At 40.9% G+C, this 144,179-nt stretch overlaps 4 protein-coding genes and 4 long non-coding RNA genes across 17 annotated transcripts; 4 read left to right on the forward strand and 4 right to left on the reverse strand.

The window, feature by feature from the left end:
- Positions 1-458: 458 nt before the first annotated feature.
- On the reverse strand, positions 459-5,537 carry cdc45 (CDC45 cell division cycle 45 homolog (S. cerevisiae)). Its single transcript, XM_058070821.1, has 18 exons — positions 5,326-5,537; positions 5,129-5,188; positions 4,821-4,913; positions 4,607-4,744; positions 4,366-4,518; positions 4,214-4,272; positions 4,093-4,141; positions 3,958-4,019; positions 3,827-3,877; positions 3,122-3,241; positions 2,894-3,025; positions 2,722-2,820; positions 2,483-2,644; positions 2,278-2,416; positions 2,109-2,192; positions 1,397-1,515; positions 1,144-1,220; positions 459-770 (listed from the first exon to the last, which is right to left on the reverse strand). The coding sequence occupies exons 1-18, from the start codon at positions 5,374-5,376 to the stop codon at positions 706-708; spliced, it is 1,713 nt and encodes a 570-aa protein (XP_057926804.1). The 5' UTR covers positions 5,377-5,537; the 3' UTR covers positions 459-705.
- Positions 5,538-6,132: 595 nt separating this feature from the next.
- Positions 6,133-13,254, reverse strand: plpp5 (phospholipid phosphatase 5). 2 transcript variants are annotated; one of them, XM_058070410.1, is made up of 8 exons: positions 13,132-13,254; positions 12,187-12,308; positions 11,994-12,102; positions 11,803-11,893; positions 11,663-11,726; positions 10,768-10,892; positions 9,475-9,645; positions 6,133-8,951 (listed from the first exon to the last, which is right to left on the reverse strand). In XM_058070410.1, the coding sequence occupies exons 2-8, from the start codon at positions 12,255-12,257 to the stop codon at positions 8,782-8,784; spliced, it is 801 nt and encodes a 266-aa protein (XP_057926393.1). In that variant the 5' UTR covers positions 12,258-12,308; positions 13,132-13,254; the 3' UTR covers positions 6,133-8,781. The 2 variants fall into 2 exon arrangements, with proteins under 2 accessions (XP_057926393.1, XP_057926395.1); XM_058070412.1 differs by having other exon boundaries at positions 12,187-12,305; positions 13,132-13,251.
- A 3,218-nt stretch (positions 13,255-16,472) lies between these two features.
- nsd3 (nuclear receptor binding SET domain protein 3) lies at positions 16,473-33,297 on the reverse strand. 4 transcript variants are annotated; one of them, XM_058071181.1, is made up of 25 exons: positions 32,974-33,297; positions 30,857-31,722; positions 30,203-30,448; positions 29,970-30,132; positions 29,728-29,882; positions 28,765-29,397; positions 28,543-28,705; positions 27,894-27,994; positions 27,196-27,241; positions 26,973-27,103; positions 25,924-26,049; positions 25,716-25,842; positions 25,442-25,642; positions 25,107-25,286; positions 24,177-24,323; positions 22,167-22,323; positions 20,610-20,812; positions 20,408-20,520; positions 20,178-20,324; positions 19,975-20,097; positions 19,173-19,289; positions 18,953-19,094; positions 18,502-18,608; positions 18,215-18,419; positions 16,473-17,845 (listed from the first exon to the last, which is right to left on the reverse strand). In XM_058071181.1, the coding sequence occupies exons 2-25, from the start codon at positions 31,676-31,678 to the stop codon at positions 17,547-17,549; spliced, it is 4,854 nt and encodes a 1,617-aa protein (XP_057927164.1). In that variant the 5' UTR covers positions 31,679-31,722; positions 32,974-33,297; the 3' UTR covers positions 16,473-17,546. The 4 variants fall into 4 exon arrangements, with proteins under 4 accessions (XP_057927164.1, XP_057927166.1, XP_057927165.1 ...); XM_058071183.1 differs by having other exon boundaries at positions 24,177-24,200; positions 32,974-33,296; XM_058071182.1 differs by having other exon boundaries at positions 28,543-28,702; positions 32,974-33,294.
- A 1,555-nt stretch (positions 33,298-34,852) lies between these two features.
- On the forward strand, positions 34,853-46,430 carry letm2 (leucine zipper-EF-hand containing transmembrane protein 2). Its single transcript, XM_058071160.1, has 11 exons — positions 34,853-35,095; positions 35,650-35,711; positions 36,375-36,864; positions 37,482-37,625; positions 38,147-38,281; positions 39,256-39,459; positions 39,811-39,930; positions 40,071-40,190; positions 40,367-40,447; positions 42,317-42,385; positions 44,784-46,430. Exons 2-11 carry the CDS (start codon positions 35,665-35,667, stop codon positions 44,838-44,840), a joined length of 1,467 nt encoding a protein of 488 aa, XP_057927143.1. The 5' UTR covers positions 34,853-35,095; positions 35,650-35,664; the 3' UTR covers positions 44,841-46,430.
- Positions 46,431-46,524: 94 nt separating this feature from the next.
- On the forward strand, positions 46,525-66,309 carry LOC131128371 (uncharacterized). 5 transcript variants are annotated; one of them, XR_009129627.1, is made up of 10 exons: positions 46,525-47,019; positions 49,446-49,505; positions 51,777-51,884; positions 54,855-54,914; positions 58,929-59,036; positions 59,872-59,988; positions 64,560-64,673; positions 65,132-65,213; positions 65,633-65,859; positions 65,961-66,309. It is a non-coding gene; the product is annotated as an uncharacterized LOC131128371 (long non-coding RNA). The 5 variants fall into 5 exon arrangements; XR_009129626.1 differs by having other exon boundaries at positions 65,633-66,309; XR_009129628.1 differs by having other exon boundaries at positions 51,835-51,884; positions 65,633-66,309.
- On the reverse strand, positions 56,871-58,130 carry LOC131128372 (uncharacterized). Its single transcript, XR_009129631.1, has 2 exons — positions 57,937-58,130; positions 56,871-57,153 (listed from the first exon to the last, which is right to left on the reverse strand). It is a non-coding gene; the product is annotated as an uncharacterized LOC131128372 (long non-coding RNA).
- Positions 66,310-119,732: 53,423 nt separating the features above from the next.
- On the forward strand, positions 119,733-122,478 carry LOC131128265 (uncharacterized). The gene is made up of 3 exons (XR_009129612.1): positions 119,733-120,057; positions 121,760-121,841; positions 122,262-122,478. It is a non-coding gene; the product is annotated as an uncharacterized LOC131128265 (long non-coding RNA).
- An 8,753-nt stretch (positions 122,479-131,231) lies between these two features.
- On the forward strand, positions 131,232-135,496 carry LOC131128275 (uncharacterized). Of its 2 annotated transcripts, XR_009129617.1 has the most exons (5): positions 131,232-131,840; positions 132,566-132,618; positions 134,200-134,291; positions 134,969-135,107; positions 135,270-135,496. It is a non-coding gene; the product is annotated as an uncharacterized LOC131128275 (long non-coding RNA). The 2 variants fall into 2 exon arrangements; XR_009129616.1 differs by having other exon boundaries at positions 132,566-134,291.
- Positions 135,497-144,179: the final 8,683 nt, after the last annotated feature.

Below are 144,179 nucleotides of genomic sequence, written 5' to 3' on the forward strand. Positions count from 1 at the left end.
AAATTAATTTACTGCTGTTAAACTATTTTTGACAGCCCTAATAATATGGTCAGTATCGTGTAAATCAGTTTTAGCTTTCTCACCCTTACTCACCCATATGGAAGAGCGATAAGGATCCCAATTATCAGCCTTACAGCTGCACACCCTCCCCCCTCGCCGTTCCCCTCCTCCTGCTTTCAAGTGGTGCTATGGGCCGACATCAAATCAGCACCGGGACGTCTGACCTGCATTCCCGCTCCAGTGTGCAGCAAGGATACATGTGCTCACCCTCAGCTTGCGTGAGCCGAGCTTAGATCAGGTTCATTCAATTTCAGTAACTCTTTCTTTGAGATCAAGGCGTAAAATGAAGTGTATTGAAGCATTGAACCGTTAATGATGACGGGATGGATGGGCCTTGTGCAGGCAACTTAGGGAAAATAAAATAACATTTTGTGTGTTTGTTACGTCAAGGATTTAAGTAAGAGCTTGTGATTTATTAAACATTTAAAACATTACATTTAATGAAAGTCTGAAATGCAGACGAGAACAAAATGGCAAATATTCTGCTTTTAAGAACACAAATAAAAGACACCCACGCGTACAAACCCGCTGTACAATATACACAGATTAAAGACTAAAAACATGGATAAAATATTCAGATGAGTGCTACTCATATCACACCAGACAAACAGCATTCAGACTCAGTCACTCACATAAATGAAAGTCTCAAGACAAGAGGGTGATGAGCGCATCCAGGAACTTGCTGCGGTCTTCTGTCTTCAGTTCAATGACTGCACAGGAACAATCAATGAGTTTGCAAATTTAGTTTGCACATTTCTACAAGCAAGGCATGCATGCCACTCGGGCATCAACACATTTATACAGTGTCTTTAAATGAGGATAAAGGAACTTTGTGCTACCTATTAAATTGGAAGGGCAATCCGGGCTATATAATTATTCACCTGTAAATAGTCATAGTTATAAACTAATTAGGGGGGTTGGGGGGGATATCAGAATTTCACAAAAAATGAGGAACATTTCCCTATTTTATACAGCAAATGTTGACATGTATGCTCATTGCATTGCTTCACTGTGCTAAACAATGCCGCCCCCTAGTGTTCCATAATTTCTCAAATCAGCAAGAAAAATTCGTTTTTTACTTACTGGACGTGTCAAAGTGGTCATGGAGAGTTCTGGAACTGGTGCTCTCTGCAGCTTTCTCAAATGCTCTGCCAAAGAAACTGAGAACAGAATAGAGAGCCGAATTATAGTAATGCACTGACAGAAAAGGTAAAAAGGTATACTTATACAAGATCCAATACAAGAGATTTATCTCAAATTCTGTCGGACAGCTACAACCACAGTTTTTTTGTATATTTTAAAATATTTGCTACTCAATCCTCAGTTGGATACTTACTTTTTCTTGTCAGACGTCTCCGACTCAGGTGGGATGCCCACAATGAGGATGGTCCCTTTCTCCACATCTTTCGGAGCAGCCATGATCAGAGGAAGCAATTTGCATCGCTTATTCCTCGTCTGACAAAAAAAAGTAATGAGGAAAGGAATGAGGAAAACCACTGACTGAAAATGTACAATTCAGAATCAGGCCTTTTTTCCCCCAAACGGTACAAAACTGAACCATCATTATGCATGACGTCATCCAACACGTGAGTGTATCTAAGGCAACTTCAGCACATTCAGCGCATAACCTCATACATTTTTGTGATGCCACCATAAAATAAGAGTGGAATCTCTGTCCTGGCTGATCAGTACAGATGAAAGATGCTATTGATGCTATTCCACCAGTCGGCATCCCAATGAGAGCGGACATTGTAAGTTTTGTGTGTGTGCGGGCGTCTATAGCCCGATCTCCCTAGCACATAGGATCATTATTCTCTGCCTTTGGGGGGGGGTTTGCCTTGTTGACGGAAGTAGCGTTAATAAATCAATCAATGGCGTGAAACCAATGTAATTATTTTTTTTCAGATAACTACTGAATACTAAGGCTTTAACACAATAAAGCCTTAGTATTCAGTGGTTATATTCTTTTTACACTTGCATGAGAGATGATTTTTCCAACCTTAGTGGTTCCAGTGTAGCTTTGGTTTGGGTAAGAGTGAGATACTCACTGAATGGACAAATGCTTTGAGGAGGTACTTAGAAAGCAGAGTCAAAGCCATGGGCTTTGAAAAGAGCTTGACATCAGGGGTGCCCTGCACAACAACAATCAGGATTAATCAGTGAAGGTTGCTGTGCTGCTAGCAAACAATCATATGCACGATGGTGGGGTCAGTGTACCTCCATTAGATAGCAGTAGAGGAAAGGTCCCTGGGACAAAATGAGGTTGGTGCAGATGCAGCTGGCAACAGTCTGCTGTATGGCCATCAGCTTCTTCTTGGCTAGGTCCATGCCAGAGTGTAGACGTTCCAGGTTACTCCTACAAAAACAGACATCAGAGGTGGGTCAATCATCTTAAATGAACTGGAAGTCAAAATATTCCGACCTTGAAAGAGAATCCAGAGCCTTGATGAAGTTGTCTGTGTCACTCTCGTCCTTCTCTGTGCTCTCCAGTAGCGCTGTGGTAGCGTGCACCATGTCGCTGGCCAGGAAACGGTTCTTGAAGCCAAAGTGGACACCAAATGTCTGGATACGGATATCTTTCATGCTGTCAGCGTGATTAAAAAGAGTCAGTAAATTGATCCATGTAGCACCGATATTGCTTGATCTTCACCACAGCCATACCCATATTTATTAGAAGACTCTTCAATGACGTCCCGCAGGTTCTCTTTGATGGACATGTCCATGGAAATGAACTTTTGCCTCACTTGTTTCAGAGGTAACCTGTTACAAAGAAGCACTGTCAAACAATACCGACTTCTCTGGTTGATCAGCATTTTGCCGTAGACAACTTTACCCCATGTCAGCTAAGAACTCCTGCAGCTTCTTCTGGCCGTTTAATGTCCAAAGCTTGAAGTGACAGGAGGTGTAACATGAATTACAGATGCTCTCATACAATGACCAGTGCTGGTAGAGAGTGAGACGCAGGCTGAAAAGGAAGGTTAAGGCCGGAGGTACGACAAAAATCCAAAAGCTGGCAGAGAAAGACTCATGTTGAGATCCCCCTCAAATAAACCAAGGATACTCGTATTCAAAGGAGATCCTCATGCAGTCAATGGAAAGCGAATTCTCCTCATCCTCGTTACGGTGGTTATGCCGGGAAACATGCCGCTGCATTGTGGCAATGTCAGTTACATACTTCATACTAACAAACAGAGAGAATCATGGTATATTATGGTAGAGCATATACCCGAAACACAAATATTAAGTATCTGTATTATAAGACACACAGGTAAAAAATTAAGAGCATACTGTACATTTGTCATTCAGACATAAATATGACCATATTAGAAACGATGCAAAAATGTACATCACTGTTTTCCCAAAGTCAAAGCTAATGTGTGTGAATATTTTGTTTGCTAGGGTGAAGCCTGGAATTGACTACTGCTTGTATCAGGAGTGCCAATAAAAAACAAAACAAAAAAAACTGATTTTAGCTAAAAACAACATGCTGTTGTGTAAGTAAGATGAGGCTATTTAGTTTGTTTCATAAAAGATAAATGTGCAGACCTGCAGTTCCACATGCATGAAAGCCGCTGGCGCCGGGGAAGGAAAAAATATAATAAAACGGTTGTGGAAATGTGAGGTGTGTACAAATTGCCATATCTCTATCCCATGTTGCAAGTTATCCTGCAATTCTGACCCCAAATATAACTACCACGATTTAATAAACTATAATATACGAACACTACAGCATATGTTTAATGTGGGAATGAAGAACATTGCTCACTGTGTGACTTTATCATGAACCCATTGGTCCGTTAGTCCGATAACGGCCCACCTGCAAAACAACAAATAACGGTGTCTACATTGTGTGTGCAGTTCATCTCACTGTAATTTATAATTGAAAAAGTGACTTACCAGAGCATGTCTTTAGTGTCTTTAGTCAACATCCAGGCCAGCTCAAAAAACATAATTGCTGCCTGACAAAGGCAAGATGATTCAAAAGTCATAAGTCTGTTCTGAGGAATATGTTTTTAAAAAATGTTCACTCACAGAGGTCCCATGATATTCATATTGCTCGTAGTCAAATAAGATTTCCCTCCTACGATTAAAATAAACATTACAGCAAATATCATGTGGTTGACAGTACACCGTGCAAATAAAAATAATTTGCCTTCGCGCTTCCCATTCCCGCTTCTCCCGTTGCCTCTCTATTCTTCTTTCAACTGCACCCTACAAAAAAAAACACACAATGTCAAGCACATCAGCATATTTGTTATGTTTGAGCTTGAATCTTCAATAACTGTTAAAATGCATGTACCGTACCTCATCAAATCTCCTCCGCTTGCCAGAAGGCTCGGAGCCTTGGTCACTTTCGTTTCCAGAGTCATCTCCTTCCTCGTCGTCATCATCGTCGCGGAAGATTTCGTCATAGGAGGGCACACCCAAGTCGTCGTCCTGTTTAATCAGCAGTTTTATCTGCAAAAAAAAAAAAGACATTTACACTAAGGCCGGCCGAAAATGAATTCTAGTCCAACTACAATGCAAATAAATAATTACAAATCACCTGAGTATCATTGTAAACATTAACAACATCCACAGGCCGGTGAGTGTCACAAATGAAGAAGATGGAGTCGTCATCTGGCTGCAGCATCTCCAGAAGGTCAACATTGGCACCGCAGTTGATGAGAACAAAGTATTTGAACTATAGTAATATAAAAACAGGTATTAATATTTATCATCAAAGAATTATGTCCTTTATCATCAGAAGAGGTTCATACTTGCTCTTTGTGTTCAAGGAAGGCTGTGCCAAGGTTCTGCCATCCTGCCACTGGTACAAGAGTATATGGAACCTGATCGCAGTGGAACAAGGCCTAAAGAAACAAAAATAAAAAACATAAGCTATCTGTATCTGTCACTGAGACCAGAACGTATGTATGAAAAATTGTAAACATTGGAAGATGTCCCGTAATACACCTGTATGAGAGAGCCCTACTTCCCTGACATTAGCTAATACTGTTTTCATTAACAATCGGCCAAAACAAAGTAGCTTGTGACAGGAGCTGACGTTTGCTAGCCACTAACTTACCTGAAGTATTTTACAGGCGCACAGAGCATCGATATCTGATGCCACCAGGAGTGCCACTCTCTGAGGAAGAATTCCACAAAGTTAGGAAAACACTTTGCCTCCAAAATTTTATGTAAATGGAATATATCGTGAATTATAAAACGATGGCTGCATTAGCTATCCAGCAAGCTAACGTTACAATACGTTCACCAACATACCTGGTTCGCAACAACTTCATAAAATTCTTTCCGTATGTCCGTGACAAACATCGTGGTGGGCCACAATCAGGAGTAGAATACACAACCGAACGACGTGGAAAACCTGATGATATACCCCGAAAATCGCATTGAAGAGCGACTTTTCTGGGTTTTGTGCCAAGAGTCCGCTACTTCACTCTTGGAACTATGGCGCCAAATGTGTGCGTCACAAAGCTAACCAATCAGTGAATGGAAGCACCCTACGTCACATAAGTTAAGCCGCGCCTATAGAACAGGGATACGTTCGATCCAAAACAAGGAACTCGTACTCCTCAGTTTATGTTTTATTTTATATAATTTATTGTAATTGTTTGTTATTATGTTGGTTTTTGTTTGTTTATTTAATTTAATTAAAATATCTTTCATTTTCTTTGTTATATCATTTTAAATATATATTTATATACACACACAATGCAATATTGGAATAATAATAGTTCATAGCTCATAATAGTAGCTCATAATAGTTTACATAAGGAGTCAGGCGACTATTGCGAGAGTTAATTTTTTCATTTTTGGCATGTTATAAAAACACATATTTTTGTGCTTAAATTAAGAAAAAGTAGTTTAAGAGTTTTCAAATGTTGGCACAATAAGCCATGCCCTCAAAGAAAATACTACACTCTCGATTGGTCGCCTACTACTACAATAATATATATTTTTTCTGGAGTATATTTTGAAGAGTTTTCTCCTCACCTCAGACATTGTTTATGAATGCAAAATCAGTTAAGCTTATGACGTAGCTGAAGTTAGCTTAGCAGGTAACCATGTTGTTCATCTTTATTTTTCTCAAGCTGCTGAACCTTCCCACAAGTCTCCTGACTCACAGGCACACCCCTGGTCTAATACACTGGGACATAATATACACTGTACAGCTGTAATCACACCATTAGGTACACCTATACAGTCTAATGGTAATCAAAACTCTGCATTAGTATCTGTTTTTATAAAGTATAGAATCCCATTAGAGATGTAGGTTTACCTAAATAGGTGTCCAGTGAGCAAAGTTCAAATCCGAACCTTTTTGGCTTTAAAAATGACAACAAACATAAGTTACTACCTTTTGCTAGTATTATTACTAAAACAACAGGGATCACACAAACGATGGAACATGTATGTAGAAACAGAATTTAGTTAGACCTCACAGCATAATTCAATCAGGTGAGTGTATCTCCCTTAAATGGTTGCTACTTGCTCTTACAAGGCAAAAAAAATACATGCCTGACCAAAAAAGCAAAATTGTACATGACTTAAAGGGGATCTATTATGCTAATTTTTGCCCTTTGTATTGAGTTGTGGACTCCTATAGAGCACAAAGCTTTTGAGATCTTCCAGAATCTGCACCTATTTAAGCTTTATTTTCTTGGATTTCCAAAATGGTCTGTTTAAATTTATTCCACTCACAGCCTGCCTCCGGTTACACCCACTCACTATCATTGGTTCCACTCAGCTTGTAGAGTGAACACATTCATTCGTTTAACATTTATACGTCAGAAGCGTGGAAAAAGCATAATAGGTCCCCTTTAACAGTCAGGACAAACATAATTAACACCCCACATAAAAACTTGCTGAAAAATAACAGTAATGTCTACATTTTTACATCCTCATTGATGAGTAAACAAATGTTTGTACTGTTAATTGAGGAACATTTCAGATTTTAGAGCAGTGCAGAATAAAAATCTAGCCAAAACACCAGTGTGCCTAACATGATCACATTTCGAGCAAACACTGAAAATTCAAGTAAAACTCCTGCATGCCCTAAATGACATACAACACTGATCACATCAGCTCATTAAAAAAATGGAATGCTAGAGCTCATCTGAAAATCATCTATAGGGTCAAAATAAGGTTAACCACTTTTCAACCCACCAAAAATTAAATTTCTGCATTAGTCCCATCAACATTAAAACATACGCATGCCACATGATTCCTCTTCACATCTGATTCAGTAACATTGTAAATACATACAAAGTGAAGTTGCAGCACAGACTAACGTTAACTAATGTCGTAAAATAAAAAAAGGCACTAAATCCCGGCCAAGTTTGGTCATAAAAGTCGCTGCGAATCAGCCAATTTCAGCTTGCTTCGCAGAAACCAGCAAAGTGCTTTTACCCTGCAAAACCTTGGCGGGTTTCACACAAAAACCTTTTCTTTCCACTTCTAATGTAATTATGCAGAGAAATAATAACATGTATCTACAACATATGGTATGCTGCTGCTGTTAAATTATACTACTCACAAAAGCTTAGGGATATGCACCATTGAAGCTGAAATTAAGTTTATACAGTTGTATATTTTAGATTCAAATGTAACTGAGATATTCCTAACTTCTTGTGAGTAGCATAAATTGGTGAACAATTATATGAAACACAATATAAACACAATGATCAAATACAAAAAAAACAACAAACAAAGAAATCTGATATAAAATATGAACAGGATATGAACCCTGACCAGCAGGAGCACTGGGATGCTAGCACCATCACAGGGAAAAGCAGTAACTCAACACAAACTCTCTATATGTCACAATGAGCTTCCTTCTTTCTGTTACCATTGTGACAACAGCCCCAGTTGGACCGTCATGAGTTATACTACCAACTGACTCTGGCAAAAACATACAGTTGAGGTTATTACAGCCGGTTCTGTACAGGACAAGTGTCCATGAGTGACCCTGCATTGTCAGGACAGCGCATGTAAGGACCATATTGAAGTAACAGTCCATTTAAATGAGGGTTCTATTGGAAATAAGCAACAGGAAGACCATGATATTGAGGCAGAAATAAACAATAACACTAAGAGTGCGATTTCACTATTTTACAAGAGCTGTAAGCTGTCATGTATCAGAGATGCATTAGTGGAAAAGCTCATTATGCCTGCTTTTATCTGCAGTTTGGCAAATATTTCCCAAGACAACAAAATATACCAAAAGTAACATATGTGAAAGCACCCCGCCCCACACACACACCATACCTATCTTCCACTATTAAAGTTTTTTACCAGTTTCTGTGGATGCTGACATATACTTAATTAGCTCAAGTCCTAAGCAAAACACTTAAGTGCTTGCTGCAAACATTCATGTTACTCATCCACAAAACATTTCATAATTACACAAATGCACTGATATCATGATTTAAGATTAAACACTGTGATAAAAAAAAGTGTTATACCCCAACGTACTGATATGGTCCAATCTTATAATCATACATTTACTGATTAAAAGTAACATATAGGATCACAAAGAAAGAGATAGTCGGCTAGTGAAGTTGGTCCTGCTCTCGATGAGGTGGTTGTTTCAGTCTCCTACTTCAAGTGTCCACTTAGTGAAGAAAATAACCCATGTATCACTCTGACATTTTACATATCCATGACAGAATTGTACCAAGCCCCCATTAAAAAGGAGGCCGTTTGGGCGGTCGTGTTTTACAGGGGCAGGATGTAGTTGGAGTTGGCCAGTTTGCGCTCCTGTGCGGCTGGGACACTCTCTCTGTGACTCAGGGGTCGGTGGCAATCGGGGTCGTGAAGCGCGGGGTAGTGCTGCCTGTAGCAGAGCCAGGCGAACAACAGGCCCAGCAGAGAGCCCACCAACACGTCTACAAGCAAGAGAGGCATTCAGTATGTTCAGTATTAATCCATCAGTGTATAGGAATCCTGTAGTTCATCATTTGATAAATAATAATGCCTATGTATAAAATACAGATCAGACAGTAACAATTGCTTCCAACAAAACTGGGAGGTTTTGGTTGTGAACAAGTGTGTTACTGGTGTGAAAATTCACAACCCGGACTTAACATGGCAGAATACCCTTTCACACAGGTGGTCTGATGCTACCTCAGAAGCAAAACAATCTTTGTAAAAGAACATTTACAAAGATTATGACGAAAGTTGGTATACAGTATTTGGAAAAAAAAACAGAAAATCGTAATAGCTTTTTCACCTATATCACAACGGTGAAACACAGCTTTTTCTTGAAATGTATATAGCTTCTCAGCATATCTACATGTGTTGCTTTGCAAAATATCAAACTGGCCCTTGCATCCTTTCATTCCTCGCATTGTGGTGCTCGCTGAAATAAGTTTGCAATTATTCATGCTTAAAAAGACAAATATAGGTGACCTTGCCAGTGGTGTTTGTAGTCGCAGGTTCTGGAGAGAGCGATCGTCAGTGCTACAATTAAAGGGGTGAGAAAGGCGCATAGTCGCCACGCTCTGCCTTGACCTGCTGCATTGAAGCATCGCAGCTTTCCGGCAATGTAGAAGGCGGTGAAGCCCAGCCCGGCAAAAGCAACTACAGGAGAACAACAGAGAAAACACTGAAGATTACTGCAGGAAAAAAAAACTATTACATACTTGTACTGTATATTAAGAAAGGAGGATATTTTTGCCCCTGACCTGCTTTATAACTTACAACTGAATTAGTGATGGCTGTGATATGCAAAGGAGGTGAGATTTCAGCTGTGCTTCTTTCTACTGGTTTTTGCACATTCTTAACATACAATTCATCATGAAAAAAAATGAAAAAACTATCAGCAATAAATATGTTTCAATAAAGCTGAAATATTAAGAGAATAAAGTCATAAAATTATGAGAAAAAAGTCGTAATTTTATGAGAATAAAGTTGTAATATGAGGGAGAACCAATTATTGAAATATAAATTAAATAATAAATACATGACATTAAAAACTAAATTCATTAAAACTAATGTTCATTCATTCATTCATTCATTTTCTACCGCTTATCCTCACAAGGGTTGCGGGCGTGCTGGAGCCTATCCCAGCTGTCTTCGGGCGAGGGGTGTGGTACACCCTGGCCAGCCAATCACAGGGCACATATAGACAAACAACCATTCACACTCACATTCATACCTATGGACAATTTGGAGTCGCCAATTAACCTAGCATGTTTTTGGAATGTGGGAGGAAACCAGAGTACCCGGAGAAAACCCACGCATGCACAGGGAGAACATGCAAACTCCACACAGAGATGGCCGAGGGTGGATGTTAAAATATTAAAAGAAAAATATGTTATTTTTTATATGTTCAAATATGTGTAGCAAGCACATACAACAATAATGTTGCAATTCAGGAAATATCACATTGGGAAAGACTTAGAATATTACGAAAATAAAGTCAAAATAATATGGAAATAAATCAAAATAATACAAGAAAATGCAAATATTGAAATATTTGGAAAAACAATTGAAATGGAAAAACAAAACAAAAAGAAAAAAGTTTAATTCATACCAATAATATGCTTTTTCACCTCACAAAGCTTTTTTTCTTGAACTATATGTATAGATACATAACTTCTTCGTCCTCCTTAGACAATCAAAAAATGTGACGTATGCACTAAACCAGAATTTGACACCTGCAGTGTAAATCAAGTCTAAGTGTCCATGAGAGGGTCTTACATGAAGAGTGGCCACTGGGAAAGCTCTTTCTACCCTCCATGATCACATCTGGGTCACCACTGCAGCGTAGCTCCAGGTTCATCTGCCCATCTGGGAAACAGCGGTAGAAGAAGTCTGGCCTAGGCCTGACGAACAGGGTTACAATTAATTACATTAATTTTGGATCAATTAATTAATTTGATTTTTTTTGTGCATTAAAACAAGAGAAAACAAGCTAATATGAGCTAGCTAACAAAGCACGTCATTGGGACTTACCTATTTAAACTACAAAGCCCTCTAAAAAAACCTCTAACAACGTTGTATCGTTTGATATACACGCTGTGATAATGCATTGTATTACATTGCATAAGTACATTGATGATAACATGTAATACTTACATTATCTTGCTGTATTTTGATGATTTAAAACATTCCTGAAACTTCTTTCCTAGCTTACACTACTTCCTTCAACAACAACAGCATATATACAGTTACAACACTTACAATGTCTGCTGTCATTGGGATGGCTATGTCTTCCAGCACAAGACTTGTGCTCCAGTCGTCAGGTAAAAACTGACAGCAAACAAGCATCTTGTTGAGTCTTTGTAGCGAAATTGTGAGATAGTAATCCACTCTTCCATCTGTGAGTGACGCTGAGACAAGCGGCTAGCAAGGCGTCATGGCACTCCGCCAGACAAACACAGTTTTTCAGTTTAGCTGCTACAATAACATTTTTTTTGTTAGGGCTACAGCACCAAAATAGGTACCTCTCATGACATGCATTGTTAGCTAGCTCATATTAACTTGTTTTCTCTCAATAGAACACACAGAAAAGGGAAAGAAATATTTGTTCACATTTCACATAAGGATTGTGAATGATGGGCAGTTTTCCTTTAACCTATAACTGCACATGTACCTGCCGACAGCCAGTTTGATGACATTGGTGAAAACGCCGTTCAGCACCAGAGTCAAGGTCACGCCTGGACGACAGAAGAAAGGAATGAGGGGGAAAGACCAGCTAAACAAGTATTCTAACTAGAGAGATGTGTGTCTCACCTAGTGATGCTTCCTTTGCGTCTCCTCGCTCTGACTTTGTCATGACGGTAAAAACCAGAATGACAATCAGGGGTGTGAAGAGAGCGATGCTCTGACACAGCAAGAAAGAGGCAGATTAATTCATTAAGAGTTCAATATACAATACTTATGATGTTATAGAGTAACAAACAGCTGGCAAATGCCTGACTTACAAACATGAGCGACGTGGGTACATGATCCTGATCCACGCGGTGAAATTTATACAACCACATCTCCTCTGCCTGGATCTCACGGTAGAAGGGTGGAAGCTGCTCTGTCACGCTGAATGAGTGAAACGCAACAGTTTGGCCTTAATCCTAATCTTAAATAATAAATAAAAAAGATGCATATGAGGGACGCACTTACAGGAAAACCACAAAGAGCGCCAAGCGGATGGTGATCTCCGACATCAAACCACGAATGAGCCGCCTCTTCATCTTGACTGTCAATCATGGACTTCAAGCAATACAACGCATCACCTCTCCCTGCTTTGTTTGGAGAAGATACAGCTCTAAATGTTCCATATGATAGCTATTTTCAAGAATTTTTAACAAGTCTCAGAACTCTAACAGTAGTAAGCGCTACCGGGAACACACTATTTTGTGTGTCTGTAGCTTTAAGAGAGAGACTACTCAGGGTTGACCTCTGCATGGGCCTGTATGAGATTCTGACGGTATAGGCAGAAATATCACGGTTTCACTGTATTATAATTACAGCTCTAAAGGTGATATTTTGAAATATCTTTATTGAAAAGAACAAAAAACGGTATTCTGTTGAACACAAAAAAACAAGTGTATCGCTGAAAGGACCTTTTTAATGTATAGTATAATGTGTCTTCTTGGCAGCTGGTACTACAATTTCAATTCTGTTCAAAAAGGTGGTCATAAAGTAGTGAATTTAAAAATACAAGTGTTCTGTTTATTTATTTATTTTTATTGTGGTATGAAATAAGAAATCAAGATTCGTGGAAATTCACAGGTATTGACGACCTAATCCTCAATCATTGGGAAAAACTGAAGCATTATACAGTATTGTTTATTTAGGTGGCTGTTAAAACTAATGTGGATATTTAAAATTGCATCTCCCTATGCTCTGCCCCGCTGTTCACTCCGATGCTGATAAATCTTAAATCAGTAAGTTCGACTTAAAGATATAAATGAGAGCCAATGTAACTACAAATGACAATACGTTACCACTGTCTGCCTGTGGACACAAGCTGCTAACAGCCGAAGCTTAGCTAGCTAGCACATCTGTCAAACGAGACACTGACACACTGTCACCAAAAACATAATTTGCAGGATAAAGACTCACCTTAATTATGTCGTTATTTTATCTCTCTAATCTCATGTTAACACGGCTTGTTAACAAGAATTAGTCTACGGGCATCTTCAGTATATCAAGACTAGGTCTAGTAGACTAGACGGCAAGTCGAACAACAAAATAAGAAAAACATTTCCGGTTTTTGTTTTCAAAATAAATGTATTCTGAAGCGTGGCTTACCGCTTCAGACTCTTTTACGGAAAACGTATGGTATCAGTCAATTATTCTCTAATACTGTGTTGAATATTTATGGCAATAAACCAATGCGCCGATCATATAGCAGTACAATTGGCACTACGATACAAAGGTTGTAATATATTTTGAAAAAATGGCAAGTCGGTACTTTGTCTGTCTTGACGCGAGGATGCGAGAAGCCACGTCACACTAATTCCAGAGTTTCTCAAGTAGTGGGGCGGAAACCCCCGGGGTACAAGGTAAACTGTCAGGGGACGCGCGATGGGCAGGGAGTATTTTCTATGTTTTTATTATTATTTTTATTTATATTCAACATGCAATAATAACAATAGATATAATGGTAATCTACAGTATCGTGCAGCAGCGATGTCAACGACTTCTATTTGATTATAATCATACCTATCTACTTAAATATAATTTTTTTGTTTGATGAAAGAATAATCAATCTATGATGAATGTGTACATATAATCACGTCTCCTCTTAATTCCTGTAAAACACAAAAATGTATTAAACACACAACACAATGCTTCACTGAGACAAGAGTACAGCTTTATTAAAGTCAAACTTCAGGCATGTCTGAACTCTTCCAACTCAACCTTTGAATGAAAAAAGGACATAATTCATATATTCAAATAAAAAGACGGCCATGTACAAAAAGAGTGTCTTCCCAACAGTCACGCACATTTAGAAGCGGAATTGTACAAGCAAGAAAATAAAAAATAAAAATAGCACGCCACAGTAACATGATTCTATGCAAATACAATGCAAGACTATTTACAAGTTTGTCAACAATATGCAGTAACAGGTTGAACAGCAATCGACATGGTGGTCGTGTTCATCCACGATTTCATTGAAGCAACACCAAGAGAGATAGATATGACCCCAGTTAGTAACTTAGAGTAATCCTTCTACAAAAAAGAATAGAGTGCTTTGCAAGTGAGTTTTTATTAACGACATTTTTGCTCCTCTGCCAATCAAACAAAATAAGAGTCAGCAAAGTTGCACAAAAAAGATGTTGCAGTGAACTGAAACATAGTCTTTGAAGCACTAGAGGGGTTGTGGATTCTAATTATAAGACACAAAAAAACCCAAACAATTCCTGGATGTTTTTTAAGGGTCACTTACATGGGAACAAACATGCTGTTTTTTTCCACACAAAAAATGGCACTAATAAACAAAACACTTTTGGGTTGTTGTTTTTTTTTTTTTACGCAAATGAAGTGATGCAACACACAAATGAAGCGTTCTAATACAGTACTGCCAACTGCATCAGCAGCGAGGGCAAAAATGGCACTGAGCGACATCGTCATGCAATCGGTGTGTGCAAATAAAATACAGGCTGTTTGGTTCTGCTGCCGTTATTATAAACAAAATTCCAAAAAAGACGTGGCTTGAGTGCTGAAAGTATGAAGTTGAGCTGAAAAGACCAGTTATGCCAGTTATGAGTCACCAGTAAAGCAAGCAACAAAGGCTGTGGTCCACAAACATGAATAAATAACATTCAAGTTTGGATGGCGACATGCATGTAGACCGATTTAAGGATAAAAATAAAAGTGCCTTGACGACAGAAGGGTATTACGGTATGGTAATAACATTTCTGGATGCAGGGTGGCTAATGTCACACAAGGTTGGGACAAAGGCAAGTGTATCGCTGAATGGACCTTAAAGACAACACATGCAAATGATACATTTGTACTGACAAACTTATGCAGTTTAAGTGCAAAAAGAACACCGAAATATGGTCAATCTGTCTGGGTTCTTATTGCCCATATATACATCCATACATTTCTTTTTAACTCTTCTACATAATTGCCATAAATGCTCCAATTAAAGCCTAAATGCCATTAACCGATTCGTTGGCCTGGTGTATGGACTACAAAATCAACTAAGTCCTTAATTTGGAACAGATGCAAAAAATGCCATTAACAGCTGTGGCTGATGGCAAAACCTCTTCATATATTTTGATTGTGAACAAGATGGAAGTACAATAGCATTTCACCAAGAGTGGTCAGCATCCCACAGCTTTTTTTGCCTCTGCATGCGCTTTAAAATGTTGTTTGCGCTACTAAAGTATTTGTGTGAAACTCGTTTATTATACTTGCTGTTCTATTGTTTATAATGAACCCAGCCATATTAATGCTGGCTGAGCAGTTCGCTCTTGGTTCAACATTGGTTCTGTTGGCACTATGTTGTACAATACATTCTTAATACATGATCACATGGTCAAACAGAGCTATCTTTTCATTTCCACTTTCTCAAGCACTTATAAATCATTAAGATATATAATGAGTTTCCAATTTTAAAAATGACAGCCTCACTCCAGTTATCGCCTCCTTCCAATTGAACGTTTTAGGTAAATATACACCATGGCTAAAATTAGAGCATTTATGGTAAACAACTCTCAGATCGGAAGATTCCCAAATAAATTGACCTGCACTGGTAATGATCACCTTGGGTGGTTGAAAAACAAAAAATACCAGTGTGAGAAGGATGATTAACTAAAGGCCAGGAAAATGGAGAGGGGGGTGGAAGGGAGGGGGCCATCCTCTATCAGAACTACAACTTTCCAATAGTGAACTGCTTCACACTGCTTTTAACAACAAAATACAGTGAGTCACCAAATGTGGAATCATGACACCAATGTAGAAAAACAAAGATATAATACATTAACCCCTCCTAATTCCTGTCTTTTTTTCTTTCTTTTTTTTTAAACGAGAGGGAGTCAAGATTACTGCACTGATGTCCGAAAAACAAACTGGTATAAAATGCGGTGCAATAAATAGAAAAAAATTTGACAGATGAGCCATTAAAAACACTGTACAGTTTGTATTTTGTACATTATACTGGACTGTGGTATCCCCACCGTGTGTCACGATATCGATTCAAATAATTCAACATGATGTCTTTACCACACCAGGCCGGCAGTCATTCCTATTTTTACCCCGAAAAGCAGCTATGCTATTTTTTGTTACGTTTTTTTTTAGACTGAGGAAAAATTAAAGGTTACAACACAGTTTAAACTCTTCTGTCACTACCAGAGGAAGAGGTATCCATTTTCAAAAACACTTATGTTCTTTTAATATACATTTCTGTATATGTATGACCTAAACTAAATAGTGTAGTGACAATGTGTGTGAAAGTGCTTTTCAGAGAGTTTTGGCAAAAATAAAAAAAAAAGAATTAAAAAAAAAAAAGGTCACAGTACAACAAACATTACTGAATCTGGGCAGTAGTTCCTCCAGCCACAATGGGACCCTTAAGGCTGATTAACTTCCCTCTACATGACGACGCACAACGGCTCAGAGAAAATGTAGAACAGACCTTTACCCCCCTGTCTGTCATGTTAAAAAAAAAAAAAAACAACTGTAGAGGGCAAAAAAAAAAACAACTGTAGAGGGCAGGTGACATAACTCCCTGCCTGTTGGTAAGTACTTTACAATATGATACCAATTATGTACATGTGAATGAGGGAAAAATGAAACGTCACAAGTACTTGTGTAATGTCATACCAGTACGCTATATACCATTATACAGTATTTCACCTTAATAGGACAATTTTCACAAGGAGGTCTGCGCAACACCTAAACAAAGAAATACACCACTCACCGAGATGACGTGAGGAAGAATCTTGCATGTAAACATTAACAAACATAGATACGTATATAATTATATTCATCTATACTCATAAGTATATCAAAAAACATGATCAAAGGAATGTTGGAATGTAGTGTGGTCCTAAAAATTAAAATTGCACAAAAATGTTGCCCCTCCTTTTCTGCAAAGACCAAGCTAGATGATAGGTCACATGAGGAGTGGCAGTGGAAGTGTGTGTCTGTGTTTGTGTGTGTAAAAGACACTAGCCACACAGTGTACAGCAGGTAAACAAGAGGAGCAGCGATGTGGCGTCCCCTCCCCTCCGGGCATCTCACTTCCTTCAAAGTGCCAGCCACTGACAATACTTATAATCCAAAGACGGAACAAAATGAGGTGTTGATCCAGGATTTTGGAGCGGCTGGATTTGTTTTATGGCGAGGGGGTGCACGTTCTCATCTGGTGGTGCTCTAATCGCACTGCGGTCGCCACAATCAACATCCAGGAGTTTGTCGTCCTGGCTCTGAAGGTCCGACACACAAAAAAAGTGAAAAATTCCCTTTAGTGAGCACAGGTGTACAGCAGCCCAGGTGGCAGGGTGGAGTGCCAGGAGTGCACTTTACAGGGAATGAGGTAACGACGGCGCCACATCGTCTCTCTGTGGTTCCTCTTTGACTGTGACGGGGCTCAGAGAGGAAGGCGGGAGTGGCAGCAGCGGCGGCTGCTTGGTGGAGCCGGGGTTGGAGCTCAGGGGACTGAGAGGGTTGTGGCTGGAACAACAGGGGCGGCCCTCCAATGAGGAGGCGGTGAGTGCCCCTGCCTCATGATCTTGGCAGAAGGAGCGAGGACAGAAGTCACAGAGTGACGAGGCCTGACCACCACAGATACTGCAGTTGTGCCACGGACACTCCCAACGCCCTGTTGACAGGAAGAGGAGCTGCAATTAGCAATTAGCATGAAGGAAAACTGACTTGACGGACAATGTAGAATTCATCAGTGTATTATTGCAGCGGCTCTCTATGTCTCTGTGACAGTGGTGTGTGAGAGTGACGGGAAGAAAATCTCTGACACGCAAGATGTTGCTGCCAGTATAAATCTCTAGACGAACTGTCTTTCTGGAGGAATAAATGTTGTACATTCAGGTCGATACTGTAACTGAAAAATATTACTTCTAACGTGATAGGAATGGGAATGTTCTGAATTCCTGTTTGCATGCCAGCTTTGACTTGATCAGATATAAGGTTGAGAGGTGTTTAAGAGCTGTTTAAAGAGGCTTTTTATGATCACCGTATGGCGGCTTGGTGAGGTTGAGACACAGCAGGTGGTACGCTTTGGGACAGTCCTTCCTGTCGCACATCACCAGCTCTCCACCCTCTCCACAGCAAAAACAGAAGTACTCGTGCATGTGTTTGCCCTCCAGCCGCAGCTTCCGCTTCTTCTGCTTCAGTTTGGCGTTCCTTGCCTTCTCCTCTTTCTCCATCACCACAGCACTCTGGAGGAAGGTGAACAGGACAGTGAAGACATGCTAAGAACAGAGTCCAGACAGGTGATAGGGACTAGACAGATGCGCTTACAGTTGGCTGCACCCCGAGGAAACCTGAGCAGTTATCTGATTTGCAGTGGCAAGATGCTTTTCTGTTGCCCACGCAATGCAGGTTGTAGTTGAACGTGAGCTCTGTGCCTGATGGCCGAGACAAGAAGCATGTCATTTAACTCCTTTGCACTGAAGCATGGACACATTTTATTAGGTAGACCAGAACACATATAATCAGACCCACTACCAGAGCTGTACCAAACATAGCAATAATAATAATTCATACAACACATTATTGAAAAAATTATTTCAGCTCATATATAAATCCTTAGATGCCGAATATACATTGACCCTTCTTTGTCTTAAATATTGACTGTATTGTCTGTATATTGGCGTTAATAAGCAACAATGCTTACTTCTGGAGTATTAATGTAGTTTGTAGTAGTTTGCTGTGGCTGGGAATCGGGGTGCATTTTATTAGAATCACTCACCAGCCTCAATGTCACAGAGAGCAAAGAGTCCGATGTGGACATCTCCGTTAACCGTCCACTTTTGGGTTTCACAGTTTGGGCTGCAGCTGTGGTTCATGAACCGAGCAGAATTCCCTTTGGGACCAGCATCTATCACACGATCCTGGAAGCAAAGATGGACAATAAGAGTGTAAGTTCCTATAGTATATTTAGAGGAGGATCATTTGTTTTTCACCATTACCTTGGTAAGGGTTAGCATGTAGAAGTTTGTTACGTGGTTTTCATGGGCACGTTTGATTCGCTGCTGGCACTCCTCTGAGTCAATAACTTCTCCAACATATTCAGTCACAAAGTCACCCTGCAGAAAACATTAATAATGTAGTATTTAATTTGAATATTTATTGCGGTACATGGCGAACTGCAGAGTAAAAATGAATAATTGGAATTATTTGAAAATAATCTTTTTGTTAATTTCTATGTTATTATTCAGTTTTTTTACAAGACAAAAATTTGTGATATTCCATAAATAATACATTTATAAACAGCTGTAACACAAAGTAAAAAAATTTTTTTTAAATGTTATTCTTATTATAGAAATTCTTACAATACTCTGACTTTACTCTTGTAAAATTTATTTAAAATGCAAAAAAAAAAATGAAAAGAGGAACAAAAAGCCCCTGGGCAAAAATAAACAAATATCTTCACATTAAAATGTATAATACAATTTGCTCTTTTCCTGTTTAATTCTTGTCCCTGCCAATTTCTACAGCCTGTGTAGGTGGCAAACTAATGAATCCTCTTCCGTTGTCTGCCAAGAACCACACAGTGATCTATTGCGACTCCAGTGACTCAAGGCTTGACACTTCCATGACATAATCGCCAACATTAAATCCATCTAATTCTAAATGCTATGAAGTTACTTCTGCTCAAGATCAATAAATTCATTTGTCACGCCAGTCTCTACTTCATAACACAGTTAATCAATTTAAAGCTCATTGAAAAGCTTTGATGGGACAGTTTGACAGGACTCCCACGACACTCACCTTCCTCAAAGCTTGATTGGTCCTGAGGCCCCATCCACGACCATCTGTCTTTATCACTTCTGTCTCAGTGTACAGACGTTTGGAAAAACACTGGTTCTCACAATTGTCTCCCGCAGGACAGACCTGTTTCAGAAGGGTAAAGATGTCAAAAGGTGGCACTTTAACTGGCAATAAAATGCTTTACAGAGCAATGACAAACAAACCTGAGGGTGACATTCATACTGCAGCATGCGGTTGAGACACTGAGAGTCCAAGCTACACGGATGCTCGTCTGTCGGCCGACAGTTGCAGCGTGGGATTTCGGACAAGTCTGCAACATGCATATGCACTTTCCCCACGGGTTTGTTGGACTGACGCAAAAAACGACAACACCGGTATAAGTAGGCTTCATGTGTACGTGGCTCACATGCTGTTGTTTTTTCCCAATGATTACCTTTATACATTTATAGGGTGGCGGTTTGCGAGAGTTTCGCTCCTGCTCAAGAGCTTCCCTGCTCTCCCTCTGAGCCTTGAGTTCCTGAAATCTCCGGGCTGCTTCTTCCAGAGCTGAAACCACAGCAAATCCAACAACATTATAGAAACCTATTCTGTGATCTGCCTTTACGTAAGTGATTCCCTCACTTCAAGTTGATTACCTTTCTTGAAAGTCTTGTTGATGTTAATCTGACCCGTCACAAAGTTTTTGTCGTTCTCGACATAAGGGAAGACACGGCCCTGGTTGATCCAGTAGTAGTCATGCGAGCCGAAGAAAAAGACAGGGAAGTCACCGATGTCGTGGCGAAGACTCTGGATGTTCGAGGGCACCAAACGAGGGTTGCAGATCTCGGCTGGCCACCACCTACGAGAGGAAACCACAAAGAGGAGGGTGACATTTGAAAAATCCTTACATACAGCATATAAATATTTTTCAATAAATATTTGGAGTGCGTGAAAAGCTGAAAGGGAAAACACAGCTCTCTTTGACCGCATGGTCATTCATTACAACTATATAGCACAACACAGCAGCAACAGAAACCCTGTTATAATAGTTGTAATGAGCAAACATGAGCAATGAGCATTAATAGCGCTTATGAGTTCATTGTAGGGCTGCAATAATAAACTTGCCTAGCCATAACCATCCTTTATTTACACCAAACTTCCCTATCAGCGAGCATCCTCAAACCAGACATCATTTATTCTTCGACTTCCGTGATTCTGATTGCTTAGAGCAAGTCCGACGATACGAGGTACTGTTATTTATCACATACTACAGTATTAATTGGCCCTGTACCCTAGAAACCGCCCATGAATGATACGGGAAAAGGCCGAAATGACACTGTGTCAAAGCCCAGGGCAGTGATACTGATAAAATATAGAGTTTAACCATGTCCAGTATCAGCCCCCGTAGCTGTCCACTCAGAGTGCGCTGCTCTGGTATTGTGCCCATGAAACAACCAATCAGAGAACAGCGCATGAGCGTGAACACTGAGTTTACACTGTTTAGATATAATACATGTAATAAACTGAAAATATTCTGGAAACAAAATGGTCTTTTGATTAAATAGTACGTGATAATAAGCTCATGATTAAATAGTATGTGATAATCATCACATGGTTTGTCTGGTATCAGGCCCAGTATCATGCCCCCGCGTGCCAGTATCAGCCCGAGACCGAAGGTCACTTGGGGGCATGATACCTGGCCTGATACCAGACAAACCATGTGATAACTTATAATTCTACACCATTAATGTGTGAAGACTAAACATGTTGATCTTGCACCTTTCTTTGCATGATATCATTGTTTTGCAAATGTTACACTGAGCCGACTACTCTTCTTTATGAAGTTAAGCCAGACTTTTTATCTGCTTCCTCTTTGTTGGTGTTTGTGGCTATTTCTTCTGGATGGCGAAGTGGCCATTGAAACTAGGAATACAAATACAAACTTGTTAACAATCCCGGGAGAATTGGAATGTTTGTTTCGGTTCCTATCGATGCCCATCTCTACTGAGGATGTACTCACACTCGGCCGATTCTCAGCTAGACTTGGACCCTCCCGTGACCCTTGTGACGATAAGCGGTAGAAAATGAATGAATGAATGAACCCCCACTCCCAAGAAAAATCAACGAAACGAACTTCAAAAGTGCTTCTGCTATTTTGTGGATTTACATCACATTAGAAAGTCAAAGCACGTGCTTCTCTAATTTGTGCATACCTGTAGTTGCCTAGTTTGACCCAGACTATTTGTTTGTAGTGAGGCTTCTTTCCGTCCCTACAGTCACTGCAGGACCATGGCCCCTCCGGCATCTCCATCTCCAGACACTCCGGGTGGAAGGAAGCAGGGCATGAGTCGCAGCACAGCAACTTGCCTCCTATATTTGTATGTATGTATGTATGTATGGATGGACACACGCATGAGTGTGTGTGTGTGTGGTGAAAAATGAGTATGCAAAGAGAGGAGGAGGGTATCATTAGGCAAAGGGAATTCATAACCCGGACAAACTCTGAATCTCATTTGCAGACAAGCCTAAGAACATAAGTGAATCAAAAGAAACACACAGCGTCAAGTTACAAGTAAACTATTCAAAGAGAAGCTACATTGCAACATCTGATCCTTGTTATGAACTCTTAAATGGCTCCTGTGCGGGATTATAACAACTACGCTGCAGAGGAGAAGGCTGTAAATGGTTGCTTCATGTTACCACATTAAATGCATCAGTTACAGCATGTCTGGCAATCAGATTCAGAGCACTGTACCAAGGGCCAGTCAATGGGATACACATGCAGGAGCAGCACGGGGCTCCATTCAGCCAGTGAGTAAACAACAAATCAAGGATTTATTATTTGAAAAAAAACTGAAAAAAAAGCAGGCATGCAGTCCTGCCAGTAAAGCAAACTGTCCCCATCACACCCACTGCACCCTGCATAGACCATCTTGTATGGAATCTTTAGCGCCAATTTTGTGCCAATCTCAGAACCACACTAGTGTCACTATTTTTGTTCTTGACAGCTCAGCGTGTTATGTACAATGCAATTTAATTCCATCCAAGGCAGGTCGTAAGGTGTAGAAAAGGGAAGATGCGCCCCAAATGTCAATTTATCTGACAAATTCAGTCCAAAATAAAACTTCATATAAATTGGGGTCAGGGTAAAGAGCATGGGAAAGCTGGACATGGCCTTTTCGCGTAAATCAAATAAGCCCACAGTGCTCAAGCAGAGAAGCAGTGCACCTTCACAAACCACAGACAAGAGCATGAACCAACGCAGAACATCCAGCATCAGGGAGCTTGTGTACTGACCATTTCAGAGTCAGCAGAGACACATTCTTTCTGTGTTTGATCGCTAATCTTACAATGGGCCTCATGCAAAAACCGCACTGAGTGGCGTAAGAGGACAACTAGTTGCATTTACCAGAAGCAGCTCATAATATTTTTTTCCCCACTCATGTCAGCATGTCATGGCTGACTCCATGCAGTGTTAAGGTAATGCAGTCTAAGGCAATGTCTCATTAATATAACATTACCAACGTCCAGTGACCAGAATACTACATATGACAGTATGTAATGATATTTCAATATTTTTGGACTAATAATGGGCCACAGTCAACCATGAAACAGCAATCATTTATGAATGAAGTTTGGAAAAATTGCTATAGAACGACGGATAAATTTTCTCCTCATTTTCCTGAGGAGAAAGTTGTGATCTAAAAATTTTATTTGTAGCAAGACATTTATTTCTTCCAGTGGATAATTTAATTGAGACATGGCATCTAGTCCTACCATTTTGGGTGTGGTGGATCCAGGTCATAACACACTCCAAACAAAGAAAGTCTGGACAGGTGATTATTAGGGCATTGGTCACTATTTGAGGAAATACACTAACTGTCTAGTATTATAAATAATGGTCGTGATGGAAGAAGAAAGGGGAAAATGCTTTTGGTGAATCTAGGGCTGATTTAACTCTTAAAAAAAGAGAACGCCATTTTTTTGCATGCGGCCCAGTGTTATCTGTTAATTAAAGGGATTTGGACTTGGTTTTTTTTCAATGCACAACTCTGCATGGCAATTAACTGCAGCTTGAACCAGTAAATTAAAATAGCACCTGAAGACTTTTAAATTAAAAAGTAGCATTCAAAAAAGGGAGAAACTGATCAGGATGGGAGCAGGCACAATACAAAACATAGACCAGTGGGGACAAAGGAGAAAGAGAAAAACTGTTCAGTTACCTTTCCCAACATTCTTTTTGGTAGCTGACGAAGGAGAGGGAATCATAGGTAATTTCAACTCAGCACGATTTGACTCAGTCAGAAGGTAGTGGGACTTATAGGCATATGAACTTAATATGGTGTCAGTAAGGTCTTGCACTAACAGCCCTACACAAGACACACAGGAAGAGACGGGGGTGAGCCGCAGGCAAACTCAAAAAAAAAAAAAAAAACTAACTAAAACAAAAAATAAGAGAAAGAACGCACATTGTCTCACACATACATACATACACACACACACACACACACACAACACAAGTAAGAAACAAGTCAAACAGTTTGCCCGAAACACAAAGTGGACAATAGACTCAACTTATCGTTTAAAAAGGCAACATTAGATGAGAATTGGACACATGAGTTTTAAGGAGAAAACTCTATTCTTTCCTTTATCAATTTGGATTATTCACCCCGGCTGTAATTGTGTTGGTAAAAAAATATATATAAAAAAAAAACTCCCAAATATTACATTTAGCAGCCCTGACAGTCATGTAAAACAGTACCAAACAGGAAGCACATAATGCAAAATGCCAAACATCTTGTTTCAATCATGCAGTTGTTTCAATTAAATTCAAAGCGCAAGAATATTTATCTGTGTTACCGTACTTCTGACACCTTTGTGTGACATATACATGGTAGTAATAGGCATGTTAATTTACTGTAGGTCTACATACCTACTGTAGTGCATGGTGAAAACATCTCAAATGTATGGCAGGTTTAAAAAAGCCAAAATAAGTCCAGAACCAAAAAAAAACAAAACTCTACAATCATGGAGGGCCACATGGTATTGTTTTACATGTTGAGATGAACAGACACTGCTGATTGTTTTTAAAATCAGCCAAACAATAACCGGGCGACTGCAGGTGCGTTTGTGTGAGCAGGGAAGGGACTTACCTCGGGCACACAGGAAGCACCAGCCCACATTGATGGGGGAGGTGAGGAGGCCGTTCTTCCTGGTGCTGCCGTGGCTGCTGCAGATCATGATGTGATGTGTGAGAATGACACTGCCCGCCGCCACGCAGCTGTCGCCCGTGTGGTACGCCAGCGGACAGCGGATGCAACGCATCAGGCGACCTGGACAGGAAACAATTAAGAACCATAATAAAGATTCTTTTTATTACGTTTTTTTTATTAAGGTGCTCATCTAAGAACAGACAAGAGGGTTCTTAAGAAAAACAGCTATTATTTCTCCACTAATAAACTATAAGAGAAAATGCGATAGTATTCACCTTTGCTGGCTCGCTGCAGGTCTCGCTCCAGACAGCAGGTGGCACAGCTGTGCTGGGGGCAACTGAAGCCACCCCCTGAGCTGCTGGTGGTGCCTGGCAGTTTACGGACACAATCCTCATGGTAATGACAGCCACATCCGCTCACGGAGCAGCGAGTCACCTCCTGGCCTGCTTTCTTACAGCTGAAACACTGGTGATTGCCTAGAACAGAGAGTTACGGAGAGACCAATAGTAATGACCAGAACACAAAAAGCAAGATAATGATCTTGCTCACCGTTTCTACATTCCAGGCAGGTGAACCGTCCTTCAGGTATGGATGTTAGGCCGAGACACTCCAAATGGAACTGCCTGTTACAGTCACCTTCACACAGCACCAAATTCTCACCGTACACCTCGCAAATCTACATGCACACACAGATCCCTCAAGTAAATACACACATTTGGCAAGAGATTAAAACTGGGACACGTGGATCAGTGCAGACCTGGCAGACGGTGTCCCTCTTGCTGGTGCTGCTGTCTTGACGAGACAAGCCAGAGTCCACAGACTGAGTGTCTGAGGCATCTGCGTCTGCAGCTGCTGGACTATCAAGACTTTTCCCGAATAAACCCTGCGGCACAGATAAAGATTGAGTGCCATGATGTATGTGCAAAAACAGCCAAAACTCACATATATTAATAGTCACAGGCCATCTGTGACATCACAGAATCCTTAGTTCCACCTGAAATAATTAACCTGCCAAAAAACGTCTTCCAGAGGAATAACGTCACTCTTTTGGACCATCCTGTATGTTCCTGTAGGAGTACATTTGGGGATGAATGGCAAGGGAAGTTTACAAGAAACAGGCAGTGGATACCCTCCATGATGTCATTGTTAGCCCCTGGAGCAACATTAGCACACTAGCCTCCTGGAAACAGTGGCCAGCTTTGGAGGTGATGAACAAGAACGGTGGAGTTACTCAATACGGAGTCCATCCATTCCATTTTCTACCGCTTATCCTCACAAGGGTTGCGGGCGTGCTGGAGCCTATCCCAGCTGTCTTTGGTGAGAGGCGGGGTACACCCTGGACTGGTCGCCAGCCAATCACAGGACACATATAGACAAACAACCATTCACACTCACATTCATACCTATGGACAATTTGGAGTCGCCAATTAACTAATTAATTAGCATGTTTTTGGAATGTGGGAGGAAACCGGAGTACCCAGAGAAAACCCACACATGCACGGGGAGAACATGCAAACTCCACACAGAGATGGCAGAGTGTGGAATCGAACTAGGGTCTCCTAGCTGTGTCCATTTTTAAAAATGTTATTTGTATTTTGAGGGGATTTTGTTATGTTTGTTTTTTAACTGTGATCTTAAACTTTTGATGTCTTTATTCTGTTTGCATGTAGAAGTTCCATTTAGAAGCGCCTTCAGGACCAAAAGTCCAAAATGTAAATTGTTGCAATTATTAAACTGGTCTTGTAATTTTGATCAGGACTGTTGTCTGACAGAATATATTTGTCTTATGTGTTCATCTTAACCTACCTGTGGATCGTTGAGGCCTCTCGAGTCTGAATCCGATGTGTCTCGATACTGGGATGATGCCATCTCTACATCTGTGGAAGCTCTGCTTCGCTTCTTCAGAGGTTTACATGCATCAGATATCTCACTGGCTCCTGAACCACGTCAAGAAGGAAATTTAATAATGGAAGGATTTGAAATTGAGAGAAAGACAACTGTGATGGGGTAGAATGATCTTATCACCAACCTTTCTGGGAACCTGCCCTCGGTGTGGCCTCTGGAGCCATCTCCGCCTGGGATAAAAAGAGGTTAAATATCAAAGTTGTAGAGTTACACAGGACAGTGTTGCAAAGAACACACACAGTCAGTTAATTTTAATAGATGGGCAAAACTAACTGATATTTGCATAACAGCAGTGAATGGAGCATACATCTGTTACTGAAAATGATCTTCAAATTTGCATTTAAGGTGAACCGTTGCACTACTTTTGACACTGAAACACTGAACAGAGCTGACAGAGAAAATTAAGAGAAAATCGCACAGGAAATATGTGGTCTTGTTCCAACAAAAAAAAAAATTAAAAATAAAATAAAACTTAGGGTATGTTTACATGACAAATAAAAAAAAACACACATTAGGTTCCATGTACAACCCAGGTTCACAGACTTGTAAAAACTGGTCAGAAACAGGATGCAGATGTGCTTTTGTGCCTTTTGAATTCAAACTTTCCTTTGTAATGTGCCTCCAATGGACACACTGAACTTAATTTTTTTGAATAAGCACTATAAGGACAAACACTACAACCATGCTTTGTTCCGTCATTGTTGTTTTGACTGTATCACCCTCATGCATCTTCTTCAATGTCAGGCAACTAAACTGCCAAATCCACACCATGTTTATCCATTATTAAAAAAAGGTGTTGAAAGACTGAAGATGTCTGGATACCTGTTCCTTCTTGGTTTTCTTCTTAGGTACGGGGTCATTCCCTCTCTCAGACTCTGACCTGCTCCTGATTGACCGTCGCTGCAGCTTCCTCTCCTGAGAACCTGAAATATAGCAATATAGCAAATATTGGGCTATATCTCTTAATAGTTCAATTAAGGCCACTGTTTCTCCAAAACATTTAGTCTTGCACCCAGATCCTTTTTGTGCCCCTCACTCAATATAATACAAATTGTTGTGATTTTGGCGCAGCTGTGCCACAGGTTATTGTCTCCCTGGGGAAACGAGTTGTACCGTACACGTTCTATTTTATTGTCTGACTTAATATGAAATACTAGAAATACACATAGCATCCCTGATTGGGAATCACTGCACACCTTCTCACCTGCATATATAGTATTTATATACGTTACTTGTTACTTATAAAGTACGTTGGTAAACCTCACTCCCAGACGCCTTAAAGAACAACAAAATGTAATCTTATCCTACCTTACATAGAGTACTATATACATGGTTTACCTGGATTTTCATACTGATACATATTCTTGTGTGCTCCGACTGTTTACTTTACTGCAAAAACTTAAATTTCCCCATTGTGAGATTAATAAAGGATTCCTTTATGCACTCTACGTCTTGCTAATGTTCTACAAACCATGTGGACTGCTGTGATGAGAGCCAGGAGAAGATGTTGGCTGCGTCCCTCCCTCCTCGCTCCTCCGACTTGCGGGGGATTCTCTCCTCTCCTCCCCCTCTTCTTCCATGTCATCTACGTCTTCCTCCTCCTCTGGGCTGGGTTCGGGTTTAGCTCTGTCCTGCTGGCAACAAATCATGTATAAAAACTCAGAGGAAAAGAATTATAAGTTGCTTCACTGACCTCTGGTGAGCAGTAGCCCAAATCCGGCTGCCTGCCTTCTCCCTCCACTCGCTCCTCATCGTCGTCATCGTCATCATCCTCCTTTTCCACTTCTTTCTTCGGTGAAGGAGCGATTTTCTTCTGCAGGAGAGGCCAGTCGCACTTTGTGATCTCCACATTTAGTCTCTTCATGGTGATGGAGAGAGGCAGCAGCTTCCTTGCTGCTGCAGTTTTCCACGCCCTGACCGGCGGTGGAGAATCTTGCTGCGCTCCTGCATCCGAATCCTGTTTAGGAGAGTCTGCCTTGTTCTGGTCCCCCCTCAGGTTCATCTTCTCATTTGAGGCCTGGGAGTCGTCCGTGTTGGAAATACTACACTGCCGACGTGGCAGCTGTCTTCTCGGTGGCTGCTCTCTGTCTGGCGACTTCACTCCGCCATCGTCCTTCTTGTTGGTTGAGCCGCTGGAGCGCCGGCTCCGCTTCTCAGCCCGCCCGTTGGCTTTCTTCGCAGACTGTGCCTCGTTGGGGGTCGGGTCGACATAAATGAAAGTGTAGTTGTCGATACGCTCCTGGCGCGTCATTAGGAAAGCGTCCTCTGCGTGGCCCACACCTACTTCCCACTGAGCACGCTCCCTCTGAGGGATTGGCTTCAGGAGCTGTAAACAAACAAAAAACAGTTAAATGTGCTGTTTCTCTTCAGCTCCAAAATAAACTTTTTTCAAACAAACAATATAAGATCACCACCACCACCTAGCATATGTTATGTTATGTGTTACCAACAATGGTTTAAAAGAACAGATTGAAAAGTATTTCCGAAGTATTTGGAACACCTCCTTGTATGACGGCACCATAGTGTGATACTGCATGACATTCGATTGCGTGGTTGTATGTATTTGTGGTGGTCAGCATGTATGTATTTGTTTCATTGACACAGTCAAAAGCATGGATCCAGTTTGAGGTGATACTGAAGTACAAATGCAACATACTTTGTGTTTTTCCACAGGATTTGTGGTCTTTCGTAGCGTTTCCGTTTGGAGTTCATCAAACTGGTCCTTGCCCTGGTACATGACGATCCTCTTCTCGTGGATCCACGCTCGCTCTGCTACGCTTCCAAAAAACTGGACGTGGTATTCCCTGTGACCTGCGTGGCAAATCGGAAATTGAGCATGCTCTTATTCCTGTTCTTCAACCTTGAAAAATGTAAGCTTATTAATATTTATGTGCTTACCTCTGGTGTTGATACGTGTGTGGACCTTCATCTGTGGGTCAGATGACACCATGCAAGGCCACCATGGGTAAGTACCCACCTTGGACCACACTAGATCTCCAATCACAAATTCCTTACAGAATCCAGTCTCTTGGATCACAGAGGGTTGATTGACTTTAGGAACCTATGAAACCAAAATGCCTGCATTAGAAATTTTGCCATTTAATGAATGAAAAGAAGATGAGCACTCGTACCTTTGGTGTCTTTGGCTCAGTTTTGATAACGGTCTTCTGAGGCTTTTCTGTCTGGGTCAGTGGTACTTCTCTTGGCTGCGGCAGGTCGTAGGCGTCTTCTGTCTTGCTTGCGGTAGCTGCAAGGCCTTGGACGTGCTCCAGACTCGCCTCCTGGATGTGTAGCTGGAGCTTGGTCGTCTTTTTCCTCTTCTCTTTCTTCCTCTCATGTCGGCGCTGCACCTGAGCCGCCTCGTTCTTCTGAGATTCCTTCAGAAGATTTATTGAAAAAAAAAAGAAAGAAAGAAAGAAAGTGATGAGCGAGAACGGAAAACAAAAGTGAGACATCAATTAACTTTTGGTTCTTTTGAAGCAAATTTGGCTCTGCCTCTCTACACATATAAAACCTTCCTTTAGAAATGATTAGAAGCTTACAATTCAGGGAGCATTTTAAAGCAGTCTGCCTCAGAAATAGGGATGGGCATTTGATTAAATTTCCTGGACTGACTATAGGTCATATTAACAAACGTTTAATTTATTAATTGTATTTTGGAACTGAATATTTGACTGTTCTGAACCTCTTTCCGTGTCATATTATCATTCTACACAGAATAATGTTGTCAAGAGGATGTCTTAACAGCGCAGTATATTAAATATGTCTGAAATAATAAAGAGTACCTGCAGTTCTTGCAGTAAGTCTCCACACAGTGCAGATTCAAACAGCTCTTTGCCATTCTGATACGTCTTAATGATCTTCAGTTTGATCTCCGGGGAGCTGGTTTTCTTCAGCACCCCTCCCGGGACGCTGGGTGTGGGGGGTTGGACAGGCTGAGAGGAGGGGGTACTGTCCACAAGAGAGGGGGGTGGGCTGGACGAGGGCAGGTGCAAGGGTGGAGGAGGAGGCAGTGTGTGGGTCATGATGTGAGGCGTGTGGGGCAAGTGGTGTTGAGTGGGCAAGGGCAATGGTGGGGGGCTCTGCGGGTGGCTTTGGATGTGGGGCGTGTTCGACAGGAAGTGGTGTGCGTGGTGATGGTGGTGATGATGATGATGATGGGGGAGGTGAGGGTGCAGGTGCGGGTGATGCGTGGGCAGCGGTGGCGAAACAGGAGAGCGTGGTCTTTCCTGGAGGCCGGGGCCCCTTAGAACTGTCCCCTCCCCGGGCATGAGAAGGCCGTGCTCCGCATAGCTGCGTATGGCCCCGTAGCCGTTAGCCGAGCCGTTCGGGAACTGCGAGTACATGGAGAACTTGGACTGTGGCTCGTACATGCCCAGACCAGGAGGGTAGCCGTTGGAGACGTGCGGCAGGTCCTCTGACGCGGAGGACGGATAGGAGAAGTCTGCATCCAGGGCCGCATCATAGGAGGGCCCGCCATCCTCGCCCGGGTCACTGCCGGTGTCACAGGTGCCGTCCTGTCTGATGTTGGCTGAGTCAATAAGCTGAGGGGGTTGCTGAATTGTATTTCCCATGATCCCTTGCATGAAAGAGAAGGAGAAATCCATTGTTGGGCTCCGGCATCCTTAACTGTCTTTTTCTTTGACTGGACCTGTTGACAGAGAAACATGCAATTAATCATTGTGTCATAGTGTCTGAATAAGTGACATATACACAAAACACTAAAATGTAAAATTGTTCATTGAGATCCTCAAAAAAGTGACACCTGTAATTACGAGTTCATCATTGTAACACATTATTCATGCACACATCCTTAGATCACCAAAGGCCAAATCAGCAAACCACTCAAACATTAATCAATTAAAATAATACCCTTTTTCAGATATAGTATTAAAGTTAGGCAAAACATGCACTCTAACAAGTGGCATTTTCCCACATTTGTAACATTTTAAACATTGAATCAATGCAGCCCTGCACGTAAATAGAGAACAGAACCAACAGCCAGCAAGAAAAAACGTTAATTATAATACAATTTGTCATCAAAACAAATCACAATACTTATATTAGTAGTGTGGCGTCAAATTTGCATCTCCAACGTGTTTTAGGTGAGCAACACAAACACATGGCGGTCCGCTCCAGCCAAACAAAACAAAGAGCAGTGGCCGGTAGCTTTTTCACACTACTACTTGACACTTTTATTGTATTGTAAAGAGTGTGAATGTTAAGCAGAAGTGTGGGCGATACACCCTGTTTAACCTGTGAGCCCTAGCAAAGGTACATAATGGTGATGTAAACATCCGTCTAGCGCTCATAGAAACATGAAATGTACCCAACGGGATTGTTTTGGAATGTTGCATAGCGAGTTAAACATGAAGATTTTGCTGCATCTGTGTGATCTGATTGGGAAAAAACATCTGCGCAGACACAATTGTTTCACTCAATGATCTTACAGCCTTGTGGGATGCTAGCTTAAAAGCTACTTAGCTATAAATTGATTGTCCAGTCCCATTTTGGGGTGCTTTACTTCCGCTTAAACACACACAGGGAACAGTTTTAGCACGTTTAATGTAGCCATGGATGCGTTGAATGCGTGTAATTTGTCTGTTTGATCACATACTAAGCGGAATGAGATGAAAAGATGAGAATGCTAACGCTAGCGAGGCTAACGGTACATTGCCAATATGGCTGCCTGTCTGGCGTGATTATTCCTCCATCACTAGCGTTTTTGGAAGAATGTGGCTGAAAAATCAGCAAATAGAGCACAGGCGATGGAAGGACAAGCGCATTCAGTGCATCGGTAAAGGTGCAGAAGCAAAACATGCAACAAAAAGGAAGAGGGCTGATGAGCAGCGTCAATTTTGACGCCGAGTCGCGAAATGCAGGCAAATAAAAATGTCAATACCTTCAGCGTGTCCCATTCTAAACACATACACCGGCCAGCAACGCGTCCTCGTTTAATATAGAAGTAAGAAAAACTAAACAAAAACAAAAAACTACTGTGTTCTGTTATTTTGTTAAAGCGCAGGGCCTTTCCTTTTTCGTTTTAACGCAATTCTCCACAGAGGAGGAGGGGGATGTTACGCTATATCCTCGCTACCCAATCCCAAAGCTGGGCTCTTCTTCAGTCACTGGAGGAACTGGAGATTTGAATGACACCCTGCTAAAAACAAGACGCTTTCAATTCCCGAACCTCTTATGTCTGCAGCTCAACGAAAAAAAGAGCACGTTTAAAGGCAGGGGTTGTATGAACTGTGCAGGGCTAGTACTCCCAGCAGCAGCCGTGTGTACTTGGCTATTTCATTTGATCATTGCAGCTTCCAACACGTCATGACAGGCTACACTGAAGTGAACGAGCAAATGTGTGTTACGTGTTGAAACCATGGAGACATATGCATATTTGCATTAAGATGTCTTACTTGTTGTTAACCTACTCATTAAAATGATATCTTGCTCAGACTCAGCTGTCTGCATGGGCTGTCACTTCTTGTCACAACTGTTTACTATTTTATAACTAAAGTCAGCCAGTGGAGGTATTCTTTTGTTATTTTAATTGATCTGACTCTAAGCCTTATCTCTGCTGATCACTTTACTTAAGGGTGGATGACACTGCAAATTTTTACTTAAATTCTCCTTCTTCAAATTCCAGTGAGGGAAATGCTGCAAAATGAAGGAACAAAATACAAGTTAGGCTACCAGCTGAGCCAGACTTGAAGAATGACCAGAAGAAAGTTGAGTTGAATTTTAAAAAGGCAAAATGAAATAAGTTTTTATTTCTCTGTTAAACACAGGTCTCAATCTGTTAAAGGGGGTATATTATGCTTATTTTTTGACCCTTTGTATTGAATGTTTAATAATTATTTAATAATAATTACTATGTATTGCTGTCTCCTATAGAGCAGCTACAGCTATTATTATTGATGGTCTATTTTCATTTATTCCATACACGGGCCGGCCTCCGGGCACGCGCACTCAACTGTGATTGGTCACACACCTAAAGTGCTTCCTAACTATGACCCATGTAAGGAAGTCCGCCCCTCTGTGATGTCACAAAGGAATGGTTTTGCCATGCCTTTTCAAACCGAGCGTTTTAAGCCATCACAAACTTATTTTAGGGCTCACTTCCAAATGTGCGAACCTCATTATCTGAAACTTTAAACACAAGAAAAGTGGAAAAAGCTCAATAGGTCCCCTTTAATATTAGCTATTACAAGTGTCACGAGACACGAGAAAGAGACGGGCCAAGATTGTAACATTACTTTTAACAAAATTACAATGAAAAAATATATGACAATATATTGCAGTCTACTAATTAATTTCTACTATGTTACATTCTTCTACACTCTGTCTATGCAAGCATCCCTGCCTCCAAACACCGGGACAAGGAGACTGTGTGACTGCCAAAAGGGCTCACTACATTCATGCTGTTGTTCTATGGAACAAACGTGCCAAAGTGCTGAAACCAATGCACATAGTGAACTCTCCTTCTATATAATAATTGTAAGTATATACAATATTGCGCCGAATAAATAAATTTGTTTAAAGTTGTATCATACACAACAGCTATGGTTGTTGGTTTTTGTGCATTTAAATTGCGTGAACTATTGTAATATTTTGTTATTTTTTCACTAATGTCACATTTTTTTTATCTTGAACGTACATTTTTGTAAATTTAACAAATTGTTCCCCTTTTCATTTGCCTGCTTTTTAAACGAGTACCTGAGCATCACACGTAAAATCTACGATCTTTGGTTAGCAAACGCACAACATTGACGCATGTTCAGTATGAGCTCAGCTCCTCAGTGCAGTCGCCTACGTCGGCCACAACGGTCAGAGTCATACGACGACTGTGGAAGTAAATGCAACGACGAGAAAGCGATTAATGGATTTATCACTACTCGGCCTGATGAGTTTGTTGTCCCTGTGTACAGTGGCTGCACGTTGAGAATGGATTATATGTTTCATTCCTCACCGAGAAGCCTTTTAACGCCCAGTCGGCAACCATAGTTCGGTCACTGACGTTGGAGGTTAGTGGGCTCGCCATTTCAGTCGATAGCTTAGCTTAGCTTAGCATAGCTAGCAAGACAAGCTAGCCGGCTAAAGGCTAAACACCAGCACTTGGTAATGTTATCATTGAAAAGAACAAATAATAATAATAATAAATGTTTTCCAGATAACTGTAAACAGTTGTCGCTGCTGTGGACCACTATATTCGATATTGTCCAAATACAGTATATCAGGTGGACGTCGAGTAGAAAATAAACAAAATATTGCTAATTTCTCAGTGACTTGAGTTTAACGTCGCTTGATCAAATACTTACTTTCCAAACAGGTATGTTAAATTGTAAGAAGTTTAACTTGCCTGTACATTTCCTGTAACGGAAAGACAAACTTCTACTGTCAAGTAACATGCTAACCGACAGGCAACGTGACTTTTTAATGTTGTGCCCATCACGCTTATACATAGTCAGTTTGGCATAGCTTTACAATAAATCCACTCGACAGAACAGTGAAAATAAGTGGTTTTTATTTGTATAGCTGTTCAAGTCGTAACAAATACCTCTCATGCTCCTGTCCCCAGTGATCTACCCTTGCAATGGCAGTCTTCAGCCACCAGGTGCTCTTCGCCGTGACAAGATCCAGGTAAGTGTACACTATTTACACCACTAGTCTATGCAATGGAAGCTAGCAGGGAAACTAACTTAGTTTAGCACACTCGAGTGGTTGTATATGCGTGACTCGGGCTCGATGAGTATATTTTCACCACGTGTTTACAGCTTTAATGTAAGAAACGGTTCACAATGCCTGATGACAATGTGCAGGTTCTGAGTGAAATAATGTGCATATTTATTTTTGAGCGCAGCTCGTCTTAGCTGAAAATATGTGTAAAATGGGGAAAAAAGAATTCTACTTGTTATAGGTAATGGCTTCTTGCTGTGTGATGTTGCTTCAAATGCGCGATGAAGTTAGATGCATAAAACTTTTCCGGTTCTGTCACACCACAGGAAACCTGCGCATGACAAGTTTTGCACTCACTTGCAACATTTTTTGACTGCCACACGACATAACATAACTGAACTTGCCAAATTGCCCATTATGTGAAGCCGTACCCTTAAATTGCCCTGACATGACAGCTTTTCAATAAAGTGTGAAAATTATTACATAATGTGAAATATGAGCGGTCGCACCCTTGTACATATGACATTTCTCCCTGAACACAGTAGCAGACACCTAAATCCTAGCTGGAAAATTTACTACCTTATGCTATTACATAATATCTGACCAGTTTTTCCTTGTCCTCTACAGGGGATCATATTTGTTATCCAAGCGGCACAGCTGCGCTGCGCTATCTTCCAGAGCCTACCTCCATATCGAACCTCCACGCAACATCTCCTCTTCAACGAACCCACTTAGGCACTCCCGCTATGGACACTCCCACAGTTACCAAGGCCACAACCTGGGCTCTGTCCCACTAGCCCGCTCTCTGCACAGCTCATGCATTTGGCTCCAAGAAATAAAACATGATGAGAGTAAACTGTCCCCTGGCCAGAATTCAGTATCAGATGAGAAAAAGGACACTGCGTCTGCTGTTGCCCAACCACAAACGGCACCGACATCCACCGCTCCTGCTGCTCCTGCAGCAGTGGTGAAGAAGGCTCTGTATCTCAGGATTGTTGATGAGCTGAAGCATTACTATAATGGCTTCCGGTTGCTTGGCATTGACACCAAGGTTGCAGGCAGGATGGTGTGGCGGTTGCTGCACGGACAGGTCCTCACACGCAGAGAAAGGAGAAGGGTAAGACATCTTGGATATACAAACCTCTGGGGCATTAATCAGCAACATGCAGCAGTAAATTTTATATCAACGTTTATAGCCATCATTTAAAGACCCGTCTGTCCACAGCTGTTAAAGCATTTCAAATGTTTTTTACTGGTTTGTTGTCATGTCATGTCCTCTGGTCTCCCATTTAATGTTTACATGCACTAAAAAAAGCCTTAGAGATTGCGTTTACTGTCTAAAGGCTGCTGCAGGAGTCGTTACCCCCTGTTGTCTTCCTGTCATTCTTCTTTTGGGTGGATTACTGGAAGGCAAGCAGTGTGTGGCTTTAAGCTTTCACTAATTTACATGTCAATAAGAAATGCGCAAGTGCTGTGGTGAAGATTTCCTGTCGGTCTGTCCTCAACCAATATTAGGGGTGTAAGGAATGCATGTATCTGTATTCGGTTTGAATTGATACACATCTGTACCAAGCTGAAAGCGCAGTACAAATTGCTCACTCTGTACACGGGCTGGAACATATGCAGATGTTAAGGCAATACAGTGTGTAGAGAGACATGGAGAAGGAGAAGGTTGCGTGAGTCTGTGCAGCACATGAATGCACACATGAGTTGTGTTTGTTTTTGTGTTCACAGCTGATGAGGACCTGCGCTGACCTCTTCCGTCTGGTGCCCTTCATGGTGTTCATTATTGTGCCCTTCATGGAATTCCTCCTTCCAGTCTTCCTCAAACTCTTCCCAGAAATGCTTCCCTCTACCTTCGAGACAGAGTCCAAAAAGGCACGTGGACACACACACACGCACACACACGCAGACTCGTGCAACGAGACACCGGCATGGCCTCCCAGTCAGGTTCACTCTTGATTATGTAACTTCAGATATAACTGCTGGTGCAACTTCGTCTGGTGTCACAGCCAGCCGACTGATCTTATCAAAGCAGTTTTCTTTGGAAGTTGGAAGATGCCCAGAATTTATTTTTAATCTTTTGGAAGTTCTAAAGCAGCACCGCGATGATTGACACAGCTCACTGGTTTTCAGATATGCACAGCACTCTTCTTGGAGGTGTCTGACCTCTCAGAACACGGACGGTCTGTGATAATATGTGATGGTGGTGGAGTTCCCCAAACATTGCTGCAGTTGCTAATGACAACATATTACAGTATCCTTGACCTTTACGATTATGGTGTAAACATGATGATCTACCAGATTTTATAATCTAGCAGTCCCTGTGGGTATTTACAGGTCTTTCATAATTATTATTACTCATTAGTTCCTCATTAGTTCTGTCCTGTACTCTGCAGGAGGAGAAGCAGAAGAAGGGTTTGGCTGCAAAGCTGGAACTCGCCAAGTTTCTCCAGGAGACCATTGCTGAGATGGCTCGTAGGAACAAGGCCTCGGAGGATGAGACGCAGCGCTTCTCCACATACGTTCAACAGGTACTGTAGATAACAGAATGCTGTTGCCTAAACCTGTGGTCAGCAACGTGTGGCTCCAGAGCTGCATGCGATTCTTCAGCCACCTTGTTGTAGCTCCCTTCGCCATAGCCATATATTTTTTCCAACACCCGTGTGGGGAAAATGCACATTTGAAAAGAGTTGAAGGGGAACTGCACTTTTTTGGAATCACAATCCTTATATGAAACATGAACACATATTTCTACGTATGCCTTTTCTGTGCATTATAACACAAGAAAACAAGTTAATTTGAGCTAGCTTATAATGCTGTCATTGGGGTACACCTATTTTGACTATGAAACCCTCAAAAATAAACTCTTAACAACATTGCATCGTTTGATATACATGCTGTGATCATGCATTAACATGTACAGGAATGATAACGTCATAATTGCAATATCGTGCCGTATTTTGATGATTTAAAACTGTATCGATACTTCTGTTCTTGGTGCATTGATTTCTGACTGGTGATTGGATGAACGGCAACGATATTGGCTTACCTGTATGCTTGATGTGTGGCGAGAAACAAAAACATTGAAAGACATTTTCAAAACATGCATCCATTTTCTGAAAAGTAGTAATTTATTTTAAAAGCAGATCTACATGTGTAACAGTGGTAATCCTGCAGTACAGCCTTGCACACGCTGATCTCGAACCGGTGACCACATAAGTCCACTGTTAAGTAGTGTAGGTTAGCAAGACAGTTTAAAGGAACATGCTATCATTTCACTGTGCTGCACATTTCATAAGGTGTCAGGTTGTGAGGTTTAACCAACGTACTATCAAACTCCATTAGTTGGCAGCCTTTAAAAGTTTGTAAGCTGTTGTATTTAGCGGATCTAGACAAATGGTCTTCAGTGGGTGTGGGGGCAAAATGGCTCTTGTGGTAGTAATGGTTGCCGACTCCTGGCCTATGCTGTTGTCTTTACTATTGACTACATGTGTGTCCTTGTTAGGTTCGGGTCACTGGCGAGCAGCCCACCACAAAGGACATAGTCCGCTTTTCCAAGCTATTTGAGGATGAACTGACGCTAGAGCACCTGGAACGCCCTCAGCTGGTCGCCCTGTGCAAACTACTGGAGCTGCAGCCCATCGGCACAAACAACTTGTTGCGCTTTCAGCTGATGATGCAACTCAGGACCATCAAATCAGACGACGAGGTGAAAGATGAATGACAGGGCTTTACGCAATAGTTATTTGCCAGACATACCACTCTTTGACGGATGTTATGCTTCAGGCATACTCACTAAAGCAGTTTATTCCTGGCATTTGGCTTCAGTGTCAGCTTCTCAGTATTATATATAGTAGTTCACTAGTGGTTCAACATGTTTAATTGGAATACTTCTTATGGCAAGGGAGGCTTAACTGAAGAACTGTATAAATGTAGGTCGAAAGGTAGTAATAGGAATTGTATTGCTGGTGTAGATTGACCAGAGCCTGCAGATGCGTGCACATTCATTCCTTTGCTGTACGTCTGAACGAAATTTTAAATTTTCTCATATTTTGTGAAGATGATTGCAGCAGAGGGTGTGGCAGCTATGAGTGTGTCAGAACTGCAGGCAGCTTGTCGCAGCCGTGGAATGAGATCTCTAGGACTCACCACAGATCAGCTACGACTGCAACTGCAGCAGGTCAGTAAAGCAGTTCCCAGATCACACACGCCTTTTGTAATGTGACTGTGTAGCCATGCACTAGAAATACCCATTACATCATCAAATCAAGCTCAATGCCTCATAATATAGACTCCATATGCTTTCTCTCTTCAATTCAGTGGCTGGACCTGCACTTAAATGAGAATGTTCCACCATCACTGCTGCTGCTCTCCAGAGCCATGTACCTGACTGATCTCAAACCCAAGGCCCCAGTCATTCCGCCTGTACCCAAACTTGAGGTCTGGACTTTTGCAAGCCACTTAGTGTTATTTAATCACTTGAATGCACAGATTGCAGAAAGCAATGTTAAGTAGTTGTTGTTATGTTGGTGGCTCTTTCACTACTTTTTATTTTTCAAGACACAACATACCGGCTAGATGTAAGAGATATTAATTTATGGTCGTGATTTTTACAGAAAGCAACGGTTGCAACAAATGGAAGCTCGGATAATGCAGACATGCTGGCGGACCCTGCACTCATCATCAAAGACACACCGGTCTGTACCATCCTAAAACACAGTCGAGTCAGATGATTGATTAGATATACCTAAGCATTTTTATTACCATTGAATCACTTTTGCAATCAACAGATACAGTGCATCCGGAAAGTATTCACAGCGCTTCACTTTTTCCACATTTTGTCATGTTACAGCCTCATTCCAAATTGTATTAATTTAATCTCTTACCTCAAAATTCTACACAAAATACTCCATTATGACAATGTGAAAAAGTTTTTTTTATTTACTTTTTTTGAATTTATTAAAAATAGAAAACTAAGAAATCACATTTACATAAGTATTCACAGCCTTTGCCATGAAGCTCAAAATTGAGCTCTGGTGCATCTTTTTTCCACTGATCATCCTTGAGATCTTTCTACAGCTTAATTGGAGTTCACCTGCAGTAAATTCAGTTGATTGGACATGATTTGGAAAGGCACACACCTGTCTATATAAGGTCCCACAGTTGACTGTGCATGTCAGAGCACAAACACCAAGCATGAAGTCAAAAGAACTGTCTGTAGACCTGCGAGACAGGATTGTCTTGAGGCACAAATCTGGGGAAGGATACAGAAAAATTTCTGCTGCTTTGAAGGTCCCAATGAGCACAGTGGCCTCCATTATTGGTAAATGGAAGACGTTTGGAACCACCAGGACTCTTCCTAGAGCTGGCCGGCCTTCTAAACTGAGCGATCGGGGAAGAAGGGCCTTAGTCAGGGAGGTGACCAAGGCCCCGACGGTCACTCTGTCAGAGCTCCAGCGTTCCTCTGTGGAGAGAGGAGAGCCTTCCAGAAGGACAACCATCTCTGCAGCAATCCACCAATCAGGCCTGTATGGTAGAGTGGCCAGACGAAAGCCACTCCTTAGTAAAAGGAACATGGCAGCCCGTCTGGAATTTGCCAAAAAGCACCTGAATGACTCTCAGACCATGAGAAACAAAATTCTCTGGTCTGATGAGACAAAGATTGAACTCTTTGGTGTGAATGCCAGGCGCCATGTTTGGAGGAAACCAGGCACTGCTCGTCACCAGGCCAATACCATCCCTACAGTGAAGCATGGTGGTGGCAGCATCATGCTGTGGGGATGTTTTTCAGCAGCAGGAACTGGCAGACTAGTCAGGATAGAAGGAAAAATGAATGCAGCAATATATAGAGATATCCTGGATGAAAACCTGCTCCAGAGCGCTCTTGACCTCAGGCTGGGGCGAAGGTTCATTTTTCAGCAGGACAACGACCTGAAGCACACAGCCAAGATCTCAAAAGATTGGCTTCAGAACCACTCAGTGAATGTCCTGGAGTGGCCCAGCCAGAGTCGAACATTTCTGGAGAGATCTGAAAATGGCTGTGCACAGACGTCTCCCATCCAACCTGATGGAGCTTGAGACTTATTGCAAAGAAGAATGGGCAAAACTGCCTAAAGATAGGTGTGCTAAACTTGTGGGATCATATTCAAAAAGACTTGAGGCTGTAATTGCTGCCAAAGGTGGATCAACAAAGTATTAAGCAAAGGCTGTGAATACTTATGTAAATGTGATTTTTTTGTTTTCTATTTTTAATAAATTCAAAACATGTCAAAAAAAACTTTTTTCACATTGTCATAATGGAGTATTTTGTGTAGAATTTTGAGGTAAGAGATTAATTTAATACAGTTTGGAATGAGGCTGTAACATGACAAAATGTAGAAAAAGTGAAGCGCTGTGAATACTTTCCGGATGCACTGTATAATGTGAGAATTTGCAGTTTGTTAGGTTGTCAGTTTGCAACACTTTAGAACTGATTTTGACTACAAAGGTCGTCCATAGAAGTCAGAATTTATTATATTAATGATTGTTTTTTTTCTTATTTATGTACCATCATCTTTGTCTCGTAGGCAGAAGAGATAAGGAACAAGGCGCCTGTGATGTCGGACAAACCTCTTACTGCTGCTGAAGTCCTCCAGGTAAGCAGAATGCAATACAATTAAACTATTAATTGTAGTTACTGTGAGTCACTATTGTTGCGTAAGAGAAACCAGTAAATGGACTGGGTTTTTCCCAATCCAATTAGTCCTTCCTTGCTTTGGTGTTTCTCACATGACGTTCTAATCTCTCAAATTAGACCACGTTTACTATTTTGAATTTAGCAGCTGCCCCACATAATCAAAATAAAAACAACACTAACACAGTGCAGAATCGTGAGGATGGTGCGCGATTATTTAAACGTCGCTCGTGTAACAATAACAATGTCTACTCGCCCAAGAGAACCTTTTGATCAGCTATTTCAGAAATAGCTGCTATTTATAGAGCTGTCGTTATCACGCACACTCAAGTCTAAAGTGTGTCTTGCATGTTACTTTAACCCCACAAAGTCTTTCGCAATGCTAAATCGCTTATTCCCAAAACACAATTAAAGCTGCTCTGTAGATCCTTTAATGACCAAGGTTGTCAATCTGTTAGCCCAAACACTATATTAGCTCGTCCTTTCTCTTGACTTTTATTTTGGGACTGTGACTCATCAAGTAGCAGACATCGAAAGGTCAATTCCATTAAACAGAATTTCCACACCATGTACAGTACCTGTCAAAACATTTGACACTTGCTCATTTATAGCAAAGTGTCCAGACATTTAAAGATGTTTTAAATATAATCACAGCTCAGGTGTAAATCGTTTGCAATGTCGGTGAAGCTCATGGGCATGGTCCAAATACTGTTGTGCCACTAAAAATGGAGGCCATCTGCATAAAATTATCACGTACTGATTGTTTGATTGCAAATCTTTTGGTGAAGTGAAAATCACAAGATTAAAGTTGTACTGTCCAAATATTTCTTTAATGGATGTTTAAACAAGTAATAAAAATGGTGGTTATACAATGTACAATGCTTTCAGCATTCACACATATGTTGGTGTTATCGCCCATTTTCATCTACCATATTTGCCGGATTATAAGTCACACTTTTTTTCATTTCTCTTACTGCCATGAAGAAACTGTACTGTTTATGTTACATACACACTGGACACCTTTTCTGTTCATTTTTCATGTAGCTGAATAACCATTGTGTTAGCATATCTTACACCTGTTCAGCCTGTTCTCTATTCTTTTATTATTGCCAGAACTTACCTTCCAAGATGACGTTTTGCCTGTTTTGGTCAAGTACTTACGTATACTTATACTGTGACTTATGTATGTTTTTTTTTTCTACCTAATTATGTATTTTTGGCCTTATGCGACTTATACTCTAGAGCAATTTGTAGTCCAGAAAATATGGCATTTACTCACCCCCTCCACCCTTATTCCTACTTCTTATTCCGCTTCTTTTTTTGTCCACTAACTACTCCATTTCTTAACCAATTCTACAAACCAAAATGTTCAGCTCACTTAGCACAGGTTGGCTACCTTTGCAAAATATTCCCACATTTAGTATAATTTAATATTTTCTGTAAATATTTTCCCATTAAAACTGATTGGGCAATTTAAATGGCGCCCTTTGCTGGTGAAAAGTCACTTACAATTTTCCATCACTGAGTCACTTTGTGGATTCCAGCGTAATGGCATGGCTTGGAAATAAAGTACATGCTTCCCAACCCAGTGGTACCTGGTTCTATTCCCGCTCATGCATTCATCATGTTGTATATAGTTAGATTACATCAGACAGAAGTCACTGTCCTCTTATCACCGTCACCTATCAACTAATTGGGGTACTGGCTAAACCAACAAGCAACAAATTCTGATTTCTTGATTACATTACTTCATGATTTTAACCATAGATGTATTATAAATGATCATGATGTATGATATGTGATTAATAGAAGATAACAATTGAGTGAATACACACACTGTATTTATATACACACTGGGTATTATGTACATAGAATGACAAAAAAGTCTTAAAAAGCATTAAACACATAAGTATTTGAAGCTCGGTGCTGCAAAGCATGGTGGGAGCTCGCACTGGACTTATTTGGCGTACCCTACTGCTACTCCAATTGTGGCAAATTAGTAAAAGTTGTATAGCGCAGCTGGTAGAGAGCTAGAGATCCACACCCAGAGAAAGTTGGTTCAATTCCTGATTTGAGCTCAAACTACCAATTTACTCTAACTTTCATTCTACGTTTTGGCATATTTCCACAGCATTTTAGTCCAGCTTCAGCTTCCGAACAGCTCCTGTGTTCAGAGATTTTTGTACCTTTTCAAAGTGTTTCAGTTTTGCTTCAGCTGTTCATAATTCACCTGCAATGCCTGCTGACATTGCACCTTCTAGTTCATTTTTGTGTTCTGTCTATTTGCAGATATCATAACAAGGAGTATCATATCAGCAATATTGTTGCTAAGCTTTTTATTGTTGTTGGTTCTCTGGCAGGCTAAAGCAGCCACTGAGGTGTCCCAGAAGAGCAAGATGAGCGCCAATGGTGTCTGAGGATCGTGAGTGTCTGGACTGAAAAGGAGAGATTAATTTAAGCATCCATGAGTCCACAGTGTGTGGAGATGGCAAGGATTCTGATGTTCGTGGACAAACAATCAATTGTTTACATCTCTCTAGCGCCGATTTGATGTAGAGACTAAGTTGTCAGTGGTTCTTTTCGCCATTGATGTTAATATTATGAGGCGATATAAGATGGAAGTTGCTGCTCAGTCATACCATCAGCTCCACAAATTTCACACCTGGCCACTCCATAACGCTCCGTATTTCTCTTATTTTAAGAAAATCAGTCGCTTTTGTTCCAGACGGCGTTGTCCTCCTGTACATTTGTATATGTTGTGTATATTTTCATTTCTGTCCGACATTATCACAGTTGAAGCTTTGTACAGTTTGCTATGCAAACTCATGATATGATCAAGCTCCCTTTTGTTAGCATTTCTGGTGCACCCAGTAACCGTTCCATTCAATGTGTAACAAAAGCTTGGTCATCCATGTTTCAAAAACACTTGGTTCACCTCCATCCGGTTTCTCTGCAAACTCGGGCCATTTCTAAGTCTGTAGGTTCCATAATTACAGTTAGATAAATAAGATTGGTGTGTTTAAAGAGAGCGCTAACTCCTTTCACACAGACAAGAGGCAAAGTGCAGTTTTCATCCTCTGGTTCAAACGCTGCTTTACACTTACAAACCCCAAATATTATAATACAGCTTACGTGTTGTGTTTTATTGCTGTGATGCTTAGATTTCATTAAGCTGAAGAGAATATACTTGATGTTATCCATGAAGAAATTCTATTTATGAGAGAATCTTAAAAGCTACAAACTAATATTCAAGGCATTATTTTTTATGTGCTTTTACAGAGATATGAAAATGTAGCAATTTGACTGATTCATTCAGCTGCCCTTTGCATTACTATCTTAAATACATTAAGTTTACCACAAAGTATACTGTATTGATAGTTTTTTTTTGCTGATTTGGCAAACCCTACCTGCTTCCATTTTTGAATTGTCACTACTAAGATTAACTATCTCCTGTTATTTATGTATAGCCAACTACCAGCAGTGGACGCCATAGATGAAATATTTTTTTTCAATTGAAGATTGATGTTTTTGGTTTTGCAAATGTGCCTTTTTGGTTTCTTGGTTTTCAATATTGTGTCTGTGACTGTACTCAAAAGCGCCATTTGCACCTTCTTCCCCTTTGGACAAATGTTTCATTTTTCCCTTTGTCTCAAATACATCCTTTTATGAACTGTTGAGTGGGAAGTACAGTGCCTTGCAGATGTGTTGACTCCCTTGGATATTTCATCCTTTTATTTGCATTTATTAATGAAGTGGTCAATGTAATTTGTATTTTTGCTGACAGGAATTTAAAAAAAGGCTAAATGCAAACATATTTTACAAATTGTCATTTAAAAGTACAGTATACAGTAAATGACTGCATAAATATTCACCTCCTTCTAGTTGGTATGCAATCAAGACTAGTTCACCCTCATTTCACACATTGGCTAAGTTACCTAATTAATGCATCACGTTACCATGACAGCTTGATTAAAATCATGATACATTACCCCATTGCACACTTGTGTCCTGTTTTCTGTGTTCTTTTTACCCTCAAATATTTTTGTTACAGTCGGGCCATTGGCTTTTATAACAGTATGTGTACAATTTGATATTCAATTAGACATCTGAATGACTTATTATTTTTCCTTATTTGGGAATATAATTTTCATTTTTTTCCCAATCCTATGTTGTGATTCCCCATTTGAATTCGTTGTAATCGCAGTTACAATATTGTACTGTATACAGAGCTGTATAGAGTACGTACTTTGGCCAGCAGATGGCGCCACATACCTTGACGACGACAGGTCTTGTAAGACAGCCGAAATAGTTAATTTATTAGAGTCGACAAATAATTTTCCATGCCTTTACATAAGATGTTTGAAACTATTTGATGGTTTTATTAAAATAATTTAAAAATCGAACCACGACCCCAATAGGCAATACATCGAAATATAAATACATATTGCGAAATCCATTAAACCACCCCCACACCGTTAGTTTGCGAGACAGCAAAGTCTGTCGTGTCGTGCAACTGACACCTACAAACAATACAGTCGACCCTCCGGTCAAGGAACCTCATTAAAACAGAAAAATTACAAGAAAAAGTCATTTGCGGTAAGGCTAATTATTTACTGTATTTACAAAATTACTATGCACGGTCGTCTAAGGTCGTCTAAGGAGTGAGATTTAATATTTACACATTCTGCGACTGCATTGGCGAGTAACAAACGCCAGGCGCCATCTTTAAAAAAGATGAGACAACAGCCGTTGAATAGGTAACCAGTTATTTTGTCTGTAACAGAGGTGTCTGAGAATATACTGTTAACTGGATGAGTGGTGTGATAGAGCTTACTAGAGCAACGTGTTGTTTATGTATTTATGAATTTAAACCTTGCCAGGTTAGCTGAACTTACAACGTACATCTTACCACACCTGTTTGAAGGGTCTGATTGCAGGGCGATTTCAAGACATTGAGGTGTCAGGGGACCTTTGTTTTAATGTATACTATTTAAGTATTTCATTACTTGCTTCTTTATAGAGGTAGTAAAAATTGTGAACATGATAAATTAAATTATTAGGTATAATAGAGAGGGGAAAAGTATGTAACAAAACCCTAACGTTGTTAGGTGGCTTTACAAATCATGTAATTTACATTGCAGATGATCCATAAGGAAAAAATGAGGTAAAAATACTGTACAATAAAAAGGAAGAGTGGTAAGCACGCAGGCCACACAGCGAGGAGACCTGAGTTCGAGTCCATCCTCGGCCATCTCTGTGTGGAGTTTGCATGTTCTCCCCAGTGCATGCGTGGGTTTTGTCCGGGGAGTCCGCCTTCCTCCCACATTCCAAGAATATGCTAGGTTAATTGGCAACTCCAAATTGTCCATAGGTATGAATGTGAGTGTGAATGGTTGTTTGTCTATATGTGCCCTGTGATTGGCTGCCGACCAGTCCAGTGTGTACCCCGCCTCTCACCCAAAGACAGCTGGGAAAGGCTCCAGCACCCCTGCGACCCTCGTGGGGTTAAGTGGTAGAGAATGAATGAATGAACTGTACAATAAAAATAAATATTAAAGGCACAGCGACAAAACAGTATCCTTTGCAAGTTTACAAAAAATGATAATGACAATTATGTCACTGAAATGACACACACAGGACATGCCTTTCAGTGTTAGTTTTCATATTTTTCATTTTGTGTTTTGGTGTCATGAGCACTTTAAAGTGTAAAAAAAATGCTTCTGTTGGAATTAATTGGTAAATTTTATTTGGAACTTTTTCCACATCCTCGTCATTATTTAAATATGACAAGTATATTAAAAGCTTCTTTTTCGCTGAAGCAGGTCTTCGGTTGTAGTTTTCGAAAAGCCCTTGAAGTTGGCCTGATTAGTGAACCGGTCAGGCCGTACAAGTGAAGGTGGACCCATCGGGAGGGCTTCTGAGGTGGGTGTCATTGCGGCTAAAAGCAGCCCACACAGGACCACTGTCAGCAGTCTGGACATGATTGTTTACCTGGAGCAACACAAGGAAAAACTATATGAAGTCTTAAAAAAATGCTTTTTACTGTAACATATCCACTTGAAAATGTACAATGGAACACACTACCTGCCCTCTTAAGGCACTTGCAAATTTTCAATAAATGTAGTCAACGTAATTTCAACATGAGAGGTGGATTGTGTGTTTTTCAAAAAGATGTCAGCCATCTAAGCTGTAAGTCTGCTTTTCCTTTCATGAATAATAATGGCGGCTGTGCTGAAGAGCCTCACACACTCCTGAGAATTTTGAAAAACCGTACAAGAGTGAGGAAGTATAACTAGAGTTATTATTTCTTTATTTTTTAGCTATGAAGGGCTCTTTGAGAAAGATTTACAAATGGATGTGGTGCAATAATTCTGTTGAACTGGTGAGTAAAATTATACGCTTTTGCTGCTTTTGTAGCATAACATTCTCGGGGCATTCAATCATTCACAACTGGACTGTTCAGTTTGTCTTACAAGACGTTTCACCTAAAAGACTATCGCTGTCCTATCTAGGGCTGCACGATGGTTGAGTGATTAGCACACAGGCCTCACAGCGACGAGACCCGAGTTCAATACCACCTTCGGCCATCTCTGTGTGGAGTTTGCATGTTCTCCCTGTTTTCTCTGGGTACTCCGGTTTCCTCCCACATTCCAAAAACATGCTAGGTTAATTGGCGACTCCAAATTGTCCATAGGTATGAATGTGAGTGTGAATGGTTGTTTGTCTATATGTGCCCTGTGATTGGCTGGCGACCAGTCCAGGGTGTACCATGCCTCTTGCATAGTACATCATAACAAAACAAAACAAATTAGTCTTTGCTGTTAAGATAGGTGATACATTCAAGTCATGTTTATCATTAGCTGACAACTTTTCCATACTTCCTTACCATGTTTGTAAGAGATTAAACTTCAGCATTTTTGTAATGGATCAAATACTTATTTTCCCCATCATGTGTGTGTGAGATCTTACCGGTTTTGGAAGAAAACAAAGTCGTTGAAATGATGCTTGTCTTCCCTCCACAGGCTGATGCTGAAGCAGCACGATGGTGTCAGAGTGAGCCGAAAGATGCTGTGCCCCTGACAGTAAGACTTTAATACCCCCTCTAATGTGGATTTAACACTCAAATTGGCCAAAGATGAACTCTACAAATATTATTTTGTTCTAAGCATGACTCATGAAATATTAATGTGTTTGACTAAGCTGAGATGTCATCTGAATAACTAATTTGACCAGACACCAGGTTTGTTGTTTTAAGTGTTAGATCATCTTTTTCCACCCCATCTTCACATCTTAATGGCTTCCAAGATTACATGGCTGCTGTCCCTCTGTGGAAGCACTAAGGTGGCTTTCATGGGTGGTGCCAACGATAATGGCTTACCTCTATGCTTGATATGTGGCGAGAAACAACACAAAAATATTTTCAAAACAAGCACGCATTTTCTGAACAGTGATCATATATTTAAAAAAAATATTGGTACCTCTGATACCAGATCTTTAGGCTCTAAAATCAATACTCAAACCAAAATATTGATACTTTGATTTCATTTGAGATAATGTATATCATTCATTCATTCATTTTCTACCGCTTTTTCCTCACGAGGGTCGCGGGGGATGCTGGAGCCTATCCCAGCTGTCTTTGGGCGAGAGGCGGGGTACACCCTGGACTGGTCGCCAGCCAATCACAGGGCACATATAGACAAACAACCATTCACACTCACATTCATACCTATGGACAATTTGGAGTCGCCAATTAACCTAGCATGTTTTTGGAATGTGGGAGGAAACCGGAGAACCCGGAGAAAACCCACGCATGCACGGGGAGAACATGCAAACTCCACACAGAGATGGCCGATGGTGGAATTGAGCCCTGGTCTCCTAACTTTGAGGTCTGCGCGCTAACCACTAGACCGCCGTGCCGCCCAATGTATATCATGAAGTTAAGAAATTATTGAGACCTTTTCTAAATGATCTACGGTTGTCTGATGTATTATATTCCTTATTTTATGCGCTATACCATGCTATGATTTGAAATACACTGCAGAGAGGTAGGATTCTCAAAGTAACGCTACAAGCACCTTCTTCTTCGATCTCTGACAGGATTGTTTTTCCATGGCAAAAAATGTATAAAAGGGTAAATATGTCAACATTCGGGGCTGCATGGGGGACCAAGTGGTTAGCGCGCAGGCCTCACAGCTAGGAGACCAGAGTTCGATTCCACCCTTGGCCATCTCTGTGTGGACTTTGCATGTTCTCCCTGTGCATGTGTGGGTTTTCTCCGGGTACTCCGGTTTCCTCCCACATTCCAAAAACATGCTAGGTTAATTGGCCACTCCAAATTGTCCATAGGTATGAATGTGAGTGTGAATGGTTGTTTGTCTATATGTGCCCTGTGATTGGCTGGCGACCAGTCCACAGGGTGCACCCCGCCTCTCGCTCGAAGACAGCTGGGATAGGCTCCAGCACCCCCGCACCCCCCCCCCCCCCCCCCCTTGTGAGGATAGGCGGTAGAAAATGAATGAATGAATGTAAACATTCAAGCTCTCATTTATCACATTTCATTTTTTTGGTGTCATGAGCACTTTAAAGTGTAAAAAAACATCTTCTGTTGGAGTACTCTGCTAGATTTTATTTGGAACTCTGGAATTTTTCCACATCCTCATCATTATATTAATTATGACGAATATATTAAGAGCCTATTAGTCTATTAAACAGGCCATCATCCTCACATTCCAAAAAGCTGCCCTGACGTCTGGCATGATTAGTGAGCTGGGAAGGCTCTCCAAGTGAACCTTTGGCCACAGCTTGGGCTTCAGGGGCGGGTGTCATTGCGGCTAAAAGCAGCACACACAGGACCACTGCCAGCAGTCTGGACATGATTGTTTACCTGGAACAACACAAGGAAAAAGTCTTTGATGTCTTTAACGAATGCTCATAGCTTTTAATAGCATTTACTGCACCATATCCACTTGAAAATGTACAATGGAACACAGTACCCGCCCTCCTAAGGCACTCACGTTTAAATAAATGTAGTCACTGTAATTTCAACATGAGGGGCGGATTGCATTTCAAAAAGATGAACATTTCAGCCTTCTAAGTCAGCGCCTCCTTTAATTAATAATAATGGAGGCTGTGCTGAACACACTTCACAAAAAAATCTTCCAGAACAACACTAGCTTGAATGACCGTGTACGAGTAAACATACAGTGTACACAGTATGTGTGTACAGTATATACTAAACGTTTGGACACTCTCATCCAATAGCATGTGTTGAAACTACTCATATCCTATTTGGCATATTCTATTTTGTAATGGATCAAATACTTATTTCCCCATTGTGTGTGTGTGTGTGTGAGATATCTTACCAGATTTGGAGGACAACAAAGTCGTTGAGATGAATTCTTCCTTCCACAGGCTGATCCTGAAGCTGAGTGAGCAGAAAGATGATATACGTACCACTGACAGTAAGACTTTAATACCTGTTCTAATGTTTACTTAACACTTGAATTGGCCAATGATTGGCCACCTGACGGTACGGTACACCAACGGTAGAATATTACAGAAATATTTATTTGATGTAAGCATGACTCACATATACAATATTAATGAGTTTGACTAAGCTGAGATGCAAAAATGGTATCATTGCACAGATGCATTTTACCGTCCACCAGGTTTTTGTGTATCTTCATGGGTGAAAAAAAGGTTTGGGAAAGCACTCCAATGGATGTGTTTCAAATATTATAGGATATTTTTATATTCATATGGCAAATCTAACCTATTCATACACTACTGGAAGCACAGCAGCCAGGAAAATAAAATGGAGATAATTGACTGTTGAGAATAAATTTGTAGATTTAAATGGAAGATGTGAATGTGAGTGGTTGTTTTTCTATATGTGCCCTGCAAATGGCGACCAGGGTGTACCCCACCTCTCGCTCGAAGTCAGCTGGTATAGGCTCCAGCATACCCCCTTGACACAAATGAGGATAACCGGTATAGAAATGGATGGATGGAATTTAATGGAATAAAAACTACTATGATTTAAGTTGGATTAATACAAATTTCATGGTGACCAAGTGGTTAGCACGCAGGCCTCACAGGTAGGAAACCCGAGTTCAATTCCACTGTTGGCCTTCTCTGTGTGGAGTTTGCATATTCTCCCCGTGCATGCGTGGGTTTTCTCCGGGGACTCCGGTTTTTCCAGGTCATAGTTTGTGTTTGTGTGCAGGAGCAGTTCTCGACAAACTTACCCAGGGGGGCGCATTAAACCATTGCTACAAATGATATTTAAACATTACAAACTTTATTGGTCTTAACATCGTATACAGTAAACATTAAATTAACAAACTCCTCCAGGGTACAGCAAAGTGCATTCGCTATTTACTGATATTTTATTCTTATTATTATTATTCACCTTTGAGTCTTGCAACAAGACAAATGGTAGTTCCTCTCTCCAATGCTACAGTGTTCAGGTGTGCCCCTTTAATATGCCCCTTGTGATGGAAATCTTATATTTTATCATTAGGTCAATTGATTTCTGCAAATGTGACTGATTTCCTAGCAGAACAGTCTATGCAATGTTGTGACTATTTGCTGGTCGCTTGAGCCCCCCTGTCTCCAAAACAAGTTTTTCCAGTGGTGTTTCCATATCAGCAGGTTCTGATTACGTCACTGCTCCTGATAAAGTCCAGATAATGCTTGTATAACTATGCTTCTGTCCTGTCCTTGGGGGAGGGAGGATAACACTTGCCACACTCAACTGTCTGGTTCAACTGTCTTCCCTTCTTCAAACTAAATACCCATAAAAGACAGTTTGTTTCTTCTCTCTATCAGTGCCGGAACTTTTCCACAACACAGTGTAGAAAGTGGTGATTTTTACACGATTTGGACACCCCACCAGCGAGTCTTCTGAACTGATGGCATCTTGGTTGTGAGGTCAGGGCCAGGTGGGCCGTGGGTGGAATAAATTAAAAGAGACCGTTTTGGAAATCCAGTGAAATACAGGTGGAATAGGTGCTGATTCTAGGAGACCACAACTCAATACAAAAGGCCGTAAATGAGTATAATAGGTCCCCTTTAGTCGGTGTTCATGACTCCACCATAAGCAAAATACTGGGCGAAAAACGGCCTCCGGGCCGGGTTTTTGCCTGAAAACAGCTTGATGATCCCCAAGAGCTTTGGAAATATATTCTGTGGTCTGACGAGACAAAAGTATACATTTTTGGAAGGTCTATGTCTGGTGAACACATCATACCAACAGTAAAATATGGTGGTGGTAGTGTGATGGTCTGAGGCTGTTTTGCTGCTTCAGGACCTGGAAGACTTCTCTACTAAATGGCACCATCAATTCTGCTGTTTACCCAAAAATTCCTGAAGCAGAATGTTTGGCCATCTGTTTGAGACCTCATGCTGAAACCAACCTCTTCCTTCCCACCTCTTGAAATCCTAATTTTGCATATTTCCCACTTTGCAATTGCAAAGTTGCACTTTAATATACCTTTAATATACCTCCACACCGCAGACATAGTTGTGCGTCCAGCTTCAAGCTGCTTTCCGTGTTCTGCTTCGTTTGATGGCATTCAACCAATAGTGTCACTGCAGCAAAGCGCATGTCATGCCATACATGTTACTATTTCTGTGCGAGTGAAGAGGTCTCACTCTTTACCACTGCATAACTATGGAGCTGATAAAAAGTAATAAAAATAAATACACACACACACACACACATATATATATATTGGGATATAACGTCCGCTTCTGATCGAGTCTGAAACCACGTGATCGAGACCGATTTCCCATCACATGATCGGATCAGGACATCCCTAATATTTAACTTTTATTGCAAAAAACGAGTAAAACCAAAGTTTTTGATAGTTTTTTGGGAGGAAAAAGATTCTCAACCAGGACAGTAAAATTGCATTTTTAATTTTACTTAGATTAAATTTACTTACATTTTTGGAACCCCCATCCCCCCACCCCCGTCTCCACCCCCTACAACATAACGTCCACTGTACCCAGGGCTCCTGTTAGGAGGCTTCCTTTTTGGAGAACTGTCTTTGCTGGTTCGAGCTGAAGCCACTCTGTAGCTTTCACCACCTTGACCATGTAAGGCCTCTGAGCTGGGTGTCATTGTGGATAAGAGCAGCACACACAGGGCCAATATCAGCAGTCTGGACATGATTGTTTACCTGTAAGGGCAAAATATTAGAAACAGCTCTCAGTGCAGTAGTACATCACTGAAAAACTATTAGCTCATTAATCCCTAAAAACTGAATATTATTATTGTTTCAGTCATACAATAAATTTTGAGCTGCCAACCGATTAATAGCTTAATTTGAATTCCAGAATGTAATCTTTGGTCTATGTGATCGTACCACTTTTGGAAGAAAACAAAGTCGTTGAGATGATGCTCCACTCAGTTTGTCCCTCCACAGGCTGATACTGAAGCAGCACGTTGTCGTTGGAGTGAGTAGAAAGACGCTCTACCACTGACAGTAAGACTTTAATACCTGTTCTAATGTTGACTTAATACTTGAATTGGCCAATGATGGAATATCATATTAATAATATTGATTTGTTCTAAGCATGATTCATGTAATATTAATATTTTTGACTAAGCTGAGATGCTAAAATGTCATCATTACATAACTAATTTTACCAGCCACCAGGCTGATTAATGTTTTCTCAAGTGTTACATAGCAGTATTTTTTTCACCCTACCTTCATGTCTTAAAGGGGAACTGCACTCTTTTCGGAATTTTTTGCCCATCATTCACAATCCTTATATGAAACATGAACACATATTTCTTTCCCTTTTCTGTGCATTATAACACGAGAAAACAAGTTAATATCAGCTAGCTTACCATGCTATCATTGGGATACACCTATTTAGACTCTAAAAAAAATATTTACACAATTTTTTCTGTTTTATTGACCTGTCACAATATTTTAGGAACCTTATACAGTTCATGATTGGAACGGAGGAGCACGTAGTATGTAGTGGCAGGAAAAATGGAGCGGTGGCTTACAGGTCTAAAAAGAAAAACAGAAAAAGCATCAAAAGAAAACACTAATCAAAACAAATCTCTGAAAACAATAAAAGAGGTGTCATCGGAAATATTCCAGTGAGTACGTATTGTTTGGTTTTACAAGTGTTGGGCCAGAGGACAACATGCAACCTGTCTGCTGTTGTGCTCCGAGGTGCTGTCTAAGGAAGCTCTTAAACCTTGTAAGCTGCCCAAGAGAGAATTTATTCTGTCTTAAATCACATTGTGATGAAAACGTTGACATTTTTTCTGTCTTGTGATGACAGGTTTACAAATTAATTCTGTCTTGAATATAGGCGACATTACAGTTGTGAGGAAAAGTTTGTTTGAGAAATAATTCAGTCTTGAATGCAGTTATGAAAAGTATGAGAATTAATTCTGTCTTGTGTGTACAGGCCAGATTAAAAGTTTGGGCTTCCTTTATCCCCGTGCTTTCATTTCAATCCTGAATCTTAATAGTTAAGTGCTCTGAGAACGCAGCATTTCGTCTATGTACTGTTTATAGAACAAGGTGGGCCGCGAACATTTTTTAGATTTTCAAGTGGGCCCTGAGTTGGTAAGTTTGGGAACCCCTGATTTAGACAATTTAGACCCTCTAAAAACACCCTCTAACAATCCCAACACTCATTCCTCTTTTGACTTTAGATTTTAGGACGTCTGGGATCTGTTCTTGGGGGTGGGGGTACTGTCACACTCTGTGTGTTTGCTTGCGTGACAATTTGCTTATTTTATCATTACGTTGGGAAGAATCACTAACTGCACATCATTGCTTGTGTGTTATGTTGCTTTTTGTCATGGTCGCTCTCTCGCAGTAGGGTTTACTTTAAACTGTCTAAATTCCAGCATCAAGGCTAGATTCTGGGTAACACACGTCCAGTACGCTACCATGGGACCTCTGAGACACCAATCTTTAATCACTGCTCCACAAAAGGGGTTCCGCCCACAAAATATAGTCTTGTGCACCCAATGGGAGGTTAATTAGAGGAGACAGACAAGCAAAAACAAAATAAATAAGCCTAAAAAGTTTACAATACAGCACCTGTTTTTTTTGCCAAGTTACATTTTGAAAACATGACATCACTTTATCCTGTGTGTGTGCAAGAACAGTTCCAGGCAAACTTAACCAGAGGTGCACATTAAAACATGGCAAACATGGCAATGTGGATATTGTACTTTACTGCCAAAAACAATTAAAAACCAAAACAAAGAGTTTGTTTTTGATCAGCATTTATAGGTGAGAAACATGGTAACACTTTCAAATAAGATTAAATAACAAAATGACAGTAGTTAATGAGGAACGAACCGACCTAACCCTAACCACTACTCATTAGTTATTAATTAGTTTCTCAGTAACTACTATATTGTTGTGTATTTTATTGTAAAGTGAGACCAAAAACATTCTCAATCAAAATAGTAAAATAATATTTTATTTTTTCTGTCTATCACGGGCCCTTGGAATTCGCCTGTCCGCCACCGTCCCTGTTTCACCCAGCCCACCATATTGGTCACTGTAGCCACCTCTCCTTAAAGTGAGCAGTCTTTTTGCAGAACTGTTTTCGCCTCCTGCACCAGAACTCCTTCCGTAGCTTTCAGCACCTTCACCACGACTCGCCTCTGAGCTGGGTGTCATTGTGGATAAGAGCAGCACACACAGGGCCAATATCAGCAGTCTGGACATGATTGTTTACCTGTAAGGTAAAAATATTAGAAACAGCTCTCAGTCTAGTGCATCACGGCAAACTATTACCCCAATAACAGTAAGATAATGTTACATTAATACCTCAGAACTGAACATTATTGTCGTTTCAACCATCCGATAAATTTTGAGCTGCTAACTGATTGATCATTTTAATTCCGGAATGTGATCTTGGCCTACGTGATCTTACCAGTTTGTGTAGAAAACAAAGTTGCTGAGATGATGCTCCACTCACTTCTTCCCTCCACACGTTGGTGTTTGAGTGAGCAGAAAGATGGTGTACCACTGAAACTACGACTTTATACCAGTTCTAATGTTGACTTTATACTTGAATTGGCCAATGATGAAACACATTCGGTTTTCAGTTTGACTAATGGAATATTAATGTGTTGGACCCAAGCTGAGATGCCAACATCTCATCGTTATCACACAAATATTGTCACCAGTCATGTGGTTGACTCTTTTCTCAGATGTTCCTCCATGCTTTCCCACCCTTGCATGTTTATGGAAGTTCTTTTACAGAGTAATTCATTTGCCTGCAAAAGACTTTGGTATTCTTGTAGTCAGGAAGTCAGTGATCGAAGTGATCGTTCCCTGCATGCATGCAATTGACAAGCTCACCGATGTCCGGAGTTGCTAATAGCCTTTTTCACCGCAAACACTCTGTCTATACGCGTTTTTTAAATACAGGTAGTCCCGCAAAAAACGTTTAATAGCCACATTTCCACTATTGATGTTGTGCCGAAATTGTCTGCACTATAAAGTAAACACTTACGTTACCACTCGTTCATACATGGAAAGTCAGGGGTCTCCAACCAGTAGCTCATGAGCTACCAGTAGCTCCTAACTGTCACGTTCCAGCTTAGGAGCTTTACGGTTAGATGACGAACCATATGCAGGTAAAAAAAAGTATTTATTGGTGCTATGCTGCAGAGCAACGCACTACCATGACCAACTCAAAAATGACAATGACCCAACAAAGAAAGGAGCGCGCACCTGAACTAAATAGGCAACACAAATGGGAAACAGGTGCGGGGGATAATGAAAGCAACAGAAAATGGAACAGGAAGTTAATACAAAATAAGGGCAACTAGGAACTCAGGAAAAAGGGAAAACTAAGAGCTGTCACGAGGGGGTGAAGCCCAATTGTGACACTAACCACTTTTCAAGTAGATCTCCAAAAGGTTGATTTATTTATTATCAATTCCTAAATTGACAAAATTTGAAAGTGGAGTTCGGCAGCTGTCCAGAAGTCCTTGGGAAAGCTTGGGAGTTTGACCTACTACTACTGCGACGGGTCTTTGTTTTTGTATTATATATATATATGTATATAAACAGATTGTTTTGGATCATTTTCTAACTATAAAAAAACATTCTCAACCCTGAGTAAAATCATGTTTTAATGTTTATTTATTTTTTGGAAACCTCATCAGGGAGTCCACCTCTTCTTCCCTTTTCCTCCACCATGGCCACTGTTCCCAATAGGGAGCGGCTTTTTTACAAATCTTCTCTTCTGGAGGCTTCCACCCAAAGCCCTTTCATTGCCTCCACCACCTCCTCCTCCTTGACCATGTCCGGCCTCTGAGCTGGGTGTCATTGTGGATAAGAGCAGCACACACAGGGCCAATGTCAGCAGTCTGGACATGATTGTTTACCTGTAAGGGAAAAATATTAGAAACAGCTCTCAGTGCAGTAGTACATCATAAGAATAACATATTGTTATATTAATACCTCAAAACTGAATTGATAGTTTCATTTTAATTTCAGAATGTGATCCCTGGTCTACGTGATTTTACCAGTTGGAGGAGAACACAAAGCAGTTGAGATGATGCACGTTGGCGTTGGAGTGAGCAGAAAGATGCTCTACCACTGACAGTAAGACTTTAATACCTGCGCTAATGTTGACTTAATACTTAATATTGACTTAATGCTGGCCAATGATGGAATATCATATTAATAATATTCTGTTCTGAGCATTAATATTTTTGACAAAGCTGAGATGCTAAGGTTTAATGTGGTATGGAGTGAAGAGGTCTGAGTAAAAGTAATAAGAATAAATATACATATATGTACATACATATACATTTAGTATATATATATTGGGACATAACGTCCAATTCTGATCGAGTCTGAAACCATGTGATCGAGCCGGATTTCCCACCACATGATTGGATCGGGACATCTGTAATGTTTAACTTTTATTGCCAAAAACAAGTAAAAACAAAGTTTCTTGCTTGAAACTATAATTCGGATTCTCAACCAGAACAGTAAAATTACATTTTAACTTTTACTTTTTTTGGAACACAACGCCACCCACCCTTATTCTTTCCACCCCCTACAGCATAACGTTCACTCTTGTTAGGCAGCTGCCTTTTTGTAGAACTGCCTCCTCTGGTTCTAGCCAAAACCACTCCGGAGATTTCACCACCTTGACCATGGCTGGCCTCTGAGCTGGGTGTCATTGTGGATAAGAGAAGCACACACAGGGCCAATATCAGCAGTCTGGACATAATTGTTTACCTGTAAGGGCAAAATATTAGAAACAGCTCTCAGTGCAGTAGTACATCGCTGAAAAACTATTAGCTCATTAATCCCTAAAAACTGAATATTAGTATTGTTTCAGTCATACAATAAACTTTGAGCTGCCAAACGATTAATAGCTTAATTTGAATTCCAGAATGTAATCTGTAATTCTATGTGATCTTACCAGTTTTGGAAGAAAACAAAGTCGCTGAGATGATGCTCCACTCAGTTCGTCCCTCCACAGGCTGATACTGAAGCAGCACGTTGTCGTTGGAGTGAGTAGAAAGACGCTCTACCACTGACAGTAAGACTTTAATACCTGTTCTAATGTTGACTTAACATTTGAATTGGCCAATAATGGAATATCATATTAATAATATTGTTTTGTTCTAAGCATGATTCATGTAATATTAATATTTTTGACTAAGCTGAGATACTAAAATGTCATCATTACATAACTAATTTTACCAGCCACCAGGCTGATTAATGTTTTCTCAAGTGTTACATAGCAGTATTTTTTTCACCCTACCTTCATGTCTTAAAGGGGAACTGCACTCTTTTTGGAATTTTGCCCATCATTCACAATCCTTATATGAAACATGAACACATATTTCTTTCCCTTTTCATTATTATAACGCATTATAACGCGAGAAAACAAGTTAATATCAGCTAGCTTACCATGCTATCATTGGGATACACCTATTTAGACTCTAAAAAAATTATTTACACAATTTATTCTGTTTTATTGACGTCACAATATTTTAGTAACCTTATACAGTTTATGATTGGAACGGAGGAGCACACAGTATGCAGTGGCGGGAAAAATGGAGCGGTGGCTTACAGGTCTAAAAAGAAAAACAGAAAAAGCATCAAAAGAAAACACTAACGCGAGAAAACAAGTTAATATCAGCTAGCTTACCATGCTATCATTGGGATACACCTATTTAGACTCTTAAAACTGTATTTAGACTATTTTTTCTATTTTATATAGACGTATATGTGTATATATATATATATTTCTTATTATGTATATAATTTTACATTACTTAGACTATTTAGACCCTCTAAAAACACCCTCTAAGAATCACTCCTAAGAATCACTCACTCCTCTTTTGACTTTGGATTTTAGGACGTCTGGGATCCGTTTTTGGGGGTGGGGGTACTGTCACACTCTGTGTGTTTGCTTGCATGACAGTTTGCTTATTTTATCATTGGGTTGCGAAGAATCACTGACTGCACATCATTGCTTGTGTGTTATGTTGCTTTTTCTGGTGGTCGCTCTCTCCCAGTAGGGTTTACTTTAAACTGTCTAAATTCCAGCATCAAGGCTAGATTCTGGCTAACACACGTCCAGTACGCTACCATGGGACCTCTGAGACACCAATCTTTAATCACTGCTCCATCAGAGTGGTTCTGCCCACAAAATATAGTCTTGTGCACCCAATAGGAGCGTTGGACTTAAGAGGCCCAACTCCTCTTTGTACAGTCTCTGAGTTACAGTGTACAGATACATTAGCCTGGCATCCCAAACTGGATATACTGTACTGTTCCACTTGGTTAATTGGAGGAGACAATCACAAGCGAAAACAAAAGAAATAAGGCTAAGAAGCTTACAATGCAGTTTTTTTTTGCCAAGTTACAGTCTGAAAACGGGATTGTCACTTTCTCCTGTGTGTGTGCAAGAGTAGTTCCAGACAAACTTAACCAGACGTGCACATTAAAACATGGCATCAAATGATATTTAAAGGTAAACATTATTTTATTTTACATTAAATGAACAAAACTCCACCGGGGTACAACAAGGTACATTTCCTATTTATACAAGCTCCAATACTGTGGACAGTTGAGACCACAGTCATCCCAGTCACTCGTATAGTTTGATATATAATTTCGTCAAACCTTTTTTTTTTCCCTCACTGAGGCAAACTATCCTCTCCCTTGTTTCGTGTAGGTAATTCGCCTTAGAGTCTTACAACAAGAGAAATGGTATCCTCTCTTGCTGAGCTGTCATTCACTGAGCAGCACCAAGGCAGGCTACAGCCACTCTACGCTCTCTTTTCTCTCCTTTCTGTCTTTCTTTTTTGAAAATCGGATTTCATTTTAGTAATCGGCAGCATTTTAGCACTCTGGCTGCTGTTAAGCGCTGTCAGGATATGTGTGATAAGGCACCAACAAAGTTTTTTATCAGATATGGGGGGTGGCCAGTCAATATCGATAACTACTTTTTTTCCGTCTGTCAGGGGCCCTTGGAATTGGCCTGACTACCCCTGTCCTTGTTCCACTCCCTCCACCATATCCTGCACTGCCGCCACCGCTCCTTAAAATGAGTCTTGTAAATCTGCTTCCGCCTCCTCCAGTCGAATCCCTTCTGTGTATTTCACCACCTTGACCATGACTGGCCTCTGAGCTGGGTGTCATTGTGGATAAGAGCAGCACACACAGGGCCAATGTCAGCAGTCTGGACATGATTGTTTACCTGTAAGGGAAAAATATTAGAAACAGCTCTCGGATCTCGAAACAGCTCTTTGCATCACGGCAAACTATTACCCCAATAACAGTAAGATAATGTTACATTAATACCTCAGAACTGAACATTATTGTTGTTTCAACCATCCACTAAATTTGGAGCTGCTAACTGATTCATCATTGTAAGTCCAGAATGGGATCTTGGTCTACGTGATATTTACCAGTATACTTGTATACTACTCTTGGCCTACTTACCAGTTTGTGTAGAAAACAAAGTTGCTGAGATGATGCTCCACTCACTTCTTCCCTCCACACGTTGGTGTTGAGTGAGCAGAAAGATGGTGTACCACTGACACTACGACTTTATACCAGTTCTAATGTTGACTTCATCCTTGAATTGGCCAATGATGAAACACATTCGGTTTGCAGTTTGACTAATGGAATATTAATGTGTTGGACCTAAGCTGAGATGCCAACATCTCATCGTTATCACACAAATATTGTCACCAGTCATGTGGTTGACTCTTTTCTCAGATGTTCCTCCATGCTTTCCCACCCTTGCATGTTTATGGAAGTTCTTTTACAGAGTAATTCATTTGCCTGCAAAAGACTTTGGTATTCTTGTAGTCAGGAAGTCACTCTCGGCGAAGTGATCGTTCCCGACATGCATGCAAATGACAAGCTCACCGATGTTCGGAGTTGATAATAGCCTTTTTCACGGCAAACAGTGTGTGTACGCATGTTTTTTTTAATGCAGGTAGTCCCACAAAAAACGTGTAATAGCCACATTTCCATTATTGATGTTGTGCTGAATTTGTCTGCACTATGAAGTAAACATTGACTTACGTTACCCCTCGTTCATACATGGTAAGTCAGGGGTCCCTAACCAGTAGCTCATTAGCTACCAGTAACTCCTAACCATTTTTCAAGCTTTTCAAAGGGTTGATTTATTTATTATCAAATCCTAAATCGACAAAATTTGAAAGTGTGGTAAGCAGCACACACGGGCATTAATATTTTTGACTAAGCTGAGATGCTAAGGTTTCATTATTACATAACTCATCTTACCAACCACCGGGATGATTAATGCTTCCACAAATGTTTGCTAACAACATTTTCCCCACCCCACCTTCACATTTTAATGACTTCTAAGCTTGCATGGCTGTGTAAGTGCTAAGGTGGCCTTATAGGTGAAAAAGGTTTCAGCGTACATACAAATACAGTTACCCACCACCTGTCCTCCTGACCACCTGTCCTAAATTCCAGCATCAAGGCTAGATTCTGGCTAACACACTTCCAGTACGCTACCATGGGACCTCTGAGACACCAATCTTTAATCACTGCTCCACAAAATAGGTTCCGCCCACAAAATATAGTCTTGTGCACCCAATTGGAGCGTTTGACTTAAGAGGCCCAACTCCTCTTTGTACAGTCTCTGAGTTACAGTGTACAGTTTCTGTAGTCTGACATCCCAAACTGGATATACTGTACTGTTCCACTTGTTTAATTGGAGGAAACAAACACAAGCAAAAACAAAAGAAATAAGGCTAAGAAGTTTACAATACAGCACCTGTTTTTTTTTGTTTTTTTTTTTGCCAAGTTACATTTTGAAAACATGATTGTCCCTTTCTCCTGTGTTTGTGCAAGAGCAGTTCCAGGCAAACTTAACCAGAGGTGCACATTAAAACATGGCAAACATGGCAATGTGGATATTGTACTTTTACTGCCAAAAACAGTTCAAAACAAAAACAAAGACTTTGCTTTTTGATCAGCATTTTATAAAGATTGTATAGTTGAGAAACATGGTAACACTTTCAAATAAGATACACAAAATGACAGTAGTTAATGAGGAACGAACCAACTTAACTCTAACCACTACTCATTAGTTATTCATTTGTTTTTCAGTAACTACTACATTTTTGTGCCTCTTATTGTAAAGTGAGACAGAAAACATTCTCAACCAAGATAGTAAAATTATATTTTTTTAATTATATATTTTTTTTTCCCGTTTGTCAGGGGAATTGGCCTGACTGCCCCCGTCCCTGCTGCGCCCCCTCCACCACTTCCTGCCCTGCATCCATCGTTCACTGAAATGGGCGGTCGTTTTCCAGAAATACTCCCGCCTCCTCTAACCGAACCCCTTCTGTAGATTTCACCGCCTTGACCATGTCTGGCTTCTAAGTCGGGTGTCATTGTGGATAAGAGCAGCACACACAGGGCCAATGTCATCAGTCTGGACATGATTGTTTACCTGTAAGGGCAAAATATTAGAAACAGCTCTCAGTGCAGTAGTACATCACTGAAAAACTATTACCACATTAATACCTAAAATACCTCAAAAGTTTATCGTTTCAGTCATCTGGTAAATTTTGAGCTGCTAACAGATTAATAGTTTCATTGTAATTCCAGAATGTGATCTTGGCCTACGTGATCTTACCAATTTGTGGATAAAACAAAGTCGCTGAGATGATGCTCCACTCAGTTCATCGTTGGAGTGAGTAGAAAGATGCTCTACCACTGACAGTAAGACTTTAATACCTGTTCCTGTCTTAAGACTTGAATTTGCCAATGATGGAGTATTATATCAATATTTTCTTCTGAGCATGGTTAATGTCATATTAATGAGATGCTAAGGTGTCATCATTACATAACTCATTTTTACCAACCACCAGTTTTTCTTAAATGTTTGACTTTTTTTCCTCCCCACCTTCACATCCTAATGACTGATGATACATTTGGCTGTTTTAAGAGAGCCTAACCATATGAGCCATCTGAAATGTATTACTTAAATTGATGTATTTAAACCTTAATGAACAGCAACAAAAATATATTACAAAGACCCATGCTAATTAACAAATTCGGTCAAAATAGGTCAGATCTCTTCATTCAAATTTCCCACAAACTAATCGGCTCATGGCTCTGGCACGCCTTCACAACTCTTCTGTCAGTGAAGGATTTTTTTGCTTTGCTTCAATCCTCAGTGAACCGACGTGTACATGTTCCTGTGATGCTGAAGTGGCACGTTGGCGGTGGAATGAACAGAAAGATGCTGTACCACTGACAGTAAGACTTTAATACCTGTTCTAATGTGGACTTGTCAAATGATGGAATAATAATAATCCTATACTCTCTGCTTACTTTATAAAGCAAGCAATGAAATCAATACAATGTACAATAAAGGAAATGAGTCTTGAAGGTGGACAGGTCAGTACAGATACGGACAGAGAGGACCACATTAAAACTTGGCAACAAATGATATTTAAATATTAGAAACTTTATTTAAATAACTTTTGGAACCTCTGTCTGTCAAGGGCCCTTCGAATTGTCCAAACTTCCCCCCGCCATATGGCGCCTATATCCTCTACCATAGCCATACCCACGGGCAGACCTCAGAGTGGCTTCTGTGATGGCTCCCTTTGCTGCTGGTCCAACTCCTTCACCCAGATTGGCCAATATTCCAGATATGCGTGTTTTTTTTGCAGAACTGCTTCTGCCACCTCTCCGACTCCAACCACCTCTGTTGCCTCCATCATGATGTTCGTGTTTCAGACCTCGAGGCCTGGGCCCAGAGCTGGGTGTCATTGTGGATAAGAGCAGCACACACAGGGCCAATGTCATCAGTCTGGACATGATTGTTTACCTGTAAGGGCAAAATATTAGAAACATCTCTTCGTGCAGTGCATCACAGCAAACTATTACCCCAATAACAGTAAGATAATGTTGCATTAATACCTCAGAACTGAACATTATTGTGGTTTCAACCATCCGATAAATTTTGAGCTGCTAACTGATTGTTCATTTTAATTCCAGAATGTGATCTTGGCCTACGTGATCTTACCAGTTTGTCTAGAAAACAAAGATGCTGAGATGATGCTCCACTCACTTCTTCCCTCCACACGTTGGTGTTGAGTGAGCAGAAAGATGGTGTACCACTGACACTACGACTTTATACCAGTTCTAATGTTGACTTTATCCTTGAATTGGCCAATGATGAAACACATTCGGTTTGCAGTTTGACTAATGGAATATTAATGTGTTGGACCCAAGCTGAGATGCCAACATCTCATCGTTATTATGGACTGGCTCAGTAGCCAGCCCATAGACTGCTACTTGCAGTAGCAGTCTATGGGCTGGCTACTGAGCCAGCCCATATTGTTATTCCTTGTGGTGTTTACCAATTTTTATTATGGACTGGCTCAGTAGCCAGCCCATAGACTGCTACTTGCAGTAGCAGTCTATGGGCTGGCTACTGAGCCAGCCCATATTGTTATTCCTTGTGGTGTTTACCAATTTTTATTATGGACTGGCTCAGTAGCCAGCCCATAGACTGCTACTTGCAGTAGCAGTCTATGGGCTGGCTACTGAGCCAGCCCATATTGTTATTGCTGTTTAGTTATTATTCCGTATATCTTAATCTTCCACTTTTTGCGCGCGTAATGCGGCCAAAACCGCAAGAAGGACCCCCACACATGTTACACCGCCGGAAACGTGGCGCTCGGGACTACAGCGGTATTTAATTTTTGGAAAGTTTTGTGTAACCATGGCGACGCTATTAACGAAAACGTTAAAAAATGGGCCACTTGATTAGGGAATCGCTGTTCTATTTTTAGAACAGCACATAGAAAACGAGAATTTACAGACTTTTCACAGCCTTTTAGCTCAGCCATACGGCCACGTAGAAACGTGATTGATGGCTCATTTTTGAGATAAACGTCTGAACTCTCTCTGTGGCTAAATGCTAATTGCTAGCATGTTAGCATGTTAGCATTTAAGCTAATTTACTCATGTCTAAAGGCAAATACACACATGGCATGATGTAGGGAGGTCATAGGACAACCTTGGCAGTTTCTAAACTTGAGGCTCTCTTGCTAGGTGCTAGCATGTTAGCCGTTAGCATGTTAGCATTTAAGCTAATTTACTCATGTCTAAAGGCAAATACACACATGGCATGATGTAGGGAGGTTATAGGACAACCTTGGCACTTTCTAAACTTGAGGCTCTCTTGCTAGGTGCTAGCATGATAACTGTTAGCATGTTAGCCTTTAAGCTAATTTACTCACGTTTAAAGGCAAATACACACATGGCATGATATAGGGAGGTTATAGGACAACCTTGGCACTTTCTAAACTTGAAACCCTCTTGCTAGGTGCTAACATGGTAGCCGTTAGCATGTTAGCATTTAAGCTAATTTACTCATGTCTAAAGGCAAATACACACATGGCATGATGTAGGGAGGTTATAGGACAACCTTGGCACTTTCTAAACTTGAGGGTCTCTTGCTAGGTGCTAGCATGATAACTTTTAGCATGTTAGCATTTAAGCTAATTTACTCACGTTTAAAGGCAAATACACACATGGCATGATGTAGGGAGGTTATAGGACAACCTTGGCACTTTCTAAACTTGAAACCCTCTTGCTAGGTGCTAACATGGTAGCCGTTAGCGTGTTAGCATTTAAGCTAATTTACTCATGTCTAAAGGCAAATACACACATGGCATGATGTAGGGAGGTTATAGGACAACCTTGGCACTTTCTCAACTTGATGCTCTCTTGCTAGGTGCTAAAATGTTAGCCGTTAGCATGTTAGCATTTAAGCTAATTTACTCATGTCTTCAGGCAAATACACATATGGCATGGTGTAGGGAGGTTATAGGACAACCTTGGTACTTTCTAAACTTGAGGCTGTCTTGCTAGGTGCTAGCATAATGATTGTGAGCATGTTAGCATTTAAGCTAATTTACTCACGTTTAAAGGCAAATACACACTTGGCATGATGTGGGGACACTATGGGACTGCATCAACCTTTTCCGTACTTGAGGCTTTCTTGCTAGGTGCTACCGCGGTAGCCGTTGGCGCACCGGGCCCGAGGTTCACAGCACAGGTGGCCAGTCCATCAAAATTTCCGCGGGAATTTTCTAGTTATTCTTATATCTTAATCTTCCACTTTTTGTGCGCGTAATGCGGCCAAAACCGCAAGAAGGACCCCCACACATGTTACACCGTCGGAATCGTGACACTCGGGACTACAGCGGTATTTATTTTTTGGAACGTTTCGTGTAACCATGACGACGCTATTTGCGATAGAAAAAAAAATCGGCCACTAGATTAGGTACACCATTCTATTTTTAGAACAGCCGCATTCCAGAGAAAACGAGAATTTACAGACTTTTCACAGCCTTGTAGCTCAGCCATACGGCCACGGAGAAACGTGGTTGATGGCTCATTTTTTAGATAAACTTCTGAACTCTCTCTGTGGCTAAATGCTAATTGCTAGCATGTTAGCATGTTAGCATTTAAGCTAATTTACTCATGTTTAAAGGCAAATACACCCATGGCATGATGCAGGGAGGTTCGAGGACAACCTTGGCAGTTTCTAAACTTGAGGCTCTCTTGCTAGGTGCTAGCATGGACCCGTTAGCATGTTAGCATTTAAGCTAATTTACTCACGTTTAAAGGCAATTGCACACATGACATGATGTAGGGAGGTTATAGGACAACCTTGGCACTTTCTAAACTTGAGGCTCTCTTGCTAGGTGCTAGCATAATGATTGTTAGCATGTTAGCATTTAAGCTAATTTATTCACGTTTAAAGGCAAATACACACATGACATGATGCAGGGACGTTATAGGACATCCTTGGCAGTTTCTAAACTTGAGGCTGTCTTGCTCGGTGCTAGCATGTTAGCCGTTAGCATGTTAGCATTTAAGCTAATTTACTCATGTCTAAAGGCAAATACACACATGGCATGATGTAGGGAGGTTATAGGACAACCTTGGCAGTTTCTAAACTTGAGGCTGTCTTGCTAGGTGCTAGCATGATGACTGTTAGCATGTTAGCATTTAAGCTAATTTGCTCATGTTTAAAGGCAAATACACACATGCAAGATGCAGGGACGTTATAGGACATCCTTGGCACTTTCAAAACTTGAGGCTCTCTTGCTAGGTGCTAGCATAATGACTGTTAGTGTGTTAGCATATAAGCTAATTTACTAACGTTTAAAGGCAAATACACACATGGCATGATGTGGGGAGGTTATAGGACAACCTTGGCACTTTCTAAACTTGAAACGCTCTTGCTAGGTGCTAACATGGTAGCCGTTAGCATGTTAGCATTTAAGCTAATTTACTCATGTCTAAAGGTATATACACACATGGCATGATGTAGGGAGGTTATAGGACAACCTTGGCAGTTTCTAAACTTGAGGCCCTCTTGCTAGGTGCTAACATGGTAGCCGTTAGCATGTTAGCATTTAAGCTAATTTACTTATGTCTACAGGCAAATAGACTCATGGCATGATGTAGGGAGGTTATAGGACAACCTTGGCACTTTCTAAACTTGAGGGCCTCTTGCTAGTTGCTAGCATGGTAGCCGTTAGCATGTTAGCATTTAAGCTAATTTACTTATGTCTACAGGCAAATTCACACATGGCATGATGTAGGGAGGTTATAGGACAACCTTGGCAGTTTCTAAACTTGAAACTAGCTAGCATGGTAGCCGTTAGCATGTTAGCATTTAAGCTAATTTACTCATGTCTTCAGGCAAATACACATATGGCATGGTGTAGGGAGGTTATAGGACAACCTTGACACTTTCTAAACTTGAGGCTCTCTTGCTAGGTGCTAGCATAATGATTGTTAGCATGTTAGCATTTAAGCTAATTTACTCACGTTTAAAGGCAAATACACACATGACATGATGTGGGGAGGCTATACGACAACCTTGGCACTTTCTAAACTTGAGGGCCTCTTGCTAGTTGCTAGCATGGTAGCCGTTAGCATGTTAGCATTTAAGCTAATTTACTTATGTCTACAGGCAAATTCACACATGGCATGATGTAGGGAGGTTATAGGACAACCTTGGCAGTTTCTAAAGTTGAAACTAGCTAGCATGGTAGCCGTTAGCATGTTAGCATTTAAGCTAATTTACTCATGTCTTCAGGCAAATACACATATGGCATGGTGTAGGGAGGTTATAGGACAACCTTGACACTTTCTAAACTTGAGGCTCTCTTGCTAGGTGCTAGCATAATGATTGTTAGCATGTTAACATTTAAGCTAATTTACTCACGTTTAAAGGCAAAAACACACATGACATGATGTGGGGAGGCTATACGACAACCTTGGTAGTTTCTAAACTTGAGGCTGTCTTGCTAGGTGCTAGCATGTTAGCCGTTAGCATGTTAGCATTTAAGCTAATTTACTCATGTCTAAAGGCAAATACACACATGGCATGATGTAGGGAGGTTATAGGACAACCTTGGCACTTTCTAAACTTGGGACTCTCTTGCTAGGTGCTAGCATGATGACTGTTAGCATGTTAGCATTTAAGCTAATTTGCTCATGTTTAAAGGCAAATACCCACATGCATGATGCAGGGACGTTATAGGACAACCTTGCCAGTTTCTAAAATAAGGCCCTCTTGCTAGGTGCTAGCATGGTAGCCGTTAGCATGTTAGCATTTAAGCTAATTTACTCATGTCTACAGGCAAATGCACACATGACATGATGTAGGGAGGTTATAGGACAACCTTGGCACTTTCTAAACTTGAGGCCCTCTTGCTAGGTGCTAGCATGGTAGCCGTTAGCACGTTAGCATTTAAGCTAATTTACTCATGTCTAAAGGCAAATACACACATGGCATGATGTAGGGAGGTTATAGGACAACCTTGGCACTTTCTAAACTTGAGGCTCTCTTGCTAGGTGCTAGCATGACGACTGTTAGCATGTTAGCATTTAAGCTAATTTACTCACATTTAAAGGCAAATACACACAATGCATGATATAGGGAGGTTATAGGACAACCTTGGCACTTTCTAAACTTGAGGCTCTCTTGCTAGGTGCTAGCATGAAAACTGTTAGCATGTTAACATTTAAGCTAATTTACTCACGTTTACAGGCAAATACACACATGGCATGATAAAGGGAGGTTATAGGACAACCTTTGTAGTTTCTAAACTTGAGGCCATCTTGCTAGGTGCTAGCAGGGTAGCCGTTAGCATGTTAGCATTTTAGCTAATTTACTCAAGTTTAAAGGCAAATACACACTTGGCATGATGTGGGGACACTAGGGGACTGCATCAACCTTTTCCGTACTTGAGGCTTTCTTGCTAGGTGCTACCGCGGTAGCCGTTGGCTCACCGGGCCCGAGGTTCACAGCACAGGTGGCCAGTCCATCAAAATTTCCGCGGGAATTTTCTAGTTATTATTCTTATATCTTAATCTTCCCACTTTTGTGCGCGTAATGCGGCCAAAACCGCAGGAAGGATCCTCACACATGTTACACCGCCGGAAATGTGGCACTCGGGACTACAGCGGTATTTATTTTTTGGAACGTTTTGTGTAACCATGGCGACGCTATTCGCGTTTGAAAAACGCAAAAATCAATGGTTCAAAAAATTAGGGACATTTGGGCTATTTTTAGAACAGCTCATGCCAGTGAAAAGAATGAGAATTTACAGACTTTTCACAGCCTTGTAGCTCAGCCATACGGCCACGTAGAAATGTGATTGATGGCTAATTTTTGAGATAAACTTCTGAAGTCTCTCTGTGGCTAAATGCTAATTGCTAGCATGTTAGCATGTTAGCATTTAAGCTAATTTACTCACATCTAAAGGCAAATACACACATGGCATGATGTAGGGAGGTTATAGGACAACCTTGGCACTTTCTAAACTTGATGCTCTCTTGCTAGGTGCTAGCATGGTAGCCGTTAGCATGTTAGCATTTAAGCTAATTTACTCATGTCTTCAGGCAAATACACACATGGCATGGTGTAGGGAGGTTATAGGACAACCTTGGCGCTTTCTAAACTTGAGGCTCTCTTGCTAGGTGCTAGCATGATAACTGTTAGCATGTTAGCATCTAAGCTAATTTACTCACGTTTAAAGGCAAATACACACATGGCATGATATAGGGAGGTTATAGGACAACCTTGGCACTTTGTAAACTTGAAACCCTCTTGCTAGGTGCTAGCATGGTAGCCGTTAGCATGTAAGCATTTAAGCTAATTTACTCATGTCTAAAGGCAAATACACACATGGCATGATGTAGGGAGGTTATAGGACAACCTTGGCACTTTCTCAACTTGATGCTCTCTTGCTAGGTGCTAGCATGGTAGCCGTTAGCATGTTAGCATTTAAGCTAATTTACTCATGTCTTCAGGCAAATACACATATGGCATGGTGTAGGGAGGTTATAGGACAACCTTGGCACTTTCTAAACTTGAGGCTCTCTTGCTAGGTGCTAGCATAATGATTGTTAGCATGTTAGCATTTAAGCTAATTTACTCATGTTTAAAGGCAAATACACACATGACATGATGTGGGGAGGTTGTAGGACAACCTTGGCACTTTCTCAACTTGATGCTCTCTTGCTAGGTGCTAGCATGGTAGCTGTTAGCATGTTAGCATTTAAGCTAATTTACTCATGTCTAAAGGCAAATACACACATGGCATGATGTAGGGAGGTTATAGGACAACCTTGGCACTTTCTAAACTTGAGGCTCTCTTGCTAGGTGCTCGCATAATGATTGTTAGCATGTTAGCATTTAAGTTAATTTACTCATGTTTAAAGGCAAATACACACATGGCATGATGTTGGGAGGTGATAGGACAACCTTGGCACTTTCTAAACTTGGGACTCTCTTGCTAGGTGCTAGCATGATGACTGTTAGCATGTTAGCATTTAAGCTAATTTGCTCACGTTTAAAGGCAAATACACACATGCATGATGCAGGGACGTCATAGGACATCCTTGGCAGTTTCTAAACTTAAGGCTGTCTTGCTAGGTGCTAGCATGTTAGCATTTAAGCTAATTTACTCATGTCTAAGGGCAAATACACACATGGCATGATATAGGGAGGTTATAGGACAACCTTGGCACTTTCTAAACTTGAGGCTCTCTTGCTAGGTGCTAGCATGATAACTGTTAGCATGTTAGCATTTAAGCTAATTTACTCACATTTAAAGGCAAATACACACATGGCATGATGTAGGGAGGTTATAGGACAACCTTGGCACTTTCTAAACTTGAGGCTCTCTTGCTAGGTGCTAGCATAATGATTGTTAGCATGTTAGCATTTAAGCTAATTTACTCAAGTTTAAAGGCAATTACACACTTGGCATGATGTGGGGACACTATGGGACTGCATCAACTTTTTCCGTACTTGAGGCTTTCTTGCTAGGTGCTACCGCGGTAGCCGTTGGCCCACCGGGCCCGAGGTTCACAGCACAGGTGGCCAGTCCATCAAAATTTCCGCGGGAATTTTCTAGTTATTATTATATCTTAATCTTCCCTTTTTTGCGCGCGTAATGCGGCCAAAACCGCAAGAAGGACCCCCACACATGTTACACCGTCGGAATCGTGACGCTCGGGACTACAGCGGTATTTATTTTTAGGAACGTTTTGTGTAACCATGGCGACGCTATTAACCGAAACGTTCAAAAATGGGCCAGTTGATTAGGTACAGAATTCTATTTTTAGAACAGCCGCATTCCAGAGAAAACGAGAATTTACAGACATTTCACAGCCTTGTAGCTCAGCCATACGGCCACGTAGAAACGTGGTTGATGGCTCATTTTTTAGATAAACTTCTGAACTCTCTCTGTGGCTAAATGCTAATTGTTAGCATGTTAGCATGTTAGCATTTAAGCTAATTTACTCATGTTTAAAGGCAAATACACCCATGGCATGATGCAGGGAGGTTCTAGGACAACCTTGGCAGTTTCTAAACTTGAGGCTCTCTTGCTAGGTGCTAGCATGGACCCGTTAGCATGTTAGCATTTAAGCTAATTTTCTCACGTTTAAAGGCAATTGCACACATGGCATGATGTAGGGAGGTTATAGGACAACTTTAGCAGTTTCTTAACTTGAGGCTCTCTTGCTAGGTGCGAGCATGGTAGCCGTTAGCATGTTAGCATTTAAGCTAATTTACTCATGTCTAAAGGCAAATACACATATGGCATGGTGTAGGGAGGTTATAGGACAACCTTGGCACTTTCTAAACTTGAGGCTCTCTTGCTAGGTGCTAGCATAATGATTGTTAGCATGTTAGCATTTAAGCTAATTTACTTACGTTTAAAGGCAAATACACACATGACATGATGTGGGGAGGTTATAGGACAACCTTGGTAGTTTCTAAACTTGAGGCTGTCTTGCTAGGTGCTAGCATGTTAGCCGTTAGCATGTTAGCATTTAAGCTAATTGACTCTTGTCTGAAGGCAAATACACACATGGCATGATGTAGGGAGGTTATAGGACAACCTTGGCACTTTCTAAACTTGAGGCTCTCTTGCTAGGTGCTAGCATGACGACTGTTAGCATGTTAACATTTTAGCTAATTTACTCACATTTAAAGGCAAATACACACATGGCATGATGTAGGGAGGTTATAGGACAACCTTGGCAGTTTCTAAACTTGAGGCTCTCTTGCTAGGTGCTAGCATGTTAGCCGTTAGCATGTTAGCATTTAAGCTAATTTACTCATGTCTAAAGGCAAATACACACATGGCATGATGTAGGGAGGTTATAGGACAACCTTGGCACTTTCTAAACTAGAGGCTCTCTTGCTAGGTGCTAGCATAATGATTGTTAGCATGTTAGCATTTAAGCTAATTTACTCACGTTTAAAGGCAAATACACACATGACATGATGCAGGGAGGTTATAGGACAACCTTGGCACTTTCTGAACTTGAAACCCTCTTGCTAGGTGCTAGCATGGTAGCCGTTAGCATGTTAGCATTTAAGCTAATTTACTCATGTCTAAAGGCAAATACACACATGGCATGATGTCTGGAGGTTATAGGACAACCTTGGCGCTTTCTAAACTTGAGGCTCTCTTGCTAGGTGCTAGCATGATAACTGTTAGCATGTTAGCATCTAAGCTAATTTACTCACTTTTAAAGGCAAATACACACACGGCATGATATAGGGAGGTTATAGGACAACCTTGGCACTTTGTAAACTTGAAACCCTCTTGCTAGGTGCTAGCATGGTAGCCGTTAGCATGTTAGCATTCACGCTAATTTACTCATGTCTAAAGGCAAATACACACATGGCATGATGTAGGGAGGTTATAGGACAACCTTGGCACTTTCTAAACTTGATGCTCTCTTGCTAGGTGCTAGCATGGTAGCCGTTAGCATGTTAGCATTTAAGCTAATTTACTCATGTCTTCAGGCAAATACACACATGGCATGGTGTAGGGAGGTTATAGGACAACCTTGGCGCTTTCTAAACTTGAGGCTCTCTTGCTAGGTGCTAGCATGATAACTGTTAGCATGTTAGCATTTAAGCTAATTTACTCACGTTTAAAGGCAAATACACACATGGCATGATATAGGGAGGTTATAGGACAACCTTGGCACTTTGTAAACTTGAAACCCTCTTGCTAGGTGCTAGCATGGTAGCCGTTAGCATGTTAGCATTTAAGCTAATTTACTCATGTCTAAAGGCAAATACACACATGGCATGATGTAGGGAGGTTATAGGACAACCTTGGCACTTTCTCAACTTGATGCTCTCTTGCTAGGTGCTAGCATGTAGCCGTTAGCATGTTAGCATTGAAGCTAATTTACTCATGTCTTCAGGCAAATACACATATGGCATGGTGTAGGGAGGTTATAGGACAACCTTCGCACTTTCTAAATTTGAGGCTCTCTTGCTAGGTGCTAGCATGATAACTGTTAGCATGTAAGCATCTAAGCTAATTTACTCACGTTTAAAGGCAAATACACACATGGCATGATATAGGGAGGTTATAGGACAACCTTGGCACTTTCTAAACTTGAGGCTCTCTTGCTAGGTGCTAGCATAATGATTGTTAGCATGTTAGCATTTAAGCTAATTTACTCATGTTTAAAGGCAAATACACACATGACATGATGTGGGGAGGTTGTAGGACAACCTTGGCACTTTCTCAACTTGATGCTCTCTTGCTAGGTGCTAGCATGGTAGCCGTTAGCATGTTAGCATTTAAGCTAATGTAATCATGTCTAAAGGCAAATACACACATGGCATGATGTAGGGAGGTTATAGGACAACCTTGGCACTTTCTAAACTTGAGGCTCTCTTGCTAGGTGCTAGCATAATGATTGTTAGCATGTTAGCATTTAAGGTAATTTACTCATGTCTTCAGGCAAATACACATATGGCATGGTGTAGGGAGGTTATAGGACAACCTTGGCACTTTCTAAACTTGAGGCTCTCTTGCTAGGTGCTAGCATAATGATTGTTAGCATGTTAGCATTTAAGCTAATTTACTCATGTTTAAAGGCAAATACACACATGACATGATGTGGGTATTTTGTAGGACAACCTTGGCACTTTCTCAACTTGATGCTCTCTTGCTAGGTGCTAGCATGGTAGCCGTTAGCATGTTAGCATTTAAGCTAATGTAATCATGTCTAAAGGCAAATACACACATGGCATGATGTAGGGAGGTTATAGGACAACCTTGGCACTTTCTAAACTTGAGGCTCTCTTGCTAGGTGCTAGCATAATGATTGTTAGCATGTTAGCATTTAAGGTAATTTACTCATGTCTTCAGGCAAATACACATATGGCATGGTGTAGGGAGGTTATAGGACAACCTTGGCACTTTCTAAACTTGAGGCTCTCTTGCTAGGTGCTAGCATAATGATTGTTAGCATGTTAGCATTTAAGCTAATTTACTCATGTCTAAAGGCAAATACACACATGGCATGATGTCGGGAGGTTATAGGACAACCTTGGCACTTTCTAAACTTGAGGCTCCCTTGCTAGGTGCTAGCATAATGATTGTTAGCATGTTAGCATTTAAGCTAATTTACTCAAGTTTAAAGGCAATTACACACTTGGCATGATGTGGGGACACTATGGGACTGCATCAACGTTTTCCGTACTTGAGGCTTTCTTGCTAGGTGCTACCGCGGTAGCCGTTGGCCCACCGGGCCCGAGGTTCACAGCACAGGTGGCCAGTCCATCAAAATTTCCGCGGGAATTTTCTAGTTATTATTATATCTTAATCTTCCCTTTTTTGCGCGCGTAATGCGGCCAAAACCGCAAGAAGGACCCCCACACATGTTACACCGTCGGAATCGTGACGCTCGGGACTACAGCGGTATTTATTTTTTGGAACGTTTTGTGTAACCATGGCGACGCTATTAACGGAAACGTTCAAAAATGGGCCAGTTGATTAGGTACAGAATTCTATTTTTAGAACAGCCGCATTCCAGAGAAAACGAGAATTTACAGACATTTCACAGCCTTGTAGCTCAGCCATACGGCCACGTAGAAACGTGGTTGATGGCTCATTTTTTAGATAAACTTCTGAACTCTCTCTGTGGCTAAATGCTAATTGTTAGCATGTTAGCATGTTAGCATTTAAGCTAATTTACTCATGTTTAAAGGCAAATACACCCATGGCATGATGCAGGGAGGTTCTAGGACAACCTTGGCAGTTTCTAAACTTGAGGCTCTCTTGCTAGGTGCTAGCATGGACCCGTTAGCATGTTAGCATTTAAGCTAATTTTCTCACGTTTAAAGGCAATTGCACACATGGCATGATGTAGGGAGGTTATAGGACAACCTTAGCAGTTTCTAAACTTGAGGCTCTCTTGGTAGGTGCTAGCATGGTAGCCGTTAGCATGTTAGCATTTAAGCTAATTTACTCATGTCTAAAGGCAAATACACATATGAAATGGTGTAGGGAGGTTATAGGACAACCTTGGCACTTTCTAAACTTGAGGCTCTCTTGCTAGGTGCTAGCATAATGATTGTTAGCATGTTAGCATTTAAGCTAATTTACTCACGTTTAAAGGCAAATACACACATGACATGATGTGGGGAGGTTATAGGACAACCTTGGTAGTTTCTAAACTTGAGGCTGTCTTGCTAGGTGCTAGCATGTTAGCCGTTAGCATGTTAGCATTTAAGCTAATTTACTCATGTCTAAAGGCAAATACACACATGGCATGATGTAGGGAGGTTATAGGACAACCTTGGCACTTTCTAAACTTGAGGCTCTCTTGCTAGGTGCTAGCATGATAACTGTTAGCATGTTAGCATTTAAGCTAATTTACTCACGTTTAAAGGCAAATACACACATGGCATGATATAGGGAGGTTGAAGGACAACCTTGGCACTTTGTAAACTTGAAACTCTCTTGCTAGGTGCTAGCATGTTAGCCGTTAGCGTGTTAGCATTTAAGCTAATTTACTCATGTCTAAATGCAAATACACACATGACATGATGTAGGGAGGTTATAGGACAACCTTGGCACTTTCTAAACTTGAGGGTCTCTAGCTAGGTGCTAGCATGATGACTTTTAGCATGTTAGCATTTAAGCTAATTTGCTCATGTTTAAAGGCAAATACACACATGCATGATGCAGGGACGTTATAGGACATCCTTGGCACTTTCTAAACTTGAGGCTCTCTTGCTAGGTGCTAGCATAATGACTGTTAGCGTGTTAGCATATAAGCTAATTTACTCACGTTTAAAGGCAAATAAACAAACGGCATGATGTGGGGAGGTTATAGGACAACCTTGGCAGTTTCTAAACTTAAGGCCCTCTTGCAAGGTGCTAGCATGGTAGCCGTTAGCATGTTAGCATTTAAGCTAATTTACTCATGTTTAAAGGCAAATACACACATGGCATGATGCAGGGAGGTTCTAGGACAACCTTGGCAGTTTCTAAACTTGAGGCTCTCTTGCTAGGTGCTAGCATGGACCCGTTAGCATGTTAGCATTTAAGCTAATTTACTCATGTCTAAAGGCAAATACACACATGGCATGATGTCGGGAGGTTATAGGACAACCTTGGCACTTTCTAAACTTGAGGCCCTCTTGCTAGGTGCTAGCATGGTAGCCGTTAGCATGTTAGCATTTAAGCTAATTTACTCATGTCTAAAGGCAAATACACATATGAAATGGTGTAGGGAGGTTATAGGACAACCTTGGCACTTTCTAAACTTGAGGCTCTCTTGCTAGGTGCTAGCATAATGATTGTTAGCATGTTAGCATTTAAGCTAATTTACTCACGTTTAAAGGCAAATACACACATGACATGATGTGGGGAGGTTATAGGACAACCTTGGTAGTTTCTAAACTTGAGGCTGTCTTGCTAGGTGCTAGCATGTTAGCCGTTAGCATGTTAGCATTTAAGCTAATTTACTCATGTCTAAAGGCAAATACACACATGGCATGATGTAGGGAGGTTATAGGACAACCTTGGCACTTTCTAAACTTGAGGGTCTCTTGCTAGGTGCTAGCATGATAACTGTTAGCATGTTAGCATTTAAGCTAATTTACTCACGTTTAAAGGCAAATACACACATGGCATGATATAGGGAGGTTGAAGGACAACCTTGGCACTTTGTAAACTTGAAACTCTCTTGCTAGGTGCTAGCATGTTAGCCGTTAGCGTGTTAGCATTTAAGCTAATTTACTCATGTCTAAATGCAAATACACACATGACATGATGTAGGGAGGTTATAGGACAACCTTGGCACTTTCTAAACTTGAGGCTCTCTTGCTAGGTGCTAGCATAATGACTGTTAGCGTGTTAGCATTTAAGCTAATTTACTCATGTCTAAAGGCAAATACACACATGGCATGATGTAGGGAGGTTATAGGACAACCTTGGCACTTTCTAAACTTGAGGCTCTCTTGCTAGGTGCTAGCATGACGACTGTTAGCATGTTAGCATTTAAGCTAATTTACTCACATTTGAAGGCAAATACACACATGGCATGATATAGGGAGGTTATAGGACAACCTTGGCACTTTCTAAACATGAGGCTCTCTTGCTAGGTGCTAGCATGGTAGCCGTTAGCATGTCAACATTTAAGCTAATTTACTCATGTTTAAAGGCAAATACACACATGGCATGATGTAGGGAGGTTATAGGACAACCTTGGCACTTTTTAAACTTGAGGCTCTGTTGCTAGGTGCTAGCATGACGACTGTTAGCATGTTAGCATTTAAGCTAATTAACTCACATTTAAAGGCAAATACACACATGGCATGATGTAGGGATGTTATAGGACAAACTTTGTAGTTTCTAAACTTGAGACCATCTTGCTAGGTGCTAGCAGGGTAGCCGTTAGCATGTTAGCATTTAAGCTAATTTAGTCATGTCTAAAGGAAAATACACACATGGCATGATGTGGGGACACTGTAGGACTGCCCCAAACTTTTCAGGACCTGAGGCTGTTTTGCTACGTGTTAGCACGGTAGCCATTAGCATGTTAGCATTTTAGCTAATTTGCTCACGTTTAAAGGCAAATACACACATGGCATGATGTGGGGAGGTTATAGGACAACCTTGGCAGTTTCTAAACTTCAGGCCCTCTTGCTAGGTGCTAGCATGGTAGCCGTTAGCATGTTAGCATTTAAACTAATTTACTCATTTCTACAGGCAAATGCACACATGACATGATGTAGGGAGGTTATAGGACAACCTTGGCACTTTCTAAACTTGAGGCTCTCTTGCTAGGTGCTAGCATGATGACTGTTAGCATGTTAGCATTTAAGCTAATTTAATCATGTCTAAAGGCAAATACACACATGGCATGATGCAGGAAGGTTATAGGACAACCTTGGCAGTTTCTGAACTTGAGGCCCTCTTGCTAGGTGCTAGCATAATGATTGTTAGCATGTTAGCATTTAAGCTAATTTACTCACGTTTAAAGGCAAATACACACATGCATGATGCAGGGATGTCATAGGACATCCTTGGCAGTTTCTAAACTTAAGGCTGTCTTGCTAGGTGCTAGCATGTTAGCATTTAAGCTAATTTACTCACGTCTTAAGGCAAATACACACATGGCATGATGTAGGGAGGTTATAGGACAACCTTGGCACTTTCTAAACTTGAGGCTCTCTTGCTAGGTGCTAGCATATTGATTGTTAGCATGTTAGCATTTAAGCTAATTTACTCAAGTTTAAAGGCAATTACACACTTGGCATGATGTGGGGACACTATGGGACTGCATCAACTTTTTCCGTACTTGAGGCTTTCTTGCTAGGTGCTACCGCGGTAGCCGTTGGCCCACCGGGCCCGAGGTTCACAGCACAGGTGGCCAGTCCATCAAAATTTCCGCGGGAATTTTCTAGTTATGGGCTGGCTCAGTAGCCAGCCCATAGACTGCTACTGCAAGTAGCAGTCTATGGGCTGGCTACTGAGCCAGCCCATATTGTTATTGCTGTTTAGTTATTATTATTTTTTTTATTCTTATATCTTAATCTTCCACTTTTTGCGCGCGTAATGCGGCCAAAACCGCAAGAAGGACCCCCACACATGTTACACCGCCGGAAACGTGGCGCTCGGGACTACAGCGGTATTTAATTTTTGGAAAGTTTTGTGTAACCATGGCGACGCTATTAACGAAAACGTTAAAAAATGGGCCACTTGATTAGGGAATCGCTGTTCTATTTTTAGAACAGCACATAGAAAACGAGAATTTACAGACTTTTCACAGCCTTTTAGCTCAGCCATACGGCCACGTAGAAACGTGATTGATGGCTCATTTTTGAGATAAACGTCTGAACTCTCTCTGTGGCTAAATGCTAATTGCTAGCATGTTAGCATGTTAGCATTTACGCTAATTTACTCATGTCTAAAGGCAAATACACACATGGCATGATGTAGGGAGGTTATAGGACAACCTTGGCACTTTCTAAACTTGAGGCTCTCTTGCTAGGTGCTAGCATGATAACTGTTAGCATGTTAGCATGTTAGCATCTAAGCTAATTTACTCACGTTTAAAGGCAAATACACACATGGCATGATATAGGGAGGTTATAGGACAACCTTGGCACTTTGTAAACTTGAAACCCTCTTGCTAGGTGCTAACATAGTAGCCGTTAGCATGTTAGCATTTAAGCTAATTTACTCATGTCTAAAGGTATATACACACATGGCATGATGTAGGGAGGTTATAGGACAACCTTGGCACTTTCTCAACTTGATGCTCTCTTGCTAGGTGCTAGCATGGTAGCCGTTAGCATGTTAGCATTTAAGCTAATTTACTCATGTCTTCAGGCAAATACACATATGGCATGGTGTAGGGAGGTTATAGGACAACCTTGGCACTTTCTAAACTTGAGGCTCTCTTGCTAGGTGCTAGCATAATGATTGTTAGCATGTTAGCATTTAAGCTAATTTACTCACGTTTAAAGGCAAATACACACATGACATGATATAGGGAGGTTATAGGACAACCTTGGCACTTTCTAAACTTGAAACGCTCTTGCTAGGTGCTAACATGGTAGCCGTTAGCATGTTAGCATTTAAGCTAATTTACTCATGTCTAAAGGTATATACACACATGGCATGATGTAGGGAGGTTATAGGACAACCTTGGCGCTTTCTAAACTTGAGGCTCTCTTGCTAGGTGCTAGCATGAAAACTGTTAGCATGTTAGCATCTAAGCTAATTTACTCACGTTTAAAGGCAAATACACACATGGCATGATATAGGGAGGTTATAGGACAACTTTGGCACTTTGTAAACTTGAAACCCTCTTGCTGGGTGCTAGCATGGTAGCCGTTAGCATGTTAGCATTTATGCTAATTTACTCATGTCTAAAGGAAAATATACACATGGCATGATGTAGGGAGGTTATAGGACAACCTTGGCACTTTCTCAACTTGATGCTCTCTTGCTAGGTGCTAGCATGGTAGCCGTTAGCATGTTAGCATTTAAGCTAATTTACTCATGTCTTCAGGCAAATACACATATGGCATGGTGTAGGGAGGTTATAGGACAACCTTGGCACTTTCTAAACTTGAGGCTCTCTTGCTAGGTGCTAGCATGGTAGCCGTTAGCATGTTAGCATTTAAGCTAATTTACTCACGTTTAAAGGCAAATACACACATGACATAATGTGGGGAGGTTATAGGACAACCTTGGCACTTTCTCAGTTTGATGCTCTCTTGCTAGGTGCTAGCGTGGTAGCCGTTAGCATGTTAGCATTTAAGCTAATTTACTCATGTCTAAAGGCAAATACACACAACGCATGATGTAGGGAGGTTATAGGACAACCTTGGCACTTTCTAAACTTGAGGCTCTCTTGCTAGGTGCTAGCATAATGATTGTTAGCATGTTAGCATTTAAGCTAATTTACTCACGTCTAAAGGCAAGTACACACATGGCATGATGTAGGGAGGTGATAGGACAACCTTGGCACTTTCTAAACTTGGGACTCTTTTGCTAGGTGCTAGCATGATGACTGTTAGCATGTTAGCATTTAAGCTAATTTGCTCACGTTTAAAGGCAAATACACACATGCATGATGCAGGGACGTCATAGTACATCCTTGGCAGTTTCTAAACCTAAGGCTGTCTTGCTAGGTGCTAGCATGTTAGCATTTAAGCTAATTTACTCATGTCTAAAGGCAAATACAAACATGGCATGATGTAGGGAGGTTATAGGACAACCTTGGCACTTTCTATACTTGAGGCTCTCTTGCTAGGTGCTAGCATGATAACTGTTAGCATGTTAGCATTTAAGCTAATTTACTCATGTCTTCAGGCAAATACACATATGGCATGGTGTAGGGAGGTTATAGGACAACCTTGGCACTTTCTAAACTTGAGGTTTTCTTGCTAGGTGCTAGCATAATGATTGTTAGCATGATAGCATTTAAGCTAATTTACTCACGTTTAAAGGCAAATACACACATGACATGATGTGGGGAGGTTATAGGACAACCTTGGCACTTTCTCAGTTTGATGCTCTCTTGCTAGGTGCTAGCGTGGTAGCCGTTAGCATGTTAGCATTTAAGCTAATTTACTCATGTCTAAAGGCAAATACACACATGGCATGATGTAGGGAGGTTATAGGACAACCTTGGCACTTTCTAAACTTGAGGCTCTCTTGCTAGGTGCTAGCATGATAACTGTTAGCATGTTAACATTTAAGCTAATTTACTCACGTTTAAAGGCAAATACACTTATCGCATGATATAGGGAGGTTATAGGACAACCTTTGTAGTTTCTAAACTTGAGGCCATCTTGCTAGGTGCTAGCAGGGTAGCCGTTAGCATGTTAGCATTTTAGCTAATTTACTCAAGTTTATAGGCAAATACACACTTGGCATGATGTGGGGACACTATGGGACTGCATCAACCTTTTCCGTACTTGAGGCTTTCTTGCTAGGTGCTACCGCGGTAGCCGTTGGTACACCGGGCCCGAGGTTCACAGCACAGGTGGCCAGTCCATCAAAATTTCCGCGGGAATTTTCTAGTTATGGACTGGCTCAGTAGCCAGCCCATAGACTGCTACTTGCAGTAGCAGTCTATGGGCTGGCTACTGAGCCAGCCCATATTGTTATTCCTTGTGGTGTTTACCAATTTTTATTATGGACTGGCTCAGTAGCCAGCCCATAGACTGCTACTTGCAGTAGCAGTCTATGGGCTGGCTACTGAGCCAGCCCATATTGTTATTGCTGTTTAGTTATTATTATTTTTTTTATTCTTATATCTTAATCTTCCACTTTTTGCGCGCGTAATGCGGCCAAAACCGCAAGAAGGACCCCCACACATGTTACACCGCCGGAAACGTGGCGCTCGGGACTACAGCGGTATTTAATTTTTGGAAAGTTTTGTGTAACCATGGCGACGCTATTAACGAAAACGTTAAAAAATGGGCCACTTGATTAGGGAATCGCTGTTCTATTTTTAGAACAGCACATAGAAAACGAGAATTTACAGACTTTTCACAGCCTTTTAGCTCAGCCATACGGCCACGTAGAAACGTGATTGATGGCTCATTTTTGAGATAAATGTCTGAACTCTCTCTGTGGCTAAATGCTAATTGCTAGCATGTTAGCATGTTAGCATTTTAGCTAATTTACTCATGTCTAAAGGCAAATACACACATGGCATGATGTAGGGAGGTTATAGGACAACCTTGGCACTTTCTAAACTTGAGGGTCTCTTGCTAGGTGCTAGCATGATAACTGTTAGCATGTTAGCATTTAAGCTAATTTACTCACGTTTAAAGGCATATACACACATGGCATGATATAGGGAGGTTGAAGGACAACCTTGGCACTTTGTAAACTTGAAACTCTCTTGCTAGGTGATAGCATGTTAGCCGTTAGCATGTTAGCATTTAAGCTAATTTACTCATGTCTTCAGACAAATACACACATGGCATGGTGTAGGGAGGTTATAGGACAACCTTGGCGCTTTCTAAACTTGAGGCTCTCTTGCTAGGTGCTAGCATGATAACTGTTAGCATGTTAGCATCTAAGCTAATTTACTCACGTTTAAAGGCAAATACACACATGGCATGATATAGGGAGGTTATAGGACAACCTTGGCACTTTGTAAACTTGAAACCCTCTTGCTAGGTGCTAGCATGGTAGCCGTTAGCATGTTAGCATTTAAGCTAATTTACTCATGTCTAAAGGCAAATACACACATGGCATGATGTAGGGAGGCTATAGGACAACCTTGGCACTTTCTAAACTTGAGGCTCTCTTGCTAGGTGCTAGCGTGGTAGCCGTTAGCATGTTAACATTTAAGCTAATTTACTCATGTCTAAAGGCAAATACACACATGGCATGATGTAGGTAGGTTATAGGACAACCTTGGCACTTTCTAAACTTGAGGCTCTCTTGCTAGGTGCTAGCATAATGATTGTTAGCATGTTAGCATTTAAGCTAATTTACTCACGTTTAAAGGCAAATACACACATGGCATGATGTAGGGAGGTGATAGGACAACCTTGGCACTTTCTAAACTTGGGACTCTCTTGCTAGGTGCTAGCATGATGACTGTTAGCATGTTAACATTTAAGCTAATTTGCTCACGTTTAAAGGCAAATACACACATGCATGATGCAGGGACGTCATAGGACATCCTTGGCAGTTTCTAAACTTAAGGCTGTCTTGCTAGGTGCTAGCATGTTAGCATTTAAGCTAATTTACTCATGTCTAAAGGCAAATACACACATGGCATGATGTAGGGAGGTTATAGGGCAACCTTGGCACTTTCTAAACTTGAGGCTCTCTTGCTAGGTGCTAGCATGATAACTGTTAGCATGTTAGCATTTAAGCTAATTTACTCACGTTTAAAGGCAAATACACACATGGCATGATATAGGGAGGTTATAGGACAACCTTGGCACTTTGTAAACTTGAAACCCTCTTGCTATGTGCTAGCATGGTAGCCGTTAGCATGTTTGCATTTAAGCTAATTTACTCATGTCTAAAGGCAAATACACACATGGCATGATGTAGGGAGGTTATAGGACAACCTTGGCACTTTCTAAACTTGAGGCTCTCTTGCTAGGTGCTAGCATGGTAGCCGTTAGCATGTTAGCATTTAAGCTAATTTACTCACGTTTAAAGGCAAATACATACATGGCATGATATAGGGAGGTTATAGGACAACCTTGGCACTTTGTAAACTTGAAACCTTCTTGCTAGGTGCTAGCATGGTAGCCGTTAGCATGTTAGCATTTAAGCTAATTTACTCATGTATACAGGCAAATACACACATGGCATGGTGTAGGGATGTTACAGGACAACCTTGGCACTTTCTAAAGTTGAGGTTCTCTTGCTAGGTGCTAGCATGATAACTGTTAGCATGTTAGCATTTAAGCTAATTTACTCATGATTAAAGGCTACTAAGCACATGTCATGATGTGGGGAGGTTATAGGACAACCTTGGTACTTTCTAAACTTGAGGCCCTCTTGCTAGGTGCTAGCATGATGACTGTTAGCATGTTAGCATTTTAGCTAATTTACTCATATCTAAAGGAAAATACACACATGGCATGATGTGGGGACACTGTAGGACTGCCCCAAACTTTTCAGGACCTGAGGCTGTTTTGCTACGTGTTAGCACGGTAGCCGTTATCATGTTAGCATTTTAGCATTTTAGCATTTTAGCTAATTTACTCAAGTTTAAAGGCAAATACACTCTTGGCATGATGTGGGGACACTATGGGACTGCATCAACCTTTTCCGTACTTGAGGCTTTCTTGCTAGGTGCTACCGCGGTAGCCGTTGGTGCACCGGGCCCGAGGTTCACAGCACAGGTGGCCAGTCCATCAAAATTTCCGCGGGAATTTTCTAGTTATTCTTATATCTTAATCTTCCACTTTTTGTGCGCGTAATGCGGCCAAAACCGCAAGAAGGACCCCCACACATGTTACACCGTCGGAATCGTGACGCTCGGGACTACAGCGGTATTTATTTTTTGGAACGTTTCGTGTAACCATGGCGACGCTATTTGCGATAGAAAAAAAAATCGGCCACTAGATTAGGTACACCATTCTATTTTTAGAACAGCCGCATTCCAGAGAAAACGAGAATTTACAGACTTTTCACAGCCTTGTAGCTCAGCCATACGGCCACGTAGAAACGTGGTTGATGGCTCATTTTTTAGATAAACTTCTGAACTCTCTCTGTGGCTAAATGCTAATTGCTAGCATGTTAGCATGTTAGCATTTAAGCTAATTTACTCATGTTTAAAGGCAAATACACCCATGGCATGATGCAGGGAGGTTCTAGGACAACCCTGGCAGTTTCTAAACTTGAGGCTCTCTTGCTAGGTGCTAGCATGGACCCGTTAGCATGTTAGCATTTAAGCTAATTTACTCACGTTTAAAGGCAATTGCACACATGACATGATGTAGGGAGGTTATAGGACAACCTTAGCAGTTTCTAAACTTGAGGCTCTCTTGCTAGGTGCTAGCATGGTAGCCGTTAGCATGTTAGCATTTAAGCTAATTTACTCATGTCTAAAGGCAAATACACATATGGCATGGTGTAGGGAGGTTATAGGACAACCTTGGCACTTTCTAAACTTGAGGCTCTCTTGCTAGGTGCTAGCATAATGATTGTTAGCATGTTAGCATTTAAGCTAATTTACTCACGTTTAAAGGCAAATACACACATGACATGATGCAGGGACGTTATAGGACATCCTGGGCAGTTTCTAAACTTGAGGCTGTCTTGCTCGGTGCTAGCATGTTAGCCGTTAGCATGTTAGCATTTAAGCTAATTTACTCATGTCTAAAGGCAAATACACACATGGCATGATGTAGGGAGGTTATAGGACAACCTTGGCAGTTTCTAAACTTGAGGCTGTCTTGCTAGGTGCTAGCATGATGACTGTTAGCATGTTAGCATTTAAGCTAATTTGCTCACGTTTAAAGGCAAATACAAACATGGCATGATGTGGGGAGGTTATAGGACAACCTTGGCACTTTCTAAACTTGAAACCCTCTTGCTAGGTGCTAGCATGGTAGCCGTTAGCATGTTAGCATTTAAGCTAATTTACTCATGTCTAAAGGCAAATACACACATGGCATGATGTAGGGAGGTTATAGGACAACCTTGGCACTTTCTAAACTTGAGGCTCTCTTGCTAGGTGCTAGCATGACGACTGTTAGCATGTTAGCATTTAAGCTACTTTGCTCATGTTTAAAGGCAAATACACACATGCATGATGCGGGGACGTTATAGGACATCCTTGGCACTTTCTGACCTTGAGGCTCTCTTGCTAGGTGCTAGCATAATGACTGTTAGCATGTTAGCATTTAAGCTAATTTGCTCACGTTTAAAGGCAAATACAAACATGGCATGATGTGGAGAGGTTATAGGACAACCTTGGCAGTTTCTAAACTTGAGGCCCTCTTGCTAGGTGCTAGCATGGTAGCCGTTAGCATGTTAGCATTTAGGCTAATTTACTCATGTCTACAGGCAAATACACACATGGCATGGTGTAGGGATGTTATAGGACAACCTTGGCACTTTCTAAACTTGAGGCTCTCTTGCTAGGTTCTAGCATGATGACTGTTAGCATGTTAGCATTTAAGCTAATTTGCTCATGTTTAAAGGCAAATACACACATGCATGATGCAGGGACGTCATAGGACATCCATGGCAGTTTCTAAACTTGAGGCTGTCATGCTAGGTGCTAGCATGTTAGCCGTTAGCATGTTAGCATTTAAGCTAATTTACTCATGTCTAAAGGCAAATACACATATGGCATGATGTAGGGAGGTTATAGGACAAACTTGGCACTTTCTAAACTTGAGGCTCTCTTGCTAGGTGCTAGCATAATGATTGTTAGCATGTTAGCATTTAAGCTAATTTACTCACGTTTAAAGGCAAATACACACATGGCATGATGTAGGGAGGTGATAGGACAACCTTGGCACTTTCTAAACTTGGGACTTTCTTGCTAGGTGCTAGCATGATGACTGTTAGCATGTTAGCATTTAAGCTAATTTGCTCACGTTTAAAGGCAAATACACACATGCATGATGCAGGGACGTCATAGGACATCCTTGGCAGTTTCTAAACTTAAGGCTGTCTTGCTAGGTGCTAGCATGTTAGCATTTAAGCTAATTTACTCATGTCTAAAGGCAAATACACACATGGCATGATGTAGGGAGGTTATAGGACAACCTTGGCACTTTCTATACTTGAGGCTCTCTTCCTAGGTGCTAGCATGATAACTGTTAGCATGTTAGCATTTAAGCTAATTTACTCACGTTTAAAGGCAAATACACACATGGCATGATGTAGGGAGGTTATAGGACAACCTTGGCACTTTCTAAACTTGAGGCTCTCTTGCTAGGTGCTAGCATAATGATTGTTAGCATGTTAGCACTTAAGCTAATTTACTCAAGTTTAAAGGCAATTACACACTTGGCATGATGTGGGGACACTATGGGACTGCATCAACTTTTTCCGTACTTGAGGCTTTCTTGCTAGGTGCTACCGCGATAGCCGTTGGCCCACCGGGCCCGAGGTTCACAGCACAGGTGGCCAGTCCATCAAAATTTCCGCGGGAATTTTCTAGTTATGGACTGGCCCAGTAGCCAGCCCATAGACTGCTACTTGCAGTAGCAGTCTATGGGCTGGCTACTGAGCCAGCCCATATTGTTATTGCTGTTTAGTTATTATTATTTTTTTTATTCTTATATCTTAATCTTCCACTTTTTGCGCGCGTAATGCGGCCAAAACCGCAAGAAGGACCCCCACACATGTTACACCGCCGGAAACGTGGCGCTCGGGACTACAGCGGTATTTAGTTTTTGGAAAGTTTTGTGTAACCATGGCGACGCTATTAACGAAAACGTTAAAAAATGGGCCACTTGATTAGGGAATCGCTGTTCTATTTTTAGAACAGCACATAGAAAACGAGAATTTACAGACTTTTCACAGCCTTTTAGCTCAGCCATACGGCCACGTAGAAACGTGATTGATGGCTCATTTTTGAGATAAACGTCTGAACTCTCTCTGTGGCTAAATGCTAATTGCTAGCATGTTAGCATGTTAGCATTTAAGCTAATTTACTCATGTCTAAAGGCAAATACACACATGGCATGATGTAGGGAGGTCATAGGACAACCTTGGCAGTTTCTAAACTTGAGGCTCTCTTGCTAGGTGCTAGCATGTTAGCCGTTAGCATGTTAGCATTTTAGCTAATTTACTCATGACTAAAGGGAAATACACACATGGCATGATGTAGGGAGGTTATAGGACAACCTTGGCACTTTCTAAACTTGAGGCTCTCTTGCTAGGTGCTAGCATGATAACTGTTAGCATGTCAGCATTTAAGCTAATTTACTCACGTTTAAAGGCAAATACACACATGGCATGATATAGGGAGGTTATAGGACAACCTTGGCACTTTCTAAACTTGAAACGCTCTTGCTAGGTGCTAACATGGTAGCCGTTAGCATGTTAGCATTTAAGCTAATTTACTCATGTCTAAAGGTATATACACACATGGCATGATGTAGGGAGGTTATAGGACAACCTTGGCACTTTCTAAACTTGGGACTCTCTTGCTAGGTGCTACCATGGTAGCCGTTAGCATGTTAGCATTTAAGCTAATTTACTCATGTCTACAGGCAAATAGACACATGGCATGATGTAGGGAGGTTATAGGACAACCTTGGCAGTTTCTAAACTTGAGGCCCTCTTGCTAGGTGCTAACATGGTAGCCGTTAGCATGTTAGCATTTAAGCTAATTTACTCATGTCTACAGGCAAATAGACTCATGGCATGATGTAGGGAGGTTATAGGACAACCTTGGCACTTTCTAAACTTGAGGGCCTCTTGCTAGTTGCTAGCATGGTAGCCGTTAGCATGTTAGCATTTAAGCTAATTTACTTATGTCTACAGGCAAATTCACACATGGCATGATGTAGGGAGGTTATAGGACAACCTTGGCACTTTCTAAACTTGAGGCTCTCTTGCTAGGTGCTAGCCTGATGACTGTTAGCATTTTAGCATTTAAGCTACTTTGCTCATGTTTAAAGGCAAATACACACATGCATGATGCGGGGACGTTATAGGACATCCTTGGCACTTTCTAAACTTGAGGCTCTCTTGCTAGGTGGTAGCATAATGACTGTTAGCATGTTAGCATTTAAGCTAATTTACTCACGTTTAAAGGCAAATACACACATGGCATGATGTAGGGAGGTTATAGGACAACCTTGGCAGTTTCTAAACTTGAAACTAGCTAGCATGGTAGCCGTTAGCATGTTAGCATTTAAGCTAATTTACTCATGTCTTCAGGTAAATACACATATGGCATGGTGTAGGGAGGTTATAGGACAACCTTGGCACTTTCTAAACTTGAGGCTCTCTTGCTAGGTGCTAGCATAATGATTGTTAGCATGTTAGCATTTAAGCTAACTTACTCACGTTTAAAGGCAAATACACACATGACATGATGTGGGGAGGCTATACGACAACCTTGGTAGTTTCTAAACTTGAGGCTGTCTTGCTAGGTGCTAGCATGTTAGCCGTTAGCATGTTAGCATTTAAGCTAATTTACTCATGTCTAAAGGCAAATACACACATGGCATGATGTAGGGAGGTTATAGGACAACCTTGGCACTTTCTAAACTTGAGACTCTCTTGCTAGGTGCTAGCATGATGACTGTTAGCATGTTAGCATTTAAGCTAATTTGCTCATGTTTGAAGGCAAATTAACACATGCATGATGCAGGGACGTTATAGGACATCCTTGGCAGTTTCTAAACTTGAGGATGTCTTGCTAGGTGCTAGCATGTTAGCCGTTAGCATGTTAGCATTTAAGCTAATTTACTCATGTCTAAAGGCAAATACACACATGGCATGATGTAGGGAGGTTATAGGACAAGCTTGGCACTTTCTAAACTTGAGGGTCTGTTGCTATGTGCTAGCATGATAACTGTTAGCATGTTAGCATTTAAGCTAATTTACTCACATTTAAAGGCAAATACACACATGGCATGATATAGGGAGGTTGAAGGACAACCTTGGCACTTTGTAAACTTGAAACTCTCTTGCTAGGTGCTAGCATGTTAGCCGTTAGCATGTTAGCATTTAAGCTAATTTACTCATGTCTAAAGGCAAATACACACATGCATGATGCAGGGACGTTATAGGACAACCTTGCCAGTTTCTAAAATAAGGCCCTCTTGCTAGGTGCTAGCATGGTAGCCGTTAGCATGTTAGCATTTAAGCTAATTTACTCATGTCTACAGGCAAATGCACACATGACATGATGTAGGGAGGTTATAGGACAACCTTGGCACTTTCTAAACTTGAGGCCCTCTTGCTAGGTGCTAGCATGGTAGCCGTTAGCACGTTAGCATTTAAGCTAATTTACTCATGTCTAAAGGCAAATACACACATGGCATGATGTAGGGAGGTTTTGGACAACCTTGGCACTTTCTAAACTTGAGGCTCTCTTGCTAGGTGCTAGCATGACGACTGTTAGCATGTTAGCATTTAAGCTAATTTACTCACATTTAAAGGCAAATACACACATGGCATGATGTAGGGAGGTTATAGGACAACCTTGGCACTTTCTAAACTTGAGGCGCTCTTGCTAGTTGCTAGCATGATAACTGTTAGCATGTTAGCATTTAAGCTAATTTACTCACGTTTAAAGGCAAATACACACATGGCATGATGTAGGGAGGTTATCGGACAACCTTGGCACTTTCTAAACTTGAGGCTCTCTTGCAAGGTGCTAGCATAATGATTGTTAGCATGTTAGCATTTTAGCTAATTTACTCAAGTTTAAAGGCAAATACACACTTGGCATGATGTGGGGACACTATGGGACTGCATCAACCTTTTCCGCACTTGAGGCTTTCTTGCTAGGTGCTACCGCGGTAGCCGTTGGCACACCGGGCCCGAGGTTCACAGCACAGGTGGCCAGTCCATCAAAATTTCCGCGGGAATTTTCTAGTTATGGACTGGCTCAGTAGCCAGCCCATAGACTGCTACTTGCAGTAGCAGTCTATGGGCTGGCTACTGAGCCAGCCCATATTGTTATTCCTTGTGGTGTTTACCAATTTTTATTATGGACTGGCTCAGTAGCCAGCCCATAGACTGCTACTTGCAGTAGCAGTCTATGGGCTGGCTACTGAGCCAGCCCATATTGTTATTGCTGTTTAGTTATTATTATTTTTTTTATTCTTATATCTTAATCTTCCACTTTTTGCGCGCGTAATGCGGCCAAAACCGCAAGAAGGACCCCAACACATGTTACACCGCCGGAAACGTGGCGCTCGGGACTACAGCGGTATTTAATTTTTGGAAAGTTTTGTGTAACCATGGTGACGCTATTAACGAAAACGTTAAAAAATGGGCCACTTGTCTAGGGAATTTCTTGTTCTATTTTTAGAACAGCACATAGGAAACGAGAATTTACAGACTTTTCACAGCCTTTTAGCTCAGCCATACGGCCACGTAGAAACGTGATTGATGGCTCATTTTTGAGATAAACGTCTGAACTCTCTCTGTGGCTAAATGCTAATTGCTAGCATGTTAGCATGTTAGCATTTAAGCTAATTTACTCATGTCTAAAGGCAAATACACACATGGCATGATGTAGGGAGGTTATAGGACAACCTTGGCACTTTCTCAACTTGATGCTCTCTTGCTAGGTGCTAGCATGGTAGCCGTTAGCATGTTAGCAATTAAGCTAATTTACTCATGTCTAAAGGCAAATACACACATGGCATGATGTCGGGAGGTTATAGGACAACCTTGGCGCTTTCTAAACTTGAGGCTCTCTTGCTAGGTGCTAGCATGATAACTGTTAGCATGTTAGCATCTAAGCTAATTTACTCACGTTTAAAGGCAAATACACACATGGCATGATGTAGGGAGGTTATAGGACAACCTTGGCACTTTCTAAACTTGATGCTCTCTTGCTAGGTGCTAGCATGGTAGCCGTTAGCATGTTAGCATTTAAGCTAATTTACTCATGTCTTCAGGCTAATACACACATGGCATGGTGTAGGGAGGTTATAGGACAACCTTGGCGCTTTCTAAACTTGAGGCTCTCTTGCTAGGTGCTTGCATGATAACTGTTAGCATGTTAGCATCTAAGCTAATTTACTCACGTTTAAAGGCAAATACACACATGGCATGATATAGGGAGGTTATAGGACAACCTTGGCACTTTGTAAACTTGAAACCCTCTTGCTAGGTGCTAGCATGGTAGCCGTTAGCATGTTAGCATTTAAGCTAATTTACTCATGTCTAAAGGCAAATACACACATGGCATGATGTAGGGAGGTTATAGGACAACCTTGGCACTTTCTCAACTTGATGCTCTCTTGCTAGGTGCTAGCATGGTAGCCGTTAGCATGTTTGCATTTAAACTAATTTACTCATGTCTTCAGGCAAAATACACATATGGCATGGTGTAGGGAGGTTATAGGACAACCTTGGCACTTTCTCAACTTGAAGCTCTCTTGCTAGGTGCTAGCTTGGTAGCCGTTAGCATGTTAGCATTTAAGCTAATTTACTCATGTCTTCAGGCAAAATACACATATGGCATGGTGTAGGGAGGTTATAGGACAACCTTGGCACTTTCTAAACTTGAGGCTCTCTTGCTAGATGCAAGCATAATGATTGTTAGCATGTTAGCATTTAAGCTAATTTACTCACGTTTAAAGGCAAATACACACATGACATGATGTGGGGAGGTTATAGGACAACCTTGGCACTTTCTCAGCTTGATGCTCTCTTGCTAGGTGCTAGCATGGTAGCCGTTAGCGTGTTAGCATTTAAGCTAATTTACTCATGTCTAAAGGCAAATACACAAATGGCATGATGTAGGGAGGTTATAGGACAACCTTGGCACATTCTAAACTTGAGGCTCTCTTGCTAGGTGCTAGCATAATGATTGTTAGCATGTTAGCATTTAGGCTAATTTACTCACGTTTAAAGGCAAATACACACATGGCATGACGTAGGGAGGTGATAGGACAACCTTGGCACTTTCTAAACTTGGGACTCTCTTGCTAGGTGCTAGCATGATGACTGTTAGCATGTTAGCATTTAAGCTAATTTGCTCATGTTTAAAGGCAAATACACACATGCATGATGCAGGGACGTTATAGGACATCCTTGGCACTTTCTAAACTTGAGGCTCTCTTGCTAGGTGCTAGCATAATGACTGTTAGCGTGTTAGCATATAAGCTAATTTACTCACGTTTAAAGGCAAATACACACATGGCATGATGTGGGGAGGTTATAGGACAACCTTGGCAGTTTCTAAACTTAAGGCCCTCTTGCTAGGTGCTAGCATGGTAGCCGTTAGCATGTTAGCATTTAAGCTACTTTACTCATGTCTACAGGCAAATGCACACATGACATGATGTAGGGAGGTTATAGGACAACCTTGGCACTTTCTAAACTTGAGGCCCTCTTGCTAGTTGCTAGCATGGTAGCCGTTAGCATGTTAGCATTTAAGCTAATTTACTTATGTCTACAGGCAAATTCACACATGGCATGATGAAGGGAGGTTATAGGACAACCTTGGCACTTTCTAAACTTGAGGCTCTCTTGCTAGGTGCTAGCCTGATGACTGTTAGCATGTTAGCATTTAAGCTACTTTGCTCATGTTTAAAGGCAAATACACACATGCATGATGCGGGGACGTTATAGGACATCCTTGGCACTTTCTAAACTTGAGGCTCTCTTGCTAGGTGGTAGTATAATGACTGTTAGCATGTTAGCATTTAAGCTAATTTACTCACGTTTAAAGGCAAATACACACATGGCATGATTTAGGGAGGTTATAGGACAACCTTGGCAGTTTCTAAACTTGAAACTAGCTAGCATGGTAGCCGTTAGCATGTTAGCATTTAAGCTAATTTACTCATGTCTAAAGGCAAATACACACATGGCATGATGTAGGGAGGTTATAGGACAACCTTGGCACTTTCTAAACTTCAGGTCCTCTTGCTAGGTGCTAGCATGGTAGCCGTTAGCATGTTAGCATTTAAGCTAATTTACTCATGTCTAAAGGAAAATATACACATGACATGATGTAGGGAGGTTATAGGACAACCTTGGCACTTTGTAAACTTGAAACCCTCTTGCTAGGTGCTAGCATGATGACTGTTAGCATGTTAGCATTTAAGCTAATTTGCTCACGTTTAAAGGCAAATACACACATGGCATGATGTAGGGAGGTTATAGGACAACCTTGGCACTTTCTAAACTTGATGCTCTCTTGCTAGGTGCTACCATGGTAGCCGTTAGCATGTTAGCATTTAAGCTAATTTACTCATGTCTACAGGCAAATAGACACATGGCATGATGTAGGGAGGTTATAGGACAACCTTGGCAGTTTCTAAACTTGAGGCCCTCTTGCTAGGTGCTAACATGGTAGCCGTTAGCATGTTAGCATTTAAGCTAATTTACTCATGTCTACAGGCAAATAGACTCATGGCATGATGTAGGGAGGTTATAGGACAACCTTGGCACTTTCTAAACTTGAGGGCCTCTTGCTAGTTGCTAGCATGGTAGCCGTTAGCATGTTAGCATTTAAGCTAATTTACTTATGTCTACAGGCAAATTCACACATGGCATGATGTAGGGAGGTTATAGGACAACCTTGGCACTTTCTAAACTTGAGGCTCTCTTGCTAGGTGCTAGCCTGATGACTGTTAGCATGTTAGCATTTAAGCTACTTTGCTCATGTTTAATGGCAAATACACACATGCATGATGCGGGGACGTTATAGGACATCCTTGGCACTTTCTAAACTTGAGGCTCTCTTGCTAGGTGGTAGCATAATGACTGTTAGCATGTTAGCATTTAAGCTAATTTACTCACGTTTAAAGGCAAATACACACATGGCATGATGTAGGGAGGTTATAGGACACCTTGGCAGTTTCTAAACTTGAAACTAGCTAGCATGGTAGCCGTTAGCATGTTAGCATTTAAGCTAATTTACTCATGTCTAAAGGCAAATACACACATGGCATGATGTAGGGAGGTTATAGGACAACCTTGGCACTTTCTAAACTTCAGGTCCTCTTGCTAGGTGCTAGCATGGTAGCCGTTAGCATGTTAGCATTTAAGCTAATTTACTCATGTCTAAAGGAAAATATACACATGACATGATGTAGGGAGGTTATAGGACAACCTTGGCACTTTGTAAACTTGAAACCCTCTTGCTAGGTGCTAGCATGATGACTGTTAGCATGTTAGCATTTAAGCTAATTTGCTCACGTTTAAAGGCAAATACACACATGGCATGATGTAGGGAGGTGATAGGACAACCTTGGCACTTTCTAAACTTGGGACTCTCTTGCTAGGTGCTAGCATGATGACTGTTAGCATGTTAGCATTTAAGCTAATTTGCTCACGTTTAAAGGCAAATACACACATGCATGATGCAGGGACGTCATAGGACATCCTTGGCAGTTTCTAAACTTAAGGCTGTCTCGCTAGGTGCTAGCATGTTAGCATTTAAGCTAATTTACTCATGTCTAAAGGCAAATACACACATGGCATGATGTAGGGAGGTTACAGGACAACCTTGGCACTTTCTAAACTTGAGGCTCTCTTGCTAGGTGCTAGCATGATGACTGTTAGCATGTTAGCATTTTAGCTAATTTACTCATGTCTAAGGGCAAATACACACATGGCATGATGTGGGGACACTGTAGGACTGCCCCAAACTTTTCAGGACCTGAGGCTGTTTTGCTAGGTGTTAGCATGGTAGCCGTTAGCATGTTAGCATTTTCGCTAATTTTCTAAAGTTTAAAGGCAAATACACACTTGACATGATGTGGGGACACTGTAGGACTGCCCCAAACTTTTCAGGACCTGAGGCTGTTTTGCTAGGTGTTAGAATGGTAGCCGTTGGCATGTTAGCTAATTTAATCACATTTAAAGGCAAATACACACTTGGCATGATGTGGGGACACTGTAGGATTGCCCCAAACTTTTCAGGACCTGAGGTTGTTTTGCTAGGTGTTAGCATGGTAGCCGTTAGCATGTTAGCATTTAAGCTAATTTACTCATGTCTTCAGTCAAATACACCTATGGCATGGTGTAGGGAGGTTATAGGACAACCTTGGCACTTTCTAAACTTGAGGCTCTCTTGCTAGGTGCTAGCATAATGATTGTAAGCATGTTAGCATTTAAGCTAATTTACTCACGTTTAAAGGCAAATACACACATGACATGATGTGGGGAGGTTATAGGACAACCTTGGCACTTTCTCAACTTGATGCTCTCTTGCTAGGTGCTAGCGTGGTAGCCGTTAGCATGTTAGCATTTAAGCTAATTTACTCATGTCTAAAGGCAAATACACACAACGCATGATGTAGGGAGGTTATAGGACAACCTTGGCACTTTCTAAACTTGAGGCTCTCTTGCTAGGTGCTAGCATAATGATTGTTAGCATGTTAGCATTTAAGCTAATTTACTCAAGTTTAAAGGCAATTACACACTTGGCATGATGTGGGGACACTATGGGACTGCATCAACTTTTTCCGTACTTGAGGCTTTCTTGCTAGGTGCTACCGCGGTAGCCGTTGGCCCACCGGGCCCGAGGTTCACAGCACAGGTGGCCAGTCCATCAAAATTTCCGCGGGAATTTTCTAGTTATTCTTATATCTTAATCTTCCACTTTTTGTGCGCGTAATGCGGCCAAAACCGCAAGAAGGACCCCCACACATGTTACACCGTCGGAATCGTGACGCTCGGGACTACAGCGGTATTTATTTTTTGGAACGTTTCGTGTAACCATGGCGACGCTATTCGCGATAGAAAAAAAAATCGGCCACTAGATTAGGTACACCATTCTATTTTTAGAACAGCCGCATTCCAGAGAAAACGAGAATTTACAGACTTTTCACAGCCTTGTAGCTCAGCCATACGGCCACGTAGAAACGTGATTGATGGCTCATTTTTTAGATAAACTTCTGAACTCTCTCTGTGGCTAAATGCTAATTGCTAGCATGTTAGCATGTTAGCATTTAAGCTAATTTACTCATGTTTAAAGGCAAATACACCCATGGCGTAATGCAGGGAGGTTCTAGGACAACCTTGGCAGTTTCTAAACTTGAGGCTCTCTTGCTAGGTGCTAGCATGGACCCGTTAGCATGTTAGCATTTAAGCTAATTTACTCACGTTTAAAGGCAATTGCACACATGACATGATGTAGGGAGGTTATAGGACAACGTTAGCAGTTTCTAAACTTGAGGCTCTCTTGCTAGGTGCTAGCATAATGATTGTTAGCATGTTAGCATTTAAGCTAATTTACTCACGTTTAAAGGCAAATACACACATGACATGATGCAGGGACGTTATAGGACATCCTTGGCAGATTCTAAATTTGAGGCTGTCTTGCTCGGTGCTAGCATGTTAGCCGTTAGCATGTTAGCATTTAAGCTAATTTACTCATGTCTAAAGACAAATACACACATGGCATGATGTAGGGAGGTTATAGGACAACCTTGGCAGTTTCTAAACTTGAGGCTGTCTGGCTAGGTGCTAGCATGATGACTGTTAGCATGTTAGCATTTAAGCTAATTTGCTCATGTTTAAAGGCAAATACACACATGCATGATGCAGGGACGTTATAGGACATCCTTGGCACTTTCTAAACTTGAGGCTCTCTTGCTAGGTGCTAGCATAATGACTGTTAGCATGTTAGCATATAAGCTAATTTACTCACGTTTAAAGGCAAATACACACATGGCATGATGTGGGGAGGTTATAGGACAACCTTGGTAGTTTCTAAACTTAAGGCTGTCTTGCTAGGTGCTAGCATGTTAGCCGTTAGCATGTTAGCATTTAAGGTAATTTACTCATGTCTAAAGGCAAATACACACATGGCATGATGTAGGGAGGTTATAGGACAACCTTGGCACTTTCTAAACTTGAGGCTCTCTTGCTAGGTGCTAGCATGATGACTGTTAGCATGTTAGCATTTTAGCTAATTTACTCATGTCTAAGGGCAAATACACACATGGCATGATGTGGAGACACTGTAGGACTGCCCCAAACTTTTCAGGACCTGAGGCTGTTTTGCTAGGTGTTAGCATGGTAGCCGTTAGCATGTTAGCATTTTCGCTAATTTTCTAAAGTTTAAAGGCAAATACACACTTGGCATGATGTGGGGACACTGTAGGACTGCCCCAAACTTTTCAGGACCTGAGGCTGTTTTGCTAGGTGTTAGCATGTTAGCCGTTAGCATGTTAGCATTTAAGCTAATTTACTCATGTCTAAAGGCAAATACACACATGGCATGATGTAGGGAGGTTATAGGACAACCTTGGCACTTTCTAAACTTGAGGCTCTCTTGTTAGGTGCTAGCATGGTAGCCGTTAGCATGTTAGCATTTAAGCTAATTTACTCATGTTTAAAGGCAAATACACCCATGGCATGATGCAGGGAGGTTATCGGACAACCTTGGCAGTTTCTAAACTTGATGCCCTCTTGCTAGGTGCTAGCATGGTAGCTGTTAGCATGTTAGCATTTAAGCCAATTTACTCATGTCTAAAGGATAATACACACATGGCATGATGTAGGGAGGTTATAGGACAACCTTGGCACTTTCTAAACTTGAGGCTCTCTTGCTAGGTGCTAGCATGATGACTGTTAGCATGTTAGCATTTTAGCTAATTTACTCATGTCTAAGGGCAAATACACACATGGCATAATGTGGGGACACTGTAGGACTGCCCCAAACTTTTCAGGACCTGAGGCTGTTTTGCTAGGTGTTAGCATGGTAGCCGTTAGCATGTTAGCATTTTCGCTAATTTTCTAAAGTTTAAAGGCAAATACACACTTGGCATGATGTGGGGACACTGTAGGACTGCCCCAAACTTTTCAGGACCTGAGGCTGTTTTGCTAGGTGTTAGCATGTTAGCCGTTAGCATGTTAGCATTTAAGCTAATTTACTCATGTCTAAAGGCAAATACACACATGGCATGATGTAGGGAGGTTATAGGACAACCTTGGCACTTTCTAAACTTGAGGGTCTCTTGCTAGGTGCTAGCATGATAACTGTTAGCATGTTAGCATTTAAGCTAATTTACTCACGTTTAAACGCAAATACACACATGGCATGATATAGGGAGGTTGAAGGACAACCTTGGCACTTTGTAAACTTGAAACTCTCTTGCTAGGTGCTAGCATGTTAGCCGTTAGCGTGTTAGCATTTAAGCTAATTTACTCATGTCTAAATGCAAATACACACATGACATGATGTAGGGAGGTTATAGGACAACCTTGGCACTTTCTAAACTTGAGGGTCTCTTGCTAGGTGCTAGCATGATGACTTTTAGCATGTTACCATTTAAGCTAATTTGCTCATGTTTAAAGGCAAATACACACATGCATGATGCAGGGACGTTATAGGACATCCTTGGCACTTTCTAAACTTGAGGCTCTCTTGCTAGGTGCTAGCATAATGACTGTTAGCGTGTTAGCATATAAGCTAATTTACTCACGTTTAAAGGCAAATACACAAACGGCATGATGTGGGGAGGTTATAGGACAACCTTGGCAGTTTCTAAACTTAAGGCCCTCTTGCTAGGTGCTAGCATGGTAGCCGTTAGCATGTTAGCATTTAAGCTAATTTACTCATGTCTACAGGCAAATGCACACATGGCATGATGTAGGGAGGTTATAGGACAACCTTGGCACTTTCTAAACTTGAGGCTCTCTTGCTAGGTGCTAGCATGATGACTGTTAGCATGTTAGCATTTAAGCTAATTTACTCACATTTAAAGGCAAATACACACATGGCATGATGTCGGGAGGTTATAGGACAACCTTGGCACTTTCTAAACTTGAGGCTCTCTTGCTAGGTGCTAGCATGATAACTGTTAGCATGTTAACATTTAAGCTAATTTACTCACGTTTAAAGGCAAATACACACATGGCATGATATAGAGAGGTTATAGGACAACCTTTGTAGTTTCTAAACTTGAGGCCATCTTGCTAGGTGCTAGCATGGTAGCCGTTAGCATGTTAGCATTTAAGCTAATTTACTCATGTCTTCAGGCAAATACACATATGGCATGGTGTAGGGAGGTTATAGGACAACCTTGGCACTTTCTAAACTTGAGGCTCTCTTGCTAGGTGCTAGCATAATGATTGTTAGCATGTTAGCATTAAAGCTAATTTACTCATGTCTAAAGGCAAATACACACATGGCATGATGTAGGGAGGTTATAGGACAACCTTGGCACTTTCTAAACTTGAGGCTCTCTTGCTAGGTGCTAGCATGATAACTGTTAGCATGTTAGCATTTAAGCCAATTTACTCACGTTTAAAGGCAAATACACACATGGCATGATGTAGGGAGGTTATAGGACAACCTTGGCACTTTCTAAACTTGAGGCTCTCTTGCTAGGTGCTAGCATAATGATTGTTAGCATGTTAGCATTTTAGCTAATTTACTCAAGTTTAAAGGCAAATACACACTTGGCATGATGTGGGGACACTATGGGACTGCATCAACCTTTTCCGTACTTGAGGCTTTCTTGCTAGGTGCTAGCATGGACCCGTTAGCATGTTAGCATTTAAGCTAATTTTCTCACGTTTAAAGGCAATTGCACACATGGCATGATGTAGGGAGGTTATAGGACAACCTTAGCAGTTTCTAAACTTGAGGCTCTCTTGCTAGGTGCTAGCATGGTAGCCGTTAGCATGTTAGCATATAAGCTAATTTACTCATGTCTAAAGGCAAATACACATATGAAATGGTGTAGGGAGGTTATAGGACAACCTTGGCACTTTCTAAACTTGAGGCTCTCTTGCTAGGTGCTAGCATAATGATTGTTAGCATGTTAGCATTTAAGCTAATTTACTCACGTTTAAAGGCAAATACACACATGACATGATGTGGGGAGGTTATAGGACAACCTTGGTAGTTTCTAAACTTGAGGCTGTCTTGCTAGGTGCTAGCATGTTAGCCGTTAGCATGTTAGCATTTAAGCTAATTTACTCATGTCTAAAGGCAAATACACACATGGCATGATTTAGGGAGGTTATAGGACAACCTTGGCACTTTCTAAACTTGAGGGTCTCTTGCTAGGTGCTAGCATGATAACTGTTAGCATGTTAGCATTTAAGCTAATTTACTCACGTTTAAAGGCAAATACACACATGGCATGATATAGGGAGGTTGAAGGACAACCTTGGCACTTTGTAAACTTGAAACTCTCTTGCTAGGTGCTAGCATGTTAGCCGTTAGCGTGTTAGCATTTAAGCTAATTTACTCATGTCTAAATGCAAATACACACATGGCATGGTGTAGGGATGTTACAGGACAACCTTGGCACTTTCGAAAGTTGAGGTTCTCTTGCTAGGTGCTAGCATGATAACTGTTAGCATGTTAGCATTTTAGCTAATTTACTCATGTCTAAAGGAAAATACACACATGGCATGATGTGGGGACACTGTAGGACTGCCCCAAACTTTTCAGGACCTGAGGCTGTTTTGCTACGTGTTAGCACGGTAGCCCTTAGCATGTTAGCCTTTTAGCTAATTTACTCAAGTTTAAAGGCAAATACACACTTGGCATGATGTGGGGACACTATGGGACTGCATCAACCTTTTCCGTACTTGAGGCTTTCTTGCTAGGTGCTACCGCGGTAGCCGTTGGCGCACCGGGCCCGAGGTTCACAGCACAGGTGGCCAGTCCATCAAAATTTCCGCGGGAATTTTCTAGTTATTCTTATATCTTAATCTTCCACTTTTTGTGCGCGTAATGCGGCCAAAACCGCAAGAAGGACCCCCACACATGTTACACCGTCGGAATCGTGACGCTCGGGACTACAGCGGTATTTATTTTTTGGAACGTTTCGTGTAACCATGGCGACGCTATTCGCGATAGAAAAAAAAATCGGCCACTAGATTAGGTACACCATTCTATTTTTAGAACAGCCGCATTCCAGAGAAAACGAGAATTTACAGACTGTTCACAGCCTTGTAGCTCAGCCATACGGCCACGTAGAAACGTGGTTGATGGCTCATTTTTTAGATAAACTTCTGAACTCTCTCTGTGGCTAAATGCTAATTGCTAGCATGTTAGCATGTTAGCATTTAAGCTAATTTACTCATGTCTTAAGGCAAATACACACATGGCATGATGTAGGGAGGTCATAGGACATCCTTGGCAGTTTCTAAACTTGAGGCTGTCTTGCTAGGTGCTAGCATGTTAGCCGTTAGCATGTTAGCATGTTAGCATTTAAGCTAATTTACTCATGTCTAAAGGCAAATACACACATGGCATGATGTAGGGAGGTTATAGGACAACCTTGGCACTTTCTAAACTTGAGGCTCTCTTGCTAGGTGCTAGCATGATAACTGTTAGCATGTTAGCATTTAAGCTAATTTACTCACGTTTAAAGGCAAATACACACATGGCAAGATATAGGGAGGTTATAGGACAACCTTGACACTTTCTAAACTTGAAACCCTCTTGCTAGGTGCTAGCATGGTAGCCGTTAGCATGTTAGCATTTAAGCTAATTTACTCATGTCTAAAGGCAAATACACACATGGCATGATGTAGGGAGGTTATAGGACAACCTTGGCACTTTCTAACTTGATGCTCTCTTGCTAGGTGCTAGCATGGTAGCCGTTAGCATGTTAGCATTTAAGCTAATTTACTCATGTCTTCAGGCAAATACACATATGGCCTGGTGTAGGGAGGTTATAGGACAACCTTGGCACTTTCTCAACTTGATGCTCTCTTGCTAGGTGCTAGCATGGTAGCCGTTAGCATGTTAGCATTTAAGCTAATTTACTCACGTTTAAAGGCAAATACACACATGGCATGATATAGGGAGGTTGAAGGACAACCTTGGCACTTTGTGAACTTGAATCTCTCTTGCTAGGTGCTAGCATGGTAGCCGGTAGCATGTTAGCATTTAAGCTAATTTACTCATGTCTAAAGGCAAATACACACATGACATGATGTAGGGAGGTTATAGGACAACCTTGGCACTTTCTAAACTTGAGGGTCTCTTGCTAGGTGCTAGCATGATGACTGTTAGCATGTTAGCATTTAAGCTAATTTACTCATGTCTAAAGGCAAATACACACATGACATGATGTAGGGAGGTTATAGGACAACCTTGGCACTTTCTCAACTTGAGGCTGTCTTGCTAGGTGCTAGCATGATAACTGTTAGCATGTTAGCCTTTAAGCTAATTTACTCACGTTTAAAGGCAAATACACACATGGCATGATATAGGGAGGTTATAGGACAACCTTGGCACTTTCTAAACTTGAAACCCTCTTGCTAGGTGCTAACATGGTAGCCGTTAGCATGTTAGCATTTAAGGTAATTTACTCATGTCTAAAGGCAAATACACACATGGCATGATGTAGGGAGGTTATAGCACAACCTTGGCACTTTCTCAACTTGATGCTCTCTTGCTAGGTGCTAGCATGGTAGCCGTTAGCATGTTAGCATTTTAGCTAATTTACTTATGTCTTCAGGCAAAAACACATATGGCATGGTGTAGGGAGGTTATAGGACAACCTTGGCACTTTCTAAACTTGAGGCTCTCTTGCTAGGTGCTAGCATAATGATTGTTAGCATGTTAGCATTAAAGCTAATTTACTCACGTTTAATGGCAAATACACACATGACATGATGTGGGGAGGCTATAGTAAACCTTGGTAGTTTCTAAACTTGAGGCTGTCTTGCTAGGTGCTAATTAGCCGTTAGCATGTTAGCATTTAACCTAATTTACTCATGTCTAAAGGCAAATACACACATGGCATGATGTAGGGAGGTTATAGGACAACCTTGGCACTTTCTAAACTTGGGACTCTCTTGCTAGGTGCTAGCATGATGACTGTTAGCATGTTAGCATTTAAGCTAATTTGCTCATGTTTAAAGGCAAATTAACACATGCATGATGCAGGGACGTTATAGGACATCCTTGGCACTTTCTAAACTTGAGGCTGTCTTGCTAGGTGCTAGTATGTTAGCCGTTAGCATGTTAGCATTTAAGCTAATTTACTCATGTCTAAAGGCAAATACACACATGGCATGATGTAGGGAGGTTATAGGACAACCTTGGCACTTTCTAAACTTGAGGGTCTCTTGCTAGGTGCTAGCATGATAACTGTTAGCATGTTAGCATTTAAGCTAATTTACTCACGTTTAAAGGCAAATACACACATGGCATGATGTAGGGAGGTTATAGGACAACCTTGGCACTTTCCAAACTTGAAACCCTCTTGCTAGGTGCTAACATGGTAGCCGTTAGCGTGTTAGCATTTAAGCTAATTTACTCATGTCTAAAGGCAAATACACACATGGCATGATATAGGGAGGTTGAAGGACAACCTTGGCACTTTGTGAACTTGATGCTCTCTTGCTAGGTGCTACCATGGTAGCCGTTAGCATGTTAGCATTTAAGCTAATTTACTCACGTTTAAAGGCAAATACACACATGGCATGATATAGGGAGGTTGAAGGACAACCTTGGCACTTTGTGAACTTGATGCTCTCTTGCTAGGTGCTACCATGGTAGCCGTTAGCATGTTAGCATTTAAGCTAATTTACTCATGTCTACAGGCAAATAGACACATGGCATGATGTAGGGAGGTTATAGGACAACCTTGGCAGTTTCTAAACTTGAGGCCCTCTTGCTAGGTGCTAACATGGTAGCCGTTAGCATGTTAGCATTTAAGCTAATTTACTCATGTCTACAGGCAAATAGACTCATGGCATGATGTAGGGAGGTTATAGGACAACCTTGGCACTTTCTAAACTTGAGGGCCTCTTGCTAGTTGCTAGCATGGTAGCCGTTAGCATGTTAGCATTTAAGCTAATTTACTTATGTCTACAGGCAAATTCACACATGGCATGATGTAGGGAGGTTATAGGACAACCTTGGCACTTTTTAAACTTGAGGCTCTCTTGCTAGGTGCTAGCCTGATGACTGTTAGCATGTTAGCATTTAAGCTACTTTGCTCATGTTTGAAGGCAAATACACACATGCATGATGCGGGGACGTTATAGGACATCCTTGGCACTTTCTAAACTTGAGGCTCTCTTGCTAGGTGGTAGCATAATGACTGTTAGCATGTTAGCATTTAAGCTAATTTACTCACGTTTAAAGGCAAATACACACATGGCATGATGTAGGGAGGTTATAGGACAACCTTGGCAGTTTCTAAACTTGAAACTAGCTAGCATGGTAGCCGTTAGCATGTTAGCATTTAAGCTAATTTACTCATGTCTTCAGGCAAATACACATATGGCATGGTGTAGGGAGGTTATAGGACAACCTTGGCACTTTCTAAACTTGAGGCTCTCTTGCTAGGTGCTAGCATAATGATTGTTAGCATGTTAGCATTTAAGCTAACTTACTCACGTTTAAAGGCAAATACACACATGACATGATGTGGGGAGGCTATACGACAACCTTGGTAGTTTCTAAACTTGAGGCTGTCTTGCTAGGTGCTAGCATGTTAGCCGTTAGCATGTTAGCATTTAAGGTAATTTACTCATGTCTAAAGGCAAATACACACATGGCATGATGTAGGGAGTTTATAGGACAACCTTGGCACTTTCTAAACTTGGGACTCTCTTGCTAGGTGCTACCATGATGACTGTTAGCATGTTAGCATTGAAGCTAATTTGCTCATGTTTGAAGGCAAATTAACACATGCATGATGCAGGGACGTTATAGGACATCCTTGGCAGTTTCTAAACTTGAGGCTGTCTTGCTAGGTGCTAGCATGTTAGCCGTTAGCATGTTAACATTTAAGCTAATTTACTCATGTCTAAAGGCAAATACACACATGGCATGATGTAGGGAGGTTATAGGACAAGCTTGGCACTTTCTAAACTTGAGGGTCTGTTGCTATGTGCTAGCATGATAACTGTTAGCATGTTAGCATTTAAGCTAATTTACTCACATTTAAAGGCAAATACACACATGGCATGATATAGGGAGGTTGAAGGACAACCTTGGCACTTTGTAAACTTGAAACTCTCTTGCTAGGTGCTAGCATGTTAGCCGTTAGCATGTTAGCATTTAAGCTAATTTACTCATGTCTAAAGGCAAATACACACATGCATGATGCAGGGACGTTATAGGACAACCTTGCCAGTTTCTAAAATAAGGCCCTCTTGCTAGGTGCTAGCATGGTAGCCGTTAGCATGTTAGCATTTAAGCTAATTTACTCATGTCTACAGGCAAATGCACACATGACATGATGTAGGGAGGTTATAGGACAACCTTGGCACTTTCTAAACTTGAGGCCCTCTTGCTAGGTGCTAGCATGGTAGCCGTTAGCACGTTAGCATTTAAGCTAATTTACTCATGTCTAAAGGCAAATACACACATGGCATGATGTAGGGAGGTTATAGGACAACCTTGGCACTTTCTAAACTTGAGGCTCTCTTGCTAGGTGCTAGCATGACGACTGTTAGCATGTTAGCATTTAAGCTAATTTACTCACATTTAAAGGCAAATACACACATGGCATGATGTAGGGACACTATGGGACTGCTTCAACCTTTTCCGCACTTGAGGCTTTCTTGCTAGGTGCTACCGCGGTAGCCGTTGGCACACCGGGCCCGAGGTTCACAGCACAGGTGGCCAGTCCATCAAAATTTCCGCGGGAATTTTCTAGTTAGACAAATATTGTCACCAGTCGTGTGGTTGACTCTTTTCTCAGATGTTCCTCCATGCTTTCCCACCCTTGCATGCTTATGGAAGTTATTTTACAGAGTAATTCATTTGCCTGCAAATGTCACTCTTGGCGAAGAGATTGTTCCCTGTGTGCATGCAAATGTCAAGCTCACTGATGGCCGGAGTTGTGTGTCTATGCCTGTTTTTTTAAATACAGGTAGTCCTGCAAAAAACGTGTAATAGCCACATTTCCACTGGTGATATTGTGACGAAATCGTCTGCACGATGAAGTAAACATTGACTTACGTTACCACTCGTTCATACATGGTAAGTCAGGGGTCTCCAACCAGTAGCTCATGAGCTACCAGTAGCTCCTAACCACTTTTCAAGTAGCTCTCCAAAGGGTTGATTTATTTATTCTCAAATCCTAAATCGACAAAATTAGAAAGTGGGGTTTGGCAGCTGTTCAGAAGTCCTTGGGAAAGCTTGGGAGTGTGACCTACTACTACTGCGACGGGTCTTTGTTTTTATACTATATAATATTATTTATCCTTTGTAACTGTCCATTGAGGATTTAAATAAATCAATTCCAATCATTTTTTTACATTCCTAATTCATTTTACACAATACACATGATTTGGACACACATTAAGACACTTGGGAGCTGAAAGAGCCAGGCCGAGCCAAAAGAAGCGGCTGTCTCAAAAGAGACAGAATTTACATCACTACTGTCATAGGTCTGTGTGACAAGGCAAGACCAAAATATTTCATCCAGATATGGGAGGTCAATACAGATGTTTATGTTTTGGTCAATGTGGATATTTAACTTTTACCGCCAAAAAGAAGTAAAAACAAAGAGATTGTTTTGGATCATTTTCTAACTATAAAAAAAAAACATTCTCAACCCTGAGTAAAATCATGTTTTAATGTTTACTTTTTTTTTGGAAACCTTATCTGGGACTGCTCCTTCCTCCTCCTCCACCATATCCACCTCCACCGTACCCGAAAGCGAGCTGATTTTTTTCAGATTTTTTTGTCCAGCTTCTCTGGAGGCCTCCACCCAAAGCCCCTTCATTGCCTCCACCACCTCCTCCTTGACCATGTACGGCCTCTGAGCTGGGTGTCATTGTGGATAAGAGCAGCACACACAGGGCCAATATCAGCAGTCTGGACATGATTGTTTACCTGTAAGGGAAAAATATGAGAAACAGCACCATAACAATAACATATTGTTATATTAATACCTCAAAACTGAACATTATTAACTGATTGATAGTTTCATTTTAATTCCGGAATGTGATCCCTGGTCAACGTGATCTTACCAGTTGGAGGAGAAAACAAAGCAGTTGAGATGATGCACGTTGGCGTTGGAGTGAGCAGAAAGATGCTCTACCACTGACAGTAAGACTTTAATACCTGCTCTAATGTTGACTTAATACCTAATATTGACTTAATACTGGCCAATAATGGAATATCATATTAATAATATTCTGTTCTGAGCATTAATATTTTTGACTAAGCTGAGATGCTAAGGTGTCATCATTACATAACTCATCTTACCAACCACCGGGATGATTAATGCTTTCACAAATGTTTGCTAACAACATTTTCCCCACCCCACCTTCAAATTTTAATGACTTCTAAGCTTGCATGGCTGTGTAAGTGCTAAGGTGGCCTTATAGGTGAAAAAGGTTTCAGTGTACATACAAATACAGCGACCCACCACCTGTCCTCACACCATCCACTCCTCTTTTGAATTTGGATTTTAGGACGTCTGGGATCCGTTCTTGAGGGTGGGGGTACTGTCATGCTCTGTGTGTTTGCTTGCGTGACAGTTTGCTTATTTCATTGCGTTGCGTTGAGTTGCGTTGACAAATAAATGGCAACACGTAGAAGCTGAAAACAAATTGGACCAAAAAAGATATAACCTTTGCATACACTACTGGAAGCACTGCAGCCAAGAATCACTGACTGCACATCATTACTTTTTCTGGTGGTCGCTCTGTCCTAGTAGGGTTTACTTTAAACTGTCTTAATTCCAGCACCAAGGCTAGATTCTGGCTAACACACTTCCAGTACACTACCATGGGACCTCTGAGACACCAATCTTTAATCACTGCTCCACAAAAGGGGTCTTGTGCACCCAATTGGAGCGTTTGACTTAAGAGGCCCCACTCCTCTTTGTACAGTCGCTGAGTTACAGTGTACAGTTTCTGTAGTCCGGCATCCTGATAAGTTAATGTTCATTGAAGTTATCATATCCTATGAGTAAGCGACAAAACGTACCGCATATCCTTCCGAGTGTAAATGTATCGTTTCATTAATGTGACTTCCTAGCTGAAAATGCCTACAGGAAGAGGTTAGGGAATGATGTGAGAATTTGTGCAAATACATGATAAACAGGAGGGAAATTATATGTTAATGTTCATTGAAGTTATCATATATTTGACTGTGAACACATTTAAATATTATATGTATGTGCCCTGTATCCTGCTGGCCTTCTGCTGGCCTTCTGCTGGCCTTCTGCTGGCCTTCTGCTGGCCTTCTGCTGGCCTTCTGCTGGCCTTCTGCTGGCCTTCTGCTGGCCTTCTGCTGGCCTTCTGCTGGCCTTCTGCTGGCCTTCTGCTGAGTGTGAATGGAACAAGACACTCAAGATTGTAAAGAGCTAACACAAAACATCTGACCACAGCGGCACACAGAGGCACGACGAAGTCCACCAATTGTTTTCTTATCATACATATCATACATAAATGCAATCAACTGTTTTGCTTGTGTAAGCTTGATCACATCACATTGCAACTGCCACTTCCCCGTCCTTTAGGGCTGCATTGTGAACTTTGTAACTTGTAACTTCCAACACCCCACGAAAATAAAAAGGGAGGCAACGTACTCAGAGCGGTTGGAGATTGTATGCCGAATACATATTTTCCGTTCTCCTCACAAGTAAAATTGATAACTGTTGTCTTCTTTCTTCCGTTTCATTGTTTACAAATGTTGAAGGTGCTTAGACCTGACACATTCCAAACTGGATATACTGTACTGCTCCATTCGCCCCTGTTGTGTGCCCTCCACCATGTCCTCCACTGTAGCCACCGTTCCCTAAAGCGGGCGGTCTTTTTGCAGTATTGATATGCCAAAATTGTCTGCATGATGAAGTAAACACGGACTTACGTTACCACTCGTTCATACATGGAAAGTCAGGGGTCTCCAACCAGTAGCTCCTTACCACTTTTCAAGTAGCTCTCCAAAGGGTTGATTTATTTATTATCAAATCCTAAATTGACAAAATTATAAAGTGGGGTTCGGCAGCTGTCCAGAAGTCCTTGGGAAAGCTTGGGAGTGTGACCTACTACTACTGCGATGGGTCTTTGTTTTTGTATAATATAATATTATTTATCTTTTGACACTGCTCATTGAGGATTTAAATAAATCAATTCCAATCCTTTTTTTACATTCCTAATTCATTTTACACAAAATACATGATTTGGACACACATTAAGACACTTGGGAGCTGAAAGAGCCGGGCCGAGCCAAAAGAAGCGGCTGTCTAAAAAGAGACAGAATTTACATCACTACTGTCATAGGTTTGTGTGACAAGGCAAGACCAAAATATTTCATCCAGATATGGGAGGTCAATACAGATGTTTACGTTTTGGCCAATGTGGATATTTAACTTTTACCACCAAAAAGAAGTCAAAACAAAGAGATTGTTTTGGATCATTTTCTAACTATAAAAAACATTCTCAATCCTGAGTAAAATCATGTTTTAATGTTTACTTTTTTTTTGCACACTTTTTCTGGAGTCCACCTCTTCTTCTCTCTTGCTACCTCTTCTTCCACCATGGCCACTGTTCTCAATAGGGAGCGGTTTTTTTTTTGCAGATTTTCTCTGGAGGCTTCCACCCAAAGCCCTTTCATTGCCTCCACAACTGCCTCCATGACCATGTACGGCCTCTGAGCTGGGTGTCATTGTGGATAAGAGCAGCACACACAGGGCCAATATCAGCAGTCTGGACATGATTGTTTACCTGTAAGGGCAAAATATTAGAAACAGCACCATAACAATAACATACTGTTATATACTGCCCTGGGTTGCCCCCTTGACCCAGTGGAAGTGGTGGGAGAGAGGAGGATGTTGGCTAAGCTATCATCCATTTTGGAGAACGACTCCCACCCCCTGCAGGACACTTTGTCAGCACTAGAGAGCTCCTTCAGCGATAGACTGCTTCACCCCAAGTGTGTGAAGGAGCGATATTGCAGGTCCTTTCTTCCTGCAGCTGTCAGGCTGTACAACCAGCACTGCTCCCAATAGACTTCTACACCACTAGGTACATCTGTGCAATACTTTGTTTTTTATATCCAGTATAGTTACTCCAGACTCCATTCACTGTGCAATATCTGATCAACCTCCACGTGCAATATTAAGGCTCTAAATGCAATATATTAATTTCTATGGGAAGTATTTCTATAATGCCTCATATTAACTCACTAGCAGGATCTCATAGTGTATAGACTGGTCCTATATTTCATCCCGTTTCATATTATCTGCATACTGTACTTATAACTATATAGAGTATATAACTCTGGGTAAAACTGTTGATTTTGTTAATAATTGGGTTGTTTATATTGTTTATTTTTTTATATTGTGTATTTTGTACTGCTTAACTGATTCTGTACTCTTGTACGCTGCTGTGCAATACAAATTTCCCCACTGAGGGACGAATAAAGGCACATTTTATCTTATCTTAATACCTCAAAACTGAATTGATAGTTTCATTTTAATTCCTGAATGTGATCCCTGGTCTACGTGATCTTACCAGTTGGAGGAGAAAACAAAGCAGTTGAGATGATGCACGTTGGCGTTGGAGTGAGCAGAAAGATGCTCTACCACTGACAGTAAGACTTTAATACCTGCTCTAATGTTGACTTAATACTCAATATCGATAACTACTTTTTTCTGTCTGTCAGGGGCCTTTGGAATTGCCCTGACTGCCCCCGTCCCTGTTGCACTCTCTCAACCATATCCTCCACTGTAGCCACCGTTCCTTAAAGTGAGCAGTCTTTTTGTAGATCTGCTTCCGCCTCCTCCAGTCGAATCCCTTTTGTGGATGTCACCACCTTGACCATGACTGGCCTCTGAGCTGGGTGTCATTGTGGATAAGAGCAGCACACACAGGGCCAATGTCATCAGTCTGGACATGATTGTTTACCTGTAAGGGAAAAATATTAGAAACAGCTCTCAGTGCAGTGCATCACGGCAAGCTATTACCCCAATAACAGTAAGATAATGTTACATTAATACCTCAGAACTGAACATTATTGTCGTTTCAACCATCTGCTAAATTTGGAGCTGCTGACTGATGGATAATTTTAACTCCAGAATGTGATCTTGGCCTACGTGATCTTACCAGTTTGTGTAGAAAACAAAGTTGCTGAGATGATGCTCCACTCACTTCTTCCCTCCACACGTTGGTGTTGAGTGAGCAGAAAGATGGTGTACCACTGACACTACGACTTTATACCTGTTCTAATGTTGACTTTATCCTTGAATTGGCCAATGATGAACCACATTATTTTTTCAGTTTGACTAATGGAATATTAATGTGTTTTGGATCATTTTCGAACAATAAAAAAAGATTCTCGATTCTCGATTCCCTGAGTAAAATCATGTTTTAATGTTTATTGTTTTTTTGAAACCTTATTTGGGACTGCGCCTGCTCCGTCCTCCTCCTCCTCCTCCTCCTCCTCCTCCTCCTTCACTACCTCCTCCATGGTACCCTCTTGGGGGCGGCTTTTTTTCAGAGCTTCTCTGGAAGCCTCCACCCAAAGCCTTTTCATAGCCTCCACCACCTCCTCCTTGACCATGTCCGGCCTCTGAGCTGGGTGTCATTGTGGATAAGAGCAGCACACACAGGGCCAATATCAGCAGTCTGGACATGATTGTTTACCTGTAAGGGAAAAATATTAGAAACAGCACCATAACAATAACATATTGTTATATTAATACCTAAAAACTGAACATTATTAACTGATTGATAGTTTCATTTTAATTTCAGAATGTGATCCCTGGTCTACGTGATCTTACCAGTTGGAGGAGAAAACAAAGCAGTTGAGATGATGCACGTTGGCGTTGGAGTGAGCAGAAAGATGTTCTACCACTGACAGTAAGACTTTAATACCTGCTCTAATGTTGACTTAATACTTAATATTGACTTAATACTGGCCAATGATGGAATATCATATTAATAATATTCTGTTCTGAGCATTAATATTTTTGACTAAGATGAGATGCTAAGGTGTCATCATTACATAACTCATCTTACCAACCACCGGGATGATTAATGCTTTCACAAATGTTTGCTAACCATCTTAATGACGTCTAAGCTTGCATGGCTGTGTAAGTGCTAAGGCGGCCTTATGGGTGAAAAAAGGTTTCAGTGTACATACAAATACAGCGACCCACCACCTGTCCTCCCACCATCCACTCCTCTTTTGAGTTTGGATTTTAGGACGTATGGGATCCGTTCTTGTGGGTGGGGGTACTGTCACGCCCTGTGAGTTTGCTTGCATTACAGTTTGCTTATTTCATTGCGTTGCGTTGCATTGCGTTGCCGTATAAATGGCAACGCATAGAAGCTGAAAACGAATTGGACAAAAAAATATATAACCTAAATATATAACCTTTACATACACTACTGGAAGCACTGCAGCCAAGAATCACTGACTGCACATCATTGCTTGTGTGTTATGTTGCTTTTTCTGGTGGTCGCTCTCTCCCAGTAGGGCTTACTTTAAACTGTCTAAATTCCAGCATCAAGGCTAGATTCTGGCTAACACACTTCCAGTACGCTACCATGGGACCTCTGAGACACCAATTTTTAATCACTGCTCCACAAAAGGGGTTCCGCCCACAAAATATAGTCTTTTGCACCCAATGGGACCTTTTGACTGAAGAGGCCCCACTCCTCTTTGTACAGTCTCTGAGTTACAGTGTACAGATACATTAGCCTGGCATCCCAAACTGGATATACTGTACTGTTCCACTTGTTTAATTGGAGGAAACAAACACAAGCAAAAACAAAAGAAATAAGGCTAAGAAGTTTACAATACAGCACTTTTTTTTTTTTTTTTGCCAAGTTACATTTTGAAAACATGATTGTCACTTTCTCCTGTGTTTGTGCAAGAGCAGTTCCAGGCAAATTCAACCAGAGGTGCACATTAAAACATGGCAAACATGGCAATGTGGATATTGGACTTTTACTGACAAAAACAATTAAAAACAAAAACAAAGACTTTGCTTTTTGATGAGCATTTTATAACTACTGTATAGTTGAGAAACATGGTAAAACTTTCAAATAAGATACACAAAATGACAGTAGTTAATGAGGAACTGACCTAACCCTAACCACTACTTATTAGTTATTCATATGTTCTTCAGTAACTACTACATTTTTGTTTAATTTATTGAAAAGTGAGACCAAAAACATTCTCAACCAAGATAATAAAATGATATTTTAATTTTTCTGTTGGTCAAGGGCCTTTGGAATTGGCCTGTCTGCCCTCGCCTTTGTTGCGCGCCCTCCTGAATCCACCGTTCACTGAAATGGGCGGTCTGTTTCCAAAACTGCTCCCGCCTCCTCTAACCGAACCCCTTCTGTCGATTTCACCGCCTTGACCATGTCTGGCTTCTAAGCCGGGTGTCATTGTGGATAAGAGCAGCACACACAGGGCCAATGTCATCAGTCTGGACATGATTGTTTACCTGTAAGGGAAAAATATTAGAAACAGCTCTCAGTGCAGTAGTACATCACTGAAAAACTATTACCACGTTAATACCTAAAATACCTCAAAAGTCTGGTAAATTTTGAGCTGCCAAAGGATTAATAGTTTCATTGTAATTCCAGAATGTGATCTTGGCCTACGTGATCTTACCAATTTGTGTAGAAAACAAAGTCGCTGAGATGATGCTCCACTCAGTTCATCGTTGGAGTGAGTAGAAAGATGCTCTACCACTGACAGTAAGACTTTAATACCTGTTCTAATGTGGACTTAACACTTGAATTTGCCAATGATGGAGTATTATATCAATATTTTCTTCTGAGCATGGTTAATGTCATATTAATGAGATGCTCAGGTGTCATCATTACATAACACATTTTTACCAACCACCAGTTTTTCTTAAATGTTTGACTTTTTTTCCGCCCCACCTTCACATCCTAATGACTGATGATACATTTGGCTCTTTTAAGAGAGCCTAACAATATGAGCCATATGAAATGTGTTACTTAAATGGATGTATTTAAACCTTAATGAACAGCAACAAAAATATATTACAAAGACCCATGTTAATTAACAAATTAGGTCAAAATAGGTCAGATCTCTTCATTCAAATTTCCCACAAACTAATCGGCTCATCTCACGGCGCATGGATAACCCATGGCACGCCTTCACAACTCTTCCGTCAGTGAAGGATTTTTTTGCTTTGCTTCAATCCTCAGTGAACCGACGTGTACATGTTCCTGTGATGCTGAAGCGGCACGTTGGCGGTGGAATGAACAGAAAGATGCTGTACCACTGACAGTAAGACTTTAATACCTGTTCTAATGTGGACTTGTCAAATGATGGAATAATAATAATCCTATACTCTCTGCTTATTTTATAAAGCAAGCAATGAAATTAATACAATGTACAATAAAGGAAATGAGTCTTGAAGGTGGACAGGTCAGTACAGATACGGACAGAGAGGGCCACATTAAAACTTGGCAACAAATTATATTTAAATATTAGAAACTTTATTAAAATAACTTTTGGAACCTCTGTCTGTCAAGGGCCCTTCGAATTGTCCAAACTTCCCCCTGCCATACGGCGCCTATGCCCTCCACCATAGCCATACCCATGGGCAGACCTCAGAGTGGCTTCTGTGATGGCTCCCTTTGCTGCTGGTCCAACTCCTTCACCCAGATTGGACAATGTTCCAGATATGCATGTTTTTTTGCAGAACTGCTTCTGCCACCTCTCAGACTCCAACCACCTCTGTCGCCTCCATCATGATGTTCGTGTTTCAGACCTCGAGGCCTGGGCCCAGAGCTGGGTGTCATTGTGGATAAGAGCAGCACACACAGGGCCAATGTCATCAGTCTGGACATGATTGTTTACCTGTAAGGGCAAAATATTAGAAACGTCTCTTCGTGCAGTGCATCACAGCAAACTATTACCCCAATAACAGTAAAATAATGTTGCATTAATATCTCAGAACTGAACATTATTGTGGTTTCAACCATCCGATAAATTTTGAGCTGCTAACTGATTGTTCATTTTAACTCCAGAATGTGATCTTGGCCTACGTGATCTTACCAGTTTGTCTAGAAAACAAAGATGCTGATATGATGCTCCACTCACTTCTTCCCTCCACACGTTGGTGTTGAGTGAGCAGAAAGATGGTGTACCACTGACACTACGACTTTATACCAGTTCTAATGTTGACTTTATACTTGAATTGGCCAATGATGAAACACATTCGGTTTTCAGTTTGACTAATGGAATATTAATGTGTTGGACCCAAGCTGAGATTCCAACATCTCATCGTTATTACACAAATATTGTCACCAGTCATGTGGTTGACTCTTTTATCAGATGTTCCTCCATGCTTTCCCACCCTTGCATGTTTATGGAAGTTCTTTTACAGAGTAATTCATTTGCCTGCAAATGTCACTCTTGGCGAAGAGATTGTTGCATGCAAATGACAAGCTTACTGATGTCCGGAGATGCTAAAAGCCTTTTTCACCACAAACTGTGTCTACGCCTGTTTTTTAAATACAGGTAGTCCTGCAAAAAATGGGTAATAGCCACATTTCCACTATTGATGTTGTGCCGAAATTGTCTGCGCTGTGAAGTAAACACAGACTTACGTTACCACTCGTTCATACATGGTAAGTCAGGGGTCTCCAACCAGTAGCTCATGAGCTACCAGTAGCTCCTAACCACTTTTCAAGTAGCTCTCTAAAGGGTTGATCAAATCCTAAATCGACAAAATTAGAAAGTGGGGTTCGGCAGCTGTCCAGAAGTCCTTGGGAAAGATTGGGAGTGTGACCTACTACTACTGCGATGGGTCTTTGTTTATGTATTGTATTTTATATTATTTATCTTTTGTAACTGATTTTGTAACTAACTAACTTCATTGAGGATTTAAATAAATCAATTCCAATCATTTTTTGACATTCCTAATTCATTTTACACAATACACATGATTTGGACACACATTAAGACACTTGGGAGCTGAAAGAGCCGGGCTGAGCCAAAAGAAGCGGCTGTCCAAAAAGAGACAGAATTTACATCACTACTGTCATAGGTCTGTGTGACAAGGAAGACCAAAATATTTCATCCAGATATGGGAGGTCAATACAGATGTTTATGTTTTGGTCAATGTGGATATTTAAGTTTTATGGCCAAAAAGAAGTAAAAAAAAGAGATTGTTTTGGATCATTTTTGAATAATAAAAAAAGATTCTCAACCCAAGTAAAATTCTCAAGTAAAATCACGTTTTAATGTTTACTGTTTTTCTTTTTTAATCTTATCTGGGACTGCGCCTGCTCCCTCCTCTTCCTCCACCACCTCCTACATGGTACCCTATAGGGGGCGGCTTTCTTTCAGAGCTTCTCTTGAGGCCTCCACCCAAAGCCTTTTCATAGCCTCCACCACCTCCTCCTTGACCTTGTCCGGCCTCTGAGCTGGGTGTCATTGTGGATAAGAGCAGCACACACAGGGCCAATATCAGCAGTATGGACATGATTGTTTACCTGTAAGGGCAAAATATTAGAAACAGCACCATAACAATAATTGTTATATTAATACTTCAAAACTGAAAATTATTAACTAATTGATAGTTTAATTTTAATTCCTGAATGTGATCCCTGGTCTACGTGATCTTACCAGTTGGAGGAGAAAACAAAGCAGTTGAGATGATGCACGTTGGCGTTGGAGTGAGCAGAAAGATGTTCTACCACTGACAGTAAGACTTTAATACCTGCTCTAATGTTGACTTAATACTTAATATTGACTTAATACTGGCCAATGTTGGAATATCATATTAATAATATTCTGTTCTGAGCATTAATATTTTTGACTAAGCTGAGAAGCTAAGGTGTCATCATTACATAACTCATTTTACCAGCCACCGGGATGATTAATGCTTTCACAAATGTTTGCTAACAACATTTTCCCCACCCCACCTTCACATTTTAATGACTTCTAAGCTTGCATGGCTGTGTAAGTACTAAGGTGGCCTCATGGGTGAAAAAAGTTTTTTTCTTTTGCCAAGTTACATTTTGAAAACATGATTGTCACTTTCTCCTGTGTGTGTCCAAGAACAGTTCCAGGCAAATTCAACGAGAGGTGCACATTAAAACATGGCAAACATGGCAATTTGGATATTGTACTTTTACTGACAAAAACAATTAAAAACAAAAACAAATACTTTGCTTTTTCATCAGCATTTTATAAAGATTGTGTAGTTGAGAAACATGGTAACACTTTCAAATAAAATACACAAAATGACAGTAGTTAATGAGGAACTGACCTAACCCTAACCACTACTCATTAGTTATTCATTTGTTCTTCAGTAACTACTACATTTTTGTTTACTTTATTGAAAAGTGAGACCAAAAACATTCTCAACCAAGATAATAAAATTATATTTTAATTTTTCTGTTGGTCAGGGGCCTTTGGAATTGGCCTGTCTGCCCTCGCCCTCGTTGCGCGCCCTCCCCTGTATCCATCGTTCACTGGAATGGGCAGTCTGTTTCCAGAACTGCTCCCGGCTCCTCTAACCGAACCCCTTCTGTCGATTTCACCGCCTTGACCATGTCTGGCCTCTAAGCCGGGTGTCATTGTGGATAAGAGCAGCACACACAGGGCCAATGTCATCAGTCTGGACATGATTGTTTACCTGTAAGGGCAAAATATTAGAAACAGCTCTCAGTGCAGTAGTACATCCCTGAAAAACTATTAGCTCATTAAAACCTAAAATACCTCAAAAGTTTATCGTTTCAATCATCTGGTAAATTTTGAGCTGCTCATGGATTAATAGTTTCATTGTAATTCCAGAATGTGATCTTGGCCTACGTGATCTTACCAATTTGTGTAGAAAACAAAGTCGTTGAGATGATGCTCCACTCAGTTCATCCCTTCCACAGGCTGATACTGAAGCAACACTTTGGCGTTGGAGTGAGCAGAAAGATGCTCTACCACTGACAGTAAGACTTAAATACCTGTTCTAATGTTGACTTAAGACTTGAATTTGCCAATGATGGAGTATTATATCAATATGTTCATATATATAATGTCATATTAATGAGATGCTAAGGTGTCATCATTACATAACACATTTTTACCAGCCAACATTTTTTGTTAAATGTTTGACTTTTTTTTTCCGCCCCACCTTCACATCCTAATGACTGATGATACATTTGGCTCTTTTAAGAGAGCCTAACAATATGAGCCATATGAAATGTGTTACTTAAATGGATGTATTTAAACCTTAATGAACAGCAACAAAAATATATTACAAAGACCCATGTTAATTAACAAATTAGGTCAAAATAGGTCAGATCTCTTCATTCAAATTTCCCACAAACTAATCGGCTCATGGCTCTGGCACGCCTTCACAACTCTTCCGTCAGTGAAGGATTTTTTTGCTTTGCTTCAATCCTCAGTGAACCGACGTGTACATGTTCCTGTGATGCTGAAGCGGCACGTTGGCGGTGGAATGAACAGAAAGATGCTGTACCACTGACAGTAAGACTTTAATACCTGTTCTAATGTGGACTTGTCAAATGATGGAATCATAATAATCCTATACTCTCTGCTTACTTTATAAAGCAAGCAATGAAATCAATACAATGTACAATAAAGGAAATGAGTCTTGAAGGTGGACAGGTCAGTACAGATACGGACAGAGAGGGCCACATTAAAAACTTGGCAACTAATGATATATAAATATTAGAAACTTTATTTAAATAACTTTTGGAACCTCTGTCTGTCAAGGGCCCTTCGAAATGTCCAAACTTCCCCCCGCCATATGGCGCCTATATCCTCTACCATAGCCATACCCACGGGCAGACCTCAGAGTGGCTTTTGTGATGGCTCCCTTTGCTGCTGGTCCAACTCCTTCACCCAGATTGGCCAATACTCCAGATATGCGTGTTTTTTTTGCAGAACTGCTCCTGCCATGTAGACTCCAACCACGTCTCTTCTCTCCATCACCTCCTCTACCATACCCGAAAGGGAGCGGCTTTTTTTCAGAGCTTCTCTGGAGGCCTCCACCCAAAGCCCCTTCATTGCCTCCACCACCTCCTCCTTGACCATGTACGGCCTCTGAGCTGGGTGTCATTGTGGATAAGAGCAGCACACACAGGGCCAATGTCAGCAGTCTCAACATGATTGTTTACCTGTAAGGGAAAAATATTAAAAACAGCTCTCAGTACAGTGCATCACAGCAAACTATTACCCCAGTAACAGTAAGATAATGTTGCATTAATACCTCAGAACTGAACATTATTGTGGTTTCAACCATCCGATAAATTTTGAGCTGCTGACTGATGGATCATTTTAATTCTAGAATGTGATCTTGGCCTACGTGATCTTACCAGTTTGTGTAGAAAACAAAGATGCTGAGATGATGCTCCACTCACTTCTTCCCTCCACACGTTGGTGTTGAGTGAGCAGAAAGATGGTGTACCACTGACACTACGACTTTATACCAGTTCTAATGTTGACTTTATACTTGAATTGGCCAATGATGAACCACATTCGGTTTTCAGTTTGACTAATGGAATATTAATGTGTTGGACCCAAGCTGAGATGCCAACATCTCATTGTCATTACACAAATATTGTCACCAGTCATGTGGTTGACTCTTTTCTCAGCTGTTCCTCCATGCTCTTGTAATCGTTTGAATGCCGCATCTTTTGTTATTGTGTTAACAGACACCCCCTCTATTTTTTGTTTTCTATTGAACAACTCTGTTCATATGTTGAGGGTCAGTTACACAGTTTTGCCAGTAGGTGGCGATCTGGCTCCAATTGTTGATCAATTGGAGAGCCCATGCGTGTACGCTCTTCCCATGCGCAGGTCAGAAATAAAGGAGCAAGGCACATGTGCTAATGTGGTCCCCTCTCTGTTAATCCACAGGTAATGAAAATATTAGTTTGCTAGTTTTGTCTATGACGTGTGAGTACAATGTTGAGTGTTTTTGTGATGTGTATGAGTGTATTGGAGACTGTATTACAGTTAACGAGTGTTGCCTCGATGCCAAGAGACCGACTGTGTTGCTATGCTAACTAAGAAACACCATATAGTAGTTTCTATTTAAGTGTATTTGTTATAAAATGGCATTAAGTATTCAGTAATATCTAGATTTTTGACATTTTTGACATACTATCCTGTTTATTATCCAGTTTCGACAAGCCAGATGTGAGTAAAGTTGTTTTCCTGGCAAGAGGCTCTATGTTTTGCTACTTTCACGTTTCTGTTGCTCCCGCTCGGAGTAAATGAGTGATGCTAATCAGGCGTGCGTGTGAGTGAAATATGTAGAAATGTATAATTCGTGTTGTTATGTTAATGTTAACCTTATCTCGATGTCTATTGCGACGGGTTTTTGTATTATATAATATTATTTATTTTTTGTAACTGTTCATTGAGGGTTTAAATAAATCAATTCCAATCATTTTTTTACATTCCTAATTCATTTTACACAATACACATGATTTGGACACACATTAAGACACTTGGGAGCTGAAAGAGCTGGGCCGAGCCAAAAGAAGCGGCTGTCTAAAAAGAGACAGAATTTACATCACTACTGTCATAGGTCTGTGTGACAAGGCAAGACCAAAATATTTCATCCAGATATGGGAGGTCAATACAGATGTTTATGTTTTGGTCAATGTGGATATTTAACTTTTACCGCCAAAAAGAAGTAAAAACAAAGACATTGTTTATGATCATTTTCTAACTATAAAAAAACATTCTCAACCCTGAGTAAAATCATGTTTTAATGTTTGCTTTTTTGGGGAGGAATCCTTCTTGGAAACTTCCTCGTTCTTCTTCCACCATGGCCACTGTTCCCGATAAGGGGCGGCTCTTTTTCAGAGCTTCTCTGGAGGCTTACACCCAAAGCCCGTTCATTGCCTCCACCACCTCCTCCTTGACCTTGTCCGGCCTCTGAGCTGGTCATTGTCATTGTCTCCCCTGTATCCACCGTTCACTGAAATGGGCAGTCTGTTTCCAAAACTGCTCCCGCCTCCTCTAACCGAACCCCTTTTGTAGATTTCACCGCCCTGACCATGTCTGGCCTCTGAGCCGGGTGTCATTGTGGATAAGAGCAGCACACACAGGGCCAATGTCAGCAGTCTGGACATGATTGTTTACCTGTAAGGGAAAAATATTAGAAACAGCTCTCAGTGCAGTAGTACATCACTGAAAAACTATTACCACGTTAATACCTAAAATACATCAAAAGTTTATCGTTTCAGTCATCTGGTAAATTTTGAGCTGCTAGCGGATCAATAGTTTCATTGTAATTCCAGAATGTGATCTTGGCCTACGTGATCTTACCAATTTGTGGAGAAAACAAAGTCGCTGAGATGATGCTCCACTCAGTTCATCGTTGGAGTGAGTAGAAAGATGCTCTACCACTGACAGTAAGACTTAAATACCTGTTCTAATGTTGACTTAACACTTGAATTTGCCAATGATGGAGTATTATATCAATATTTTCTTCTGAGCATGGTTAATGTCATATTAATGAGATGCTCAGGTGTCATCATTACATAACAAATTTTTACCAGCCACCAGTTTTTCTTAAATGTTTGACTTTTTTTCCGCCCCACCTTCACATCCTAATGACTGATGATACATTTGGCTGTTTTAAGAGAGCCTAACCATATGAGCCATCTGAAATGTATTACTTAAATGGATGTATTTAAACCTTAATGAACAGCAACAAAAATATATTACAAAGACCCATGTTAATTAACAAATTAGGTCAAAATAGGTCAGATCTCTTCATTCAAATTTCCCACAAACCAATCGGCTCATGGCTCTGGCACGCCTTCACAACTCTTCCGTCAGTGAAGGATTTTTTTGCTTTGCTTCAATCCTCAGTGAACCGACGTGTACATGTTCCTGTGATGCTGAAGCGGCACGTTGGCGGTGGAATGAACAGAAAGATGCTGTACCACTGACAGTAAGACTTTAATACCTGTTCTAATGTGGACTTGTCAAATGATGGAATCATAATAATCCTATACTCTCTGCTTACTTTATAAAGCAAGCAATGAAATTAATACAATGTACAATAAAGGAAATGAGTCTTGAAGGTGGACAGGTCAGTACAGATACGGACAGAGAGGACCACATTAAAACTTGGCAACAAATGATATTTAAATATTAGAAACTTTATTTAAATAACTTTTGGAACCTCTGTCTGTCAAGGGCCCTTCGAAATGTCCAAACTTCCCCCCGCCATATGTCGCCTATATCCTCTACCATAGCCATACCCACGGGCAGACCTCAGAGTGGCTTCTGTGATGGCTCCCTTTGCTGCTGGTCCAACTCCTTCACCCAGATTGGACAATGTTGGACAATTGGACAATTTTCATTTTGTCATATCATTTTCATGTTGAATTATTTATTTTACGTATATTGTCATTTTATTTTGAAATTTGTTTTATTTTGGTGACTTCCTGTAAGAAAGGCACTCCCTGTAGTTTCGCAGTACTCTCCTCAGACGGCGCGAGATCCCGCTGAGGAGAGGTAAGTTCATATAGTCGCTCTTGTCTTCAGAGCTAAAACACAGTAAAAAAACATTCATGAGTTGTATACATTTGTATTGTTAAGCTCACATGCATTGTATGAAAACAAGGTGTGCTTTGTGCTGACTTTTTGAGGCACTTTATGTAACATACAGTAGCGGTATCCACATGCTAGTTACCGATGTTAAGCTAGGCTAAGAGAAGAGCATGTGCGGGGTTTCTCATGCACTTTGCATGCTTCTCGTCTTTCTTTTAGAGGTGTGCCTGTTGAAATCCAGACGAGTTGCTGTACTGATTTTATTTTATTCACACAGGTATGTGAGCTCATGGTTTTTTGTTCATTTATGTTATAATGTTCATGATAAAACATAAAAATTGCCACTGTTGAATGTAAAAATGTATTTTAAGGAACCTTGTTGCCAGAATGCACAAGCAAAAATTTTGAACTATACAATCAGACAAACATTGAAAGGTATTTGTGTTTCCAAATGTTACGTTGAATGAATTATGCGAATTTATAGAAACGTGCATTAACTGAGACGGCGCGAGATCCCGCTGAGGAGAGAGGTGTACCTGTTGAAATCCAGACGAGTTGCTGTACTGATTTTATTTTATTCACACAGCTGGTTCCAAATAAATCCTGCTCCAGTGGCAAAACAGCGGTGATCCCCGTTTTATCCCAGTGAGACAAGAGAGGGTCGGCTAGACCGGCTACACAGATATGCGTGTTTTTTTTGCAGAGCTGCTTCTGCCACCTCTCCGACTCCAACCACCTCTGTCGCCTCCATCATGATGTTCGTGATTCAGACCTCAGGCCTGGGCCCAGAGCTGGGTGTCATTGTGGATAAGAGAAACACACACAGGGCCAATGTCATCAGTCTGGACATGATTGTTTACCTGTAAGGGCAAAATATTAGAAACGTCTCTTCGTGCAGTGCATCACAGCAAACTATTACCCCAATAACAATAAGATAATGTTGCATTAATACCTCAGAACTGAACATTATTGTGGTTTCAACCATCCGATAAATTTTGAGCCGCTAACTGATTGTTCATTTTAACTCGAGAATGTGATCTTGGCCTACGTGATCTTACCAGTTTGTGTAGAAAACAAAGTTGCTGAGATGATGCTCCACTCACTGCTTCCCTCCACACGTTGGTGTTGAGTGAGCAGAAAGATGGTGTACCACTGACACTACGACTTTATACCAGTTCTAATGTTGACTTTATACTTGAATTGGCCAATGATGAAACACATTCGGTTTTCAGTTTGACTAATGGAATATTAATGTGTTGGACCCAAGCTGAGATGCCAACATCTCATCGTTATCACACAAATATTGTCACCAGTCATGTGGTTGACTCTTTTCTCAGATGTTCCTCCATGCATTCCCACCCTTGCATGTTTAGGGATGTTCGTTTACAAAGTAATTCATTTGCCTGCAAATGTCACTCTTGGCGAAGAGATTGTTGCATGCAAATGACAAGCTTACTGATGTCCGGAGATGCTAAAAGCCTTTTTCACCACAAACTGTGTCTACGCCTGTTTTTTTAAATACAGGTAGTCCTGCAAAAAACGTGTAATAGCCACATTTCCACTATTGATATTGTGACGAAATCGTCTGCACGATGAAGTAAACATTGACTTACGTTACCACTCGTTCATACATGGTAAGTCAGGGGTCTCCAACCAGTAGCTCATGAGCTACCAGTAGCTCCTAACCACTTTTCAAGTAGCTCTCCAAAGGGTTGATTTATTTATTCTCAAATCCTAAATCGACAAAATTAGAAAGTGGGGTTTGGCAGCTGTCCAGAAGTCCTTGGGAAAGATTGGGAGTGTGACCTACTACTACTGCGATGGGTCTTTGTTTATGTATTATATTTTATATTATTTATCTTTTGTAACTTTTCATTGAGGTTTTAAATAAATCAATTCGAATCATTTTTTTACATTCCTAATTCATTTTACACAATACACATGATTTGGACACACATCAAGACACTTGGGAGCTGAAAGAGCCGGGCCGAGCCAAAAGAAGCGGCTGTCTAAAAAGAGACAGAATTTACATCACTACTGTCATAGGTCTGTGTGACAAGGCAAGACCAAAATATTTCATCCAGATATGGGAGGTCAATACAGATGTTTATGTTTTGGTCAATGTGGATATTTAACTTTTACCGCCAAAAAGAAGTAAAAACAAAGACATTTTTGGGATAATTTTCTAACTATAAAAAAACATTCTCAACCCTGAGTAAAATCATGTTTTAATGTTTCCTTTTTTTTGGAAACCTTATCTGGGACTGTGCCTGCCCCCTCCTCCTCCTCCACCATATCCACTACCGTACCCGAATGAAAGCTGATTTTTTTCAGATTTTTTTCTCCAGCTTCTTTGGAGGCCTCCACCCAAAACCCCTTCATTGCCTCCACCACCTCCTCCTTGACCATGTCCGGCCTCTGAGCTGGGTGTCATTGTGGATAAGAGCAGCACACACAGGGCCAATATCAGTAGTCTGGACATGATTGTTTACCTGTAAGGGAAAAATATGAGAAACAGTACCATAACAATAACATATTGTTATATTAATACCTCAAAACTGAACATTATTAACTGATTGATAGTTTCATTTTAATTCCTGAATGTGATCCCTGGTCTACGTGATCTTACCAGTTGGAGGAGAACACAAAGCAGTTGAGATGATGCACGTTGGCGTTGGAGTGAGCAGAAAGATGTTCTACCACTGACAGTAAGACTTTAATACCTGCTCTAATGTTGACTTAAGACTTAATATTGACTTAATACTGGCCAATGATGCAATATCATATTAATTATATTCTGTTCTGAGCATTAATATTTTTGACTAAGCTGAGATGCTAAGGTGTCCTCATTACATAACTCATTTTACCAGCCACCGGGATGATTAATGCTTTCACAAATGTTTGCTAACAATCTTTTCTCCACCCCACCTTCACATTTTAATGACTTCTAAGCTTGCATGGCTGTGTAAGTGCTAAGGTGGCCTTATAGGTGAAAAAGGTTTCAGTGTACATACTAATACAGCGACCCACCACCTGTCCTCCCACCATCCACTCCTCTTTTGAATTTGGATTTTAGGACGTCTGGGATCTGTTCTTGAGGGTGGGGGTACTGTCCTGCTCTGTGTGTTTGCTTGCATTACAGTTTGCTTATATCATTGCGTTGCATTGCGTTGTGTTGCATTGCGTTGTGTTGCATTGCGTTGTGTTGCATTGCGTTGTGTTGCATTGCGTTGCTGTATAAATGGCAACACATAGAACCTTTACATACACTACTGAAAGCACTGCAGCCAAGAATCACTGACTGCACATCATTGCTTGTGTGTTATGTTGCTTTTTCTGGTGGTCGCTCTCTCCCAGTAGGGCTTACTTTAAACTGTCTAAATTCCAGCATCAAGGCTAGATTCTGGCTAACACACTTCCAGTACGCTACCATGGGACCTCTGAGACACCAATCTTTAATCACTGCTCCACAAAAGGGGTTCCGCCCGCAAAATATAGTCTTGTGCACCCAACAGGAGCTTTTGACTGAAGAGGCCCACTCCTCTTTGTACAGTCTCTGAGTTACAGTGTACAGATACATTAGCCTGGCATCCCAAACTGGATATACTGTACTGTTCCACTTGTTTAATTGGAGGAGACAAACACAAGCAAAAACAAAAGATATAAGGCTAAGAAGTTTACAATACAGCACCTGTTTTTTTTTTGCCAAGTTACATTTTGAAAACATGATTGTCACTTTCTCCTGTGTTTGTGCAAGAGCAGTTCCAGGCAAATTCAACCAGAGGTGCACATTAAAACATGGCAAACATGGCAATGTGGATATTGGACTTTTACTGACAAAAACAATTAAAAACAAAAAGAAAGACTTTGCTTTTTGATCAGCATTTTATAACTACTGTATAGTTGAGAAACATGGTAACACTTTCAAATAAGATACACAAAATGACAGTAGTTAATGAGGAACTGACCTAACCCTAACCACCACTCATTAGTTATTCATTTGTTCTTCAGTAACTACTACATTTTTGTTTACTTTATTGAAAAGTGAGACCAAAAACATTCTCAACCAAGATAATAAAATTATATTTTAATTTTTCTGTTGGTCAGGGGCCTTTGGAATTCGCCTGTCTGCCCTCGCCCTTGTTGCGCGCCCTCCCCTGTATCCATCGTTCACTGAAATGGGCGGTCTGTTTCCAAAACTGCTCCCGGCTCCTCTAACCGAACCCCTTCTGTCGATTTCACCGCCTTGACCATGTCTGGCCTCTGAGCCGGGTGTCATTGTGGATAACAGCAGCACACACAGGGCCAATGTCATCAGTCTGGACATGATTGTTTACCTGTAAGGGCAAAATATTAGAAACAGCTCTCAAAGGTTTATCGTTTCAATCATCTGGTAAATTTTGAGCTGCTAACGGATTAATAGTTTCATTGTAATTCCAGAATGTGATCTTGGCCTACGTGATTACCAATTTGTGTAGAAAAAAAAGTCGCTGAGATGATGCTCTACTCAGTTCATCGTTGGAGTGAGTAGAAAGATACTGTACCACTGACAGTAAGACTTTAATACCTGTTCTAATGTGGACTTGTCAAATGATGGAATAATAACAATCCTATACTCTCTGCTTACTTTATAAAGCAAGCAATGAAATCAATACAATGTACAATAAAGGAAATGAGTCTTGAAGGTGGACAGGTCAGTACAGATACGGACAGAGAGGGCCACATTAAAACTTGGCAACAAATGATATTTAAATATTAGAAACTTTATTTAAATAACTTTTGGAACCTCTGTCTGTCAAGGGCCCTTCGAAATGTCCAAACTTCCCCCCGCCATACGGCGCCTATATCCTCTACCATAGCCATACCCACGGGCAGACCTCAGAGTGGCTTTTGTGATGGCTCCCTTTGCTGCTGGTCCAACTCCTTCACCCAGATTGGCCAATATTCCAGATATGTGTTTTTTTTTTGCAGAACTGCTTCTGCCATGTAGACTCCAACCACGTCTGTTCTCTCCATCACCTCCTCTACCATACCCAAAAGGGAGCGGCTTTTTTTCAGAGCTTCTCTGGAGGCCTCCACCCAAAGCCCCTTCATTGCCTCCACCACCTCCTCCTTGACCATGTACGGCTTGTGAGCTGGGTGTCATTGTGGATAAGAGCAGCACACACAGGGCCAATGTCAGCAGTCTCAACATGATTGTTTACCTGTAAGGGCAAAATATGAAAAACAGCTCTCAGTACAGTGCATCACAGCAAACTATTACCCCAATAACAGTAAGATAATGTTGCATTAATACCTCAGAACTGAACATTATTGTGGTTTCAACCATCCGATAAATTTTGAGCTGCTGACTGATGGATCATTTTAATTCTAGAATGTGATCTTGGCCTACGTGATCTTACCAGTTTGTGTAGAAAACAAAGATGCTGAGATGATGCTCCACTCACTTCTTCCCTCCACACGTTGGTGTTGAGTGAGCAGAAAGATGGTGTACCACTGACACTACGACTTTATACCAGTTCTAATGTTGACTTTATACTTGAATTGGCCAATGATGAACCACATTCGGTTTTCAGTTTGACTAATGGAATATTAATGTGTTGGACCCAAGCTGAGATGCCAACATCTCATTGTTATTACACAAATATTGTCACCAGTCATGTGGTTGACTCTTTTCTCAGCTGTTCCTCCATGCTCTTGTAATCGTTTGAATGCCGCATCTTTTGTTATTGTGTTAACAGACACCCCCTCTATTTTTTGTTTTCTATTGAACAACTCTGTTCATATGTTGAGGGTCAGTTACACAGTTTTGCCAGTAGGTGGCGATCTGGCTCCAATTGTTGATCAATTGGAGAGCCCATGCGTGTACGCTCTTCCCATGCGCAGGTCAGAAATAAAGGAGCAAGGCACATGTGCTAATGTGGTCCCCTCTCTGTTAATCCACAGGTAATGAAAATATTAGTTTGCTAGTTTTGTCTATGACGTGTGAGTACAATGTTGAGTGTTTTTGTGATGTGTATGAGTGTATTGGAGACTGTATTACAGTTAACGAGTGTTGCCTCGATGCCAAGAGACCGACTGTGTTGCTATGCTAACTAAGAAACACCATATAGTAGTTTCTATTTAAGTGTATTTGTTATAAAATGGCATTAAGTATTCAGTAATATCTAGATTTTTGACATTTTTGACATATTATCCTGTTTATTATCCTGTTTCGACAAGCCAGATGTGAGTAAAGTTGTTTTCCTGGCAAGAGGCTCTATGTTTAGCTACTTTCACATTTCTGTTGCTCCCGCTCAGAGTAAATGAGTGATGCTAATCAGGCGTGTGAGTGAGTGAAATATGTAGAAATGTATAATTTGTGTTGTTATGTTAATGTTAACCTTATTTAGCTTCTGTTAAATTATTTTAGAGTCATGTGTTTTTAGTTGTCCTAAGGAAGAATGTTTTGTATCATTTCTTTTTAGTTTGTTTACATAATTTGCTATTTTATTTGTGAAATGTTGTATGAGAGGGAAATAAACCGCACCTTAACTGAAACGCTTATTGAGATTGAGGGATATGTGATTGTGTATTCATTTGTTTATTGTTTATTATAATGCGCAGGTCAGAAATAAAGGCGCAAGGCATGAGGAAGATGCTAACGTGGTCTTCTCTCTGTTAATCCACAGGTTACGCAGTGTCCCCTGGCCTGTGTAACCCTCGCTGCCGGTCCAGATTACCCGTAGGTCTGGTGCCGGTAACACTTTACCACCCTTGCATGTCTATGGAAGTTCTTTTACAGAGTAATTCATTTGCCTGCAACAGACTATGGTATTCTTGTAGTCAGGAAGTCACTCTTGGGAAGTAATCGTTCCCTGCTTGCAAATGACAAGCTCACCGATGTCCGGAGTTGCTAACAGCCTTTTTCCACTGCTAACAGTGTGTCTACAGTGTTTTTTAAATGCAGGTAGTCCCGCAAAAAACGTGTAATTGTCACGCCCTGTGTAGGCTCCCGTGTGACAGTTTGTTTATGTTACCTTCTTTGGCTTTAGTTTCTGTTTGGACACCGTTATTTTGCATGCACTTCCTGCTTTGCCACGTTTTTCCCTGTGTTGCAATTATCACCCACACCTGTTCCTTATTTCTGTTACCTATTTAGTTCAGGTGTGTGCTTCTCCCCTTTGTGGGCTCATTATTGTTGGTTGCTCTGCCCTTCTCTGTTGCTGTATCCTGCTGCCGCTATTATCAAATTCAAAGCTTTTACCTGCATTTGCTCCTGTTCTCTGCATTCTGGGGTCGCACCGCAAAGCCAAAGAGCCCTGATCTTGACAGTAATAGCCACGTTTCCACTATTGATGTTGTGACGAAATTGTCTGCACTATGAAGTAAACACTTACGTTACCACTCGTTCATACATGGAAAATCGAGGTTCTCCAACCAGTAGCTCCTAAACACTTTTCAAGTAGCGCTCCAAAAGGTTGATTTATTTATTATCAATTCCTAAATTGACAAATTGACATCTTTTGCAACTGTTCATTGATGATTTAAATAATCAATTCCAATCATTTTTTACATTCCTAATTCATTTTACACAATACACATGATTTGGACACACATTAAGACACTTGGGAGCTGAAAGAGCCGGGCCGAGCCAAAAGAAGCGGCTGTCTAAAAAGAGACATCACTACTGTCATAGGTCTGTGTGACAAGGCAAGACCAAAATATTTCATCCAGATATGGGAGGTCAATACAGATGTTTATGTTTTGGTCAATGTGGATATTTAACTTTTACCGCCAAAGAGAAGTAAAAACAAAGAGATTGTTTTGGATCATTTTCTAACTATAAAAAAAACATTCTCAATCCTGAGTAAAATCATGTTTTAATGTTTACTTTTTTTTTGAATTCTTATCTGGGACTACTCCTCCGCTCTTCCTCCTCTTCCTCCTCCCCATCCTCCCCCTCCTCTTCCTCCTCCTGCTCCTCCTCCACTATAGCCACCGTACCCGATACGGACCGGCTTTTTTGCCAAGCTTTTACCCCCAAAGCCCCTTTATAGCCTCCACTACCTCTACCTTGATCATGTCCGGCCTCTGAGCTGGGTGTCATTGTGGATAAGAGCAGCACACACAGGGCCAATATCAGCAGTCTGGACATGATTGTTTACCTGTAAGGGAAAAATCTAATGATTACCACCATAATAAACATACTGTACTCTAACATACTGTTACATTAATACCTGAGGTTTTTATGTTGAGCTGCTAACTGATTGATAGTTTAATTTTAGTTTCAGAATGTGACCTTTGGCCTATGTGATCTTACCAGCTGGAGTCGAAAACAAACTGATGCTCATCAAGGCTGATACTGAAGCAGCACGTTGGCGTTGGAGTGAGTAGAAAGATGCTCTACCACTGACAGTAAGACTTTAATACCTGCTCTAATGTTGACTTAATACTTGAATTGGCCAATGGTGGAGTATAATATCAATATTTTCTTCTAAGCATTGTTAATGTCATATTAAGGTGTCATCCTTACATAACTCATATTTCCAGCCAACAGATTGTTTGATAGCAATTTTTATTCCACTTTCTCATCTTCTCAGCTTGCATGCAATGATTTTCCTGCTAAAAAAAAAAGCACACATTTTGAATGATTAGATGAACAACATTTATTGTATTTCTTCTCCGTAAAAGTAGCACTAGCACCCCGGACAAGAATTAGAGTGCAATGCAAGACTTTTCTGACTCCTTCCAATTTTGCTCACTTAGTGAGTGATTATTACAGCATCATTTGTTTCTCCATAGTTGTCGGACAACTTGCTGTCCGGCAGCTTCAGTTTCAGCGATTTTGAAAGGTTCCCCGCCGTTAATAGTGGGTGTACGTATACGTTTGGCCTCTGAGCTGGGTGTCATTGTGGATAAGAGCAGCACACACAGGGCCAATATCAGCAGTCTGGACATGATTGTTTACCTGTAAGGGAAAAATCTACCGCTGTAATAAACATACTGTCACGTTAATACTTCTTTTATTATCATTTCATTCATTCGCTAAATTCTGAGCTGCTAACTGACTGACTGATTAATTTTAATTCCAGAATTGAAGTCAATCGAAGTGATCTTACCTGTTTGAGTCGGGAAACAAAGTTGTTGAGACTATGCTTCACTCACTTCTTCACATCGACTGAAACAGCACGTTGGTGTTGGAGGGAGCAGAAAGATGCTCTACCACTGACAGTAAGACTTTAATACCTGCTCTAATGTTGACTTAACACTTGAATTGGCAATGCATTTGTTTTTCAGCATGATTAATGGAATATTAACGTGTTTGACCAAGCTGAGATGCCAACATCTCATCATTAAACAGATCACCAGTCAGGTTGTTGACTCTTTTCTCAGGTGTGGATATCAGGTTTGACAAGAAAGAGATACGGCTGCAGCAGCCTCCTGGATCGATAGATGAATCGATTAGAGATACATGCAACAGGTATTGCAGACCTAGCAACCGGTTGTCTTAAACAATAAGCCAGAGTCTGGGCTGGTGGCGATTATCTCACATACGAGCTTACCGTGAAGACGACAATGGATGTACAGTTAATAGTAGCAGCAAACTAGCTGACGGGATACAAACGTATGCATGTATGCATGTAACTTTAGTAACTAAAGTTACATGGTGCATTCAAGGACCATCGAACAATGTGGGAGAGGGCGTATTGATTACCAAATACACAAGATTGTTTTGGATCATTTTCTAACTATAAAAAAAGATTCTCAACCCTGAGTAAAATCATGTTTTAATGTTTACTGTCTTTTGGAAACCTTATCTGGGACTCCCATTCCTCCTCCTCCTCCACCATAGGCACCTCCCCTCCATGGTACCCGATGGGGGGCGGCTTTTTTTTTAGAGCTTCTCTGGAGGCCTCCACCACCTCCTCCTTGACCTTCTCCGGTCTCTGAGCTGGGTGTCATTGTGGATAAGAGCAGCACACACAGGGCCAATATCAGCAGTCTGGACATGATTGTTTACCTGTAAGGGAAAAATCAAATGATTACCACCATAATAAACATACTGTACTCTAACATACTGTTACATTAATACCTGAGGTTTTTATGTTGAGCTGCTAACTGATTGATAGTTTAATTTTAGTTTCAAAATGTGACGTTTGGCCTATGTGATCTTACCAGCTGGAGTCGAAAACAAACTGATGCTCATCAAGGCTGATAACTGAAGCAGCACGTTGGCGTTGGAGTGAGTAGAAAGATGCTCTACCACTGACAGTAAGACTTTAATACCTGCTCTAATGTTGACTTAACACTTGAATTGGCCAATGATGGAGTATTATATCAATATTTTCTTCTGAGCATTGTTAATGTCATATTAATGAGATGCTAAGGTGTCATCATTACATAACTCATATTTCCAGCCAACAGATTGTGTTTTGATAACAATTTTTATTCCACTTTCTCATCTTCTCAGCTTGCATGGCTGTTGCCCCTCTGTGTGTAGGGATGTAGACTTGTGTATATACGTACATAATGTATATTTTCTTCCTTGGTCCCTTTACTTAGTACTTTTAGCCAACAAATAAAATGATTTTCCTGCTTAAAAAAAAGCACACATTTTGAATGATGAGATGAACAACATTTATTGTATTTCTTCTCCACAAAAGTAGCACTAGCACCCTGGACAAGAATTAGAGTGCAATGCAAGACTTTTCTGACTCCTTCCTTGCTCACTTAGTGAGTGATCATTACAGCATCATTTGTTTCTCCACAGTTGTCGGACAACTTGCTGTCCGGCAGCTTCAGTTTCAGCGATTTTGAAAGGTTCCCCGTCATTAATAGTGGCTGTACGTCTACGTTTGGCCTCTGAGCTGGGTGTCATTGTGGATAAGAGCAGCACACACAGGGCCAATATCAGCAGTCTGGACATGATTGTTTACCTGTAAGGGCAAAATATTAGAAACAGCACCATAACAATAACATATTGTTATATTAATACCTCAAAACTGAATTGATAGTTTCATTTTAATTTCAGAATGTGATCCCTGGTCTACGTGATCTTACCAGTTGGAGGAGAACACAAAGCAGTTGAGATGATGCACGTTGGCGTTGGAGTGAGCAGAAAGATGCTCTACCACTGACAGTAAGACTTTAATACCTGCTCTAATGTTGACTTAATACTTAATATTGACTTAATACTGCCCAATGATGGAATATCATATTAATAATATTGTGTTCTGAGCATTAATATTTTTGACTAAGATGAGATGCTAAGGTTTCATCATTACATAACTCATTTTACCAGCCACCGGGATTATTAATGCTTTCACAAATATTTGCTAACCATCTTAATGACTTCTAAGCTTGCATGGCTGTGTAAGCGCTAAGGTGGCCTTATGGGTGAAAAAAGGTTTCAGTATACAAAAGTACATCAGTACATTAGGATATCCCAGAATTAGTGATACACGATGTCATATATTTTCTTCCATGGTCACTTTACCTAATACTTTTATCAATACAATGAATTACTTGCCTGAATAAAAAAGCACACATTTTGGATGATAAGATGAACACCAACATTTATTGTATTTCTTCTCCATAAAATTAGTTAGTGATCATTACAGAATCACTTCCTTTCCCACAGTTGTCGGACAACTTGCTGTCATTCGCCAAGCAGCACCAAGGCAGGCTACAGCAACTCTCTGCTCTCTTCTCTCTCCTTTCTGTTTTCCCTTTTTTGAAAATCGGATTTCATTTTAGTAATTGGCAGCATTTTAGCACTCTGGCTGCTGCTAAGCGCTGTCAGGATATGTGTGATAAGGCACCAACAAAGTTTTTCATCAGATATGGGGGGTGGCCAGTCAATATCGATAATCACTTTTTTTCTGTCTGTCAGGGGCCCTTGGAATTTTCCTGACTACCCCTGTCCTTGTTGAACTCCCTCCACCATATCCTCCACCGTAGCCACCTCTTCTTGAATTGAGCAGTCTTTTTGTAGATCTGCTTCCGCCTCCTCGAGTCGAATCCCTTCTGTGGATTTCACCACCTTGACCATGACTGGCCTCTGAGCTGGGTGTCATTGTGGATAAGAGCAGCACACACAGGGCCAATGTCATCAGTCTGGACATGATTGTTTACCTCTAAGGGCAACATATTAGAAACAGCACCATAACAATAACATATTGTTATATTAATACCTCAAAACTGAACATTATTAACTGATTGATAGTTTCATTTTAATTTCAGAATCTGGTCCATGGTCTACGTGATCTTACCAGTTGGAGTAGAAAACAAAGCAGTTGAGATGATGCACGTTGGCGTTGGAGTGAGGAGAAAGATGCTCTACCACTGACAGTAAGACTTTAATACCTGCTCTAATGTTGACTTAATACTTCATATTGAGTTAATACTGGCCAATGATGGAATATCATATATATATATATATATATATATATATATATATATATATATATATATATATATATATATATATATATATATATATATATATATGTATCATATTAATAATATTCTGTTCTGAGCATTAATATTTTTGACTAAGATGAGATGCTAAGGTTTCATCATTACATAACTCATTTTACCAGCCACCGGGATTATTAATGCTTTCACAAATGTTTGCTAACCATCTTAATGACTTCTAAGCTTGTATGGCTGTGTAAGCGCTAAGGTGGCCTTATGGGTGAAAAAAGGTTTCAGTGTACATACAAAAGTACATCAGTACATTAGGATATCCCAGAATTAGCGATACGCAATGTCATATATTTTCTTCCATGGTCACTTTTCCTAATACTTTTATCAATACAATGAATTACTTGCCTGAATAAAAAAGCACACATTTTGGATGATAAGATGAACACCAACATTTATTGTATTTCTTCTCCATAAGAGTAGCACCCTGGACAAGAATTAGAGTGCAATGCAAGACTTTTCTGACTCCTTCCAATTTTGCTCAATTCGTAAGTCATCATGATAGCATCACTTCCTTTTAGCCAGTTTTAGGCCATTAATTAGCTCTCGGGCTGTTTCAGTCTCCTTGGGGTCAAGGATTTTGAAAGGTTCTCCGCCGTTCATAGTAGCTGTACGTATACGTTGGGCCTCTGAGCTGGGTGTCATTGTGGATAAGAGCAGCACACACAGGGCCAATATCAGCAGTCTGGACATGATTGTTTACCTGTAAGGGAAAAATATTAGAAACAGCTCTCAGTGCAGTGCATCATGGCAAACTGTTACCCCAATAACAGTAAGATAATGTTACATTAATACCTCAGAACTGAACATTATTGTTGTTTCAACCATCTGCTGAATTTTGAGCATGCTTTCCCACCCTAGCATGTTTATGGAAGTTCTTTTACAGAGTAATTAATTTGCCTGCAACAGACTTTGGTATTCTTGTAGTCAGGAAGTCACTCTTGGCGAAGTGATCGTTCCCTGCATGCATGCAAATGACAAGCTCACTGATGTCCGGAGTTGCTAATAGCCTTTTTCACCGCAAACAGTGTTTTTGTGTTTTTAATACAAATAGTCCCACAAAAAATGGGTAATAGCCACATTTCCACTATTGATGTTGAGCCGAAATTGTCTGCGCTGTGAAGTAAACACAGACTTACTTTACCACTCGTTCATACATGGTAAGTCAGGGGTCTCCAACCAGTAGCTTGTGAGCTACCAGTAGCTCCTAACCACTTTTCAAGTAGCTCAAGTAGTTGATTTATTTATTATCAATTTCTAAATCAACAAAATTAGAAAGTGGGGTTCGGCAGCTGTCCAGAAGTCCTTGGGAAAGCTTGGGAGTGTGACCTACTACAACTGCGACGGGTCTTTGTTTTTATACTATATAATATTATTTATCCTTTGTAACTGTCCATTAAGGATTTAAATAAATCAATTCCAATCTTTTTTTTTACATTCCTAATTCATTTTACACAATACACATGATTTGGACACACATTAAGACACTTGGGAGCTGAAAGAGCCGGGCCGAGCCAAAAGAAGCGGCTGTCTCAAAAGAGACAGAATTTACATCACTACTGTCATAGGTCTGTGTGACAAGGCAAGACCAAAATATTTCATCCAGATATGGGAGGTCAATACAGATGTTTATGTTTTGGTCAATGTGGATATTTAACTTTTACCGCCAAAGAGAAGTAAAAACAAAGAGATTGTTTTGGATCATTTTCTAACTATAAAAAAACATTCTCAACACTGAGTAAAATCATGTTTTAATGTTTACTTATTTTTGGAAACCTCATCTGGGACTCCCAATTCCTCCTCCTCCTCCTCCTCCTCCTGCTCCTGCTCCTGCTCCTCCTCCTTCTCCTCCTTCTCCTCCTCCTCTTCCTCCTCCTCCTCCTCCTCTTCTAGCATAGGTACCATACACAATACAGAGCATTTTTTTTGCCAAGCTTCTCTGGAGTTCTACCCCCAAAGCTCCTTTATATCCTCCACCACCTCCTCCTCCTTGACCATGGAAGGCCTCTGAGCTGGGTGTCATTGTGGATAAGAGCAGCACACACAGGGCCAATATCAGCAGTCTGGACATGATTGTTTACCTGTAAGGGAAAAATAAACTGAATTGATAGTTTCATTTTAATTTCAGAATGTGGTCCCTGGTCTACGTGATCTTACCAGTTGGAGGAGAACACAAAGCAGTTGAGATGATGCACGTTGGCGTTGGAGTGAGCAGAAAGATGCTCTACCACTGACAGTAAGACTTTAATACCTGCTCTAATGTTGACTTAATACTTAATATTGACTTAATACTGGCCAATGATGGAATATCATATTAATATTCTGTTCTGAGCATTAATATTTTTGACTAAGATGAGATGCTAAGTTGTCATCATTACATAACTCATTTTACCAGCTACCGGGATTATTAATGCTTTCACAAATGTTTGCTAACCATTTTAATGACTTCTAAGCTTGCATGGCTGTGTAAGCGCTAAGGTGGCCTTATGGGTGAAAAAAGGTTTCAGTGTACATATAAAAGTACATCAGTACATTAGGATATCCCAGAATTAGTGATACACGATGTCATATATTTTCTTCCATGGTCACTTTACCTAATACTTTTATCAATACAATGAATTACTTGCCTGAATAAAAAAAACACACATTTTGGATGATAAGATGAACACCAACATTTATTGTATTTCTTCTCCATAAGAGTAGCACCCTGAACAAGAATTAGAGTGCAATGCAAGACTTTTCTGACTCCTTCCAATTTTGCTCAATTCGTAAGTCATCATTATAGCATCACTTCTTTTTAGTCAGTTTTAGGCCACTAACTAGCTCTCGGGCTGGTTCAGTCTCCTTGGGGTCAAGGATTTTGAAAGGTTCTCCGCCGTTCAGAGGAGCTGTACGTATACGTTGGGCCTCTGAGCTGGGTGTCATTGTGGATAAGAGCAGCACACACAGGGCCAATATCAGCAGTCTGGACATGATTGTTTACCTGTAAGGGAAAAATCGAGCTGACGGGATACAAACGTATGCATGTATGTATGTAACTTTAGTAACTAAAGTTACATGGTGCATTCAAGGACCATCGAACAATATGGGAGAGGGCGTATTGATTACCAAATACAAGAAAAATTTTCCATTCAACTCACCTGTTGACTTTTGAAAACGTGGGTTTTCATGACGTCACCTCCTTCATTGTGTGTGTGTGTGTGTGTGTGTGTGCAGGTCGAGACAGAAGCATCTTTGAGATAATCAGCAGCAGGACACATTCAATTCATTTTACACAATACACATGATTTGGACACACATTAAGACACTTGGGAGCTGAAAGAGCCAGGCCGAGCCAAAAGAAGCGGCTGTCTAAAAAGAGACAGAATTTACATCACTACTGTCATAGGTCTGTGTGACAAGGCAAGACCAAAATATTTCATCCAGATATGGGAGGTCAATACAGATGTTTATGTTTTGGTCAATGTGGATATTTAACTTTTACCGCCAAAGAGAAGTAAAAACAAAGAGATTTTTTTGGATCATTTTCTAACAATAAAAAAAAGATTCTCAACCCTGAGTAAAATCATGTTTTAATGTTTGCTTATTTTTTGGAATTCTTATCTGGAACTCTGCCCGCTCCCTCCTTCTCCTCCTCCTCCTCTCCTCCTCGTCGTCCTCCTCGTCCTCGACCTCCTCCTCCTCCCCATCCTCCTCCTCCCCATCCTCCTCCTCCTCCTCTATAGCCACCGTACCCGATACGGACTGGCTTTTTTGCCAAGCTTCTCTGGAGGTCTACCCCCAAAGCCCCATTATAGCCTCCACCACCTCCTCCTCCTTGACCATGTCCGGCCTCTGAGCTGGGTGTCATTGTGGATAAGAGCAGCACACACAGGGCCAATATCAGCAGTCTGGACATGATTGTTTACCTGTAAGGGAAAAATATTAGAAACAGCTCCATAACAATAAAATATTGTTATATTAATACCTCAAAACTGAATTGATAGTTTCATTTTAATTTCAGAATGTGATCCCTGGTCTACGTGATCTTACCAGTTGGAGGAGAACACAAAGCAGTTGAGATGATGCACGTTGGCGTTGGAGTGAGCAGAAAGATGCTCTACCACTGACAGTAAGACTTTAATACCTGCTCTAATGTTGACTTAATACTTAATATTGACTTAATACTGCCCAATGATGGAATATCATTTTGATATTCTGTTCTGAGCATTAATATTTTTGACTAAGATGAGATGCTAAGGTGTCATCATTACATAACTCATTTTACCAGCCACCGGGATTATTAATGCTTTCACAAATGTTTGCTAACTATCTTAATGACTTCTAAGCTTGCATGGCTGTGTAAGCGCTAAGGTGGCCTTATGGGTGAAAAAAGGTTTCAGTGTACATATAAAAGTACATCAGTACATTAGGATATCCCAGAATTAGTGATACTCGTAGTGATACATGTCATATATTTTCTTCCATGGTCACTTTACCTAATACTTTTATCAATACAATGAATTACTTGCCTGAATAAAAAAGCACACATTTTGGATGTTAAGATGAACACCAACATTTATTGTATTTCTTCTCCATGAGAGTAGCACCCTGGACAAGAATTAGAGTGCAATGCAAGACTTTTCTGACTCCTTCCAATTTTGCTCAATTAGTGAGTGATCATTACAGAATCACTTCCTTCCCCACAGTTGTCGGACAACTTGCTGTCATTCACCAAGCAGCACCAAGGCAGGCTACAGCAACTCTCCGCTCTCTTCTCTCTCCTTTCGGTTTTCCCTTTTTTGAAAATCACATTTCATTTTTGTAATGGGCAGCATTTTAGCACTCTGGCTGCTGCTAAGCGCTGTCAGGATATGTGTGATAAGGCACCAACAAAGTTTTTCATCAGATATGGGGGGTGGCCAGTCAATATCGATAACCACTTTTTTTCTGTCTGTCAGGGGCCCTTGGAATTGGCCTGATTGCCCCCGTCCTTGTTCCACTCCCTCCACCATATCCTCCACTGTAGCCACCACTCATTTTTGTAGATCTGCTTCCGCCTCCTCCAGTCGAACCCCTTCTGTGGATTTCACCACCTTGACCATGACTGGCCTCTGAGCTGGGTGTCATTGTGGATAAGAGCAGCACACACAGGGCCAATATCAGCAGTCTGGACATGATTGTTTACCTGTAAGGGCAAAATATTAGAAACAGCTCTCAGTGCAGTGCATCATGGCAAACTATTACTCCAATAACAGTAAGATAATGTTACATTAATACCTCAGAGCTGAACATTATTGTCGTTTCAACCATCTGCTAAATTTTGAGCTGCTAACTGATTGATCATATTAATTCCAGAATGTGATCTTGGCCTACGTGATCTTACCAGTTTGTGTAGAAAACAAAGTTGCTGAGATGATGCTCCACTCACTTCTTCCCTCCACACGTTGGTGTTGAGTGAGCAGAAAGATGGTGTACCACTGACACTACGACTTTATACCAGTTCTAATGTTGACTTTATACATGAATTGGCCAATGATGAAACACATTCGGTTTGCAGTTTGACTAATGGAATATTAATGTGTTGGACCCAAGCTGAGATGCCAACATCTCATCGTTATCACACAAATATTGTCACCAGTCATGTGGTTGACTCTTTTCTCAGATGTTCCTCCATGCTTTCCCACCCTTGCATGTTTATGGAAGTTCTTTTACAGAGTAATTCGTTTGCCTGCAACAGATTTTGTTATTCTTGTAGTCAGGAAGTCACTCTTGGCGAAGTGTTTGTTCCCTGCATGCATGCAAATGACAATATCACAGATGTCTGGAGTTGTTAAT

The sequence above is a fragment of the Doryrhamphus excisus genome, chromosome 4 (genome assembly GCF_030265055.1).
Source record: "Doryrhamphus excisus isolate RoL2022-K1 chromosome 4, RoL_Dexc_1.0, whole genome shotgun sequence".
NCBI lineage: Eukaryota > Metazoa > Chordata > Actinopteri > Syngnathiformes > Syngnathidae > Doryrhamphus > Doryrhamphus excisus.

What these genes read in the sequence shown, in the direction of transcription:
- plpp5 (XM_058070410.1), bottom strand. Translation starts at nt 12,257, where the DNA reads ATGAAGAGGCGGCTCATTCGTGGTTTGATGTCGGAGATCACCATCCGC. An exon ending in TACCCACGTCGCTCATGTTT is followed by an intron (nt 11,894 to 11,993) that starts GTAAGTCAGGCA and finishes TTGCTGTGTCAG; the next exon opens with AGCATCGCTCTCTTCACACC. An exon ending in CTACAAACACCACTGGCAAG is followed by an intron (nt 8,952 to 9,474) that starts GTCACCTATATT and finishes TCTTGCTTGTAG; the next exon opens with ACGTGTTGGTGGGCTCTCTG.
- cdc45 (XM_058070821.1), bottom strand. Translation starts at nt 5,376, where the DNA reads ATGTTTGTCACGGACATACGGAAAGAATTTTATGAAGTTGTTGCGAAC. An exon ending in GCGCCTGTAAAATACTTCAG is followed by an intron (nt 4,914 to 5,128) that starts GTAAGTTAGTGG and finishes TTGTTTCTTTAG; the next exon opens with GCCTTGTTCCACTGCGATCA. An exon ending in TGACCACTTTGACACGTCCA is followed by an intron (nt 771 to 1,143) that starts GTAAGTAAAAAA and finishes GTTCCTGTGCAG; the next exon opens with TCATTGAACTGAAGACAGAA.
- nsd3 (XM_058071181.1), bottom strand. Translation starts at nt 31,678, where the DNA reads ATGGATTTCTCCTTCTCTTTCATGCAAGGGATCATGGGAAATACAATT. An exon ending in TGGGCTACTGCTCACCAGAG is followed by an intron (nt 28,706 to 28,764) that starts GTCAGTGAAGCA and finishes ATTTGTTGCCAG; the next exon opens with CAGGACAGAGCTAAACCCGA. An exon ending in CCAATCAAGCTTTGAGGAAG is followed by an intron (nt 19,290 to 19,974) that starts GTGAGTGTCGTG and finishes TGTTTTCTGCAG; the next exon opens with GGTGACTTTGTGACTGAATA.
- letm2 (XM_058071160.1), top strand. Translation starts at nt 35,665, where the DNA reads ATGGCAGTCTTCAGCCACCAGGTGCTCTTCGCCGTGACAAGATCCAG. An exon ending in CCATCAAATCAGACGACGAG is followed by an intron (nt 39,460 to 39,810) that starts GTGAAAGATGAA and finishes TATTTTGTGAAG; the next exon opens with ATGATTGCAGCAGAGGGTGT. An exon ending in CGCCTGTACCCAAACTTGAG is followed by an intron (nt 40,191 to 40,366) that starts GTCTGGACTTTT and finishes TGATTTTTACAG; the next exon opens with AAAGCAACGGTTGCAACAAA.